Source organism: Pseudophryne corroboree, chromosome 9 (assembly GCF_028390025.1).
Source record: "Pseudophryne corroboree isolate aPseCor3 chromosome 9, aPseCor3.hap2, whole genome shotgun sequence".
NCBI classification, from domain to species: Eukaryota; Metazoa; Chordata; class Amphibia; order Anura; family Myobatrachidae; genus Pseudophryne; species Pseudophryne corroboree.
Window position 1 is genome coordinate 222,848,220 of NC_086452.1, and position 144,179 is coordinate 222,992,398.

The 144,179-nt window shown below is 42.5% G+C and overlaps 1 long non-coding RNA gene and 1 pseudogene across 1 annotated transcript; one reads left to right on the forward strand and one right to left on the reverse strand.

Annotated features, from left to right (window-relative positions):
* Positions 1–5,051: 5,051 nt before the first annotated feature.
* On the reverse strand, positions 5,052–108,532 carry LOC134957903 (uncharacterized). The gene is made up of 4 exons (XR_010186788.1): positions 108,437–108,532; positions 53,778–53,831; positions 9,543–9,625; positions 5,052–5,554 (listed from the first exon to the last, which is right to left on the reverse strand). It is a non-coding gene; the product is annotated as an uncharacterized LOC134957903 (long non-coding RNA).
* LOC134959041 (5S ribosomal RNA) lies at positions 64,758–64,866 on the forward strand (annotated as a pseudogene).
* Positions 108,533–144,179: the final 35,647 nt, after the last annotated feature.

Here is a 144,179-nt window from a genome sequence, read left to right on the forward strand (position 1 = left end):
TGGCCTCACAGCACACAAGGTATCAGTAGCACCATATAATGCAGAAAGCGCTGCAGTGACCGCCATATAATACCGGGAACATTTCAGTCACCACCATTTAATACAATGATCATTGCAGTGACCACCAAATAACACAGAAAACATTGCAGTAACCATCCTATAATGCAGAGAACATTGCAGTGACCGCCATATCAGAGAGATCATCAGTGCCTGCCATATAATGCAGACAATATTGCAGTGCCCATGCAGAGAGCATCATACTGTCTGCCTTATAATGCAGAGAGGTATATGAAGGAGTATGTAGCATAGAGTCACTTTAATCTAGAGCAGTGATTTTCAACCTTTTTTTACTCGCGGCACACCAAACAATATTTTAAAATTGCCAAGGCACACCATAAGTTCCCCACAGAAATAAACAAAACACACACATTGGCCCTCACAGTAAAATAAAATCCACACATACCTTGGCCTACACAGAAAAAACAATCCCATTGCTCCCCACATAAATCATGTTGCTCAATACATAAATCCTATTGCTCCCCACATAAATCATGTTGCTCCCCACATGAATTATTCACATTGTTCCGCCCCCCCCCCCCCCCCCCCCCCATAAATCCTTATTCTTCCCACAGAAATCCTATTGTTCCCCACAGGAGAAATAAAGTAACAAATATTAGCCCCTACCGGTCAGCTGTCTTCCTTCCTGTCCCTCAGTGGCGGGGGTTGTTCATAGTGGAGTGCTGCAAATACTGAGCAGGGGGCGGGCGGGCAGGTGTGGATGTGGGTGGGCAAGGATAGCTGTGTATGCAGGCAGGAACTGGAAGATGCGTATGCAGGCGGGTGGGCTGGCTGGTGAGATGCGGCGGCCGTGACCTATGATATCACTCCGCCGCGTCTTCAAGGCATAGGTCACGGCCGGAGCACGACTAATCCTTTAAGAAGAGCCCGGGCCAACAGTTCACTCTGTAGGTGCAGGAAGCTGCTCTGGCTCCGCGGCACACCTTCCAACTGGTCGCGGCACACTAGTGTGCCACGGCACACTGGTTGAAAAAGCCTGATCTAGAGTGACAAGTATGTTGAAATATAGTTAAAAGGTTACACGCTACAAGATGTCTCTAAACTAAGCATTATTGTACATGGAGGATGGTGTAATGGTTAGCATTACTGCCTTGCGTGGGTTTCCTCCGGGTACTGTGGTTTTCTCCCACAATCCAAAACTCTACTGGTAGGTTAATTGGCTCCCAACAAAAAACCCTAGCGTGAATGTATGTGCATGTACATGTGGTAGGGAATATAGAGTGTAAGTTCCACTTGGGCAAAGACTGATGTGAATGGGGGTATGGGTCATTAGGTCGACAAGAATTAGGTCGAGTCATTAGTTGGTGGACATGCACTAGGTCAACATGGACATTGGTGGACATGCACTAGGTCAACATGGTCATTAGGTTGACATAGTCATTAGGTCGACATGGAAAAAGGTCGACATGAGTTTTTTATGTTTTTTTGTGTCGTTTTCTTCGTAGAGTGACCAGGAACCCCAATTAGTGCACCCCGTCCCCTCACTCCGCTACCACTGCGCTCAGCACAGGTTACCATTCCCAATCGTAGTCCACGTGGGTTGTAAAGTATGAAAAAGTTAAAAAAAAATTAAGAAAAAAATGTGAAAAACTCATGTCGACCCTTTTCCATGCCGACATTGTTCATGTCGACCTTTTGGCCACGTCGACCTAAGGTTTGTTGACCAATTGGCGTCGACCTAAGGTGTGTCGACCTTTTTGGTGTCGACCTGGAGTCCGGATACCGTGAATGGCCGAATTTTCTCTGTAAAGCACTGTGGACTATGGGGGTTATTCCCACCCGATCGCTCACTGCAGTTTGCCGCAGCGCAGCGATCGGGTCGGAACTGCGCATGCGCCGGTGCATGGCAGCTTTCGTTACCTAGCGATTGCCTCTGAGACAGAGGCAGTCGCTGGGCGTGAGGGGGCTGGATGGCGGCGTTAAACCGCCGTTTAGGGGAACGGTCCGACCAATGCAGGCGTGGCCGGACCATTTGGGGGGGCGGGCCGCGGCCGCTGCGTGATGTCTCACTCAGCCGCTGCAGCCAGCGGCAGCTACAATTAACTTCCGGCCAGCCGCTGGAGCTGCGCTGGCCGGGAGTTACTCCACAAATACAAAGGCATCGCCACTGTGCGATGCGTTTGTAATTGTGCGGGGAGAGGCGGGCTGACATGCTGGGCGTCCCCCCGCATGTCAGGGAACATGATCGTAGCTGTGCTAAATTTAAAACAGCTACGATCAGCTCGGAATTACCCCCCTATGTGTGCTATGTAAATAACTGGAAATAAATAAATAACTCATCAGCCACACTAACATCATATGACTTAAAGGTCAGTCTGATTAGACTGAAGGTGTATGTTGTTTATTTGGTTCTATAAAAGAGTCTGCATATGCCCTAGCCTTTCACAGTTCTGTACAGTACTCAGGAGAGATTGATACCTTATCATATGGACTGATGTTAATATTCTATCACCTGTATCCTGTTGTCTTCAATAAAACCTACTCTGGTTTGGAGTGAACGTGTGGACTAACCTCCTTGCTCACATCAGCTATGCTCCTACCAACTTCTTGGCATCTCCCATTAAGGTAAAGAGTATAAAGGGAAGGGGTCCCCTCCTCTCCTATGGCTGGACCACCTCCTGCGTTATTACGAAACACGGCCTGCTGCAGCATATTTTAATGAGTCAGCTTGACTGATTATTACCCCTGCTCTGTAATAATGCTGGTGGCTGCAGGCTCCTTCATTGCAGCAAGTCCAATATAATGCACTGACAGCACCACCTTTAGTTCCACCCCTGATGGGATGGTTTGTAAATCTGCTAGTTCTCAAAATTAGTACTGCGGTGTATAATCCTTTGGATTTCAGTTATGCTCTTTTATGTGCAGTTTGGCCTTTAATAAATTGCTCAATTTTCAAACTGAGCACTTTACCAAATTTGCCCCTAAGTATTATAAATATTATTGATGTCACATTACTATAACATAGAGCAGAGAAAAAGGGTCATGTGTATCAAAGCTTGCTGAGAGATAAAGTGGAGAGCGATAAAATACCAGCCAATCAGCTCATAGCTGCCATGTTACAGACTGTGGGGTCTATGTACTAAGCCTTGGATGGAGATAAAGTCCCAGTCAACCACTCCTGTCATTTTTCAAGCCCAAGCCTGTGACATGGCAGTTAGGAGCTGATTGGCTGGTAATTTATCTGTGCCCACTTTATCTCATTCAGGGGTTAGTAAATAGACTTCTGTGTTTAAAAAATGTCAGGAGCTTGTTGGTTGGTACTTGATCTCCATCCACTTCTTCTTCCTTCAAGGCTTAGTAAATAGACCCCAAAGTACCAACCAATCAGCTTCTGTTAGTTTACAGGCTGTGTTTGAAAGAAGACTAGAGCCAATAGGTTGGTTCTTTATCTTTTCCAAGCTGTGATACATATGCCCCTTATTGTGATTAATGTGCAAGAGAATACTGCAGCCAGATTAGCCTCAATTCTTGACTTTGGCAGGGAGGAAATTAATGTATTAATATACAGTATTAATACAGCATTACTAGGGTTGGTGGCAAATAGCTGAAATAAAAACATGACTCTGGCTTCTAAAGGACAAGTGTCCAGCTCACTCAGGGGGAGATGTTTTAAATGTTGAGAGGGATAAAGTGGAGAAATTGCCCATGGCAACTAATCAGGTTTTATGTATAACTCATTAACTCTTGATACATCTCTCTTGATGTACCAAAGAGCCTGTGGCACCTCAGCATGAACCTAATAAGGTACCCCTCTCCCCCATTAACAGTACAACAAGGTGGTATGATCATAACATGGGCTATGCTAAGGCCATTACAAGTGCAGACTTACCTCCAACCTCTCTCATGCTTAATAGACACTGAGATACCAAAGGAATTGATTATGATAACAATAATTTGGAGAGTTTTTTTGATGGTGATGATGAGTTTAATTCATAATGAAACCTCATGAACATAATCATTAATTTCCCATCAAAATAATCATTAACCCCCTCATAATAATAATAATAATAATAATAATAATAATAATCATCCCCATCAGTACATTGATACCTTCAGTATAATCACTAACTTTTCCATCAGCATAGTTATTAACTCCCCCTTCGACATCACTTACCTTAACTGTGGAGATACAACCTCTGTGCCCTGCTGACTCCCCCTGATTGTGAATTTTAGGCTGATACATTTTCATGTTACAGTATCTATTAATCAACCTTCAATAAAGACATCCTAACCAGTCTGCTGTCATCTCTCTGGATTCCATCATGGGAGGATCTTCACTGCCATTTGTCACTCTGTCTCTCTCTTGTTCTGTAAACCGTGCCTCCACACTCTCAGTCCCAGGTTAAATAATCTCCCAGATTTCTTTCATCTGTGCCAGAAACTTCTTAAATGCAAAGTAGAATGAATTGTGGATTGTGCCTGTACAACTGTGAGCACAAGATTGGCGCATAAGTCACGAGGGCACCACAGGATCCCTTGACTCACGGTCCTATCTGTGCTGCACACCCTGAACCCACAGAAGGTACGCCATATTGTTAGTATTCATTAATAAATGTATATGTAGATGTTGTTATGTATTGTAACTACTTTATGTAACATCTTAAATTGGAGGCTCCAAAACTCCACCATTACAGCCCAGGTTCTGAGGTTATCCACGCTTGAGCACAGGTGACTTAATTTAGTGCCTCAGTCATTCTGATTTAACCATCCGGACTCAATCATGGATGTCCTTACAACGTGGAGTGTAATGGGAAATGATGCCTTAAGTAATGATTAGTAAAAGACATTACTTAGGATAGCTAATTTGCTTTGGGCTTAGCTATTTTCAAATATGTTTCTTTAATGGCTCTAAGAGAAGGTTAAGGTTACTTAGTGAACATCAAAATATCAGGGTTAGGTTGTAATGTAAAGAAATATGTTTTACACAATTATAATTTTCATCATGGAATACTTTTTAAATGAATTGCATTACACAAGTGAACACATGTTTTATTACCAATTACAAGCTGCTTTTTGTCTTTGGAAAATATACAATACAACAAATAATTAGTCATCACTGGACATTAGAGTATTAAGTAGGACAAGCCAGTTCTGCACACAGTAGTGTAGGTTGGGAGAAGAGAATGCGTTCCATGATTTGTGTTTATTGCAGAGAAACAGTAAAGCAACCATCTATGCTTTGTACTTACTGCCTTGGAGAAAGTCCATACAATCCTATGTTGGCTATACAATGAAACATATTTCCAGCCAATCTATCAGATGTAAAAGGTCCAATACATAAGGCAGCTATCAGGGCAATTTTTCTTCTGCTGATGCCTGGGTCAGAGGACTGGGGAAATCCAACATGTTGGAAATCTTCAATTCGCTGATTCTAACCCAAAAGTGATCGAAAACGGCAAGTCTGTGATTTTTAACATGTATGGTTTTGCCAGTGGATTGGATCAGCTGAATGGGGAATTGTGGTGTAGATATATGCCTGCATAAGAAAGTTCAGAGTAATTATTATTCAGTGTATGTACAGTATATGAACTATGTCATTTTTTTGTATTGAATTTCAAATTAAGTTGGATCTGTCAGACTAGTGTTAAGCCAATTTCATACACTCTGCTGTACATCCTCATGATCAATTGTGCACTGGCAATATAAAACCACTCAACCCTTTGCACCATTAGACAGGTCGTCAGAAAAATCTATAGTGTATGGCAGGTTTAAGTCATTGTTCCTGATTGTTCTTGCAAATTCCTTAATCAGTAAGGGCGGGATGTATTAACATACATCGCCACCCTCGCTGCCCATCACAATGATGTACTAACATATGCGATCAATATCGCAATGCGGTGACGGAGGCCCCCAGCGATACTTGTGAGGTGGTGTGCGGGTGGTTTCCATCACTTCCCTGGGCTCTTCACCTGCTCCCCGGCCAGGAAGCAGGCAGCAGGCTGTACCCGGCGCCTCCTTCTCCCCCTGCAGCCAGAAGGACCTCAGAAGGGGGGGGGGAGAGGGGTTGGCGTATGCGGCGGGTTGCAGCAGCCGGCGATAAGAAGCCCATAGGCTTCTATACCCTGTGTGGTAAAAATGCGGCGTTCGGGTGTTTGTACATACAAAAATGCGATAAAACCCACGAAAACGGGGGTTTTATCGCATATTCCCTTTAGTACATCCCGCCCTAAATCTAGCATATGACATTCCACACTTTACTGCTTATTTGATTCTTTTAAGATAATTAAATATCTTCACTTTAATTGCAGAATTCATCTTCACACAGATAATCATGCCAGCTGTCAACCAATAAGAAGTTCTAGAGGTGGATATTAGTTGTTGTGAACGTTAGACTCATAAATTTGGGTATTAAATGTGTAGCAGCATATTTACCAGAGGCATGTTTCCATCCTCTTCTGTCGGGGCCCTCTCCTCTGTAGCCAGCGCTCGTCATTGCAATAGAGTCTGAGCACTAGAGGGGCATAAATTCAATTGCGCATGTGCAAATCTCCGGGGAAATGGTGCGGCGGCCATTTTCCCAGAGATTTCCTTACTGCACATGCACAAGATCTCCAGAAAGATGGGTGTTGCCAATTTACCGGAGATATGTTGAGAGATGCTGCCACCGGTGGGAGAATCCGGAGAGGTGAATATATAAAGAATGGGTGCAGGGTGTGTGGTGTTGGCCCATCCTGGATCCCGGGGACCCATGTGCACTGCACACACTGCACCCATTATAGAGACGCCACTGTACATGTGATTATTACCCACTATTAGTGTTATGATGCTTTAATGCAGTAGCTGCAGTATGTAAAAGAATCCATTCATTTCTGCTGTGGCCAAGGATCTCTGTAATCCAGATGCTTCAACATCCTTCTGTAAGTGAGTCTTCACATACAGATAATATTCAGTGTAAAATTAGAATAGTGTAGCCCTGATCCAAGCTAACTCACAAATTGACAGAGGGATCTTTTTTTTTTTGACGTTGGTGAATTTAAATTGCTCTGCGTTACTTTTATTCTACATGCTAGGTGTGATTCTTCCACATTCATTTTCCACCCCATGTATGGATTACTCAAGTGATTACTCAAGTGATTAATCAAGTGATTACTTTGGTAATCACTTGATGTAGCCAAATTTCATTAAACCAATACTATATTAAAAACAACAACACTTTATTAAACATCATAAGTGTGAGTAGATTTTGGTTGCAACTAAAGAACAAAATCAGCAGAAAAATGTTTATGAAATATTTAATTACATGTGTATACTGTATTTTGCTTCAATTGTATACCGGATTCCTAAATGTGTAGTTAATTATTTGCATGATATGTGGCTGAAATACATCTTCCACAATTAATATCCATATTTCTAGTAAAAACTGTATTTCAGCTGCTGATAAAAAAAGATTGTGGCTACATTTGCAATAAAATGACATATAGTTCATTAGTTCAGAGGAAATACAGAGGAAAATAGAATTTAGTGCCGTGGCAAAACTATTTGCGCTGCTAGAGGGTGTGTCCTAGCTCATCTCTTAGTTACAAAATGAAAATACAGCTCTCCAGTAAATTCCTTCCACACCTTGCATCACAAAATGGTCCGTCCAGGTGTATATCTGCACCCTTGAGCTGGTTTTGTACCCAACTCCAATGGGGTCTTTCTTATCTGCCTACAGCTGAATAATTCACCCTGGTCAAAATCAATGCTATAATGCCAGTTGTCAGCTTAGTATAATAAACTGTAACGCAAATGACAACTCCTTCTCCAGGTCACAGGAAAGTCTTCAAAGCATCAGTAATTTATTTACCTGTTCTTAGTAAAACTGTATTTGTAACCAAGGAGTCTATTTACTTAAGCCTTTGATGGAGATAAAGTTGCTGGGAGATAAAGTACCAGCCAATCGTCTCCTGTCATTTTTCAAACAGAACCTGTGGCATGGCAGTTAGGAGTCGATTGGCTAGTACTCTCCAGTGACTTTGGGGGACATGTACTAAGCAGTGATAAGAGCGGAGAAGTGAGCCAGTGGAGATGTTGCCCCATCAACCAATCAGCAGCTCTGTATAATTTTATAGTATGCAAATTCTAGATGTTACTTCAGTGCTGACTGGTTGCCATGGGTAACTTCTCCACTGGCTCACTTCTCCGCTCTTATCACTGCTTAGTAAATGTCCCCCTTTATCTCCATCCAAGGCTTAGTAAATAGACCTCTAATGTTGGGACAATCGCTTATATCTTAAACTATTGTTTGCCCTTTTAAACCAGCATCATTGTTCAGTGATAGCAAATAGGCAGTTACTTTAACTCAAAAAAGAGCCAATACCTATAGAAATATTGTTTTAAGATGCTTCTATAATTACATGTAACTCTACATACAGATTTTGATCCTATCTATCATGCAATGTCCAGCAGAAAAACTCTGATATAATTTAGCCATATACTTGAAATTTATTTAAGCAACTCTGCAGTCTACAAGAATTATGAGACCATTCTTTAAATCCACAATGTGTACCAAAACCTGCACATTCACGTTCCTGTATAAATTGGGGACACAGTTGCATTCATTGTTCAGCGAGCTTGTTCTCTTAACTCAACCCACCGACAGCAATGAATGTTAATTGTGACCTTTTTATTTGGTTTCTTCATAAAGTTCTCTCTTTCAAATATTCAAACACCAAGGTAAATCAACATTAAAACAAATAATATAATCCAGTACATAATTGCACAGATTAGATCTTAGTAGAAACATAATAATTTGGTTTACATTGCATACAGTGATGGTTTTTGCCTGAGCCCATTACAAATTTCCTACATCCACTGATCATCTTGTCAACAATGTATTTCAGATGTTCTCATGTTAACTACCATTTCACTTGTCTCCTTCCTCTTATTATCTGGCAGCTGCTTTCCAAAGTATCATGTCATGAAAGGTGAAAATATCAATAGGTGGCTTTCTAGTAGTGTAAAAAAGATGGTTCCTTCTACCAATGATCATTTTTGCTATTTTGCTATCACCATTGGCCGATGGCATTACACAATTAAAAAAACAGATTGGTTATACAGTTTCCAGGAATGGTAAGAGAGTAACAGGGTGTATTTGTGAATGTATAAAATTTTGAGATTGACTGGTTCCATGTAATTGAAATTATGGTTTCATCCGGAGAGAAATGGCCAAGCAGCAGCAAGACTGGACAGGTATCCAAGAAGACAGTGTTTTTGCCGTGATGTACAGTCAACGATCGATGGTTTGCTTACAAATACCAAACTCACCGACAGCGTTGAATGTTCATCAAGACAGTCATATGACACCCATTAGCATGAACTGTATCCATATAGAAGTAAGCTGCCATTTTATCCTGACGGATGCAAGCACTTAACGAGCCAAATCATACATTTTCAACAGAAACATTCTTTGTGCATCCTTTGTACTCAAGACTGCAGGATTAACCCATTCTCAGGACTTGCTGAGAGATTTATTTAATTGATACCCTGTAGTCAGCTGAGGTAATTACAGAGGGATGAGTAATCAGTGTGCTCCGAGAACAGCTGGCAAGCCATCAAGATGGATGTGCTGCAAATAAACAGAGAGAGAGAGAAATATTTATTTTCATTAAAAGAGGATTCCAAATGAATGCAGGCATTTTGTAATCCGAAACCATCTGAAAAACCAGCATGTGTGAACAGACTAATAAATCAGCCCATAAACCATCAGTCACACTAAAATGTATATTTTGATATTTCAAAACCAAAATATTCAAAGGTTTATGTTCTAAAACATTCATGTGATCTATAGCTCCTGTATTACAATACTGTGAGATAGATAAGCAGGAATACTACAGCCACCTTTGCAGGGGTGGATTTAGGGGTGTGGACACCCCTAGGCACAACAACAACAGTGCTCCCCCCTACCCCCGCCTAATTTAATTATTTTCACTGATTGGTTATAATCTCTTATTTGATGACAGACAATTGTATAGATTAATAAAAAAAAGACACTATGACATTTTTCTATTTTTAATTACTATATGTATACATATTTACTAAGGAGCAGTATGTGCATGTCCCACCGATTTACACTCCATTCAAGATGGCATATGGTACAGTACAGTGGAAATATTTTGCAGTTACTGGTACATTTTGGCCTGTCAGTGCCAACACAAGAATCCAAGTGTCGCCCCCAAGCAAGTGCCGCCCCTAGGCACGTGCCTCACATGCCTAATGGGAAATTTGTCACTGCTCCTTTGTCAAATCGAGGACACAACAGCACCAGTGGTCATTTTTGTTTAATGTGCACCTTTTGCTTTAAGAGGGTTAATATTGCTTAGCAAATAGGGCCACTAATTCTCATTAGTGATGCCAGGCACATAAAAGTCACCCGGGTACCCATGAGACCCCAAAAGTCCTGTATAGACTTGCTGTATGGAACTTACAATACACAGCTTCTGTGTTTCAGTACTTTCCAAGAACAACCTCACTTTTTAGAGATGTGTTTGCAAATTAATTTGTTTCATACATGAAGGGCTTTTCTAAGAAGAACTTCGAGTAAGCAGAAGACCAAGCTTCAAGACTAGTTGACATAGAATGAGTAATTGTATGTAAAGAAAATGGATATCGTAGAAGAGGAAGCTGATAATGGATAACAGGGCTTTGTCTTGCTGTATGCAACACTCAAACATACAGTACTTACTTTTATCAACAAAAATTATGAAATATAACTGTTGTCCTAAATTGTAATTTATTGCAGTAATCTCTAGCTTACAAGTGAGCGGTATCTCCATTTTTCTGCTCTAAATCACAAAAGGGATTAACGCTGACCTGATTCCTGAAATGAAGCAGTGGAATCTATTGCTATAGAAGTTCAGGGGCACATGCACATAAATTCATGTAAACAGAACAAGATACTTCTAGTTCCACACTCAGCAGAGATATGAATTACACCCATTAGCTTATTTAAACAGCTGCCACTTACAATTAGGATGTAATGTCCAGCTCTAAATTATTTCCACATTTGTGGACTTAGGGGGTAATTCAGAGTTGATCGCAGCAGCAAATTTGTTAGCAGTTGGGCAAAACCATGTGCACTGCAGGGGGGGCAGATATAACGTGCAGAGAGAGTTAGATTTGGGTGGGGTGTATTCAAACTGAAATCTTAATTGCAGTGTAAAAATAAAGCATCCAATATTTACCCTGCACAGAAACAAAATAACCCACCCAAATCTAACTCTGCAAATGTTATATCTGCCACGCCTGCAGTGCACATGGGGGGTAATTCTGAGTTGATTGCAGCAGGAAATTTTTTAGCAGTTGGGCAAAACCATGTGCACTGCAGGAGAGGCAGATATAACATTTGCAGAGAGAGTTAGATTTGGGTGTGGTGAGTTCAATCTGCAATCTAAATTGCAGTGTAAAAATAAAGCAGCCAGTATTTACCCTGCACAGAAACAAAATAACCCACCCAAATCTAACTCTCTCTGCACATGTTATATCTGCCTCCCCTGCAGTGCACATGGTTTTGCCCAACTGCTAAAAAATTTCCTGCTGCGATCAACTTGGAATTACCCCCATGGGGCCTAATTCTGATCGTAGCAGAAAATTTGTTAGCAGATGGGCAAAACCATGTGCACTGCAGGAAGGGGGGGGGGCAGATGTAACATGTGCAGAGAGTTAGATTTGGGTGTGTTATATTGTTTCTGTGCAGGGTAAATGCTGGCTGCTTTATTTTTACACTGCAATTTAGATTTCAGTTTGAACACACCCCACCCAAATCTAACTCTCTCTGCGCATGTTATATCTGCCCCCTTGCAGTGCACATGGGGGGTAATTCCAAGTTGATCGCAGCAGGAAATTTTTTAGCAGTTGGGCAAAACCATGTGCACTGCAGGGGAGGTAGATATAACGTGCAGAAAGAGTTAGATTTGGGTGGGTTATTTTGTTTCTGTGCAGGGTAAATACTGGCTGCTTTATTTTTACACTGCAATTTAGATTGCAGATTTAACTCACCACACCCAAATCTGTCTCTCTCTGCACATGTTATATCTGCCGCCCCTGCAGTACACATGGGGGGTAATTCCAAGTTGATCGCAGCAGGATTTTTGATAGCAACTGGGCAAAACCATGTGCACTGCAGGGGAGGCAGATATAACATGTGCAGAAAGAGTTAGATTTGGGTGGGTTATATTGTTTCTGTGCAGGGTAAATACTGGCTGCTTTATTTTTACACTGCAAATTAGATTGCAGATTGAACACACCACACCCAAATCTAACTCTCTATGCACATGTTATATCTGCCTCCCCTGCAGTGCACATGGTTTTGCCCAGTTGCTATCAAAAATCCTGCTGCGATCAACTTGGAATTACCCCCATGGTTTTGCCCAACTGCTAAAAAATTTCCTGCTGCGATCAACTTGGAATTACCCCCCAGGTTTTGCCCATATGCTAACAAATTTGCAGCTATAATCAGGTCTGAATTAGGCCCATGGTTTTGCCCAACTGCTAACAAATTTGCTGCTGCGATCAACTCTGAATTACCCCCTTACAGCAGTAAAGACTGCTTACATTAGTATGGACAGGAATCCAATACCCTCTAATATTTCACACCTCATGATGGTTTCCTTATTTTATGATTCACATTGTCTGCAATTTATTAGCATATTTGAGTGAAACAACTTGTATCAAAGGTGCCTATACTGTAGATCTGAAACAAAATTAGAATTTCTGTGATTCCTCCTTCTATCTTCACATTAGAACTACATCTCCAGGAGCATCACACGCAGATTCATACGTTTTGCCCAGCTTTTACTCTTGTGGATAGATTACTGAAATTAATAAAAATAATTATAATAAACATGTACAAACTTTGTTCTTTCCATCTGTGTGTATAACTAAATGCTTTTACTTGATCTGATTGAAACATAAGGGGGGCTGAGAGCTAGCGGGAAAACAGGATATAAATAAAACAGCGCTTTGTGTGCCGTAAGCAGTGGGGTGAAAATGTACATGAGATTTCTCTTTACAGATACAAGAATCCTAATGCGCTTTGTCAGTGTTTGGAGGCAAGGAAACGGTTCCCTCCCTGTCTGCAACAGCCACGGGGACTTTTGCTGTCTCTACGGCTCGTCTCCCGTGGCCTATGTACCAGTGCTCATGGAAAGGACATAATTTAAGTGACGGCGTTAGCTGCACGTCCAGTGGCCGAGTGAAGGAACTGGAGCATAAAAGCAATGTTTCTGCAGGAATTCTCTCCTCTGACCTTATTATACTCATGCTTCATGCTTAGGACAAATTAACATTTACCAGGGAAATGCAACAAGGAAGGGCACACATTACATACAGTAGACATGAACATAATAATAATAATAATAATAATAAAAATACTACAAAAGATGTAGATTAGTGTGTTTGTGTAGCAATTCCACTTAATAAAAAGCATAATGGTAGCAAAAGGGCAAGTAGATTTTTATTCCCCCCATACACATAAGGCGCCCATAATTTTATTGTGATTAACTGAAAACACTTTATTTAAGCTAGTTTAACACTAAAATAACGACACCGACCAGCTTATCCCTAAAATAACGACACAGACACAGACAGCTAGAGTGAAAGGTCAGATGGTATTTATTGATGGCTGACCTGATTGTTAAACTAGATTTAGGATAATGAGTTTATGTTAGAGGATGGCAAAGGAAGAGTCGCTACCAGACGCCAGCTCCAGTCACTTAAATTGTGTCAACAAAAACTGAGGAGGGGACTAAACAGCAACACCACCTCCTACATGCATAACCTGCATTGTGCAGGACTCACCACTCTTCTCTTTAGCAAATACTGATGTTCCCGCAGGGGAACATCTATTGTCCACCCGCAAGGTAAGGACACACTCGCCGTCTTTCTAAATGAGGGTGTCCCACAATGACTACTTATACCTAGCTGACTGCTGGCTGGTAGCGACTTCCCGCCGATCTAACTGTTAATAGCCAACTAAATTGAAGAAAAACGCAGAGGAAAAAACATCCGGGCGGGCGGGAGGCAGGGACGTGCAGTCAGGGGAGGCAGTGCTTCCCCTGTCATTAATTATTAAAATAATAGAAAGAAGATACATAAGACACATATTCTGTGTCATATGTACCCTCTTTATATTAATATAATCATTTTAGCCCATCTAATACGTTTGGGAGGCACTGACAGCTAGTGCCTCCCGTAGCTAGTGGGAACGGGACAAAGCGGGGGGGCGGGGCCATGCGCTGGAAAAGCCCATTACAAAAAGACTAGAATGCGGCACTTATACAAGTGCCTCACTGGCAGGGAAAGCACGCGCCTGCTAGCGAGGCACCTGTCACATAGACGCGGCCGGGAGAAGTGGCGGCGGGACCAGTCAGATACTGCTCCAGCTGCGGCGGCGCCGGGATGTCCAGGAGTCCATGCGGGGCTGACTTCATAGTACTGTTCTTGCTGTTGCTGCCGCTGCTGATCCTGCGCCTGTCACACACAGGCAGAGCCTGAAGACAGTGCAGCAGCAGCGGTACATGGAGGAGAGGGAGAGCGGAAGACAGGAGTGCACCAGCAGCGGTACAGGGAGGAGGGGGAGAGCGGAACGGCAGATCTTCCTACTGTAATCTAGGTAAAGTGTGTTCCATGTCCCCCCCTCCCCCTTCTAGCTAATGTGTGTGTTCCATGTCCCCCCTCTTACTAGCTAAAGTGTGTGTGCCATGTCCCCCCCCTCCCCCTACTAGCTAATGTGTGTATGCCATGTACCCCCTCCCCCTACTAGCTAATGTGTGTGTGCCATGTCCCCCCTCCCCCTACTAGCTAATGTGTGTGTGCCATGTCCCCCCTCCCCCTACTAGCTAATGTGTGTGTGCCATGTCCCCCCTCCCCCTACTAGCTAATGTGTGTGTGCCATGTACCCCCCTCCCCCTACTAGCTAATGTGTGTGTGCCATGTACCCCCCTCCCCCTACTAGCTAAAGTGTGTTCCATGTCCCCCGCTGGCCCAAACGCTGGCTAATGTGCACGGCGACAGCGGCGGGAAGCCACAGACCCAGCGTGAATTGAGCGGCGCCTGGTGCTCTCCTCCTCCGCCCTCTCTCAGACAGAAGCCCCTGCTTGACGGCCGGCGGCTGTGTAGAGCGCACAGCCGCTCACCGCCGCCAGCCGCTCACCGCCGCCAGCCGCCCACCGCCGCCAGCCACTCACCGCCACCAGCCGCAACAAATGAGTCAGGTAATGTTCACCTGCTGTCACCCTCTCTCCCTGTCGTTACTGTCCCTGTCCCTACTGTCACACTCTCTCCCTGTCGTCAATCTCTCTCCCTGCTGTCACTGTTGTCACTCTCTCTCTCTCCCTGCTGTCACTGTCGTCTCTCTCCCTGCTGTCACTATCGTCACTCTCTCTCTCCCTGCTGTCACTCTCTCTCCCTGCTGTCACTGTCGTCACTCTCTCTCCCTGTCGTCATTCTCTCTCCCTGTCGTCACTCTGGCTCTCCCTGCTATGACAATTTCAGCTCATTCAGTGTGCTACAATGTGAATGTCGACTCATTCAGTATGCTACAATGTGAATTTCGGCTCATTCAGTGTGCTACAATGTGAATTTCGGCTCATTCAGTGTGCTACAATGTGAATTTCGGCTCATTCAGTGTGCTACAATGTGAATTTCGGCTCATTCAGTGTGCTATAATGTGAATTTCGGCTCATTCAGTGTGCTACAATGTGAATGTCGGCTCATTCAGTGTGCTACAATGTGAATGTCGGCTCATTCAGTGTGCTACAATGTGAATTTCGGCTCATTCAGTGTGCTACAGTGTGAATTTCGGCTCATTCAGTGTGCTACAATGTGAATTTCGGCTCATTCAGTGTGCTACAGTGTGAATTTCGGCTCATTCAGTGTGCTACAATGTGACTTTCGACTCATTCAGTATGCTACAATGTGAATTTCGGCTCATTCAGTGTGCTACAATGTGAATTTTGGCTCATTCAGTGTGCTACAGTGTGAATTTCGGCTTATTCAGTGTGCTACAATGTGAATTTCGGCTCATTCAGTGTGCTATAATGTGAATTTTGGCTCATTTAGTGTGCTACAATGTGAATGTCGGCTCATTCAGTGTGCTACAGTGTGAATTTCGGCTCATTCAGTGTGCTATAATGTGAATTTCGGCTCATTCAGTGTGCTACAATGTGAATGTCGGCTCATTCAGTGTGCTACAATGTGAATGTCGGCTCATTCAGTGTGCTACAATGTGAATGTCGGCTTATTCAGTGTGCTACAATGTGAATTTCGGCTCATTCAGTGTGCTACAGTGTGAATTTCGGCTCATTCAGTGTGCTACAATGTGAATTTCGGCTCATTCAGTGTGCTACAGTGTGAATTTCGGCTCATTCAGTGTGCTACAATGTGACTTTCGACTCATTCAGTATGCTACAATGTGCATTTCGGCTCATTCAGTGTGCTACAATGTGAATTTCAGGCTCATTCAGTTTGCTACAGTGTGAATTTCGGCTCATTCAGTGTGCTACAATGTGAATTTCGGCTCATTCAGTGTGCTATAATGTGAATTTTGGCTCATTCAGTGTGCTACAATGTGAGTGTCGGCTCATTCAGTGTGCTACAGTGTGAATTTCGGCTCATTCAGTGTGCTATAATGTGAATTTCGGCTCATTCAGTGTGCTACAATGTGAATGTCGGCTCATTCAGTGTGCTACAATGTGAATGTCGGCTCATTCAGTGTGCTACAATGTGAATGTCGGCTTATTCAGTGTGCTACAATGTGAATTTCGGCTCATTCAGTGTGCTATAGTGTGAATTTCGGCTCATTCAGTGTGCTACAATGTGAATTTCGGCTCATTCAGTGTGCTACAGTGTGAATTTCGGCTCATTCAGTGTGCTACAATGTGACTTTCGGCTCATTCAGTGTGCTACAATGTGAATTTCGGCTCATTCAGTGTGCTATAATGTGAATTTCGGCTCATTCAGTGTGCTACAATGTGAATGTCGGCTCATTCAGTGTGCTACAATGTGAATTTCGTCTCGTACCATGTGCTATAATGTGAATGTCGGCTCATTCAGTGTGCTACAATGTGAATGTCGGCTCATTCAGTGTGCTACAATATGAATTTCGGCTCGTACCATGTGCTATAATGTGAATTTCGGCTCGTACCGTGTGCTATAAGGTAAAAGGGGCACCAGTACTAGATAGTATAAGGGGTTCTACTACACTGGACACGCCACCTATTGGGTGACCACGCCCCCTTTCCTGGAGCGTGCGCGCCTTCGGTGCGCACATACTTGCATCCTTAACTGTTGCATACCCCCACTTCAAAATTTCCACTTCAAACACTATATATATATATATATATATATATTTATTGTAACACTGTAAGGGTACAAGGTGCCGTTTCCTGGGGTAAATGGCAGCACGCAGCAGCTGAGGAACCACACAAGTCCAGTTTCTGGTACAACTGGCCCAAGCCAGTTTTATAATACAGAAAATAAAACAAACACCAAAAGAAAATACCTTGCCTGTCCGGCACTAACTAAACACAAGATGTTCCTAACTATCACTAAACAAAAACACAGAGTTCTCCAGTAAACACTGTATAGCTCACTTGTATCAGGAAGCGTGTTTCTCTCACAGAGATCCTGCAGCCTTCCCAGGCAGTCTGCACACATTAATCAGGCTAGAAGCCCTATAAGACTCTTGCACAGCTGAAAGCCCTGATTAGCCCTCTGTGAGGCCAAAGATCCGAACTCGGCCCAATGTCTGGAACTCGCCCTATCTCTCTCTCAGGGCCCTTATCCAGCTTTTCCAGCAAACTGAAAAGGTTCTAACAAAACAAAAGCATTTTCCTAGAAGTTTTCATTTTCTAAAACATGTAAGACAAGAACCTGGGACAAACATACCTGCCCTCAAACACTATCCCAGTGTTCTTGTCACAATATATATATATATATAAAATATATCAGTGCCTCCCCAGCCAATGACCTCACCGCACGTCACTGGCGGGAGGGCATTCCAAAATGGCAAGAGGAAGTCTGAGGCACATGACTGAGGATTATATACTACCCTATGCCTATGCCCACAATTCCTGATTGACATAAAAACACACCTATTAGAAAAACTACCAGGACCCTTGAAAACCACCTAGCAACTGCTTAGTCATTAACAACCAATCACAAAAAATGGAGCTCTTAAATGGCCTCGTGCTTAGTCAACCCTTAGCCAATCTTACCTTACCTGCGCCAATTATCACTAAGAAAATATAGATATGTATTCTTTTGTACATACACTATACCTGAAATGCATGAACAAATGTCTACATTATTTGTCAATTAATAATTGAACAAGACGTATACTGTGTATATGGTTTAGAACCTCAGTTCCTCAGGCTTTGCTTAACAAGGAATCTCAATCAATCTAGATTTATTTGAACATGTAAAAAAAAATGAAATGTGTAACAAGATGCTGAGACGGGATGCAGTTATGTGACCGATCACTATACCGACGCCGGGATGCTGAACATATACCGACATGCCGACCAGCAGGGACTATTCCCAATATAGGCTTGATGATTAATAGTCATCCTTTCTCATCACTAATAATGCTTCCATGTAAATGTAACTTTCCTTAATTCAGGGCAAATGTTATTTGCAATACATCTGCAGATTAGCATATTTAATTTATAATTCAAACAGAGGTGTAGGAGGTGGAGCTCATGGGGGTTATTCCGAGTTGTTCGCTCGTTGCCGATTTTCGCTATATTGCTCATGTTCAGAACACTGAAGCCAGCAGGGTGTCCCGGGCCCCGGCCAGGGATAAGTAGGTTTGTTTCTTACAGCTCCCTGCTCCGCTCGGCAGTGTCTCTCCTGCATGTGTCACCTCCTGGTTCCTGCTGTCTGATGTCATTATGTTATGAGATTACTGCAGTCACATAGCACTACACACTGCATGGCAGGCTGATTGTGCTCCTGGTTCTATCTGCGTGTTGGAGGTGGGCTGCCACAGTTCCAGCCTTCCAGGTCCTGGTAACATGTGACCTCATGGTTGGCATAGTGGTTAACAATTCTACTTCTCAGCACTGAGGTCTTGGGTTTGAATTTGGAGTTTGTATGTTCTCCCTGTGCTTGCATTTGTTTCCTCTGAGTACTTCAGATTCCATTCACAATTCAAAAACATACTGGTAGGTTAAATGGATTCTGCTTCCCTCCCAAAATAGCCCTAGCATATAGTATCTGTGTACAGTACATGTGTTAGGGAATATAGATTATTAGGTCCTCTGCAGGCCAGTAGAGAGCCTGGCTGGGCCCAGCTGCTTTTCAGGGGCGTGTCCTAATGACAGGAAGTGTGGCCATGCACCAGAGCCGACCATAGGCATAGGCAAACTAGGCAATTGCCTAGGGCATTTGATATGCCTAGGGGCATCAGCAGCTTCTGTTGATTAAAATGATATGCGGCATGCCTATATTCTGTGTGTAGCATTTCTTATGCTGATACAGCCACAGTCTCACACAATATATAGGCATGCTGCATATAATTTTAATCAGCAGAATCTGCTTGTGCATCCTAGCCACATAGCAATGCAAATAAGATGCATTTTCAGAAAAAAAGGTGACCGACGCATTGAGGCAAGATTTATGAGGACATATCTGTATCCAAGCAGAGGCAGAGGTCACAGTGTGAGTGCTGTGTGCATGTGAGTGGGTTGGATGTGCAGTAGTGTTCGGAATATGTGTATGGAGCATTATGTGTGTCATGTAAAAATGCATTAATAATTTGCAACATATGTGTAAGGGGCACTATGTGTGTCATGTGTATATGGGCATTAATAATGTGAGGCATATGTGTAACAGGGTACTACTGTATGTGTGTCATTATGTGTATAGGGGCACTAATAATGTGCAGCAAATGTGTAAGGGGCACTATGTGTTTCATTATGTGTATAAGCATAATGTGCGGCATATATGTAAGGGACATTATGTGTAAAAGGGCATTAATAAAGGTTGTCATAATGTGTAAGGCACATTATGTTTATAAGGACATTAATAATGTGTAAGGGGCATTACTGTGTGGAATTATGTGTATAAATGCATTACTAATGTGTGGCATTATGTGTATAAGGTGCTCTACTATGTGGCGTTGTGTATAGAAAGGGCAATACTGTGTCGTCTAATATGAATAAAGAGCAACAGGGTGTGGTGCAATGTGAATAAGGAGCAATTCAGTGTGATGTAATGTGAATAAGAGGCTCTACTGTGAGGAGTAATGTTTATAAGGTAAAGTAATACTACTGTGGGATGTAATATGAATTATGGACACTATCACATGATCAAATGTGAATAAAGTTGCAGTATTGTGTGGCGTAATTGTAATTGGGGTTACTATTGTGTGGCCATGACCCTTGCCAGCAAAAACACACCCCTTTCTGGGCTGTGCGCCAAATGTGCAAACTGTTCCTATTTAAAATATAGGGGGTACAAACACCAAAATAAGGACTGCTATGGGTGAGGGGTGATGGTGCTTGGAAAGTGGTGCAAGGTCAGAGGCGGAACCAGTGGTGGTGCTAGGGGGCACCAGCCAAAATCTTGCCTAGGGCATCATATTGGTTAGGGCCGGCTCTGCCATGCACCCTTAGAAACAAATACAGCAGCTGCTGACAGGTAAGGGGGGAAGACCTGGGCCCTTCCATCAGACCTGGGCCCTGGTAATTAGTACACCACCAACAACAACAACACCCCCGTCCCACCCCACCCCCACACACCTCACCCCATCCCGGTCCTCTGGGCCAGAGACTGATAAATGACATAATATAATAATAATAATAATAGTAATATTATTATAAATAACAATACAGGTTGAGTATTCCTTATCCAAAATGCTTGGGACCAGAGGTATTTTGGATATCGGATTTTTCCGTATTTTGGAATAATTGCATACCATAATGATATATCATGGCGATGGGACCCAAGTCTAAGCATAGAATGCATTTATGTTTTATATACACCTTATACACACAGCCTGAAGGTAATTTTAGCCAATATTCTTTATAACTTTGTGCATTAAACAAAGTGTATCTACATTCACACAATTCATTTATGTTTCATATACACCATATATACACAGCCTGAAGGTCATTTAATACAATATTTTTAATAACTGTGTGTATTAAACAAAGTTTGTGTACATTGAGCCATCAAAAAACAAAAGTTTAATTATCTCACTCTCACTCAAAAAGTCCGTATTTCGGAATATTCCGTATTTCGGATATTTGGATATGGGATACTCAACCTGTAATAACGTACATTCTAGTGAACAAAAGCAATGCCTTTGTATTTATACAGATTTATGATAAATCCTAGCATATTTTAACGTTCTAAAGCCTAAATATAGATAAGATCCCCAAGCAAGTCAACATGGGATTTCCTCTTCAACTCTGTTTTTACTTGTTTAAGAATAGTGTTATCCCTCACACTCTTATACAAGGGAAGTCTGATATATTCATGTAATGCCTTAGTAGATTGGAGAGAAAGGAAACTGTAAAATAGTCCAAAGTGTTTTAATTTTATGCAAGTGTATAAACAAAATAATATGTCAAATCAATTTAAAACAGCAGCTTTCCCTGGACTACAGCTACCATTAGGACTGTCCCTGAAAGCTACAAGCACTACCACAAATAAAGCTACAGTATAGTGGCTCATAAACACAGGTGGATTTTAAATACTTTTCTAAAGCAGTTGTGTTTCAGAATTTCACCTGCACATACTGTAGGATCAGGATGATGAACGATGACATAACTTTTTCTATCTATATTCATCATGCTATGACATTAGACAGGAAACATCTGCTCTTCAGTTCAGTAGATTTAGAGCAACGGTTGAAATGCCATGAACCATGTGAAAGGAACGCATATGGACTCCATATAAACAGCTGCATTCCTGACTAGATTATCAGACAGATGTCTACCGGCAGGGCAACCGAGGACAGGACAAGGCTAGGGCTGGCTGTAGGCCCTACAAAAAATGTAGAGTCAAAAACATAAAATAACTGTACAAAATGTAACATTTTACTTTTGCCTGTATATGGTTTGTTATCTTTCAATATAACTGTCCTTTCAGTGTAGAGTCTCTTGTACTCAGCTGCTTTTTGTCACAATTTTGTTTTGTTTAACAGATTATCTAGGGTAGACTACCTATAAAATAACCTAGTTAAGACCCTATGGCTATGAAGGGTATGAGATAGCAAAAACAGGGCTGGTAGCTTTATTTATAGCCCACTTAATCATATGACATTAAAATACTTGGGCCATTATTGGCAATGACAATTCCTGTATTGTAGGAAACAATGCTGTGTAGGCATATCTGAGTTGAACAATGAAATGAACAGGTCTATTTTAAGAGGCCAGAAACAGACCAGAGATACACCACACTGATTTTCATACCTTAAAGCTCTGTATGTAAACAGGAGGGCGAGCTGGCTAGCTCTGTAGTCATGTGATAAAGGAAACAAATATCCTACCCTTTGGCACTGCCTCTCTGCATTGGCCGATCAAGAGAAAGCCAATTATAAACAGTAAATGTCTGATTATATTGGTAACATCCATGTTGGCTGTCTTACGCAGTGCAGAGTGCACTATAGGCATAGTTTTTAATGCAGTGACTAAAGTTTAGATTTTTCCCTAAAATATTCCCTTTTACAACTGTGCATGCACCCTTTGTGTAGTAGTGACTGCAAGTATATTACAGCCACACATTGCACCCAGTGGTGCCGAGAGAGGGGGGCAGAGGGTACAAATTACCTGGGCCCAGGTCTGATGGAGGAGCCCAGGTCCCCCCCCCCCCCCCTCCCCACCTTACCTGGAAGCAGCAGCTGCAGATTTTCTTCTAAGCACAGCACATGCTGCTGTGTGCTGAGCTGCATTGTGACCAGGGAAGTGCTTAAACTACAATTTTTTCAGTATTTTTTTGTAAGGGTGCATGGCCACACCTTCTATGATTAAGCCATGTCCCCTGAAAAGTACCTGAGCCCAGCCAGGCACTCCACTGTCCTGCCTGGGAGGCATGCCATGCTGATGTGAGTGGGTGCTTCTAATGTGCTAGACACGCCAACAAAGAGGAATGCTGTGGTCACACCCCCTCCAGGGGGACGGGCTGGGCCAAGGAAGTTGTACCGGGGCCCAGGTTTTTTCTTTGCAGCCCTGATTGCACCCAGCAGCAAACACGGTGTCTAAATCATGGACAAAACCATTTAGGTACAGTCAAATATATGAAAATAGAAATTTCTAAACAACTATTATTAATAAAAAGTGCTACTTGAAAACCACATATTTATAGACACAAACACAAATTGCATGCATTAACATACATAAAAATCAATGCATACTTACACATTAACCCCCATTTTACTGGGCTTTTACTGTTTTCTATACTATAGCTAACAGCTCAATAAACTTGAAAAGCTACAATGGGGGATCAGTAGGTGGCACTGTTTCTTAAGCTGTTACAGTCTACTCTATTGTAGAATTTTGTTTGCTAATATTCTATGTGGGGATGGCCATTGGGCAGGCGGGAGTGAATTGTTGCAGTGATGCTGCCAACATTACATGCATTTAATGGCATATACTGTAACTATTGTTTGGAAACCATTAGTTGTTTTGAGCTACTGTATCAATGGCACATATACAAATGAGAAAAAGGAGTACTGCCACTGACCTTGTAATATGCACTGGATTGTGGCATCGCATTCATGGAATTGAATTTGAAAAATCACCACCATCAGGTTGAAAAACATTGATGGTTATGAATCTTCTGTTACCAAAGGCGTTATGTTATGAAGTGTTATATTCACAAAATGATTGGTATTTTAACTGACTCCTCTATACCCACCACTACATCACTGACTCCTCTATACCCTACCCTACATCAATGACCCCTCTATACCCTACACTAAATCACTGACACTTTTATACCCTACACAAAACTACTGACTAATTTATACCCTACACTAAATTACTGACCCCATTGTACCATACACAACATTACAGACCCTCTGTACCCTACACTACATTACTGAGCTCATTGTACCCTCCACTACATTACAGACCAGAGGCGAAATTAGCAGCAGTGCTGCTGACATTACAATAAGTCACGCTGACTCATTATATGCCACCACCAGCACTGCGCCGCCTACTGCCAGTGCCCCAGACCTTGTACGGCAATGTGGCTGCTGTCAGTGGACGGATCCCGGCAGGAGGAGGTGCCGCTCTCCCCTCTCTTCTCAGCTCCTCCCCCTAGACAGACTCAGCAATGTTGCCTATGCTGGAAAGCCTGAATAGAAAGGGAGAAGGAGTCACTCATTTAGCTCCTCCCCTTTCCTACTTATATTCCACTCCCTCTCCTCCCCATCCCCTGTCTCCTTCATCAAAAGTCCATGAAAGGGAAGCAGAAGCAATACCCCCTGATGCCACTGATGTCAGGCCAAGTAGGAAAAACAACAACACTAGAGTTGTACAAGTGGCAATTGCTGCTCAGTCTCTCTCACTCTGTTCCCTCTTTCTCTACCTTGCCACCTCCTCTCTATTTCTCCCTTCCATCATCTCTCCCCTCTCATTCTCTCCCTCCCTCTCCCTCTCCTTCTGCCCACCCTTCCTCTTTTTCTCGCCATCTCCCCCAAACTTCTTTCCCTCTCTCTTTCTCAGTCTCCCCCTCTCTATCTCTCCATTACCACTCTCTCTCTTGCTCTCTGCCCCCTCTCTCGCAAACCCCCTTTCTCTTTTTGTCCACCCCTCTCTTAACCCCCTTCTTTCTGTACATCTCCCCTTCTCTCTCTCCATCTCCCCCTCTCCCTTTCCCTCTTTCTCTCTGCCTCTCAATCTCTGCATCTCCCTCTCATTCTCCATCTCGTCTTCTCTCTCTCCTTCCTCCTCTTTCTCTCTGCCCCCTTTCTCTCCCTTTCTCCACTGTTCTCTCTTTCCATCTTTTTCTCTGCCCCTACTCCATCTCTCTCTGTCTTCCCCCTCTCTCTGCCCCGTTCTCCATCTCCCTCTTTCTGTCTCCCTGCATCCCCCCCCCCTTTTCATCTCCCCTCTTTCTCTCTCTGTATCTCTTTCTCTCTCTCAGTCTGTCTCCCTATCTCTCTCTGTTTCCTTACACCTCCCTTCTTTCCTTTTCACCTCTCTCTCTCTCTCTCTTGCCATCTCCCCCTCTCTCCCCCTTTATCTCTGTTTCCCCCTCTCTTGCTCCATCTTCCCATCTCTCTCTCCATCTTTGTGTCTCTCTCTGTTTCTCCATCTCTCTCTCTGTTCCCCTACACCCCTCTCCCTTCCTCTTCACCTCTAATCTGTCTCTCCCTCCTTTACCTCACTCCCTCTCTCTCACTCACTCACTCATTCTCTCTCCTCTTCCCTGACATAATTCCTCTTCTGTCCCTGTAGTAGTTCTTCCACTAGCATTGTTTTTCCTTGTGTTGATGTTGCTTGTTTTTTTCTGCCTGTCTCCCCCACTGATACTATCCCTTCATGTCCCAGTGAAACCTTTCAACCCAATTTCCCCCTTTACGTCCTCCTACATAGACCACTAATATTCTTGTCCCATTCTCCCAATCACCCTCTCCCTTTCCCTGTTACCTTGTCCATCCTCCAATGCCTCTCTGTCACCCACTACTTCTGATTCTCACCCTCTCCCCGTCACCCTTTTCCTGTCACTTATTGCCTCTCCCTCTCCATGTCAGACTCTACACGTTCACCTTTGTACCTCTCCCTGTCACGCACCACAATGTGGCATATTTTCAACTTGTGGTGGGGTGGAGAAGGGGAGCCAAAGAATAGCTTTGCTCCTGGGCCCACCAGTCACAAGTTCTGCCATTGTTACTGACCCCATTATAGGTAAACACACACACACACACACACACATTGGCACAGATAGGAAAAAAACGCACACATTGGCACTGATAGAGAAATAATAAAGCACGTAGACCACCACAAAAAGCACATAGCCCACCACAGGAAAATAATAAAACACATTAACAGAAAAATAATACAGCACATAGGCCACCACAGAAAAATAATAAAGAGCATAGGACACCACAATGAAAACAATAAAACACATTGGCTTCACATAAAAGATAACAAACACAATGGCGCCAGCAGGAAAAAAAACTAACACATCAGTACTGATAGGAAAATCAAAACTTACAATCTCAATGATCACACTGTCTAAGTCTCAGGTTGTGGCATCCTCCACATGGCTGCTTCTCATGCCTCTCCCTTTGATTATAACTTGGGGCCCCTGTGTCCCCTGCCTCCCTTGACCCCTGTGTGAGCCATGTCCCATTCCTTTCCCTTGTGAGAGCCATGAACCCCCTTCCCCTGACCCCTATGTGAGCTCCATTCCCCTGTGTAATGATATAATCCCTTCCACCTGTGTGTGCCATGTCCCCCTTCCTTAGTGTATGCCATGTCATCTTTGTGTTGTGTCAGCCATGTCCCCTTTCCCCCTATGTGAACCATGTCCTCCCACTTGCCCTGTGTGAGTGATTTCCCCTCTTTCCCCTTTGTGAGCCATGCCCCCCCTTCCCCTATGTGAGTGATATCACCCCTTCCCCCTTTTGTGAGCCGTACCCTCCTTAAACTGTGTGAGACATACCCCTCCTTTCACTGTGTGAGTGATATTACTGCACCCCACTCTTTTTTGGACTGCAAGTGTCCACTGCTGCGTCTTCTGCTTTCCAGTGTCCCTCCTCCACAAACAGTGATGGTGCATCACCCTCTTCTCTCACGCTGTCTTTCAGCCGGCTCCTCAGTCAAAGCACAGCTGGCTGCCAGGGTTGCAGTCATATGTCAAGTGACATCCGCATCCACACACAGCACAGCCAACTCAGCACCGAGAGTAGGTCACAGAGGGAGAGCACCATGTTAATGCTGATCATGCCCGGCCTCCTCTCGGTGGCTCTTCTATTAAAGCAGGAAAGATAAGTTTGGGAACAATGGAGGAGCCAAGTCCCCCCTTGAGGACTGGAGCCCCTTGGCAATTCTGTGGTATCCAGGAGTTCCGCTCTTGCTGCAGAGAGCATGTGAGTAATTCAATATGTAATACCAGAAATGGAAATTTAAGGTTTTGATGCTGCTAGCCAGAGATTACTTATGGGAGCTCATTAATACAGAGGTACTGGACTTTAACAATCAGGACACTAGAGCATTGAAATACAGTTTCATAGACATAATAGCAAAATGGGGCAAAAATTAACTCTGACTGAAAAGATCAGATGTATGCTAGTAGGATACTGGCAGAGTGGAGGAACTTGGAAGGAGTGCAGAAGAAATGGGAGAAATGAATACTAAATGCAACAGACCTCTGCACCAAAGGGTTAAGAAATCACAAGGGAAAGGAAGCCAGTGTGGTTTGCGAAAGAAGAAGCAAGTATTGTGAACGCAAAAAAGATGGCCTCCAGGAAATATAAGAACAAGCAAAGTAATGAAGACAGAGAGGTGTATCTTGAAAGATAGAAGTTGACTAAGAAGGTAATCAGATGTGCAAAGGCACAAGCTGAGGAGAAAATGGCACAGTCAGTGGGTAAAGGGGGCAAAAGTTGTATTAGGTATATAAGCTAAAGGAGAAAAACAAAAGGCAGAAAAATAAGACTAAAGACACACAGTATTAGTCTTGTTGAGGGAGACATTGTAAAAGCATATCATCTTATAAATATTTTATTTCAGTATTCACTATTGAAAGTAAGGGGAAGGGGCCACAGTTAAGTTGTAGTTATATTCAGAAAAATGTAGTAGAAACAAGTACATTTAAAGAGGAGAAGGTCCTAACAGAACTCTCAAAACTGAAAGTGGATAAATCAATGGGGCCAGATGGGATACATACAATGATACTAAAAGAGCTTAAAGGGGTGCTAGTAGCACCATTAACAGAATTATTCAAAAAGGCACTAGCAACAGGAGTAATTCCAGAAGACTTGAAAAGAGATAATGTAGTCCCACTGCACAAAAGTGGAAGCAAGGAAGAGGCAGGCAACTACCAACCAGTGAGCCTTACATCAGTAGTAGGGAAATTGATGGAATTAAAAGAAAGAGTTGTAGATTTTCTTAAATCCAATAATTTACATGATCTTAAACATCATCGATTTATTGGAAGATTTACTGGAAGAAGATCATCTCAAACAAATCTTTTAAACTTTTTAGACTGGGTAACTAAAGTAAAGATAAAGGGGGTGGTAGATATGCTTATCTAGATTTTAGTAAAGCTTCTGATGCTGTCCCACATCACAGACTGTTAAAGACTAGAGGGATGGTCCAGAGCGTGGCAATTATAGTTTAATGCCAAAAAAAAAAAATGCAAACTGCACAAGTCTCAAAAATCCAAAGGCTAGATATAGTATTAGTGGCACTATATTGGAAATTACTGAGGAGTAGAGGATCTTGTAATCACTGTTTCTGGTTGACTTGATGGCAGGTAAGCAATGTAACAAAGCAATGAGGAAGGCAAGTCAGATACTTGGTTGCATAGGGAGAAGATTCAGCAGCAGCAGAAAGAAGTTATAATGCCACTGTATAAGTCATTGGTACGGCCTCATCTAGAATACGGTGTTCAATTCTGGAGGCCATATATTCAGAAGGATATTAATACATTAGTGTAAAATTAAAATAATAAAAGCTAAAAACAAAAAGCCTAAAATTACAATTATAAAAAAAAAATATTTTTTATTTGTGCTGTACCCCAGTGAACTATACAATTTTAATTTTATTTTCATAAGTACTGTGACACTGCAGGTTAGACCGCAGTATATTATTTCCTACTCATACACGTATTGTGCGATGTTGTTGGTGAAGGTCAACTGAAGTGTTATTATATATATATATATTTCTGACTCATTTGTGCCACACTGTAACCACAGTGTGTGATATAAAAAATAATATATATGTTTTGATTTAAATTAATATTTTGTGCTCTGTCATCCCAGTACACATCCAGGGGTGTTCTGTCAGTCCACCCAAAATAAAAGACATCTTTTTTTTAAATATTTTCTGCTGTATCCTCCCAGTATACAGCCAGGCGTGCTCCGTGCATAGCTTATATTCTTCTATTATAATTTATTGTCCTGTTTTAATAATTCTTATCAGCATATTGTGATTAATTCAAATTAGTATTATTAATAATTATAAATTAACTCAATTTAAATTAATATACCTAAACTCTCCACACTTGTATAGCGAATCTTCTGCACATCAAATATATCTTTGAGAAACATAAGAACTTGATCAAAAATAAATTAAAATCATGATTACAGAATTAAATATTTTGTCTTTTTTTATTCTTCATTGCTTTAAACATCTTTTTTCTCCACCCTTGTATAGCGAACCTTCTGCATATCAAATATATCTTTGAAGAACAGAAGAACTTGATCAAAAATAAATTAAAATCATGATTATAGCATCTAAAATATTGTCTTTTTTTATTATTCTTTGCCTTAATCATCTTTTTTCTCCACACTTGTACAGTGAACCTTCTGCATATCAAATATATCTTTGAGGAACAGAAGAACTAATCCTAATTTTAAAATAATTTTAACATGATTACAGCATTTAAAAATATATTGTTAACTGCCACATGTTTGTTGCCCACTGCTGTCGCTTAGCTTAGTCGTCCAGCTACCTCAGTGCAACCTTTTGGCCTAAACTGGATGAAAACAATATTATGAGCTGTGAGGTGTTAAAAACACACTGGAAATGAGTGGAAATGAATATTATTGAGGTTAATAATACTGCAGGAACAAAGACACCCCCAAATTCTGTTATTTTAGCTGTTTTTAGGATTTAAAAAAAAATTACAAATCCAAAACCAAAACACGCAAGCACAGTTTTGGTAAAACCAATACAGATCCAAAACTCAAAGGAGATCCAGATCCAAAACCAAAACACAAAACACAAAAAATGGTCAGGCGCACGCCGCACACTCCTAGTTTATATACCTGAAGAAAAAAGTGTAGAAATACAAAACAGTGTAGTGAATAGGATTTTTGTTGGATTCAGCAAGAGTACTAAAAGATACTGTTGGGCAGATGAAGCCTTGGAGAGTGATAAAGTGGAGAGAGATAAACTAACAAATAAACAGCTCATGTCATTTTTCAAACACAACCTGTAAAGTGACAGTTGGGAGCTGATTGGTTGGTAGTTTAACTCTCTCCGATTCATCACCCTCCAAGGCTTAGCATATATCTTCTACAGTAAGAGGTAATTTACTAAAGTTAGGAGCTCATTTCCAACCTTCTACCTACTGTATGAAGGGGATGCTGTCTGCTAGTGGCAATTTCTGGGGAATCTAATTTAAGACATATCATTGTGTTACATTTACCAGCCAATCCTTTTATTGCTATTGTTATCTCGGGATGTTAATAGTGAAGGCTACATGGGATACATACAGCAGGAAGACAAAATGTATTCCTATGTCCGAACCTGTACCCAACCTCCAGGGCTGCCTTCAGAAATTGTGGGGCCCAGGACTGACAAAATTTATCAGGGCCCCCCCTCAAAAAAAAAAAGAAAAGATTCTGTCACACCACTCCACCATTATGTGATGTCACACATTGTGGTGTTACATATAGGTGGAGCTTTGCGGATCTTCAGGAACGATTCACAGATTGCTGACACACACACGGAAGGCTTCTTTTAAGAATTCCTCCCTGCATATCAGCCCGCTGTTGTTGTGCAGCCTGGTGCAGCTCTCCAGATATCAGCGGTAAGAGACAGGGGAGGGCCCCCCCTCTCTGTAATGGCCCGGGACTCCAGTCCCTGCAGTCTCCCCCTGATGGCTGCCCTGCCAACCTCGAGCTTTCACATCACAGGACTGCTGCAGAAAAATGCTTTATAATTTTCAGATAAGTTTTCTTCTTATCATTTATATCTAATTTTGTGATTTTCTTCTTGATACAGTAGATAAACTGGAAGCCAAAGTCCAATCACCCAGAACCATTTGTTTTAATATATTTCCCCTCTCTGATCTTTTATCATGTTTTTGCTCCTTTCTCTCCCTCGGTTGTATACTCCTGCCATGACAATTGAGTGCTTGGATGACATAGGCAAATTAGATCATCAACTGAGCAGAAAGATGGATGGATTGATTTTACAAGTTGAAGCAGCTCTACTTCAACTTGGTAAACACAGATAAACGCTATCACCTCCCTAGACTGGAAAAGGAAGAATTGTTACTTTAACGTCATCGCCTCCTCCTCTGCTTACAGGTTGCCTTCTCTTTCTTATTAATTAATTTGTCAGCCCGTCTATGACAGAAGAGTCACTGTCATTTTACAGCCTGTGTTTGAACAATGACAGAAGCTGATTGGTTAGTACTCTCTACTTTATTTCTTTCCAAGCATTGATAAATCTCCCTGATAAATATGATCCATTAATGAGCTCCTACTGTAAAAACATATACTGTGATAAGACTTTTCTCATCACAGTATATGTTTTATAGTAGGAGCTCATTAAGGGATAAAATTTAATTGCTTTGTATGTGATAACATCAGCAGCAAAACAGAACTACAGAGAACCAGTTGAATGAAGACTCTGGAAGTTTAAGCAGCTGTCTCATTTTTGTACCATAAGATACACACAAGTTTTAAAACCAATTTTGGCTCATGGTTTGAAAAATATGGTAAAGATACCATATTTGCTGTACATAAATAAATAAAATTCTTGACCATCAATAGTCCATTTTTTAAAACATGTACAGTGGGTTTGGCTGTCAGGTTTGGCTTATGATAAAGTCACCCACCATTTTTTTTTTCTTTTTTGCAAAGTTGGATACAAAATTAACAAAATACTGTACATCTAAATATGGAACAAAGGACACATGCAACATATACAAATCACAGAAATAGGAACTTAATAATAAAAAAAAGAAAGAATCTCCAAAAAGTCCAGTACAGTACAAAGTAATCAATGGGAACAAATAGAAATCCAACAGTGCATAAGACAACACACAAAAAGTGTGTGTTTTGGGGGAGAAATGGAGAAAAGGAGGGAGGGAGTTGTCAGCCCAGAGGGCGGTCATCTGCAGAGGTGACTAAACTAGCCCTAAAAGGGGGAAATACCAGGTCTCAACCAGCGATTGTAGAGTAGGACCTTGAGGACTTCAATTCCAATCATGTGTGCCAAATAGAGGAGATCTCCTGATTCCTCTCTGGTCCCATACAAAGGTCCTCCGTAGACATGTACAAATCTATTATAGCGAAACAATCCTTGAGTGTGTGGGTGGAGGGTGGGGAGCAGGGGTTTGAGTAGACCACCAATGAACAGGGATCACGGCTTTTGCAGCACTATTGAGAAACTTTAATAAGGACTTTTTGTACATTGTCAGAGGACCAGTGTATAGGTAAAGAAGCCAGAAGAAGGGATCAAAGGGAATGTCTTTGCCCACTATTAACTTGGAGATAGATATCACCTGATCCCAGAAGAGGCAGATAAAACTGCATTCCCACCAAATATGTAATGGACAGCCTAATGCCAGGATACAACGCTAACAGAACTGATCAACTTATTTTGAAAACTCTTGATCCAACTACCGTCACTCAGCTCCAGCTACAAATCCTGATCCCAGTCTCTAGCATATTTAGGCGGGTCAGAATACATATTTTCAATCAGAACTTTGTATACCCTCAGGAGAGAACGTGGCGGGTGCAAAGGGTCTAGACACATGTCCTCTCAGAGAGTCAAAGGTCTGGTACAGGTCATGCGAATTTCTTCTCCTTCAGTTGTAAGTAAGTAAGACACACACCCATCCTCCACCAGCTGGCCAGCACATCACACCCCCTACTGCATCCATATTGAAAAGAGCCGCCCACACCAATTTTAGTAATTATAGCCCTTGGTCTTTTGTTTTTATTTTTTTACAGTAAATATTGGGAATACTATTATCAGCATTTATATAACGGCAACATATTCCATTTACATATACATTCATTACTATAAAACAGTAATACATAATAGTAACAATAATAATAATAATAACAACAATAATACAGGTTGAGTATCCCATATCCAAATATTCCGAAATACGGAATATTCCGAAATACAGAATTTTTTGAGTGAGAGTAAAATAGTGAAACCTTTGTTTTCTGATGGCTCAATGTACACAGACTTTGCTTAATACACAAAGTTATTACAAATATTGTATTAAATGACCTTCAGGCTGTGTGTATAAGGTGTATATGAAACATAAAAGAATTGTGTGAATGTACAGACACTTTGTTTAATGCACAAAGTTATTAAAAATATTGGCTAAAATTACCTTCAGGCTGTGTGTATAAGGTGTATATGAAACATAAATGCATTCTGTGCTTAGATTTAGGTCCCATCGTCATGATATCTCATTATGGTATGCAATTATTCCAAAATACGGAAAAATACGATATCCAAAATACTTCTGGTCCCAAGCATTTTGGATAAGGGATACTCAACCTGTATAACAAAAAATCTAGACTGGGTATTAACACATAGAGATAGTATGGTATGGAAGATGTTTTACAATTGGGGGTTTGTATTGGACCTTTATCAAATGCGTTGTATCTAGGAATGTACATATAATCAGCAAATCTTGTGAACACAGACTGTTACTTTTCATGTCCAATGCCATCTGTTAGTGTACAGTGCTAAATTTGATTGAAGCACCATCCTTTTGCTTCAGCTTTCACGCATCATATAACTACAGTGCAGGGAACATTTTATTATGCATGCAAAATATAGAAGGCTTCTGAGTTTTACAGAGGGTATCTACAGATCTATAGTGATTATAGCCTTTGAAAGTAAAATATTGGACAGGCAGTGAGGAATGGCACGGTCCACTGACCACACAGCAGATGTGTGTGCCACATAGGACAGCCAAAAAAAGAAGTTAATGTACTGTGTCATATCACTCTAGTGATAAGTACCAAGAACGAAACAGCAGTTACATATAATAGCTTAAAGAAGCACTTGAACACAAACTTGTGAAGTAATCTATATACTGTTAGTATACACACTGCTGTAAAGTGCAACGGAATTTGCTGCACTGTATAAGAAACTGGTAATTAATAAATAAACATAGGCTATTTGTTTTCATGCTATGACATGGGGTGTGCGCAGGGCTGGATTAAGGGTTGTGGGGGCCCCAGGGCCAACAAAGTTGTGGTGGCCCCCACCCAAAAAAATAGCAAAATAGACACGCACACAGACAGAGAGACACACATGTGTCTTGGGAGTAGGGCCTTCTATTGATTGCTCACCTCATTCTTCATACTACCAATTATTTGAAATAGGTATGCCTAGTACAGGAGATCGTTTGTCCTCAGGAGATATTATTGTCTAGTACTCATTTACCTTTTAAAACATGCATGTAAGAATTCCTAACTGACAGATTACAATGAAAAAACCCACCCTATTTTTTAATTCTATTGCACTCCATGTATTGTGTGTTGACTTTTCTTGACTCAATGAAAAATGTGCTACTTTCTCTAAAAGTCTAAATGAATCTGGCAAAATGCTTTTACTTTATATAGGAATCCCACAGTTCCATTCAGCACAGTAGAGTAGACTGACCAAAGCATGGAGAGAGATAAAGTGGAGAGAGAAAAAGTACCAACCAATCAACTTCTGTCATGTTAAATGCAGGGTTTGAAAAACAGCAGAAAGGAGCTGATCGGTTGGTAATTTTTTTCTCTGAAGTTTCTCTCACTCCAAGCTTTGATAAATCTCCCCCAGTGTCTGTATCTGTACTGTAGATCACAGAGGGTCTGATTTTGAGTAAGCAGCTGCGATAGTGTAAGCAGTGGAGCAATTGTTTTCTTCTGCACATGGGTCTAAGTCATGACTGAGGTACACTGTAGACGCGCGAGGCGAGTTGCATTAATCATCGCAGCATCCCGCCACCCACTGCATGCATATCAGCATTTACTAATGCCATAGGCATGAACATTTAAGCAACAGGCAGCTCTTGCAGTAAGAGCTGTCCTTTGCGGTCTGTGCGTCTACGGACGCACGCACTGCGGTGGGTTCTAGGAGGAATTTCGATTGGATTCCTCTCAGTGGGGAAACGCAAAAGAAGCCCATAGGCTTCTATAGGGTAATGCCATCCCACCACATCCAAATGTAATCTGTCACATTTGGTGCACATGAGGTAAGTGGCCAAACATCCGGAAACAGCATTTTCGGAGGTTTGACCACATTTTACAGCTTGATGCCCATGGTCTCAGAAATGTTTTGTAAAAATATATTTGGTGTTCTTGACAGTGACAGGGAGGTGACTTATACCTCATTCTGATTGTCATTGCCAGGTCGCACCCGGGAATACGGATACGGGTCCTTCCCGGGTGCGACCCGGCAATGAACCCTTTCAGACTGGCTTCCCGACTCTGCAATATGCCGTATCGGGTTGTCATCAGGGGTGACGACAGAGGCTGCATCGGGGGTGGGTGCGGAGGCGGCGCCTCTCCCTATACTGTGAACGGGTGCCGGGTCGCATCGACCCAGGCAACCCATTCACACTGCGCCTGAACCGGTAATAACCCGTGAATAACCCTTCTTTATTCCCAGGTTTAATTACCGGGTCTGGCGACCCGGGAATTCGGCAGTGACCTTATTTGTGCAGTGTGAATGGGATATTAGTGGGCATACAGACTGGAGACTGGCAAAAGGTGCGCCTTAGTGTGCATTTACCTATTCTTCAGTTACATACACTATATTAAGTGCATGATTATATTATAAATGATTTTACATCAATTACTTTTAAATAAATAATGGGAGCAGCAGTCAACTTTTACAGGATGTTTTAGATTTACTATGACACTGGTCGTAGGTTAACAGTCTCATGGTTCAGGGAGATAAAAGATTATGACAAACCGATTCTGAACTTTGATGTAATTACGATTTTCTTGCCAAGATTTATTCACTCTAATTTCTAAAAGTGGCATATCAGGGTGTAAAGCCATTTATAAGCTTCCATGTCACTACTGTTCCATGTTGGGGAAGAATAAACTGATTTCTAGCTTGGAAGGAGTAAATTCATGAAGGGAGAGAATTGGCATATCAGAACTGACCACATAAATATATTTTTCTGTAACTGCTACAGGCGTGGTTTTTAAGATTCATAAAGAAGATAATGGTGAAAGTACTGGGGCCAAACCATGGTACCTTCAGCAACTCCTATAAATGCGTTTGCATAAAGCTGCTTCAGAGTAACACTTTCATCAAATATACTTGCATTGTCAAGGCAAGTTCAATTCATGCATAATACTGAATAGAAGTTTAAGCGAGTTAAAGTTGCTGAGTTAATCTTGGCACCAGAAGATTGTGGTTTATGGTGCAATTTCTAGCTATTTTTGTCTGTGCAAAGACAGAATAAGGCCTTTTCAGCCTGATCTTGGCCATAGGCCCAATGAATGGTTTTTATAAGGTAAAACACACACACACACACACACACACACACACACACACACACACACACACGCACACACAGCACTTTTCAATCTTCATTGTATAGCACTGAAGTTCAATTAATGGGGAGTGATTTCTAGCCATAGCAGCTGATTACGAGTCAGATGCAGATGCAGAAGCAGCTGTGCTTTTGCAGAATTGCGCATGCATCTTTATTTTAATGCCGCTACACAGTCCTTCCCTGGATGTGAGCATCAGTAGATACTGAAATACCGCCTGGTGCATATTCTCCATAAGAGTATGTGAGCGGATGAGCTTCACTGTATGCATCCGCTTTCAGCTACATACTTGCAACACTCCTATAAGATGCAACATCTCTGTGTATCTTTTTCTTCACCCCCCTGTCACCTCCCAGCCAACGACCAAGAACACCCCTCACATTTCTACTACTGTGCACCCAAAACTGAACCGCGACTCTGTAAGCACAAAATCGGGATGAATGTGTGTCTGACTCAGAACCGGACCCATAGGTGCCCTTTGGATAGGATGTTCAAATCCTAACAAAGCAGCAGTTCCTATGGATTTGCTGCCATACAACTTTTAGGTCTCATCAGAATGACAGATCTGTAGCCAACTTCATTCTTGTATTAGATCTTCTGGGGGTTTTTCACACTCAAGTTAAAAGACTGTGTCTGCCTTGGAGTAATAAATTACATGGTTCACAATCAATTACACTGGATTTATCAGCATCCTCCATCACAACTTGACTGATTGCACTAACTGTATAAACACCTGTGTGCTGTTGCATGCCTATGTATCTTTTGTGACTGCTGTCTTCACCGTGTATTTGGACCACCATTCATGCTCACTTTCTTGTACGGGCAGGGTGCATGATGCATCGCATTCTCATCCCGCCACTCAGCACATGCATACTGACGTTTAATAATGCGGTATACATGAATATTTCAGCCAAGAACAGCTCTCCCAATGAGAGATGTTCTTTGTAGTGTGTGGACTTTCTGGTTTAGGACCCGGGAGTCCTTCTGCGCATGCATCGAGTGACAAACGTACCTCAGGGAATGCAGTAAGCACCCAAACCTCTGAAAACAGTATTTTCAGAGGTTTGGCTGCATTTTTAGCATTGCTGCATCTGGTATCCGATCTTTAGGTCGACACTCATTAGGTCAACCACTACTAGTCGACATGCATTAGGTCGACATGGTCATTGGGTCGACATGGTCACTAGGTCAACATGGCAAAGGTCGACTCATGAAAAGGGTCGACATGAGTTTGTTTTTTTTTCAAAAAAACAAACCTTTTTTTTACTTTTCCATACTTTACGATCCACGTGGACTACGGTTGGAAATAGTAACCTTGCCCGAAGCATGGCGAGCGAAGCAAGCCATGCGAGGGAACACCGTTTACTAACTGAGGTTTCTGGTCACTTTCCCCCACCCCAAAAAAACACAATTTTTTTTAAAACGCATGTCGACATTATACATGTCGACCTTTTCCATGTCAACCTAATGACTGTGTTGACCTATTTCAGGTGTCGACCTAGTCACTGTCGACCAATAGACCTAATAACTGTGGACCTAGTTACTGCTGACCCAACGATCCACACCCGCTGCATCCTGTCCATAGTCACGCATGCTGATATTTTAGTTAACAGTATGCCACAGTCACCAACTTAAGCATCTGCCTTCAGCACAATGTCATAAGTCTAACAGATGTAAGTGAGAGCAAAGACTTTCTTAAGAAAAGTATGCATTGCAAAGAAAAACATCAAAATTACTTAAACTGTGTCCAAGTTCTTCTCAAACCATACGCGTTTGGTGAAATGTGCCAACACAATAAAATATTAATACTAAAAGTGTACAATGTTTAAATTAAATATATGGCGCTACAACACCAGGGGAAATTAACATCTTGCACTGCCAAAAGGGGTGCATAAGAACTAGCACTGAGGCTCAACTATAAATACAATAATACAAAAAAATACAAAAATGTTTTTATTATTTTAAAATAATTACCCTTTTGGTTCAGGGTAGATTGGAGCTCCTCTGGCAGAGTTTTGTGCTGAAGATGGTCTCAGTCTCCCATCCGTGATGGTCCTTTGAGAGGTTGCATTGCAGTCCCTGAACTAGGCAGGGACATATAGTCACTACACTATAGCCCACAATGACAGCACCAATACAGGGCTTCTGGAGGGGACTTCTCATGGTGCCTAATGGATTCAAATCAGTGCAGAAGATGTAATGCTTTTTGAAAAACCCAAAAGGTAGAGCGCCCACTGGACCATAGACACCATGTCTGAGAGGGGCCGAGACCCTCACTCCCAATGTGTGGTCACTGGGGAGGAATTCATCTAGCCCCATGCCCTTTTAACTAATCCAGGCTGATTAACTCCGTTTCTTCATAAATCAGCCTGCATATTTTTACACCATTTTATATTGTAGACAGGGGTGTGCGTATTCCTCCCCAGTGACCCCACATTGGGAGTGAGGGTCTCAGTAGCAAGGCTTCTCATGATAAAAGTTAACCCCAGGATAAGTGAAAAAAGCAGATAAATGCTCAAATGAGAAAAGACAGGGTGGCAAATGAAGCCCATTCTATCACAGAAAGAATGACATCACAGGCCTTTCTATTGATCTCAGCCTAATGAGCAAAAAATTACAGCATCCGGTAATATGGTCATTGCTTCATATGCTGGTTCCCTAAAACCATGTGTTAAACATATTTTGAAGAGCTAAAATTAAATACTGTAAATTAGAGTCATAACTGAATAACAGTGGAGCCCCAGAGATAATAAGCCTCTGGTCTTCCTCAATAAAAGCAATGGACCTCAGATTTATCTTCAAATCTGCCATGTCAGCTGCACAAAATGACTATGTGGCTGAAGATAATATTTACAATGTTATTTTAGTTCAGGCACAGGCTCTGCTAATTTCTCACCAACTCCGTCCTGCCTCTATTTAAGTTTACACATGCAGGCCAAAAGTCTAGTTACAGGGGAAGCTCCCCTACTGGGTCAGAAGCCTGAGTGTATATATTAGGACTCTGTAAATAGGATCTTTGTGTTACATTTTAGAGCATGGCAATTTTTTTTATCTATTTCCTATGAAAAAGCAAATCTTAGAATTCCAGTTTCCCACAGTAAAGTAGTGGAATGTCTAATGGCTTTTTAAAAAGTAGTAGTATAATATATCATACAGTGAAGAAATTATGTAGTACACCATCACCAATTAGCTATGAAGCACAAATACATAATGTATTATATACAATATACCTGTATATATATATATATATATATATATATATATATATATATATATTACCAACCATACATGCTACTTTTCTATCTCCTCTCTAATAGAAACCTGGAGAGGGTATGTACTGTAGCATATGACAAAGAGGAACGGGGCCGAATGCTTCGAGTCACCTCGCCCCGGCATAATGACATGAATAGCAGGGCCATGGGCAGGGGAAAAATGGCATGCCCCCTCCCCACGAACCCACAATTCCTGACATTACACTCCCCTCCTGCCCACATCACTAGGAAGTGTTTGGGATGCAAGAGGACTACCCACTCTTCCTGGGGTTCAGTGGACTAAATTTGGGAGTCTTCAAGATATTTCAGGAGAGTAGGAAAGTTTGTATAATACCTCATATAATGTGCAACAGCTAATTTCTATAACAACAATGCTTTCTAAGCTTGATCTTTCCTGTACACTCCTCATGAACGTCATTTAAAATTCAAAAGCCAAGTTGGTTACTACTATTTGATCCTGAGCAATCCACACTGCACAATTACTGTATGTTTAAAAAATAACATGTTTAAATATAAAAAATAATGCACATTATGTTGGCCAAATAAGTATAATAAAATAAGTGCACATTGGGGATTATACATATTTAGAGAGAGTGTGAGAGAGAGAGTAACGCTAACAAAGGGTAAACCAGAATAATGTAGTTATTACTACATTAACCACATTTTCAGATCAAGAATCATAACTCCCAACACTTGGCCATAGCATGTAAGGAGTAGATAATAATCAGAAAGGTAAAGCAGGTTAAAAACAACAACAACCCACATTTTTAACTATGATGCTTTTATTTGTTCATAATAGAAATCAGTAGTACTGTATTTTTTTGGTGAGATAGAGACTTTTTTTCCCCCAGTGCTACCTATAACGTCTACCTGCTATATTGCTCAGTTCCAGCAAACCCAATCCATTGTGACTAATGCCGTAACTTACTTACCTCCCACTTATGCTTCCCTGTTGAGCTCTGATTCCACTATGTTTGAAGAGGTGCCCAGTCTTTAAGGGATAAAGAGCTATATGAAGCCCACTACTGAAGCCTCTTCCAACTGACAGGATAGGCTCCATTTGGTCACTTACTTTTAACCCATCTATGTCACCAGAATTTGGGATTTTTATAGGGCAACTAATACTATAGGGCAACATTTGTACGCATTAAACCTTGGTTGTTGGGCACAGACATGGGCAATAGACCTGTGATTTTTTTGCCAACAACTTAGTATGCACTCTGTATTTTCCTGTCTTCTCCTTTCCCCCAGGTCTACTGGCCTTTTGGCAGTCCCTGCACACCAGTGCAAGGACAAAACACCTCACCTGAGCATGTGAGTGCTTGAGAGATGAATTAACGGATGGCTGAGGCGCTTCAGGTTGTAATGACCATTCATACATCAAGACAAAAGGCACCGTCACCCCTGAGGATTCCATCCACTGAAGCCTGGTACAAATACTAATCCTTGTTTTGTCCTCCATCCAGTGATAACAATACTAAGGGGGACATTTACTAAGCAGTGATAAGAGCGGAGAAGTGAGCCAGTGGAGAAGTGCCCATGGCAACCAATCAGCATTTAAGTAACATCTATAGTTTGCATACTATAAAATTATACACAGCTGCTGATTGGTTGATGGGACAACTTCTCCACTGGCTCACTTCTCCGCTCTTATCACTGCTTAGTAAATGTCACCCTAAGTATCCTGGGAGGGTTACTGAGCCATTCCAGTAGTAGGTGTACATGGAGGTCAGAAATGGGACTCTCTACTATCTACAAATATATCAAGCTCCAGCAGCCATAGTTTTGTGAAGGGCCGGAAAAAGGATAACTAGGACCCAATAATACAGCAGGCTCACAGAGTTCTTCTTCCTGCCCTCTCTTGAAGTTTGCTGCCCTGTGCTGGAAATGAGTCTGTAGCCCAGCAGAGGCTCTGCCACTCAAGGCAGGAAATAGGGGGCACAATGTGTTAGGCTTCTGTTCAGTCAGAAGGTTAGCATGTACAATATGATGAAAACACAGCAAAACATATTGTAATATAGAGGAATATACATATATAAACTATTATTCATTTAGAATCCAGACAGACATATTGGGAATAATTGGCGTATATCCATGCAGGGTTTTTCATACCCAAAAAACACTGTTTAACATTAGAGGTAGAAATTCCGCTCCTCTAAAAAAGACAGTTGATATGTTATAGGCCAAAACATGAATCTTTAACCTCATTCTTTCATTTTAGAGACTGCCATAGAAAACATAGAAGCACATAGGCAATTTCCTTCTGGTATTATATTCTCAACAGCTCGAAGGCCAGTCTTTTTATTTCAGTGATGGTTAACATATCAAAATTATACATATTAATTATTTTCTTGCTACAATCCTACAACCTAGTTTTTTTTTGTAATGAACAATGCACCCCCTCTACAAATTTCCACACATCTCGTATTTTTCCCAGTGAATATATTATGATGTGGAACTGTATTCACGAGATAAAACCAGCATCCCCGCTGCAAGCAGTCAGATAATGTTCAGAGAGGGGCGTATGGGATTAATTGGGAAGAGGATCAGGGATGGAGGAGAGACGGGTGCTGAACAGACAGGCCAGTCTGACAGGGCGATAAGATCAGTTCATTATTGAAGGCTTTCGTACAGCGTGTCGGGAACATCAAAAAAACGCTTTCTACAATATATCAAAGGAAGGAAGGATTTCAATCGCTAACGAAGCTGCTGGAATATTTTCTGTTTTTTAAATGAGCGGATTATGGAGCGTCCCTGGAATTTGCACAGTGTGTTTAGGGGCAGAAGGACAGTGGGAGGAGAGTGTACATTTCAGTCAAGAACTGTTAAAACAAGAGGTCATACTGAAAAGCTTTAATGAGGCCCCTCTCAGAAGACATGAATATATTTTGATGATATAAATCATACGATAAGAGGCCGATAAAGGAAGTGGCAGTATTTCCTACATTCTGATTTTTTTAAATTTTATTTTATGAACTATAGAATATTTACTTGTACATATGTTCTGTAAAACAAGTACATAGGGTATTCGACTAAAAACTATTCTTTTCTTCTATATTTAACCTGTCATCTAGGCATCTCTAATGCAATAATAATAATTGGCCATATATTTCATATATAATAGTTTTTTCTGGTAGCCAAATTCAAAATTGTATTTAGTCAGCAAAAACAAAAAGAGGTGCTGCAAAATATGTGGCTTTCAAAATGCATATGTGTCCTCGCTCATCTTACCTTTGAACGAGTCGCATGAGTGTATGCACCGCAATTATGATTAGCCACACCCGCGTGCGACTTGCTCACAGGAGAGTTTGCACTATGTAATCCTATGGATCATGGGTGCATATGCAGTGCATGTTTGCGGGCACTGTAGTTACGGCAAATGGGCCACAATTATTAATACGGTAATTGTGGGTAAGATGAGTGATGACTCATCTGTAGTATGAAAGGCCTTTAACTTTCCCTTTAAAGACCATGCGCCAAATGTAAAAGCCTGCAGTTTGCTGGAGCCGGAGCATTTCTGGTAACATAGGGCCTAATTCAGCATGGAACGCAGGTATGAATGTGTTCGCATGCTGATCTCTTTGGAGTGTGCGCACGCGGAGAAGCAGCACTGCGCATGCGCACACAGTGAGATGTGATAGCATCTCACACGTGCGAATGCCTCTGCATGAATGAGAGGCAGAGGCATTCGAGGGGCAGGAGGGTGCATCATGTTGGTTTCGTGAGCAGCGGTGGGGATCGTGGTCCAGACAACGCAGCCGTGTCCAGACCGTTTGCAGGGCGGGCCACGGGGGCTGCGTGATGTCACACACAGGCGCTGCGACTCAATAGATGGCGGGTTGCTAGGCTGCATAGACAGAGGACAACCCTAAACGTGCGAGAGCATTGCCGTTGTGCAATACGCTCGTGTGTTTGTGGGGGGGTGGGGAGGGCAGGACCCAGCATGCGGGTGTAATGGGCTGTAGATGTTCAATTTTTCACACATCTACGACCCATGCTGAACTAGGCCCATAGTCACTAGACTTGAAGACACAATTCATTTAACTACTGTATATGGCCGGAATTTTGAAGGCACCCACAAACTGCAGGCTATTGCATTTGACCCCAATATCTTTAAATAGCAGCTGACGAGGTTTACATGTCAGTAACTGAAATATAGGGGGAGATTTATCAAATCTGCTAGAGAGTTAAAGTGGAGAAGTTGCCCTTAGCAACCAAATGGCTACTGTCATTTTTCTAGCACATCTTGTAAAATGACAGACGGTAATTGGTTGCTACGGGCAACTTCTCCACTTTAGCTCTCTCCAAGGGCATTTTGAATGTGATGCACCCTGCCACTCATCACGAACATAACGTAATGCTTTCCCGGTAAGAGCTGTACTTTGCGGTAGAAGGAATTCCGAGATTAAGACCCAGGGGGGGGGTGTACTTCTGCACATGTCTCCAGTTTTAACCTTGGTGCATCCCGCCCCAAATTTGCTAAATCTCCTCCATAATATTTTATCAGGATAGTGATGCTTACATTGTCACCGTAAGCAGTAACAAATCATCAATTTCTTCTTAATGTACATGGTGAAGGTAGAAAAAAAAAGGACCGACATGATTTACTTGCAATGACAATGGAAAACTACTCAGCTATCCTAGAATGATAACGTCTAAAAAAAAGCCAGATGGTGAAGTTAAGGACAGAAAGGATATAAAATGCTGTAATGTGGTGGATTAACGTAGCGCTATATCTGTAGTGGGTCACATATGTGATGAGCAATGTGGGTGGGAGATCATGTGCTTGGTGACCCACTTTCAACTCACATCTGGCATCAAATTTCCTACTACAAATGTTAATTGGAAGAAGTTTGCCTTTACATAAATATATATACATATGTTCAGTGTCCAAAAGTATGTATGTATGTATGTTGCAGGTATAGCATTCAGGGCCTGCCACAATATTTATGCTATTAATGATAGGAAATTAAACCATAAATTAGGGCAGATGTATCAAAGCTTGGAGAGAGATAACGTAAAAGCCAATCAGCCTCTAACTGTTATGTTACATGCTGTGGGGCCTATTTACTAAGCCTTGTGTGGAGATAAAGTGGATGGAGTTAAAGTACCAGCTAATCAGCTCCTAACTGCCATGTCACAGACTGGATTTGAAAAATGACAGTTGGGAGCTAATTGGCTGGTACTTTATCTCTGTCCACTTAATCTCCACGCAAGGCTTAGTAAATAGACCCCTGTAGTTTGAAAAATGGCAGTTATGATTGGTTGGAACATCATCTATCTCCAACTTTTGGTAAATCTCCCCCATTGTGTAAATTTCCTTCCCCGAATCAGTAACATTAGGATTAGTTAGTATTGTGCATAACTACAAAGCTTGAGGTGCTCTGAAGAATATATCAACTTTTATCAGTCAACAGTTAAATGTGTGGAATCAATAAGTACAGAAAAAGAAAAAAAAACAATATTATCACAATACTATCAAAGCCACCATACTTTATGCCTCAAGGGCGAGTACTGTATGTGTTTTTGTATAGGTCTCATTAATTAAATGTATGTCAGTCGCCATAATCTAATGACCCTGTATTTTCAAAAAGGATATACTGTACAAATTAGAGATGAGCTGGTTCGGTTTTACTCAGATTTACCCGAATCTCCGTATTGGCTCACGGACGTCACGTGTTTTAGTTAGCCAATAAGACAAATCCAGAAAAAAAGAACTTGCGATGATTCTGGCGTTAAGAACAGAGTAAATCCGAACCCGCTCAACTCTAGTACAAACGCATTCCTCAAAAAAACATGCCCAAGATATGGCAGGTAATGCCCATGCCAAATCAGACTCTCCCACAGCCTTCAAATCCTTAAACTCTCTCTAAAAATCATCTCCTTATTTGATCTTATTTTATTTTACTCCCAACTATCCACTCTAAGCTACACTAGCTCCTCTTGTATCAGCTGTACCATCAACCAATCAGAATGTAAGCAAGTTTCATGTAAAAAGGTTAGGGGGTACATTTGTTTTGTGTCTGCATTTTTTGTCTAAAATAGAAATGGAAAAACTAATAGCAAAGGAAAGTAAATCAAACCCCAAAAAGTTTTTTAAATTCATCAATAGCAAAAGATTAATCAAAGACGACAATGACATAAATTAAACAAGTTTTTTTCATCTGTATTCACAAGAGAGGACCAGATGGCGGGATTGACGCATAACCTCAGCAATGATAATGTCCCACTGCTTAATGCTTATTTAAGTGAGGAAGTAGTTTGTGACCGATTAAAAAAAATTAAGATTAACAAGTCACCAGGTCTCCCAACGGAATTCACCCAAGGGTTCGCATGGAGCTCCACTCCAAATTACCAAGACCCCTGTAATGACTCACTTACATCAGGCTTTGTCCCCAAAGACTGACGTATAGCGGAAGTAGTGCCGATATTTAAATAGGGAAGTAAATCTGAACCGGAAAATTATAGACCAGTAAGTCTTACATCTATAGTGGGGAAAGTACTGGAAGGTATTTTAAGGGATAGAATACAGGAGTTCCTTGAAACCAATAAGGTTATTAATAGGAACCATCATGGATTTGTGAAGGATAGATCATGTCAAACTAACTTAATAGGCTTTTATGAAACAGTGTGAACCTAGATCAGGGCAAAGAGGCGGATGTAATCTTTTTAGATTTTGATAAAGCTTTCAATACAGTACCTCACATGAGACTTATCTACAAATTAAGAGAACTTTGGCTAGGGAGCACAATATCCACTTGGGTTAGTAACTGGTTGGATAAAAGGGAGCAGTGAGTGGTGGTAAATGTAACGTTTTCAAATTGGACTGAAGTACTAAGTGGTGTGCCACAAGAGTCTGTACTTAGGGCCTAATTATGACCTAATCGCAGCAGAATTTTTTTTAGCTAATGGGCAAAACCATGTGCACTGCAGGTGCGGCAGATGTAACATGTGCAGAGAGAGTTAGTTTTGGGTGGGTTATATTGTTTCTGGTCAGGGTAAATACTGACTGCTTTATTTTTACACTGCAATTTAGATTTCAGTTTGCTCACGCCCATCTCAAATCTAACTTTCTCTGCGCATATTATATCTGCCCCCCTGCAGTGCACAAGGTTTTGCCCATTAGCTAACAAATTTGCTGCTGTTATCAGGTCTGGCCCTTTGACCACTATTGTTCAACATTTTCATAAAAGATCTAGAAGTAGGTTTAGAGAGCACAGTGAAAATTTTTGTAGACGATACCAAACTGTGTAAGGTTATAAATTCGGTGGAGGATGCTGAGTCTCTTCAGAATGACTTATTTTAACTGGAAAAATGGGAAGCAAAATGGAGAATGAGGTTCAATATCGACAAATGTAAGGTAATGTACTTTGGTAGCAAGAACAAAAATACTTCCTACATACTAAATGGGGAAAAACTAGGGGATTCTATACTGGAAAAAGATTTAGGTGTTCACATAGATAACAAACTTAGCAGTAGTACCCAAAGTAGGACTGCAGCAAAAAAAGCAAACAAGGTATTAGCATGCATAAATCGGGGAATTGATGCAAGGGATAAGAGTGCTATACTCCCATTATATAAATCACTAGTGAGGCCACATCTCGAATACTGTGCACAACTATGGGCACCATACTACAAAAAGGATCTCCTGGAACTCAAAAAGGTTCAGAGACAGGTTAAGGGGATGGAGATGCTAGAATACGAGGAAAGGCTTGCTAGGCAAAGCATGTTTACACTGAAAAAAGGAGATTAAGATGGGACATGATTAACATTTATAAATATATAAGGGGTCAATACACAGAGCTAGTAGGGGATTTGTTTTTGGTAAGATAATCACAAAGGACATGGGGACACTCACTTAGGTTAGAGGAGAGGAGATTTAGCACACATAGGGGTATATGCAATTGCGGTCGAATTTCCGAAAATGTCGAAAAACGGGACATTTTCGCCCAATTTTTTTTTTCGACAATGCAATTCAGTACTTTCCGTCAAAAAAACGGACTTTCCAAATTCGACTTTTTGAAATTCGACATTTGTCAAATTCGACATTTCTGCAATGGTACAAATGCGGCAATTCGACAAAAGTATATTCAATTGAAGTTTGGAAATTCGACAACAGTGCTTTTAGACAGTAAATTCGTCATTTTCAATCCGCCACACTTTGGTGGCGGAATCTAATAAAAATTTTTAAAAACATGTTTTTTTTTGTTTGTTTTTTATTGGTAATAGCATATCTATTTATATTAGAAGGGATTAGGTACTTGGTTTGTCTATTTTGGAGGCACAAGTATTATTTATATATTTTTAAAAATCAGCACAACGTCCTGGCACTTTGCTGATTGGCTATGCGCGTCTGAGCTGTCAGACAGCACATCGCAAAGCCTCTCCATTATATTCAATGGTGGGAACTTTGCGGTCAGCGGTGAGGTCACCCGCGGTCAGCGGCTGACCGCGGGTAACCCCACCGCTGACGGCAAAGTTCCCACCATTGAAACTAATGGAGGGAGCTGTGCGATGCGCTGTCTGCCAGCAGACGCGCATACAGCCAATCAGGTGAGTGCCACGAAGTAGCGCTTCCTGATTGGCTGAAGGGACCTTTCTGTGACAGCAGTCACGTGGGGTCCCGGCATTCGTGGAAAGGGGTCCCATGTATAAACATGGGACCCCTTTCAGTCCGTTTGGTCCGGGTGTTCGTTTTTTTTTTTGCCAAGTACGTGGATTATAATCTGGACACTGGATCAGGTGAGTATAATTTTATTCACAGGTACACGTGGATTCTACTTGGACAAGTGGACAGAGGTCGGCGTGTGAACATAGGTAAGTATGTATGTGTCGACATGTGTGAAATAAAGTTTTACTATCACGGTGTGCGTGTCCTGTTTTTATTTGGGTATTTTTTTCCAAGTAGAACTACAGGTACCAGCGGGCCCGTTTTTCTCCTGCATGCTGGTACTTGTGGTTCTCCAAGTACCAGCTTGCGGGGGAGGCTTGCTGGGACTTGTAGTACTACTGGAAAAAACAATATTCTTTCAATTTTCTCAAGGCTATCAGCCCCCCATCCGCAGCCCTTGGATGGGGGGGACAGCCTCGGTCTTCACCCCTGGCCCTTGGGTGGCTGGGGGGGACCCCTTGATTGAAGGGGTCCCCACTCCCCCAGGGTACCCCGGCCAGGGGTGACTAGTTGGATATTTAATGCCACGGCTGCAGGGCGCTGTATAAAAGTGACCCCCGGCTGTGGCATTATCTGTCCAGCTAGTGGAGCCCGATGCTGGTGTAAAAAATACGGGGGACCCCTACTCTTTTTGTCCCCCGTATTTTTTGCACCAGCACCAGGCGCAGAGCCCGGTGCTGGTTTTAAAAATACGGGGGATCCCCTGTCATTTTTCCCCCTGGATTTTTAGAACCAGGACGAAGAGCCCGAGGCTGGTTATGCTTTGGAGGGGGGACCCCACGCACTTTTTTTTCAGGTTTTTTACCGTTTTTTTAAAAATCAGATCAAAATCCGTCAAATCGTCCGTTTTTCGACAGCGGGACTGTCAAATCCGTGTTTTATTGAATATGTTGAATTCCGGCACCCACTTGCCGGAATTCAACGGTCGAATTGTGTCGAATTAAAAAACGGGTGAAAAATTGCCGCGATTCGCCGCTAATTGCATATACCCCATAGACGGTAAGGTTTCTTCACAGTAAGGACAATATGTATTTAGAATTCCCGGCCTGAGAGAGTAGCAATGGCGGACTCGTCATTACTTTTAAGAATGGGCTAGATAACTTCCTAATGTATAAGGCTATACAGGGTTATGGGGGGTAAATTATGCACTATAGTAATAAAAAAATAAAAAAAGAGAAATTGACATAACGGCTAAACATTCACCACAGGTAAAATTAGTCTTATAAATATTACAGTGTTGGAGATCACTAACAGGTTGAACTCAATGGACAAATTGTCTTTTTTCAACCTCAGAAACTATGTTACTATGTATTTTGTCTACCTTGTAGTGCCTGTTTTATGTACTGTATGTCCTGTTTATCCCACTGTCTTGCAATGCAGAGCACGGTGGTACCTTACAAATCAACAATAATAATTAAGCTGCACAGCTCTGTAAAATCACATATCCCGCATCCTGCTTACTGAAAATATTTCAACTAAGACAAGTCAAAATCACAATCATGACGTCAATTCCAATCACCATCCCCTGATAGTGCCTCGATCACAAGGCAGAAGGAATTCATGTATTGACCTACTGTGAAAGTGATGTTCAGCCACACGCTCATTTAACCATTTTACAGTTAGAACTTGCAGGAATGAGGCCAGGTTCATACAGAAGGGTTTTGCTTCTTGGGATCATGCTGGGAAATAAGAAAAAATGTTGCCTTCATAACTCATTCAATGTATCGGTCCCAATCATACAGTACAGGCTTCAGCAGCAGGTGGGTAATTATTACAGGACAAATGCCCATGGAAAACTAATGGTGCCCATACACTTGTGAGATATTAGGTGCTATCCTTCTATTTCGACCGGATCTGTGAGAGAAATCGAAGGATTGTATGCACATTTAAGGTACCATTAGACGCGATGCATCGGCACGCCGCTCGAATGTCGCGTCTCATGATAGTATGTGCTGCACATAATATTTCTCGCATCGCAGTGCGATCGCATGTGTTTTTTTTTAACACATGCAATATATCGCACTGCGATGTGCAATGGGCACCCGCCAAGAGTGGCCAGAGGCCGCTCCCACTTGGCGGTGACGTGCCCATCACGTGATTATCATGCGATCTATCGCATGATTGCATGGTAATCACTTTGGCATTTCAGGTGCGATTTCATCGAAACTGAACTGCCGGTGTGATCCCCGCGATGTTGTGTGGCGGAGCATCGCACCAGTGTATGGGCACCATTACTGATGCATTTTAATACTGCAAGAAATTTAATTTATAGCTCTTCTGGGCAGGATGTACAGTACTAAAGTGAAAATGTGGGCAAAACCATAAAAATAGAGATGTGTGGCGGGCACGTTTCGTGTTTTGATTTTGGATCTGGATCCCCTCTTATGTTTTGGATCTGGATTGGTTTTTGCCAAAACCACCCTTTCGGGTTTTAGTTTTGGATCTGGATGATTTTTGAAAAAAACACAAAAATAGCTAAAATCACAGAATTTGGGGGTAATTTTGATCCTACAGTAATATTAAACTCAATAACATTCATTTTCACTCATTTCAAGTCTATTCTGAACACCTCACACCTCACAATATTGTTTTTAGGCAAAAAAAAAATGGTTACACCGAGGTAGCTGGATGAGTTTGCTAAGCGACACAAGTGGGTGGCACAAACACCAGGCCCATTTAGGTCGACACTCATTAGGTCGACCACTGAAGGTCGACATTGCCATTAGGTCGACATGCATTAGGTCAACATAGGCGTTAGGTCGACATGTACTAAGTTGACAGGTCAAAATGTCGACATGAGGTTTATAACTGCTTTTGGTGTCGTTTTCTCCGTAAAGTGATGGGGAACCCAAATTAGTGCACTGTGTCCCCTGCATGGCACGCTTCACTCGCCATGCTTCGGGCAAGGTGCCTCGCTCTTCTGCCGCTTCGCTCAGCACAGATTACCGTTCCAATCGTAGTCCATGTGGATCATTAAGTATGAAAAAATCCAAAAAATGGAAAAAGATGTGAAAAACGTTTTGACCTGTCGACCTAATGCATGTCGACCTAATGGCATTGTCAACCTTCAGTGGTTGACCTAATGAGTTTTGACCTAAGTTGTGTCGACCTAACGACCGTAACCCCACTTTTAAATACTAGGCCCCAAACAGCTCATCATGCAAAGAAAAAAAAGAGGTGCAATGAGGTAGCTGGATGGCTAAGCTAAGCGACGCAAGTGTGCAGCACAAACACCTGGCCCATCTAGAAGTGGCACTGCAGTGGCAGACAGGATGGCACTTTTAAAAACTAGGCCCCAAACAGCACATCATGCAAAGAAGAAAAAGAGGTGCAATGAGGTAGCTGGATCACTTTGCTAAGCGACACAAGTGTGTGGCACAAACACCTGGCCCATCTAAGAGTGTCATGCAGTGGCTGAATGTCGAAAAGTGGCCCGCAACTTTTCGGGCCACCGACGGCATCTCCTGCATGCCCCTGTCATTTTCAAAAAATTCTGTACCACTAAATTAATTGTATGTGCAAAACATGGGACATGATGGAATTTGCCCAGATGTAATACAAGCACAATATTGGTGGACTTATACGGCAGTACCCCTGAACTTATACAGTTGCACCGCTGGACTGAACTTATACGACAGTACCACTGGACTTTTACGGCAGTACCCCTGAATTTATACGGCAGGGGTGGACTTCAGGTTGCCGGCGGCCGGGGTCCCGACGACCAGCATACCGGCGCCGGAATCCCGACCGCCGGCATACCGACAGTTTTTTTTCCCTCTTGGGGGTCCACGACCCCCCTGGAGGGAGAATAGATAGCGTGGCGCGCGTAGCGCGCCACCATGCCCGCAGCGTGGTGAGCACAGCGAGCCCGCAAGGGGCTCATTTACGCTCGCCCAGTATACTGGCCGCCGGGATCCCGACCGCCGGCATAACATACTACACCCATACGGCAGTACCCCTGAACTTATACGGCTGCACCACTGGATTGGACTTACTGTATACGGCAGTACCACTGGACTTATACGGCATTACCCCTGAACTTATACGGCTGCACCACTGGACTGGACATATACGGCAGTACCCCTGGACTTGTACGGCAGCAGCGCTGGACTTATGGCAGCACAGGACACCACCACTGGACTTATGGCAGCACAAGACACCACCACTGAACTGATGCAGCACAACACAGCACCACAGCACTGGACTTATACAGCAGCAGCACTGGACTAATGCCAGCACAGGTCACCACACTGGACTGATGCAGCACATTTCCAGAAGAGCTGTCCTTTGTGATTTTAATTGCATTTGTACATGCATAACATCATGCTATGCATACGATCAGTGGTGGGATGTATTGCATACAAAATGAGATGCTTGATACATCCTGTCCTCCCTGAGTCTTAAAAATAGTTTCCAATATACACATAAAAATAAAGTCTCTATCATCTTCAGTTATCTACACTCCCAGAATGCCTGGGAGAAAGAGAAGGGTGCTCAATGGAATACAAATTGCGCAGGAATGTTTAAATTGCATCATCATATACAGTGCCCTGCTTACATGATGGCAAACATAGCAGAAAATTACAAACACCTATTTCATTTATACCTTTGCATATTCAGATAGACAGAAATTAAATACAGGTACTGTGTGGGTACCTTGATACAAGTTGTTTTAACATTTAGGGGCCTATTCATCATTAGGGGTCCGATAGGGCCACCTAATAGCAAACTCAGAAAACTTAAAGTTTGCCTGCAGGAACAAACACCACTTTCAGATGGCGCTTGTTCTTGATGCCCCGCTCCTTCCTATGGGATTGGGTCTCTCTGCTGCCTACTCACCTCACTATGTGACCAGCAGCTCTGGGCTTGTATGACCCACAGCAGCTGGCAATGAGAAATGGTAAGTAATACTGCTACAAAACTAGCAGTGTTACTATTCGTTAGAACAGCTGCTTTTCTGAGCAGCTGTCCCCACACTGGAGCAATGATGAATTGTTCCAGTGATAAGTATCCCCCGCCGCAACTTGCAGCAAATTGGATTCGTCCCCGATGATGAAAAGGATTCCACAATCAGGATAAGTGTGTAGATGCTTATTTTATTAATTTAACTGATTTCTTCCTGCTTCTGGAACAAATTATAAGAATTAAAAATTAGAACAAAAAAAAGGCGTCAGTACTGTACTGCGTACCCTGAAGGGCACCAGAAAAAATAAGCTTATATGTACAGTATGCGTAGATAAAAAAGTCCAAATATGTGCATTTTTGCACACTAATCTTAAAATGCATCACTTTATACCATGGGATGTCTGAAAGTGTGTGGCTGTCATCTCACCTCTGGTAGGGTCACATGAGCAGTGTCTCATCATTGATTAAACCAGGATTTTACCTAGAAAGAGAAAATTAATTGTAACTCAAGCTATTAAAAACAAAATATACAAAATATTTTTAAAAAATTAGCCTCAATACGCCACGCAGCGCTAGATGCCTGGCGTGAGTAAACCGCCAGGTACCATGCAGCTCTGCTAACATTGGTCATCTTTTTTTGCTGATTATGCTTTTTATTTGCAACACAATGCAACTAGGAAGCACAAGAAGACTGTGCCAGCTGCAATGTATTCTGTTACCAAGGGGGCTGGGTTGCCATTGGTCCTTGCTCCTGATAAAAGGCAACTAGCCCTACACAGACCTGCTGGTTATACTACTTATGTTACCCTGTCCTAAGGACGTTACCTGGATTACCTGTGTTACATGAGCTTCTGACTGTGTACCTAAGACCTAGTCTGGAAGTCCTTTCAGCCAGTCATAAATCTTCATCACTTCCTTATCCTCAATTTTGCTATGGTCCTGGTGATGCCATTCATTTTCCCAAGCCTTGGACTCTTTTCTATTCAGTAGATGCAGAAGCCAGGGCATATAAAGTAAAGCTCCATTTTGGCTTATCATTCTGGAATTTAATGTTCAAATGGAGCTTCTTCGTGCACTGGCCAAAACCCATCCATGATCAGAAAAGCAGGGGCCTTGGGAGTAGAAAAACAGGCATCACTGCCCCCCCCTCCTCCCCCCCCACATGGGCCTGATTTAGTATAATTACAATGTAAAACAGCAGAAACCAAAGGTTAAGCTGCTCTAGTGTACTAGATCAGATACTGCCCAAAACATAAACCATCATTGAAATGATTACAAATGACATTTTTATCACTCACACATAATACAAAATAATAATAATTCACTTGACTTTAAAACATAAAACATGGTTCAGGTACTGCCTTGGTAGATTGTACTCATGAGGCATACTGGATCTTTGCAATGGGATCTATGGCCCCAGGTGGCTTTAATGAGAACATACTGTAGAACTCAATAAATTAGGGTAGTTATCCATAAGCTTCTTGGTCTTTATCCTCCATTTCTCTTTCCCTTTCCCTTTTCTGAAAGATGAACCAAGACCTGAGGTCCTTTATTGTGATTCTGATGAGGTTGATTTCCCTGGGCTAAATTGTGGATGGGAGACTCAGCAGTGTTTATGAAAATTCTGGTTTTAGATATGTGGTATATATAATTATAACATTTTGTGTTCACATATATTTGTGTTCCATTATTCTCTTCACTGTGTTGATTATTTAAATTTACTTATATATAAATTATAGTTCATGAAATTTTGACTTGAATTATCCACAATCGATAGTAATAAGTCTCATAGGGGTCTATTTACTAAGCCTTGGATGGAGATAAAGAACCAGCCAATCAGTTCCTAACTGCTATGTCACAGGCTTGGTTTGACAAAATGGCAGTTAGGAGCTGATTTATCTCCGACCACTTTACCTCCATTCGAGTCTTAGTAAATAGACCCCTGTATTTGGTCTGAAATATAAAGTTCTTTTTCTCCTTTGGATAGAATAAGACTGTAGGCCATCTAGTTCTGAGATTGTTCAGTTAGGATTTCTAAACAAGATGTCCCTGTACTGAATCCCGAGAAGTTGTTATGATAATCCATGTTTCATTTAGCTATGAATGTGTGATAGATAGATAGATAGATAGATAGATAGATAGATAGATAGATAGATAGATAGATTGATTGATTGATTTGGGGTGCCGCCAGTAGCCCTGACCTTGCTCTTCAGTTTATAATCACTTTTCCTTTGTTAGATGGGTTTAAAGTTTTACTTCTGTTATCAATGTTGCTATTCTAATGCTTTTGGATACACAAGATTGTTTGTCTTCCTACCTCCATTTCTGACAGTTATTTAAGGTCTTTGAATTATGGTTATTTCTGTCATTTATTACAGTTCATTAAAGTTTTCATCCAAATTCATCCAGTGGAAGGCCTAGAACAGGCTGCATGTGTCAAAGTTCTGCCCAGCGTACCCTAACGGGAGGTCTGGCCGGGACCCCAACCCCCTAGTATGTCTTTTCGGCTCTAACGTTAACACTCTGAAGCTTTTTCCAAATCCATCTAGTGAAAGGCCCAGAACAGGCTCCCCATTTCAAAGTTTTGCCGACGTAAGCCACCGCGAGGTCCGAATGACCCCCAAATGCCTAGTATGTATTATGGATTCCAATGCTACCACTTTGTGAAGTTTTCTTTCAAATCCATCCACTGTAAGGTCCAGAACAGGCTCCGTGAGTTAGAGTTCTGTCTGGCGCATTCCGCCATGAGGTCCAACCGACCGGGACCATAACCCCCCTAAAACCTATCCAGGATCCAACTGGACCACCACTTTGGTTTCATCCCAATCGGTGCAGGGGTGTTTAAATGCATAACTGGAGCAGTTATATCTGCAAACTGCTCATGCACAACGGCTGCAATGCACCTGTGCAACCTTACACATTGCGGGCGTATCCCGTAAGGTAGCAGTCACAGTGTGATTGCCAGCGGCATTGGGGGGGACGTGGTGGGTTGACTGGGGGCATTCTAGGAGCTGGGGGCTGTGTGAAATCACACGCAGGGCCATCTTAACAGCAGTGTAGGCCCCTGGGCAAAGCAGTGCACTGGGGCCCCTAATAATCCTCCAGCGGTAGGGGTAGGGGGTGCTATCGGCAGCATCTTTGATTTCCCGCTGGCGGTAGGGGGTGTTCTATCTTCCGCTCAGCATGTAGGACCTGGAGCAGTAATTTTTGCTAATTACTCCTTTAATGCACAGATGGGGCTGGAAGAAGAACACTAAACTGTAGAAGGAGGCATTGTGCTGAATGAAGGGGCCCTGGTACATGACTTACAGGGTTGTAGGGGTGTTTGATACATAAGGGAGAGGTGGATAGTGGAGTGGGCTTAATATTCATAATTTTCCGGTAAGAGGGCAGCTTGCTTGACTGCAGATATCTCAAGTTCCTGGAAATAAATTTCTTAGCTTTGAATGGATTAAAAAACTAGAGAGTCCCACCTTTCAAGGGGTACTGGGGATTTGGGGATCAGATTTCAGAATACAGATCAATCTACCAACAAAAATATAAAACTGCATATTAGGCGTGTGTAGCTGGCGCAGGAACCAGCTGCTGGAAGGCTGATATCTCTGTTTCTGAGCAAAATAGAGACAAGTTGCCTGTGTCCACCGAAAGGGGAGAGTCCGGGCTTTTGGAGGATACCCTCAGAAAAACTCTAACTCAGACAGAACTCAAGATATCTGGCTGGGAAGAGCAATTAACAGGTTTGGATGGGGACCACTGATTTGACATCGGATATCTCCGGTTCCCCAGGGCAATTTTTCAAAAATCTGGTACCCCTGGAAAGAGGGGACCCTCGGCTATAATCCTAGGATCCTTATACTCCTGGGTCCCTTGGGCAAGTACCCTTTGAGCCCATATGAAAAGACGGCCCTGGTCACACGCAGCCACTCAGATTATAAAATTGGCGGTGGACCTTCTGACAGGTCAACCTTAAATCGATGCGTCCACAATTAAATTGGAGGTGCTACACATGCTGGGCGGCCTTGCCCTGTGCTGGGCCTGGGCGACTCCCAGCATGTGAGGAGATGAACGCAGATCTTGCTGAGTATGCAGCGATCTGCGTCCATCTCTGAATAAGGTGCATAGTGATATATTAACTTGATCAGCTAATAATAATATACATTATAGCAATAAGTTATATAAAATACAGACTCTCTGTTCTTGAACAATTACCCTAAATCACCAGTATTAATTATTAGTGGGTTTTTTTTATTATTTAATTTCTCTTCATTCTTGTCATTGTTTAATATCCGTGGATTTATGGTGTTTTTTCTTATAGAAATTGTTTTTAATGCAGGATTGTGATTTCAAAAGATGTGCACCTGTTTTAAATCAACACACCTGGCGACCCTATGTAAGGATGCTTTATTATGGTTGGTTGAAGTACAGTAGGGTACTAAAAACCCACTACTTTTCATGTCAAACTTTACCTCTGATCAAACCGGTAATTTGCTACAGGAAGAAACGTGTTGGGCATAATTATTTTTCACCCAAACAGACTTCTCATTCTCTCTTGGATACGGGAGACCAAACCGGTCTGATTGGATATTCATATTCCTGTACAGCCTGACAGTATACAGTGTCCTATGTAAGGAGTGCATGAAAAGCTCATCCGAACCTCAGAGCAATGAAAGGCTTGACCAGAGTTCAGCGGCCACATTGGCAAACATCCGTGAATCTGACACATAACAAGATGTATAAGCAGAGATGGCTCTATCATCGACCTTCCAATTGCTAGAATACCAACTAACACTCCATTTATTTGAAGTACTGTATCTGGCAGAGCACACTTTTTGGACACACTTAAGGTGAGCAAGGAGTTATATACAATTGTTCCCTGATTTATGTTCATTATCAGCACTTAGTTGTAGCTAGGCTCATCATTGCGGTAATGACTAGCTATGCCTGACTGCGCGGACTAGGCAATGTAATATGCATGCATCGCGGGTGCAAATATACGCATGCGCATGCCGGCAACTGCGACTCGGGACAGCCACAATGTTGCCATTGACTATATCAATATATCTTATCATTCTCAAGTTTCACAGGTTGTTACTATTTTACTCATGTTATAACCACTAGGAAGTGGTCCCATAATCAGGAGCCCGCTAGGCAAACACGGCACCCGCTTACGGCCCGGGATATCTCAAGGGGCCTGCAAACACGGCTAATTCTTGGAGCCATTTCTGACTGCCAGCGGAAAATACTCCCACCCACAGCAGCGCTGATTGGGAGCCGACATCAGCGCATAACAAACCACCACAGTGAGCTGAAGGGAGGCCCAGCCTCCAGTTGTTCACACAGCCCAACTGGCGTCTCGCTGATGGTGGCTGCCTGATTGGTGTACAGTGCGGGTCTGACACCTGACCCGCACCGCACCGCCGTGGAAAAGGCCCCACTCCACTACCCAGCTCATGAACTGTGGCCATACAGGGGATCGCTGGCAGCTTCTTCACCAGATTGCAACAGCAGCCGGAGACTGAGGCGCTGCTTAGGAGGCTGCTGTTGGTGTGCTCAGGTTGCTGCTGTGGGACTCAGGGAGTGCTCAAGAGGCTACTGTCGCTCAGGAGCTGCTGTCGGTGTGCAGGGCCAGATTGGTCAGCAACCCCAGGTCAGTGTTCCCATGCCCCTATTCCATTGTCCCCCCACTAGCCCATTGTTCCCCCATCTCACCATCCCAATCCTAACCGTGCAACGCTATTTTTTCTCCCTCCAGGGGTGTCGTGGACACCCCAAGAGGGAGAGAAGTTGTCGGTATGCCGGCTGTCGGGATTCCAGCATCGATATGGTGAGCGCCGGGATCCCGACAACCGGAATATCAAATGCCTACCCCCACTATCACCCTGCCAGCTCAGTATCATCCTCCCCCCCAACCAGCCCACTGCCCCATCTCAGTCCCCCCCCACATAGTATATCCCAGCCAGTCCAGTGACAGTGTCCTCCCCCTCAGTCATCCTAATGTCCCCTCTACTGTAGCTTAGTGTTACCCCCCCCCCCCCCCCAACCAGCATCATTGCCCCATGGTTATGGCTAAAACCAATTTAGGGAAAGTACCTCTGACGTCACAAGGTGGAGCAGCAAGCTCTGAACAGGGTGCCCGAAATGTACTTTTGCGGGCTCGCTTCACTCGCCACACTTCAGTAGTACACCATGCTACATGCAGTTGGTGCCGTGGGTAGTGAAAGTACTATCCCACCGGCCTAGCTCCTCCCCCTGACATCAGAGGTCCTTTAGCCCACTTGATTCCAGCATCTACCATTGCCCCATCTCATTTCCTCCCACCTAGTACCCCCCTAGCCAGTTCAGTTACAGTATGTATCCCCCTTATTCATCCCAATGTCCTCCATTCTCCAGCCTAGTGTTACCCCTTCCATCCAGCCCACTGCCCCCTTCCCATTGCACTGTCCCACCAGTGTATAAAATAAATTCATTATGTTTTAATATATAGTATTTTGGCACTGAGTTCATACATTGTATACATATACTATGTATATATTTATATATTGTACACATATACATGTGCTTTTTTATATTTATATAATGTGTTAACTATTTAATCAGCTGGATTTTATTGACCTTCGCTGGGGACAGAAAAATTATTAATAAGAAAAATACACAGGTAGATGATCAACGGTGGGCAATGATAAGGTGGACAGAGCATTAATTGAAATAAATAGAACTATAAAAATCCTCTCATGCAGCTACTTCCAAGGGATTTTTCTTAAATATTTATTTCAATTACTGCTCTGTCCACCTTATTGAAGCCAGCTTTCACCTACTGATGTACCATCTGCAAGGATGTAGCTACCGTGGGTGCAGGGAGTGCGGTTGCTATAGGCCCCAGGCTGCTTCTAGGGCCCGCCTTCCCCCTGCATCCAGTCACACTGAAGAGTAAAGCCCAAACTGGCCATCTTCTGTCTATCAAATCAAACTGCAGAGGCCCCTGCTTACACACCCTCCTCCCGTCAGCCAAACACGCTGCTGAGGTCCCATTTCCTTATGATTTTAAGTACACTAGTACCACTACCATCTTCCTGCTACAATCAGGGCATACACTGACTGTGCAGGGGCCTGTATACCTGCTAAAATAAGGTGGGAAACATGCTGAAGATTGTTTGAGGAAGTGGGGCCCCAAATCGGTGTCTTGCTTAGGGCCCCATGAGGTCTAAATCCGCCTCTGTTCCTATTACAGCTGTTATGCTTTTTTTGGGGGAACTTTACACTTGTATCTCATTTGTAGCCCTCCGATAGGTATTAAATACAAGAGATGCTCACTATTTTAGGGCAATAATAGCTTGAATCATTAGTTAACAGTTACAGTTTCTGACACAGGACCTTATTCAGTCTGGATCACATCTAAGATGCCATCACATACTGACTATTTTGAGACTAATGCGCACGCGCAGTGCCCACTATGCACGAGCCCAGCAATGCGTTCACATCACATTGATGAGAACGTCTCTGCCTGATTGACAAGAAGAGGTGTTCGTAGGGCGTTCTGGGGCGGTGACACAGCGTTGGGTGGGTGTGTCATCAGAAATGGGGGCAAGTTTGGGGCAGCCGTGTGACGTCACGCGCATCCGCTGCGTCCCAAAAAATGTCCGCTCTGCTCTTGCCTTCGCAGCCTGGCAGCAGGGGCAGGGGGCATCCACAATTCAGCGATGCAATTGCAATTGGATTGTGATCACATCGGTGCCAGATATTTGCATGATGGCCGGCCTTACCCTGTGCTGGGCAGCCCCCAGCATGCGATCACAGCTAGTTCCAGTTTTGCTAAAATAGCAAAACTGCAACTGAAGCTGAATAAGGTCCACAGTGTCCTTTGTTCTGCTTAATCAGCTGCTACCAATTTATGGGCCTAATTCAGGTTGCGATCCAACCGATACTATTGAGAAAAAGATGCGTGCGCAGCGCTCGTCCTGCACATGCGCCCTCATTTTCTGTGGGGGTAGGGGGATGGGGCGCAGAAAATTAGATTGCCTCTGCCTGTCAATCAGGCAGAGGCGGTCGCGGGGTGGGGGGAAGCGGGCAACATTCTGTTTCCAGGGAGGAGATGGAGCGTTGCGGGGGTGGAGCCAGATGAACGGGGGCAGTGTGGTGCGAACAGGGGCATTTCATGGACATGATCACGGCGGCTACGTGATGTCACATTCAGCCGCCGCGATCTTGCACATGGAGGCGGGCCTCCTGAATTTGCAATCCTTACTGAATTAGGCCCTACATAACAACGTTACTATATTTCACAAACAATTTGCTTTTGCTTGCAAATTTAGATTTTTAGAGATGTGCACCGGAAATTTTTCGTGTTTTGTGTTTTGGTTTTGGATTCGGATGCGTTTTGGCAAAACCTCCCTGAAAATTTTTTGTCGGATTCGGGTGTGTTTTGGATTCGGGTGTTTTTTTTCAAAAACCCCTCAAAAACAGCTTAAATCATAGAATTTGGGGGTAATTTTGATCCTATAGTATTATTAACCTCAATAACCACAATTTCCACTCATTTCCAGTCTATTCTGAACACCTCACAATACTATTTTTAGTCCTAAAATTTGCACCGAGGTCGCTGGATGACTAAGCAAAGCGACCCAAAAGGGCGGCACAAACACCTGGCCCATCTAGGAGTGGCACTGCAGTGTCAAACAGGATGGCACTTAAAAAAATTGGCCTCAAACAGCACATGATGCAAAGAAAAGAGAAAAAGAGGTGCACTGTGGTCGCTGGACGGCTAAGCTAAGCGACACAAACACCTCAATATCACAGGAATTATTCGTTCTAATCAATGGTATTATTGGTCCAAATCACTGGAAGAAAATGGAATGGATGGATACTTGCAGTGACACAGAGCTGCAAGATACAGCAATGGTCTACTGTACAACTATATACTGATAGTCACCAAAATGCTGCACTGTAATACTATATATACTGCTCACATATGCCGCACATATATGGAATGGATACTTGCAGTGACACAGAGCTGCATGATACAGCAATGGCCTACTGTACTGTACTACTATACTTATTATATAGATGACAGATATAAAGTTACATTGTGGGGCAATCCAGTATACGTTCTGTCACCAGGTACCAGTGAATGACCACATCATGTATATATATAGGTGACAGATATAAAGTTACATTGTGGGGGAATCCAGTATACGTTCTGTCACCAGGTACCAGTGAATGACCACATCATGTACTGTATATAGGTGACAGATATAAAGTTACATTGTGGGGGAATCCAGTATACGTTCTGTTACCAGGTACTAGTGGATAACCACATCATGTATATAGGTGACAGATATAAAGTTACAGTGTGGGGGAATCCAGTATACGTTCTGTCACCAGGTACCAGTGAATGGCCACATCATGTATATAGGGTTATAGGTGACAGATATAAAGTTACATTGTGGGGGAATCCAGTATACGGTCTGTCACCAGGTACCAGTGAATGACCACATCATGTATATAGGTGACAGATATAAAGTTACATTGTGAGGGAATCCAGTATACGTTCTGTCACCAGGTACCAGTGAATGACCACATCATGTATACAGGTGACAGATATAAAGTTACATTGTGGGGGAATCCAGTATACGTTCTGTCACCAGGTACCAGTGAATGGCCGCATCATGTATATACTTATACTGGTGGTCCCCAGTCCCCACAATGCAGCACACTGATCAGATATTTGCAGCACACTGAGCACAGATATGGAGCGTTTTCAGGTAGAGAACGTAGATATTTTAAGCACACTGAGCACAGATTATTTGCAGCACACTGAGCACAGATTACGGAGCTTTTCAGGAAGAGAACGCTGGCACGTCCTCTCCGTTCAGTCTCCAATGCACGAGTGAAAATGGCGGCGACGAGCGGCTCCTTATATAGAATACGAATCTCGCGAGAATCCGACAGCAGGATGATGACGTTCGGGCGTTCTGGTTAACCGAGCAAGGCGGGAAGATCCTAGGCTGCCTCGGAACCATGTAAAATGGGTGACGTTCGGGGGGGTTCGGATCCTGAGGAACCGAACCCGCTCATCTCTAATTTTTAGCAACAACATATTGCTCTCCAAGTACAGTGTACACACAAAACTTGCATTTTAGCTAGGCTTACCATACTATCCCTTTAAACTGGGACGCTCATGGATTACACAGGTACAGTGGCTAATTAAAACCAGGTGAAATAGCGGCTTGAAGTCAGGCAGACAGATAAACTGTGTAATTCATGGACGTCCTGGTTTAAAGGGATAGTATGGTAAGCCTAATTTTAGCAAACACTGTCTCATAGAGAATGTTGGCAAATTGTCTGTTTTTTCACACTACAGAAAATATTTGTTTTAAGGATTGCAAGACTCATCATCTTGGATTTGGATCGGGCTGTCCTTTACAAATCCCACACTAACACCACTAACACCACTTGTGGCACATACGATAATATTTGAATATCTACACAGGTTTTGCTGAACCACTGGGCTATAGTTTTTCGCCAGTTGTCAGGATGGCACAGACAGCAATCAATGTGGCTCCAGCAATCGCAAAACAGCAAAGTGTTCCTGCAACCCTGACACTGGCTATAAACTCGTCACCTAGCTAGTCACCATGCAGTTTGGCCAGCATCGGTCACCCGGACCCAAACATAGGGCAGTCTATTTAAGGTTCCTCCCAGGCACTCACTCATACTCATTAATTAGTCATATCCATGTGTGCTGTGTGTGTATGCTGGGTAGAGACGTAACCCTTTCTTTACTGTAAGACTGCAGTTTACCAGAAAAGGCATGAGTCTCTTTCCCAAGATGGGACAAACTACCCTGTTTGTCTAGATAGATAGATAGATAGATAGATAGATAGATAGATAGATAGATAGATAGATAGATAGATAGATAGATAGATAGATAGATACTAGTACAAGATATCCATGCCAGTCGGGTGTCATAATAAAACTAGTGATACTCACTGTACAAAGTACAAACACATAGCTACAAAATGCAGTAATGCTGTACAGATTCCATACCTCCCAACTGTCCCGATTTTCGCGGGACAGTCCTGGTTTTTGGGGACTGTTTTGCTGTCCCACCCGCGGGCCGCATAGTCCCGCGGTTGGGGAGGGGGCAGTTGGGAGGCTCCTGCACTTGCTGCTCTGCTTTGCAGAGCAGCGGTGAATAGGCGCTGTGTGCACGCGCACAGCTACTATTCACTGGACACAGAGGGAGAGGGAACACAGTACCATGGATGTGGGAACTGCTGAACCATGCCTAACGTGGAAAGCAGATCATTTTCACCTACTTCACTTATTCATTCTTCTTTTCTTCTAATCAATTCCTACTTTACAATTTCTTATATAGGTGCACTCTCATTGGTGTACAGATTGCATAATCCTCTATTATCATACCACGCTGCCAACGCCCGATATTGGAAGCTAAACAGCGTTGGGCCGGGTTAGTACCAGGAGAGGAGACTGCCTGCGAATACCTGGTGTTGTAGAGTAGGAATTATTTTCCTCTCTATGTGCGAAGGGACACCAACAGCAGTATCACCACTAACTCTAATCAGCACTTCTTTATCCTCCCTTTTATCTAATCCATGTCCATCGCAGTTCAACACCTCATTTTTTATTTATAAATGTGATATCTGTCGACGAATCAGGTATCCAAATATTGGTGACCATCGAATATTATACTATAACTTTATATAAGTTATCATAGTTGAACGTATTCATAATATTTTTTGACCACTCCTCGGTCCCATCAATACAGAAACCCTGTACTGGTCAGGGGAAATGGGGGTATGACAACCCAGTGTCTACAACCTTTCCAATTACTCTTTGGAGAAAGAGACCAGAACATTTTAACATTTTTAAATTCTTTATGTCTTAAGGATCATCTGGATGGGTAATTATGTTTCAAACAATACTAATAAAAGTTATGTTTTAAATATTCCTCAATATTTAATATAGGAATTTTCTTCCTTGTACAAGAGTGCGCCCACACAAGAGCCTTCTTTCTCTCCCATTGCTAATCAGATTCCATACCTCCCAACTGTCCCAATTTTCGCGGGACAGTCCTGGTTTTTGGGGACTGTTTCGCTGTCCCACCCGTTGGCCGCACTGTCCCGCGGTTGGGGAGGGGGCAGTTGGGAGGCTCCTGCACTTGCTGCTCTGCTTAGCAGAGCAGCGGTGAATAGGCACTGTGCGCAAGCGCACAGCGTCTATTCACTGGACACAGAGGGAGAGGGTGAATGCCAGCGGCTCACAGAGCGCTGGGCATGCCCCCTCAGTGATGGAAATGGGGGGCGTGGCTCACGAGCGAGACACTCCCACGAAACCACGCCCCCTTTCCACAGGCTACGAACCCTTTCAAAATCGGGCGCTGATGTCCCGCTTTACATGGACAGAATGTTGGGAGGTATGAGATTCTGTAAACTGTAGTTAAATTAATAAACATTGTAATTTACTGTGTAAATTAATAAACATTGTACTGCTGCATAAGGAAATTAAATACACGGCTGGTGCAAATATTATGAAAAGTCAAAAATCTGAATATAAATTAGGTTAGCTGAGCACAAGATCAATATGCCTGATTTAGCACTGGTCATACTCATAAGTCTACCTGCAGCCCGTGAAATTTATATTTGCTGCTTTGTGAATATGTAATAAATGCAACTGCATTTAACATTATAAATAATACATGTATGCACTTGTGGCATCTGATGCTTTTAAATGTGGCACTGTGTGTGCTACTTGCAGTATGCCCCAGCAAGATATTATAGCGGGTTCCAAAGGCCTGCTGTAAAAATGTGTGCTGTTGACAGAACCAAAATATAACACAAAGCATTGTGGCACTTTCTATAACAAATAAATTGTACTAGTACTATGGGGACTACAAACATAACAGACTGTATGCAGCATATGTATTAAGCCTTGGGGCGGGATGTAATGAAGTCCAAGTTCGCCCGATGTGCGGGATGCCAGTCGAACTCAGATTTTTTTTTAAAGGGGCCATCATTTACAAGACATAACCATGCCTTGTAAATGATTGCCCCTTTAAAAAAAAGTTAGAGTTCGGCCAGCATACTGCACGTCATGCAAACTCAGACTCCATTACATTCAGCCCTTAGGGCGGGATTTACTATAAGCAATCGCCGCCTCTCGCCGCCTACCGCAGCGATACTAATCGCATATGTACTAACATATGCGATTAGTATCGCAATGCGGTATAGGAGGCCCCCCGCGATGATGTCTGCCGGGTTCTGCGGGGTCAGCGGGGGTCTCCGTCACCTCCCAGACTCGGGAGGTGACGTGTGCAGGGAATTCCCGGGCTCCTCCTCCTCCCCCCTGCAGCCGGAAGGAGACAAGGCTGTGATGCGGGGGAGAAGGAGGAGGGGGGCCGCACCAGCAGGCAGCAGCAGCTCAGGCATGCCGGGGGGGAAGGGGGGGGGGTCGTCGTGAGTGGCGCGGGGCGGCGGCGGCGGTAAGAATCCCATAGGCTTCTATAGGGTATCGCCATAAAAAGATGGCGATACCCTATGATGCGAAAACGCGGTGGTCGGGAGTTAGTACATATGAAAATGCGGTAAAACGGGGGTTTTACCGCATTTTCCCTTTAGTAAATCCCGCCCTTAGAGAGAAAGTGGAGAAAGATAAACGCAGGGCTGAGCTGACACAACCTTGCAATGTTAATATTATTTCACACCATTTTCACATTATTTTAGTGTCACCTAAATGTACTAAAGGGCAGTTGGAGGAGAAATCACAAAATGGGACTGTCCCGTGAAAATCGGGTGAGTTGGGAGGTATGCATTATGCAGAGTCTCCTCCGGTTCCCTGACTCCTGCTCTGCCATGCCTGTCCAGTGTCTGTGATCAGCCTGTGTGTCTAAATAGACCACACACTGATCACATAGGTGTAGAATAGAATACAAATAAAAACTAACTTACATGCACTGGAGGGCTGATTGGTGGCTTTGCAATGTATATAATTATCGCAATGCAAATTGGGGCGAATTTATCATATCCCATCCGCATCTGAGATTTGGATTGTTATAAATAAACCCCAATAATAGAGAGCTAGAGTTACAATGTCCCAGCCCATTCAGCACAAAGATGAAATCTACAAAAAACATCATGTCTGTGACATAGCCCTGCCCACTTTATGTTTGCGTTTTCCCTGCATTTTCTATATAGTCTTATCTGTGTAAAATGTACTGCATCATTGGTATACATTTAATTTACCGGCTGTCGGGATCCCGGCGGTCAAGATACCGATGCCAGAAACCCGACAGCTGCCAATGCCGGTAGCTAGAATACCAGCTCAACAGGACCCTTCCCGTTCGTGGGTGTCCACGACTCCCATAGAGCGGAATTAGAACCTGTGACAAGCACAGCGAGCCACCGAGCTCGCAAGGGGGCCCTTTGCGCTCTTCCCACTGCTGGCATACAGGCGGCCAGGATGTGGCATACTGCTGGCATACTGTGACGAGCAGAGCAAGCCAACGAGCCCGCAAGGGGACCTTTTACGCTCTTCTCGCTGCTGGCATACAGCTGGTAAATCATACTGAACCAGCATCATTACCTGCCTCATTAACTGTCTGTGCTTGTCATTAGAACCAAGCTATTAGTAGTACCTGCTATCACAGTATCTTGGTCAATAGTGCAAAAATATTTTCTATATAGCAAGAAAGGGAGACTGGAAAAAGAGAGAGAAATTCATGGTTGCCAAAACTCCCTCCCAAGGAAAAATAAAAATCAATAAACTTTCTAAAAATTATATAAGTTGATATTTAGCATACACTTTCTGAATGGGGATGTAGAGGAACTAATGCCCCTTTAGACATAACATTGGCAAAGCATACCAGCATTGCTTCATTATTATTATTATTTATTTATTAATAGTTTCTTATATAGCGCAGCAAATTCCGTTGCGCATTACAATTAAAAACAACAGTGTGAAACCAAAGCTGGTCAATAACAAACATCCATAGAGATAGGAAGGCCCTGCTCACAAGCTTACAATCTATAGGGAAATAGGCATTAATACACAAGGATAGATGCATAGTTGTCCACCAGATTGCAAAGGTAATTTGTGGGCTTCATGATATGGCCACACAGCAATGATGAACCGGGGTCAGGAGGAAGGAAAAGTGAAGAAAGAGAAAATGTGTGAGGATATTTGTTGACTGTACAGTGGGGATATAATTGGATAGGAAGCTTATGAAGATTTAGTGAGCTGTTCTGGAATTTGATAAGCTTGCCTGAAGAGGTGAGTTTTCAGAGAACGCTTGAAGGTTTGAAGACTAGAGGAGAGTTTTATTGTGCATTGCAGTTGTTGCAGCCCGAAGAAAGTCCTGCAATTGTGAATGGGATCGAATAATGATAGCTGTAGATCTTATGAATGGGAGCGAATAACGATAGACATAGATCTTGTGAATAGCAAAGAGGTCAGGTTAGGAGATATTTTGAGATAAGCGAAGAGATGTACATAGGTGTAGTTTGGTTAATGGCCTTGTGTGTGAGTAAAAGTATTTTATATTGAATACGGTAGAATACAGGTAACCAGTGGAGGGACTGACAGAGTGGATCTGCAGACAATGGGGTGTAAATAAGAGTTAATAAATTTAGCACATCTACGATCATGTACTCTGACATCGGGGGGATGCCCAGCACAGGGCTAGTCCGCCCCACATGTCAGGCATTAACCCCTTGCACAAGTACAAAAGCATCGCCGCTTTTGTACCTGGCAAGTAGCTCCCTACCTGCGCAGCTCCTGCCCAGCGCCAGGGAGCTACCCGCCGCATTCCGGGTTGCAGCGGCTGCCGTCCCCCAACGGAGGCGTGTCCAGACCGCGCCCCGCCAATGGTGTTCTAATGCCGTTGGTACACCCCCTCCCGTTTCGCAACAGCCTCTGCCTGTCAATCAGTAATTCAGACTGTGATCGCTGCAGCGATGCAGTCTGAATTACCCCCAATGAGCGTTTAGCCTCTCAGCTGCATTCAGAATGGATTGTAGTGGTGAGGGACTCTTCTTTGGTAAGACCAATAAGAAAACTATTGCAATAATCAATGAGGGAGATAATGAGAGCATGGATTAGAGTTTTTGCAGTGTCTTGTATACAGTCATATTCTGGATATGTTTTTTAGATGCACAGATGCATGTAACATGATCTTGAGAGAGATTGAATGTGGGGAACACAGGACACTTCAGAGTCAAGGATAACACGTAGGGGCTGACTCAATTGTGTTTTGGTGCCCATGCACATCACGTATGTCGTGCCCAAACTGACTGGGTTAAGCCATCAAAAATGGCTAAACACTTCTAAACTCCATGCTTTGGGCCTCCAAACTAGATAGATAAGCAGTATAAGAGCCTAGAAAGGGCCGTGTCTTGAAGAACTAGGGATTGTAGTGTTTGTATGAAAAGAGAGTGGTCAACAGTGTTAAAAGCAGCAGAGAGATCTAAAAGAATAAGAAGTGAGTAATGGCCTTTAGACTTCGCAGTGACCAGATCATTTGCTACTTTAATCAGTGCTGTCTCTGTGGAGTGTTGGGAATGAAAGCCTGACTGAAGTGTGTCCAATAAGTTGTTTGAGTTAAGAAGTGTGTGAGGTGAGTGTAGGTAAGTCTCTGAAGTAGCTGGGAGAGGCAAGGGAGCTGAGAGATGGGACGATAGTCTGAGAGAGAGTTAGGGTCAGAATTTAGTTTTTTCAGAATGGGAGTAATCACTGCATGCTTCAGCAGTGAACAAAAGATACCAGTAGAGAGATAGATATTGCAGATGTTAGATAAGGTTTGGATGAGCACAGGAGACAGAGATTAACTTATTTGTGAGGGTATAGGATCAAGAGGAGAGGTAGCAGAGTAGCAGGATGAGAAGAGTGATGATACTTTATCTTCATTTGTGGGATCAAATGAAGAGAAAGTACAAGAGGGTTTAGGCACGGAATTGAGCAGGTCACAAGCTGAGGAAGAGCATAGCATTTCATCTCGGATCTTATCAATCTTGTCCTATAAGTAGGAAGCAAGATCTTGTGCCTTGATAGTGGCTGGTGGGTTGGGTGAGGGAGGATTCAGTAGTGATTTAAATGTATTAAAAAGTCATTTGGGGTTAGAGACTTCAGCAGAGATGAGAGTTTGGAAATATGTTTGTTTAACAGTGTCCAAGGCATTATGATAAAAGTGGTGGATAGTCTTATATGTGAGGAAGTCGCTTGGAATATGAGATTTACACCACTGATGTTTAACTTTAGAGTTTTGTTGGTGTCTTGTTAATTTAAAGTGCCATGGTTGACATCTAGGCCTATGTGGATTGTGATGAGGAGGATTGGAGGACTTCAGTGACACGGAGTTTGAAGTAATGGAGGAGAGTATGCAGGTGATAAGGTTGTGATATGAGAAAGGGAAAGGGGTGTTAGAGAATTCAGAAACTGAGCCCAGTCTGATGAATACTAGATCAAGGCAGTGGGCCTCCTGATGAGTAGAGGAGTGAGTCCATTGGGAGATGCTGAGAAGTTAGAGAGAGCAGTTTGGAGGCATAAGCAGATTTTGGACTATCAATAGCAATATTGAAATCACCCATGATGATGGTGGAGATGTTAGAGGATAGGAAGTGAGGGAGCCAGGCATAAAAATCTTCCAGAAATTGTTTGGGTTGCCCAAGTGGGTGATAGCTGCAACACACAGAAAGAAAGGAGTGTAAATCCTGATAGAATGTACTTCAAATGATGTAAATATGAGTGATGGAACCTGATTAGAACTGTATATGTGAAAAATTGGGAAAGTAATAATCCAACCCCACCTTCTTTACTATTACCAGGCCTGGAGGTATGTGTGAAGTGGAGATCACCATGTGACAGTGCTGCAGGAGAGGCCATGTCTGATTGTGTGAGCCATGTTTCTGGTATAGCCAGCATACTGAAGTGGTTACATATGAAGAGGTCATGAATGGATGTGAATTTGTCACAAACAGAGATTATGTTATAAAGACACGATTATGTTATTTAAAGGGTGATGGGATTCATGCGATTTTTTGGGTGTAGCAGGTAGGTGAATTTTTTTTATGGTGAGAGGATGTGGATGTTATTGTCAATGTATATAGGTAAGTAAAAATCTCATGAGTGTTAATAAGAGGGGAGTGGATAATTGAGGAAGCAATGTGTACATGAGGTGAGTTGCAGGGACAATGAAGGATGTGATTGCTTTTCAGAAAATACCATGGAGTGCAATGCTGAAAAGCAAATTTGGGGTACCTGGTTTGTTTGAGGTAAAAGCAAAGTTATTTAGGCTTATAGCGTAAAGAAGTTGCAATTGTTAAAGTTAAATGTTCAGATATATGTTTCCCTCATGTGCTTATCCTTTTCTTACTTTAATAATCTTCAACAGCACCAAATCCAGCAGTCTTCTGCCACCTGATACTTATTCCAATGTCATCTGCTGATGTAGCTATGTTTATTTACCCTGCACTTCTCTTATATTGTCGTTAACTGTAAGTTGCTGTTTTCCTGTTTTGATAATTTGTTTATGTACTCTAATTGGGTGCTGCGGAACCCTTGTGGCGCCATATAAGTAAAGGATAATAATAATAGTGTTGTTCAGCTGTTCATTTCCAAACCCTTAGTGTTATGAACAGTGGCGTAAGTTTGTCCCAGTTGCCCGGAGGCAATAAAAATATTGGTGACCCCCCCATTATATATAATTGCTCCTGCATGGCAAGCCTGCAGATTCTAACTATATGAAGCTACTACAAAACCATTGCAACTAGGCAGATCTATGTAGGGGTCCAGCCACACACTACATAGATCTGCTCAGTCACTCACAATGCTGATTATTTCTCTGACAATTAATTTGCAAGTGTCATATCCAGGATTAGAACCTACAAGCTTTTACACTGGTAGCATGCACCTTACTGATGGAGATATCTGCTCTTGCATAGGAAGTAGAAGAATTCTAACTATATGAAGTTACTTGTAATTGTCAGAAAAATAACTTCATATAGTTGGAATTCTCATGCTTCCTTTATAGGAGCAAATAGCTCCATCAGTAATGTGTCTGCTTCCAGTGTATCTATAATAAAGAGGGTGTGATTTCTAAGGTGCAGTGACTAGTGGGGAAGTCGGCTACGGAAGAGATACCGGCTGCTGTCATTTAACTTAATTGATTAATGTCGCTGAACACACGGAACAGGAGGAGAGGTGCCCCCCTTCAAAGCAGGAGCCCGGCGGCAGTTGACTCCATTGCCTCCCAGAGTTCTGCCTCTGGTTATGAACAATTTGTGTATGTGAACACATATTGGGCCTAATTCAGCATGGATTGCTATTCAGAGAAATTGCAGTTGTCTGCGAGAAGAAAGGCGTTACCTCGACAGGTAGAAACAATGCCCTATGCATCGCAGATCACTATACACTTGCAAATGCATACGCAATTCGCGGAACATCGAAGAAAGTTTGCCATCTGAGCAAATGTGAGTAGGTCTGAGGCTTACACTAATCTGCAACTGAGACAGCCTGGAAGTGGTCTGCGCTGACATCAGAGATGCTCCCCAAAACTGCCTGAGCACACCTGCGTTTTTTGTTACAAAGACAGAAAACATCAGGTTTCCGCCCAGAAACGTAGACTTCCTGTCAGTCAAACAGTGGCTACATTACAATTGTGATGTGTATGCATTTTATGACACTACTACCCCAAGCGCATGTGCAATGCGAGTGATACGCATGTGCAGTCATTCAATAATCGTTCGTTTTGCAATTTCTCTAATTAGCAATCCATGCTGAATTAGGCCCATTGATCAAAACAGCTGACCCTAGGTTGTATCTAAAGGAATAATGTGGCAAATTAATGAAGACTACCAGTAAGGCAACCGTTTAGCTGGTGAAAGGTGAGAAATTACACTGTATAAGACTACGCAAACATCAGGCCAGTATAACTTCATTAACTATGCATGACAGAGCAAAATTGCAAACACAGGTATTTACAGTCACAAGCAAATCATGATGTAATGAGATGAATTAAGACTTTGGGGTGGGAGGGGGAAGGGGGGCCAGAGGCACTTGAGACATATAAATATTAAAGCTGTGCAGTGACCCTCATGTTTTACATCTGTAAATGCAGCGCTTCCATCCCAGGATACAACAAGCCAGCACATATATTACATACATCTTGACATGTATGTTTATATGTGCCAGGGGCTTAATTCGCCGCTGGCCAAAGGCTAGCTGGTTAAACAAAGCGACAGAGGAGCGCCTCTCTGTATGTTATTAAAAGCTTATCTGTACTTCATTGTTTCTGTACTGTATTATGGGGGTCATTCCGAGTTGATCGCTAGCTGCTTTCGTTCGCTGCACAGCGATCAGGCAAAAAAACGGCACTTCTGCGCATGCGTATGTGGTGCAATGCGCACGCACGTTGTACTATTACAACGAATGATGTAGTTTCACACAAGGTCTAGCGAAGCTTTTCAGTCACACTGCTGGCCGCAGAGTGATTGACAGGAAGAGGGTGTTTCTGGGTGTCAACTGACCGTTTTCAGGGAGTGTTCAAAAAAACGCAGGCGTGCCAGGAAAAACGCAGGCATGGCTGGCCGAACACAGGGCGTGTTCGTGACGTCAAAACAGGAACTGAACAGTCTGAAGTGATCGCAAGCGCTGAGTAGGTATGAAGCTACTCTGAAACTGCACAAAATTATTTTGTAGCCGCTCTGCGATCCTTTCGTTCGCACTTCTGCTAAGCTAAAATACACTCCCAGTGAGAGGCGGCATAGCATTTGCACGGCTGCTAAAAACTGCTAGCAACCGAACAACTCGGAATGACCACCTATGTTCATTCTGTTAAGTGCATTGAGCCCCGTTGTTGAAAGAATGCTATATAAATAAAATTATTATTATCACACAATCAATTTTGCAGCCACTAAGAGAGTACACTGTAAACAGCAAAGGATTCCTGACAAGGGCTGAAATAACTAAATGGTTTATTGATTAATTTGATTAATTTAGAATTAAAAAAAATCCCAAGAATCTGTTTTGCAGTCACTAAGAGAAAAAAGGCCATAAGAGTAAGCTGTAAATAGCAAATGATTCCTGACGAGTGCTGAAAGAACTGATTCATTTATAGATACATTTGATTAATTTAAAATACACAAAAAAATCATAAGAACCTGTTTTGCAGCCACAAATCTGTTTTAAAGCCAATAAGACAAAAGGTCAACCATAAAACAAACAAGAGTACAATTTTAATAGCTACAGATTCCTGACAATGGTTGAAACTGATTAATTCATTATTTATTGATTTAACTGATTCATTTAGAATAAAATCACAAAAATCTGTTTTGCAGCCACTAAAAGGCCATAAATGAGTACAGTGCCCCTACAAAAATGTTTTGGAGGGACTACCTCTGATCATTAACGAGGAGATTGATGATGAGGGTGTTGGCAGTGGAGATTACATGTGCTGGTCCAAACTGCTGGTAGATGATACTGTACTGCTTGTTATTACTGTATCACACTACTGTAGCCCAAAGCCCTTCACTGATGGTGACTCTGTATCCCACAGCCCTTAATCACAGTCACCGTAGCCCTTAATCACAGTCACAATAGCCTTTAATCACACTAGAGCAGCCCACAGCCCTTCACTATGATGGTGACACAGAGTCTGAGGGGGGACATTGTATCCCACTATCTTTAAACACAATCACAGTAGCCTCACACTGTAGCCTGCCCCACAACCTTTCCCTCTGGCATTCTGTGTAAAATGGCGTCTGAACCACGAGGGAGGGACTTTTTACTAAACCAAAACACACAATGGATGACGTTTTGCCTCATTTTGGATCAAGAAATGCAGAGCTGGGACTCGGAAATACTTGGAAACACAGCTGTTCCTCACAGGAAACCCCCTGTTAGTAAGAATCAAGAAATACAAATAAATTAAAACAGATGGCACGATACCATATGTGATATCATTCAAATGATGAATGAAAGGGTCCTATTGAAACAGCGTCCAGTTTTCAGTGATAAAAACAGGTTCATTCGGTTTGAGTCCTCAATAATGGGGGTTGGTGCATTCCATCCAGGTCGTAACTAGGTGTGTGGGGAGTGGTTCACCTCACATAGCGCTAAAGGGTAAGGGGCGCTGTTGGCGGCACTTGTCAATTATCTGTTTTAATTACTTTCACTTGCTGCTTCCCCCCTTCCATCGCTTATACCTATGCAACATTCTTGAACTTAAATTTGGAGCTCTTTGTTATTCAGTCAGACCGTCCTTTATTACATTTCAAGATGCTGACATACCAGGGATTTGAGCCCATTGCCTGTGGCATTGAAGTCAGGCACTCTATTCATTTAGCTAGCTACCCTTGCAAAGAAAACTAGAAAATTTTAAGCTAAAGAATTTTAACGAATTCTTAAGAATTTGAACCTTGTGAAAAAATGATCAGAATTGCGCTGGGCAGATATATGTAATGTGTGGCTGCAAGGGATTGGATGTGTGGCTGCACACTACATATAGTAGATCTGCTCAATTGCAATGCTGGTTATTTTTTTTACAAAGTAAATGTTATTTTAGAGCTCACTGGATCTTTCCTCCAAGTATCTGCTGTGGTTCCTCCATTTCTGACCGCAAAGCAGCCCCTATAGGTTACTGAATTTACTATACTGTAGAATGTAAAGCATTTTGTCGTTTGGCACCGGCCGCTAATGCCATCTTCAAGATGGTTTTAGTCTATAGTAGCCTACGGCTACTGCACCACTAATTTTTTTCCCCAAATCCCTCTCTTGAACCCACTGCAAATGCATTAACGTAAGCTAAACCTGGAAGCAAAGTGATAAGCATAAGCATCCACCTCTTCTTCTATCTCCAGGGAAGAGAACCCTTCTAAACTTGCGTAAAATTTTTTATTTTTATTTTGTAAATTTCGATGATATTATAAAATAAGATATCTTATCATAATAGCTATAGATTGTAAGATTGCGAGCAGGGCCTTCCTACCTCTGTCTGTCTGTCTTTACCCAGTTTTATTCTATAATTGTTGTTCTAATTGTAAAGCACAACGGAATATGCTGCACTATATAAGAAACTGCTAATAAATAAATAAATAATAGCTAGAGTTACTATAGGAGATTACACTGACTGGCTTGAAATAAGGGAAGCTACTGCTGAAGGAGTGTTGCAGTGAATGATATTTAGAACTATTGCCAAACTCATGATAAAATTACCAGTATATAAATAATAAATATTATACAGTATTCGCCATTCTAATATTAGGCTAATCATTGTTAATTAATAAGCCAACAATTAATATAATGAATTGTACGAATACAGTACAGCCTGCTTAGGATACATTCAATTGGATTAATAAAGACACGACACAGGTAGCGAACCTTGGTTTTAATAAATTTATTTCCATTCACCATATATGGTAATTATATTACACAAGCTTATTGCACCTTCTTTATTTCGTGGTTAGACAATTTTAACGAATCTATTAAAGGTTAATTTTTAATCCTCATTTGTGCGCCAGCAAAGAGACATTCTTTCCTCTTCTTTATTCTTCGTATAACTCAACTTGTCTCTGGTAGCACCCACGAACGTCTAGTAATTAGTACCTAACCAAACTGACGGACATTTATCGGGGTTCTCTCTTTCAAACAGCAAATATTCAGAATTTAATAGCTGGTGCAGAACATATCCCCTTCCCCCATTTCCCTATATACCCTACATCTATATTTATTAATATTATTTTGACCCTGTTCACATTATTTTAGTATTAACTATGAAAGGGCTTTTGGAGGAGAATTCACAAAATTCTCCACCAAACCCTTAGATTTGCATTTCTTTTAGTAATCAGAATGTATTTCTCATGCTTGTAATGGCAAATGTGATCTGCCCAAATTTACAAAAAATTCAATTGTCAAAAAAATAGCAGAGGGAGTCCTGTGATAGTAACATCATCTTCGGATTGCATTATTAGGACTTCCCTCTAATTTCCCCTACTGTAGCTCTGCTCTGACAGCCAAAACAGAGCTCAGAGCTGGCACCTGTGATCAGCCATGTGTGTCTAAATAGACCACAGGTTGATCACTGAAGAAAATAAAAAGAAAAAAGGACAGCAAGGGATCGCGGTGGTGTCCCTGGCTACTTCAGCGTTTAGGTGTTAGCTTAGCGGAGAGGGGAATGCAAATTTGAGTGAATTTATCACATCCCATCCACATCTGAGATGCAGATTGTAATAAATATGCCCCTAAGGGTCATGGTCAAGGTTTTGGTCTTTGACATGAACCAATTATTCTTTAATGTACACCTTTTGGGAACTCCCTAAACTTAGGAGCCAAAACTAATTCAAGATTATAAAAAAACACTTTTAAGATAGAGTTGTAATAATTTGGCAAGAGATTTTCATGGCTGAGCAAAAAAACACTAAAAGGGAGGGTGGTCCGCAGCATGTCGATTATCCTGCCTGCTAACTGCTTCTAAAGCAGGGTATATAGTAATTCACACCCATCGTTCATCACATCGTCCCACTGGATGTTCTGCATATCCAATGGACAGTTCCACGGCAGAGGCGGTATTATTATAAAAAGCACGTAACAATCATACGATGCATCGTGTAGTATGTTTAGAGATGCAATATATATACATATATATATATATATATATATACACACACACATTGCGTTTTTTTTCACAGGCACATGTCTGCCTGTGACTAAGGGGTACTAATCCTAGGAGAAAGATAAAGTGAATGGAGCTAAAGTACCAGCCAATCAGCTCCTAACTACCATATCAGTTAGGAGCTTATTGGGTGGTACTTTATATCCGTCAACTTTCCCTCTCTCCGAGACTTAGTACATATACCCCTAATTAGTTTGCTGCTGGGATCATTAACGAGTTGCAGGCCTCCGTAGCTCCTTACACTGACAGCAGTGAGTGATTTGCTTGACCTACAGAACAGGATTTAGATGAGAGGCGGGGCATGGGAGTTGCATGCCCTGGGTCCTCCTCTCATAGGAGGATGGAGACTTCAATCTTACCATTGGCTTCTCCTATTCCCCACCCATTAACTCTTCTCCTCCTTTATTCTCCTCCTTAACTAGCTGCTTCCATTTTAACTGTCTGCTTTGTCGGTCATACTGCATAGAAATAAAGGCAGAGTCGGATTAAGGGTAAGGCCAAAGGGCAATGAAGTTTTGAGGCCCCTAGTTGTAAAATTCCTGTGAAACACCTCACACCACTCCTCTCCCCCCGCAACATACACACACAGGCCTTCACGTTGCGTCAGCCATGGGAGAACCAGCGCGATGCGACCAGTTCATGGACACAGTTTCGGGAAATTTCACAATCCTGCGAGACTCACTAGATGCTTCCTCAGCGGCCGCTATTAATTAACAGCTAATCCGCCGGAGAAGTAATAATCTAATAGTCCACTCAGGGTCAGCGCTACCCACTCAGCAAAGGTATGCAAAGCAGGTAGGTGCCGGACAGGAGAGGCACTCTCCTTGCTCTGCAACCATTGCTGCCAGCTGCCTCAGTCTACGCCTGTCATACTGTTTAATAGGCAACGGTGCTGGCAGCAGGCTCAGGGCACCGCACAGTGTTTCTAATTCAGTATAAGTGTATGCTAAATTATATGCATTGATCTATAGGAGATAATATATTGAAATATAACATTGAGTGTTTTTTTTTTTTATCCAATTCATGTGATATATATGATATGAGAATACTGCTGAATAGTTATTTGTAGCTGCCTATATATATATATATATATATATATACACACACTGTTCCTGTGCCCGGCGCTCCTAGTGTATGAAAAACATTCCTTGCTGCGGTGATTTCCCAAAGTTGATAGCCCGTTGGGTGTGTGAAGCAATGAGGCGGCACTCACCAGACTTGCCAGTAGTTAAAAACGTCCTTTATTGAATTCCTACGCTTTGGGCCTCCGCCCATCGTCAGGGACAAGTGTATGTATGTGTGTGTGTGTGTGTGTCTGTGTGTGTGTGTGTATAGGTGCCAATTTGACACCAAGAAACGAATAAAGTATAGATATATGGACAGCTAAAACAAAAGGTCTAAGGCTCTAAGTGAAGGGTAATAAAATCTTGAGATTTGAAAAAAAGTTGTATATCATCTGACACATTTTATGAAAGGAAATATTTTAAAAATATATTTTTTATTGGTTTAATAAAACTTTAAAATATAGTATGCCAGTGCTTTCTTTTTTGTTTGTTGATTTTTTGTCTAAATAAGGGTTTGGTACACACTGGCCTGTATATAGAGAGCTGCAGGCAAACTATAGTGACACTGGGAAATTGGCCGGCGCCAGGTTTTTCTTTGTTTTTCTTTTTTTCACTACAGACCTGGGAGCTTCCTGAGGAGAGCACCTCTACATACTGGACGCGGATCCCAATAGCAGCAGCAGCATGACAGAGCCGCTACAGTCTGGCTGCGGCCAGTCAGGAAGTCGGGTCATTACTAGAAGAGCCTGGGGTGTTAGTGGCTGCTGTTACTGGTCAGTAGTGACAGATACAGGATCAGGAAATGGAGGGTGCAGACAGAGAGTGGCTGAGGAACAATTGAGGAGAGCAGCAGGGGTGTATTTAGGGATCCGAGCGCCCCTGGCAAAGTAAAGGACTAGTGCCCCCCCATATTTGAAATAGGGAAGGCACGTGTGCCAAAAAAGGGGCATGGCCACTCAATAGTACCGCAATTCAAATTACACCACAATAGTGTGCCTTACTCACATTACACAGCACAGTAATGTACAGTACATTATTCATGTTATGCTACACAGTAGTACCAGGGGCGTCTCTAGAGAGGAGGGGACCCGTGTGCAGACGTCGTGTGTGGCCCCCTCCTCTCTCATAGCCGTCACCGCTGCTGCTAGCGCTCTGAGCGCTGTAGACTCTGGCACAGTGCCAGAGTCTACAGCGCATGTGCAGGACTCAGAAAAATGGGCACTGCATAATTTTTTTGAAGGCCTACGCATGCGCTGTAGACTCTGGCACTATGCCAGAGTTTCTAGTGCTCAGTTCGCTAGCAGCTGCGGTGACGGCTACGGGAGAGGAGGGGGACCACACACAGTCAGTGATGGACTCTGGAAAGGTAAGTATAGGAGAAATGGGTGCAGTGTGTGCTGTGTGGGCCCCCCTGGACTCAGGGGCCCGTGTGCACCGCACACACTGCACCAATTATAGATACAAACTAAGTACTACCCCTTATACACATTATGCCACACAGTAGTGCCCATATATATGGGAAGGCGTGCATGCTCCTGGGACAGTGGGTGTGGCCTCACAATTTTATATTATGATATCAAACTATAAATATATAATTACACCCCCTACACATGCACACACACAATTAGCAGCCTTACACACAATACCCACAGTAGTTCTCCTTACACATAATGTCCCGAGTATAGTGTCAGATGCACATAATGTCCCCCAGTATAGTGCCAGTTACACATAATGACCCCAGTAGTGCAGTGCCAGATACACATATTGCCTCCGAGTATAGTGCCAAATACACATATGCCCCCACAGTGCCAGATACACATACAGTATGCTCCCACAGTACCAGACACTCGTATGCCCCCACAGTGCCGGACACTCAAATGCCCCCACAGTGCCAGATACACGTATGCCCCCACAGTGCCAGATATACATATGCCCCCACAGTGCCAGACACACATATTCCCCCATGTTGATTTTACTATTAAAGGCAGCACTTTTAGGTAGATTCACTTTTAGAGGCGGCAGCTATCCCTCCACCCCTGTGTAGGTCCTCAACAGCAGGGATGCCCGTTAATGATCAAAGAATGCAGCAACAGCCACTGTAATTGGCACCGGGGTCCAGCACCGCACCACAATACAGACAAGAAACTCTACATAAACTACACCTCCCAGGAGCCACTGCTGCATGCTGTGATCGTTACTGGGCATCCCTGCTGGTGAGAAACTACCTCTAAAAGTGAATCTACAGTACCTACTGCCCGCGGGTGGCACCTCTGGACGGCGTCCCTCCTCGACTGGCGCCCCTGGCGAGTGCCATCCTGGCCAATAGGAAGATACACCCCTGGAGAGCAGGTAACTAGGGGAAGGGGCAGGCTGCACATTATAGAGAAGGGGGGAATGGGGGTGTCTAGACACAGGAATGCACCCACAGGCTAGGAGGGGGGGCACACCAATACATATACAGATTAGGAGGGGGGGGCACACCGATACATATACAGACTAGGAGGGGGCACACTAATACAAGTACAGACTAGGAAGGGAGGGGGTCACACTAATTCACATACAAACTAGGAAAGGATGGGGGGCACACTAATGTATATACAACTAGGAGGGGGCACATTGATGAACATACAGACTAAGCATGGCAGAACTGCAGAAGTCTTTGGACACGAGAAGCAGGTGCTGCTGCAGCCGGGGCTGAGGCAAGTGAGATCGGATGTTTGTGTGTAATAGGCCAGCACCAGCATCTCCTTCTCCCCCATCCAGCCAGCACCCCCTTATGGTGTCCTGTGTGCTCCACACAGCCTGTCACCTTTTCCATCACCTGTCCAGCCTGTCACCTGGTCACGGGCCAGCTATGCCTGCCATGCTGCCTCATTACCACATCCCTCATTCACTGCCTCCCCAGTGATGGGAGTGTAGGTGAGACTCACTAAGTGTAAGGGTCACTACTGTGCACATTATGTGTAAGGGTCACTACTGGGGGCATTATGTGTAAGGACCACTACCATGGGCATCATGTGTAAGGGCCACTACTGTGGGCATGCTGTGTAAGGGGTACTGCTATGGGCATTGTGTGTAGGTGGCACTACTCTGGGCATTGTCTGCAAGTGGGATTACTGTGGCATTATGTAAGCTGCACTACCATAGACATCATGTGTAGGGGGTACTACTTTGGGCATTTTATGTATGTGGCAGTACTCTGGGCACAATGTGTAAGTGGCATTACTGTGGGCATTAAGTGTAAGTGGCCTTACTGTTAGAATTATGTATAAGGGGACTACTACTGTGGACATTATGTGTATAAGGGACACGACTTTGTGGTGCAAGGTGTACTACTGTCTGAAGTAACATGAATAATGGACTCTACTGTGTGTCGTAACGTGAATAAAGGACACTATTACAGTATGTGGTGTAATGTGAATCAGGGGCACTACATGTTGTGTAATGTGAATTAGATTGCTAATGTTGGGGGGTACTATTGTGTAGCCACACCCCTACTTTGTGAGACCACACCCTTTTTTGTGGTACGTGCCTCCGGCGTGTGGTGTCCCTTTGATAAGGTATTAAAGGCAGGGCACACATTTATAGTTCACAGGTGGTCTCCGAACTTCCTAGCACCAGCCCTGAGTCCACTTAAAACAGCTGTGTGTGGGGCCCCTAATGTGTGTAGCCCCCGTTAAGACCGCACCTGTCAACCCTCCCTTAATCCAGCCCCGAATAGAGGCACACGTTGGCAGAAGCTTCCCAACTGTGCATCTACTCCCCTCCCTCACCAAATGTGCTGAGGTCTGAGGAGAATGAGGCACATGTGTTGGTACTTTGGGGGAGGTCAACATAGTATGTGCTTGCTCTGAGTACCAGGGCTCCATGCTACATCTTTGCGACACCTGTGTTGGATGCCACAAGTAGGATGAGGGGGTCCCTGTCTGTTTCATCTGTCCTGAGCCCCACACTTTCTGATAGCAGCCCTGGCTGCAGCTGCAAAAATATATTAAATATATGAAATCAGTTAGATGATTTCCAGATTGTTTTAAACGCTAGATATTATGATTTGCTGCACATGTACATAGTATTATATATAATTTACATATAACTTGTAAACATTTAAAATAAGATCAGAGACACCACATATACCGTTATATCAAACTGTATATTTTTATGTAAAGGGAATTACTTAAAGAGGAGAGAATCTGGCATTGAAAATGTAACATTAATTTCTAGTACTGGTTTAAAACTGACAGAGAAGGTTTGCAAAGTGGCTCATTACTACTCCAACTGTCTGGCGTCAAACAGATGCTTATCTATCAGCAGCATACTGTGTATGCTAACCCCTAATTGCCAACAATAATCTGCAGTGTAGGCATTTCTACATTGCAGGAAAGTGTGCTTGCAACCTTATGTAGTCAATCACAAACCACAATTACTGTACATGAGCTGTGTAACGCATTTGAAAGGGAAAAAAAAAAGAAGGGATATACAGTACATATCTACAAAATGAATCAATCATGAGACCATTTTGCATGAGAATGCATAGTTTGTAAAGGAAAAAAATAGAATATTATTGGAAAATTAAAGAGGGAATTCCATCCAATGATGTTACAGGCAGTACACAAATCCACAATATGATTTATGTCGGTAAGGATCAAGAGTCTAAAATAAAACTTCACTTATTCCATCGACTCCCAGCAGCAACAACAGCAGCAGCAGCAGCAGCAGTAGGAGAAAGTGGTTCTTGGTCTTTCTCTATTTTAGCCTCCAAATTTTTGTTCTCCATTATTTTTCTGGAGTGATATAACAAAATGCAGCAAAGGAAAGCGTACCTCTACGCCACACAGGCAAACCCTGTAAAAATTATTTGGATTAAATATTAATAACCCCTTTATTTGGAGTAAATAATATACAGAACAGGACAGCACCACTGAACTTATATGGCAGCACCACTGGACTGGATTTCGCCAGTACCACTGGATTTATACGCCAGTACCACTGGATTTATATGGCAGTACCACTGGACATATACGGCAGTATCACTGGATTATATGGCAGTACTACTAGACATATACGGCAGTATCACTGGACTGGATTTATACGCCAGTACCACTGGATTTATATGGCAGTACCACTGGACATATACGGCAGTATCACTGGACTGGATTTATACGGCAGTACCACTGGACATATACGGCAGTATCACTGGATTTATACGGCAGTACCACTGGCCTTATACAGCAGCACAGGGACACCACCACTGGACTGATGCAGGATAATACAGCACCACAGCAATGGACTGGACTTATACAGCAGCACTGGACACATGGCAGCAGAGGACACAACCACTGTGACTGGACTGATGCTGCACAAGACACTACAACTGTACTGATGAAGGACAACACAGCATCACTGCACTGGACTTATACAGCTACACTGGACATATGGCAGCAGTGGACACCACCACTGTGACTGGACTGATGCAGCATAAGACACTACACTGGACTGAGCAGCACAAGACAGTACTGGAATTGCCACCCCACTTTCCCTCCCGCACAGACACTGAGGATGGAGACACGTCCTCTCGCTACACTCTCCAATTCCGGAGTCAAAATGGCGGCGACGCGCGGCTCATTATATGGAATCTAAAACCCACAAGAATCCGACAGCATGATGATGACGTTTTGCCTCGTTCTGGTTTCCGAGTAAGGCGGGAAAACCCGAGCCGGGCAGTGAAGTCCGGGAGAACCGAACCCGCTCATCTCTAATCTTTTATATATATATATATATATATATATATATACATACATATACACAGTGGGGCAAAAAAGTATTTGGACAGCCACCGATTGTGCAAGTTGACCCACTTAAAAAGATGAGCGGTCTGTAATTTCCATCATAGATACACTTCAACTGTTAGAGACAGAATCTGAAAAAAAAACCAGGAAATCACATTGTATGATTTTTAAACAATTTACTTGTATATTCTTGTGGAAAATAAATATTTGGACACCTACCAAGCAGCAAGATTTCTGTCTCTCACAGACCTGTTACTTCTTCTTTAAGAAGCTCTTCTATCCTCCACTCATTATCTGTATTAATGGCACCTAACAGGTTATCTGTATAAAATACACCTGTCCACACCCTCAAACAGTCAGACTGCTACCTCTCCACCATGGCCAAGACCAGAGAGCTGTCTAAGGACACCAGGGACAAAATTGTAGAGCTGCGCAAGGCTGGGATGAGCTATTCGACAATAGGCAAGCAGCTTGGTGAGAAGAGATCAACTGTTGGCGCAATTATTAAAAAATGGAAGAAATACAAGATCACTGATAATCTCCCTCGACCTGGTGCTCCATGCAAGATCTCACCTCGTGGGGTATCAATGATCTTGAGAACGGTGAGGAATCAGCCCAGAACTACATGGGGGGACCTGGTCAATGACCTCAAGAGAGCTGGGACCACAGTCACTACGTCGTCATGGATTGAAATCCTGCAGCACTCGAAAGGTCCCCCTGCTTAAGCCAGCACATGTCCAGGCCCATCTAAAGTTTGCCAGTGACCATCTGGATGATCCAGAGGAGGATTGGGAGAATGTAATGTGGTCAGATGAGAGCAAAATCAAACTTTTTGGTATAAACTCCACTCGCCGTGTTTGTAGGGAGAAGAATGATGAATGGCATCCCAAGAACACCATACCCACTGTGAAGCATGGGGGTGGAAACTAGAGATGAGCGGGTTCGGTTCCTCGGAATCCGAACCCCCCCCGAACTTCAGCCTTTTTACACGGGTCCGAGGCAGACTCGGATCTTCCCGCCTTGCTCGGTTAACCCGAGCGCGCTCGAACGTCATCATCCTGCTGTCGGATTCTCGCGAGGCTCGTATTCTATCGCGAGACTCGGATTCTATATAAGGAGACGCGCGTCGCCGCCATTTTCACATGTGCATTGAGATTGATAGGGAGAGGACGTGGCTGGCGTCCTCTCCGTTAGAATAGATAGAGACACTTGAGTTGATTTACTACTAACTTAGTAATTTTGGGGAGCATTAGGAGTACTCAGAGTGCAGAGTTTTGCTGATAGTTACTAGTGACCACCACCAGTTTTATTTATTATTTAATATAATCCGTTCTCTGCCTGAAAAAAAACAATACACAGTGACATACCATATCTGTGCTCAGCCTCAGTGTGCTGCATGATAATATCATCTATGTATATCTGACTGTGCTGAGTGCTCACTGCTCACACAGCTGAATTGTGGGGGAGACTGGGGTGCAGTTATAGCAGGAGTACAGTGCACACTTTTGCTGCCAGTGTGACTGACCAGTGACCACCAGTATATTGTCTGCCTGAAAAAGTTAAACACTCCTGTGGTGTTTTTTTTTTATTCTATAAACGCATTCTGCTGACAGTGTCCAGCAGGTCCGTCATTCATTATATTATATAAATATTTACCTGCAGTATTGTTATATTTTTTTTGTTCATCTCTATCATCTTTATCATCTCTATATTAGCAGATGCAGTACGGTAGTCCACGGCTGTGGCTACCTCTGTGTCGTCAGTGCTCGTCCATAATTGTATACCTACCTGTGGTGGGTTTTTTTTTTCTATCTTCTTCATACTAGTAGTTTAGGAGTCTGCTGACAGTGTCCAGCAGGTCCGTCATTATATTATATATACCTGCAGTAGTGATATATATATATATTTTTATATCATTATCATCTCTATACTAGCAGACGCAGTACGGTAGTCCACGGCTGTAGCTACCTCTGTGTCGTCAGTGCTCGTCCATAATTGTATACCTACCTGTGGTGGGTTTTTTTTTTCTATCTTCTTCATACTAGTAGTTTAGGAGTCTGCTGACAGTGTCCAGCAGGTCCGTCATTATATTATATATACCTGCAGTAGTGATATATATATATTTTTTATATCATTATCATCTCTATACTAGCAGACGCAGTACGGTAGTCCACGGCTGTAGCTACCTCTGTGTCGTCAGTGCTCGTCCATAATTGTATACCTACCTGTGGTGGGGTTTTTTTTTCTATCTTCTTCATACTAGTAGTTTAGGAGTCTGCTGACAGTGTCCAGCAGGTCCGTCATTATATTATATATACCTGCAGTAGTGATATATATATATTTTTTATATCATTATCATCTCTATACTAGCAGACGCAGTACGGTAGTCCACGGCTGTGGCTACCTCTGTGTCGTCAGTGCTCGTCCATAATTGTATACCTACCTGTGGTGGGGTTTTTTTTTCTATCTTCTTCATACTAGTAGTTTAGGAGTCTGCTGACAGTGTCCAGCAGGTCCGTCATTATATTATATATACCTGCAGTAGTGATATATATATATTTTTTATATCATTATCATCTCTATACTAGCAGACGCAGTACGGTAGTCCACGGCTGTAGCTACCTCTGTGTCGTCAGTCACTCGTCATCCATAAGTATACTAGTATCCATCCATCTCCATTGTTTACCTGAGGTGCCTTTTAGTTGTGCCTATTAAAATATGGAGAACAAAAATGTTGAGGTTCCAAAAATAGGGAAAGATCAAGATCCACCTCGTGCTGAAGCTGCTGCCACTAGTCATGGCCGAGACGATGAAATTCCATCAACGTCGTCTGCCAAGGCCGATGCCCAATGTCATAGTACAGAGCATGTAAAATCCAAAACACAAAATATCAGTAAAAAAAGGACTCAAAAATCTAAAATAAAATCATCGGAGGAGAAGCGTAAACTTGCCAATATGCCATTTACCACACGGAGTGGCAAGGAACGGCTGAGGCCCTGGCCTATGTTCATGGCTAGTGGTTCAGCTTCACATGAGGATGGAAGCACTCAGCCTCTCGCTAGAAAAATGAAAAGACGTAAGCTGGCAAAAGCACAGCAAAGAACTGTGCGTTCTTCGAAATCACAAATCCACAAGGAGAGTCCAATTGTGTCGGTTGCGATGCCTGACCTTCCCAACACTGGACGTGAAGAGCATGCGCCTTCCACCATTTGCACGCCCCCTGCAAGTGCTGGAAGGAGCACCCGCAGTCCAGTTCCTGATAGTCAGATTGAAGATGTCAGTGTTGAAGTACACCAGGATGAGGAGGATATGGGTGTTGCTGGCGCTGGGGAGGAAATTGACAAGGAGGATTCTGATGGTGAGGTGGTTTGTTTAAGTCAGGCACCCGGGGAGACACCTGTTGTCCGTGGGAGGAATATGGCCATTGACATGCCTGGTGAAAATACCAAAAAAATCAGCTCTTCGGTGTGGAAGTATTTCAACAGAAATGCGGACAACAGGTGTCAAGCCGTGAGTTGCCTTTGTCAAGCTGTAATAAGTAGGGGTAATGACGTTAAACACCTCGGAACATCCTCCCTTATACGTCACCTGCAGCGCATTCATCTTAAGTCAGTGACAAGTTCAAAAACTTTGGGCGACAGCGGAAGCAGTCCACTGACCAGTAAATCCCTTCCTCTTGTAACCAAGCTCACGCAAACCACCCCACCAACTCCCTCAGTGTCAATTTCCTCCTTCCCCAGGAATGCCAATAGTCCTGCAGGCCATGTCACTGGCAATTCTGACGAGTCCTCTCCTGCCTGGGATTCCTCCGATGCATCCTTGAGTGTAATGCCTACTGCTGCTGGCGCTGCTGTTGTTGCTGCTGGGAGTCGATGGTCATCCCAGAGGGGAAGTCGTAAGACCACTTTTACTACTTCCACCAAGCAATTGACTGTCCAACAGTCCTTTGCGAGGAAGATGAAATATCACAGCAGTCATCCTGCTGCAAAGCGGATAACTGAGGCCTTGGTATCCTGGGCGGTGAGAAACGTGGTTCCGGTATCCATCATTACTGCAGAGCCAACTATAGACTTGTTTGAGGTACTGTGTCCCCGGTACCAAATACCATCTAGGTTCCATTTCTCTAGGCAGGCGATACCGAAAATGTACACAGACCTCAGAAAAAGACTCACCAGTGTCCTAAAAAATGCAGTTGTACCCAATGTCCACTTAACCACGGACATGTGGACAAGTGGAGCAGGGCAGACTCAGGACTATATGACTGTGACAGCCCACTGGGTAGATGTATTGACTCCCGCCGCAAGAACAGCAGCGGCGGCACCAGTAGCAGCATCTCGCAAACGCCAACTCTTTCCTAGGCAGGCTACGCTTTGTATCACCGCTTTCCAGTATACGCACACAGCTGAAAACCTCTTACGGCAAACTGAGGAAGATCATCGCAGAATGGCTTACCCCAATTGGACTCTCCTGTGGATTTGTGGCATCGGACAACGCCAGCAATATTGTGTGTGCATTAAATCTGGGCAAATTCCAGCACGTCCCATGTTTTGCACATACCTTGAATTTGGTGGTGCAGAATTATTTAAAAAACGTCAGGGGCGTGCAAGAGATGCTGTCGGTGGCCTGAAGAATTGCGGGACACTTTCGGCGTACAGGCACCACGTACAGAAGACTGGAGCAACACCAAAAACGCCTGAACCTGCCCTGCCATCATCTGAAGCAAGAAGTGGTAACGAGGTGGAATTCAACCCTCCATATGCTTCAGAGGTTGGAGGAGCAGCAAAAGGCCATTCAAGCCTATACAACTGACCACGATATAGGAGGTGGAATGCACCTGTCTCAAGCGCAGTGGAGAATGATTTCAACATTGTGCAAGGTTCTGCAACCTTTAGAACTTGCCACACGTGAAGTCAGTTCAGACACTGCCAGCCTGAGTCAGGTCATTCCCCTCATCAGGCTTTTGCAGAAGAAGCTGGAGACATTGAAGGAGGAGCTAACACTGAGCGATTCCGCTAGGCATGTGGGACTTGTGGATGGAGCCCTTAATTCGCTTAACAAGGATTCACGGGTGGTCAATCTGTTGAAATCAGAGCACTACATTTTGGCCACCGTGCTCGATCCTAGATTTAAAACCTACGTTGTATCTCTCTTTCCGGCAGACACAAGTCTGCAGGGGTTCAAAGAACTGCTGGTGAGAAAATTGTCAAGTCAAGCGGAACGCGACCTGTCAACATCTCCTCCTTCACATTCTCCCGCAACTGGGGGTGCGAGGAAAAGGCTCAGAATTCCGAGCCCACCCGCTGGCGGTGATGCAGGGCAGTCTGGAGCGACTGCTGATGCTGACATCTGGTCCGGACTGAAGGACCTGCCAACGATTACGGACATGTCGTCTACTGTCACTGCATATGATTCTCTCACCATTGAAAGAATGGTGGAGGATTATATGAGTGACCGCATCCAAGTAGGCACGTCAGACAGTCCGTACGTATACTGGCAGGAAAAAGAGGCAATTTGGAGGCCCTTGCACAAACTGGCTTTATTCTACCTAAGTTGCCCTCCCACAAGTGTGTACTCCGAAAGAGTGTTTAGTGCCGCCGCTCACCTTGTCAGCAATCGGCGTACGAGGTTACTTCCAGAAAATGTGGAGAAGATGATGTACATTAAAATTAATTATAATCAATTCCTCCATGGAGACATTCACCAGCAGCAATTGCCTCCACAAAGTACACAGGGAGCTGTGATGGTGGATTCCAGTGGGGACGAATTGATAATCTGTGAGGAGGGGGATGTACACGGTGATGAATCGGAGGATGATGATGAGGTGGACATCTTGCCTCTGTAGAGCCAGTTTGTGCAAGGAGAGATTAATTGCTTCTTTTTTGGTGGGGGTCCAAACCAAACCGTCATTTCAGTCACAGTCGTGTGGCAGACCCTGTCACTGAAATGATGGGTTGGTTAAAGTGTGCATGTCCTGTTTATACAACATAAGGGTGGGTGGGAGGGCCCAAGGACAATTCCATCTTGCACCTCTTTTTTCTTTCATTTTTCTTTGCGTCATGTGCTGTTTGGGGAGTGTTTTTTGGAAGGGCCATCCTGCGTGACACTGCAGTGCCACTCCTAGATGGGCCAGGTGTTTGTGTCGGCCACTAGGGTCGCTTATCTTAGTCACACAGCTACCTCATTGCGCCTCTTTTTTTTCTTCTTTGCGACATGTGCTGTTTGGGGAGTATTTTTTGGAAGGGCCATCCGGCCTGACACTGCAGTGCCACTCCTAGATGGGCCAGGTGTTTGTGTCGGCCACTAGGGTCGCTTAGCTTACTCACACAGCTACCTCATTGCGCCTCTTTTTTTCTTTGCGTCATGTGCTGTTAGGGGAGTGTTTTTTGGAAGGGCCATCCTGCGTGAATCTGCAGTGCAACTCCTAGATGGGCCAGGTGTTTGTGTCGGCCACTTGGGTCGCTGAGCTTAGTCACACAGCTACCTCATTGCGCCTCTTTATTTCTTTGCGTCATGTGCTGTTTGGGGAGTGTTTTTTGGAAGGGCCATCCTGCGTGACACTGCAGTGCCACTCCTAGATGGGCCAGGTGTTTGTGTCGGCCACTTGGGTCGCTGAGCTTAGTCATCCAGCGACCTCGGTGCAAATTTTAGGACTAAAAATAATATCGTGAGGTGTGAGGTGTTCAGAATAGACTGAAAATGAGTGGAAATTATGGTTATTGAGGTTAATAATACTTTGGGATCAAAATGACCCCCAAATTCTATGATTTAAGCTGTTTTTTAGGGTTTTTTGAAAAAAACACCCGAATCCAAAACACACCCGAATCTGACAAAAAAAATTCGGTGAGGTTTTGCTAAAACGCGTTCGAACCCAAAACACGGCCACGGAACCGAACCCAAAACCAAAACACAAAACCCGAAAAATTTCCGGTGCACATCCCTAAACATCATGCTTTGGGGATGCTTTTCTGCAAAGGGGACAGGACGACTGATCCGTATTAAGGAGAGGATGAATCATGAGATTTTGGGCAAAAACCTCCTTCCCTCAGTAAGGGCATTGAAGATGGAACGTGGCTGGGTCTTCCAACATGACAATGACCCCAAACACACCGCCCGGGCAACTAAGGAGTGGCTCCGTAAGAAGCATTTTAAGGTCCTGGAGTGGCCTAGCCAGTCTCCAGACCTCAACCCAATAGAAAATCTGTGGAGAGAGTTGAAAGTCCGTGTTGCCCGGCGACAGCCCCAAAACATGACAGATCTAGAGAAGATCTGCATGGAAGAGTGGGCCAAAATACCTGCTACAGTGTGTGCAAACCTGGTCAAGAACTACAGGAAACGTTTGATCTCTGTAATTGCCAACCGAGGTTATATTACAAAGTATTGAGTTAAACTTTTTGATTGATCAAATATTTATTTTCCACAAGAATATACAAGTAAATTGTTTAAAAATCATACAATGTGATTTCCTAGTTTTTTTTTCCAGATTCTGCCTCTCACAGTTGAAGTATACCTATGATGGAAATTACAGACCTCTCTCATCTTTTTAAGTGGGTCAACTTGCACAATCGGTGGCTGTCCAAATACTTTTTTGCCCCACTGTGTATATGTATGTATGTATGTATGTATGTATGTATGAATGTATGTATGTGGGAGATGGCAACCTGGTAATCTGGTCTTGACAAAGGCTCTGCTGTGAGCCGAAACGTTGACCTTCTGTTTGTGAGTATGTGCTGTCTGGATTAAAATCTATCAATTTCACCCTGGAGAAGTCTGGTGAGTGCATCCTTATTTGTGCACATATATATATATATATATATATATATATATATATGTATATATATGTATATATAATATATTATATGCATTTTATTGGGGGTTTACCATTAGGCTAAGTACTTGTAATCTTTTTAAAAATACTACTGCATAAAGATCATTGCCTGCTCTGTTGACTTGTATACCCTTTTCATATCTGGATATTTGGGAGCCTGTTCTGGGCCTGCCACTGGATGGATTTGGAAGAAAACTTCACAAAGTGGAAACACTGCATCCCAAAAGACATAATAGGGGGTTGGGGTTAGTTGAACCTCACAGCAAAATCACCGGCCAGAACTGTGACACAGCGAGCCTGTTCTGGGCCTTCCACTGGAAGGATTTGGAAGAAAACTTCACAAAGTGGTAACATTGGATCCAAGAAGACATACTAGGAGGTTGGGGTCCCAGTCACGCCTCCCGTTGGTGTAAGCTGGGCAGAACTTTGATAAAGAGAGCCTGTTCTGGGCTTTCCACTGGATGAATTTGGATCACAACTTTAATGAACTGTAATAACTGACAGAAATAACCATAATTCAATGATCTGAAATAACTGACTGAAATCCCTATAAATCGATGAACTTAAATAACAGAAATGGAGGTGGGAAGACAAAAAATGTGTACCCAAAAGCCTTGGAATAGCAACAGAAGGAAAACTATAAACCCATCTCACAACAGAAAAGTGATTATAAAACTATACAGAAAGGAAAGCTGGGTATAGATAGATTAGGGAGGTTTCTGGTAGGGTGCATTTGCCAGGGATATCCAGGGAGGGTTCCGAGGAACCTTCTCCCAATGGGGCAGATGTATCAACCTGGAGAAGGCATAAGGAAGTGATAAACCAGAGATATGTGCAAGGTGATAAAGGCACCAGCCAATCAGCTCCAATATGTAAATTAACAGATAGGATCAGTATGTCACCCGCTGCGCGAAAACGCACAGCAGCGATCAGATCTGAATCATCCCCTAAGTTGGCAATGGGGCTGACATGCTGAAATAAAAGAAGAAAAATCAGAAACACATTATGGTAAAGAGGAGTTATCTGGGGAGCACAGAAATAAATTTGACTGAAACTGAGTGAGAAGAAAGGGGAGAAGATTGGGTGGAAAACAGGGAGGAGCTGCAGTCGTGCATTGTGGGAAATGTCCTGTATGCTGTCACCTCCCCGCCGGGATATTACCATTCAACTATGCCATATTAAACCTGCAAGACCAGGAAAATTTGAAGAAGCACAATTAACACCGCTCATTGGAGGCAATTCAGAGTTGATTGCAGTAGCAAATTTGTTAGCAGATGGGCAAAACCATGTGCACTGCAGGGGGGGCAGACATAACATTTGCAGAGAGAGTTAAGGGCCCCATACACTAGAACGATAATGCCCGATTTCATCCGATTTCAGGCCGGTATATCAGGTGAAATCGGGCATTTTGGAGGTGTATCCGATCCGATGTGCATTCCCGTGAGCATCGGATCGGATCCCCTAGATTGAATGTGCTACACTAACGATCATGTCCCACCCCGCAGGCATGGCTTGGATCGCATAAGATACATCATATGCAAAAGGACAGCATACGATGTATCTTATGCGCTCCTGCCACCTGGGAGGCTGCCGGGGTGATCGACTGCGACATGATGGTCGGACATGTTATGTTAGTGTATGGGGCCCTTTAGATTTGGGTGGGTTATTTTGTTTCTGTGCAGGGTAAATACTGGCTGCTTTATTTTTACACTGCAATTTAGATTTCAGTTTGAACACACCCCACCCAAATCTAACTCTCTCTGCACATGTTATATCTGCCCCCCCCCCTCCCTGCAGTGCCCATGGTTTTGCCCAACTGCTAACAAATGTGTTGCTGCGATCAACTCTGAATTAGGCCCTTTGTTAAATCCCAAAGCCGTACATTTTGTATGGACAGAAGAAATCTGTCTAGCACTGCTGCCTCCTATATATTAAACAGTGTCTATCTGTGTTCTTAGACAGCAGCAAGGTAATTGAGCACCTTTTACATTAAGTAACAAGTGATGATAACCTTATCACTGTGTTAAATAGGGCCCTATGTATCCAATTATATCATGTAAGTCACACAGAAAGAGAGTAATCTTTCTTTGCATTTGAACAGAATTGAAATCACAACCAAACACTTGACCAATGCTTCTACACCTGTGCATTGCAACCTCATGATGTCAGGCACGCTGTACTTCTGGCCTTCAACAATACAGAGGCTTCAGGAGATTGGACCAAAAGGCAAGTCTTGGGTGAATTGCTGAGAGTCTTCACAAGTATCGGGCAGTTGTGGTACCCCCAGGAGTTAAAATTTGTCGGTGGCTGAGTTGGGTAATGTTCCACTCAACCAGCGCCACTGACGAGTGCCATCTTGGCCAGACAGTTTTACAACCCTTGTTGGAATCCAAGCTTTAGTGAAATGCATATTTGTAGCTTAATTAATAATAATAGCAACGGGAGCCAAAACACTTATGACAACATGCTGACAGAATATTAGTAATAATCTTTAAACAGAAAAAATAATGGGGTAACAAGAAGTGCTACTATAGAACAGAGTTCTTGCACATTCCTGTATGAAAGTCCTGCTTAAGGGATACAGGTCTCCATAAACAGAAAACATATTCAATATTTTAACAGCAGTTTAGTACTTTCTGGAAACTAAACAGTTAATAGTGCATGAACCTCCACTGAAACTTGCACCTGGCTACACAAAGACAAGAAGGTCAGGGGTCAAGCCTAGGCATTAAAACATAGAATAAACAGGCCTTTCTTTGTCAGACAGAATCCCTGCAGGGTGTTACCTTATTCCTTGTCTATCCCTTCTTTCACTAGGGTTTTACCCACAATGCACCAGTCCAAGCACTTAACACTTCTGGTAGCTAAAATAGGATCCAAAGCAAAAGTCTAAAATGCTTGTACTCCTTGTTCCCTATAAACTGACTGTGTGACCTATTTGCATGCAGTGGTAAATTAATGACTAGTTTAGTTTCTTCTCCTCTTGAAACACTAAACGCCTGCATACTGTATCAGCTGCTGCTTTGGCTCATCTGTCTGATCGATGATGGCTTCTGTATCAAATCTAAGCAACGACATATACTACCCAGGTGACCAGTTTGAGAGAACAGTGCCAGACTACAACACAAACAAGTTTTCATTATAAAACCGTAAACTGCTGGAATGGCCATCAATAGTGAAGTAAATCTAGAACGCAAGGTTTTCGTTTAAGAGTTTTTTTTTCTGTATTTCTGATTTTCTGAACACTATGCTGAAGATTAAATTCACATTACCCATGTCTTTACACAAGCTGTTTTTGGCATTCACCTTTTCATCTGTTTAACAGTGTGCATGTATGTGTGTGTTTTTTAACTCATTACTTCTGGATATATTCTGGGTTTTTTTTGGATAAAAGATACCATAGCTACAGTATACATTGTAAACAGCCCATCACTTCCAAGTCAGTGGAACTGCAAACTGCGGGTGCATTGTTTATTCCATGACTACCTGTTAACAGGATCATCACACTATAATCACATAAAAGACACATTTGCTATAATTCGGAATAAATTAACAAATTATGCAGTTCACTTAAGCCGCATACACATGGTGTGATTTTCTGTGCGATATGAACTATATACTAGTAATCTTTAAAGGTGTATGATAAACACATTGGGTCTGTGGAATACAGTATACCAAAAATATTTTGTTCTGGTGGCAGATCACAAATGTGCATTTGGGAGTTTGGCACTACCCTTTACTGCTAGATCAGCAAATAACCACACACATGTCATAGAAACATAGAAACATAGAATTTGTCGGCAGATAAGAACTACTTGGCCCATCTAGTCTGCCCCTTTTTTTTTTTATATTATTTTTATCTCTAACCTTATTTGATCCTTATTTCTTTGTAAGGATATCCTTATGTCTATCCCATGCATGTTTAAATTGCTCTACTGTCTTAGCCTCTACCACCTCTGATGGGAGGCTATTCCACTTGTCCACTACCCTTTCTGTGAAATAATTTTTCCGCAAATTTCCCCTGAACCTCCCCCCCTCCAGTCTCAGTGCATGTCCTCGTGTCCTATTGCTTCTCTTCATTTGGAGAATGTTTCCCTCCTGGACTTTGTTAAGACCCTTGATATATTTGAAAGTTTCTATCATGTCCCCCCTTTCCCTTCTCTGCTCCAAACTATACATATTGAGATTTCTTAGTCTTTCTGGGTATGTTTTGTGATGTAGGCCATGCACCATTTTAGTTGCCCTCCTTTGTACAGTTTCTAATGTATTAATATCCTTTTGAAGATATGGCCTCCAGAACTGAATACAGTATTCTAGATGAGGCCGTACCAATGACCTATACAGTGGCATTATTACTTCTTTCTTTCTGCTGCTGATTCCTCTCCCAATGCAGCCAATGCAGTCATAACTGCCAACATAAAAAAAAAAATAGTTTCCAGTAATACTTTACTGTTAAACTGGTACTTCAAGTCAACCGCAATTTGGACTCTAAAGATCTACAGTAGGAGTGCGTCAATTCCTATTATGACACTAGCAGTTGATCAATTTAAAAAAAAAAAATACATTTTCAAGGCCACATCTTTAAAATCTCTAACTGTTCAGGAAAATGAAAGATTAGTGGCCACTCTGCAATGAAAGAGATTGTCTGACCACATTTTCCACTCAACGATCAGATCAGACCAGACTAAATCAGCTTTAGTTCAAGGATGCTATGGCCACACATAGTGCAATGATAAGATAATTTGGTCAAAATGACCAAAAATGCTCAACATTATCTTTATTATTCTTATTATAATTATTTCCCACACCACAATATCTGCAGCACAATGGGAAATTAACGCAGAAAGAGACACAGCGGAAAAACATGCAAAGAATTGGCATACTGGAAGTATTACAGCTAGCACAACATAAAAGCTAGTGGAATAAAGAGATAATACAGTAAATTCAGAGTGTATAATAGGTAGGGAATGTACCTAAAAAGAGGTAGGTTGGGAGTGGAAGAATATATGAGTAAGGTGGCATCAGAAGGCAGGCCATGCCTTCATGAGAGTACAATCTTTAAAAGGAAGGAGTAAGAATGACACAAGGGGGTGTGACACAGAGGGAGGATGTGAGAGTAGGGACCGAGGAGGACTGGTAGGTTGTGATGAATAGGTCAGATTTGAGGAAGGATTATTTAAAGTGGAGTCTGAGAGAGTGTCTGATAGGTGACTGGAGAAAGTTCCATATGTGTAGGGTAGTACAGATGTCTTGAAGGTGCAAGCAAAATGTGGATGTCGGTGATATATCTGAGGCTGCATTATTTGGCTGAGCAGAGGGGACAAGAGAGAATGTGGAATGACAGGAGTTTGAAGATGACTGGAGGAGGGGTGAATTTGATTCTGTAGAAGATAGGGAGTTAGTACAAGTATAGACAGAGAGGAGAGGCAGCAGCATAGTGTTGAGAACAAAATCAAACTTTTCAGAACATTGTGGCTTAATTGGAAAGGGGTGCAGTAATTATGGAAAGAGAAATGATAAGACATTTGATTACAGTTTTGGATGCTTCAAGAATGAAAGAAGGTCTAATCCGGGCAGTGCTGTGAAGGTCAAACAGGATTGGATGAAGGACTGTTTGTGGGAGGTGAAGGAAATGGAGGATGAAACCCAGGCAGCAGCCATAAGGAACAGATCAGATCATGAATTGCTCAAAGCGAGTAAGAGGGAGTTAGGAAAGAAGAGTTCAGCAAACAGTAAACTGAGTTTTAGAAAATGTTGAGACATCCATGAAAAGATGGCAAAGACACAGGGTAGGAGAGGAAAGGTAGGTGTGTTGATCCACTGCACAGAGTTGGTACTGGAGTCTTTAAAGATAAGAAGAGGGCCAAGTGTGGATCCTTTGTGAACACCCATACAGTAGAGGGAGTTTGAGGATGAGTCGGAGGTAGAAAAAGAAAAGTAGATGTTGGAGATGTAGGAAGTAAATCAGGATAAAATAATGGCCAATGGAGTGCAGGGTGTGCAAAGGGGGAGGAAGGTCTACAATATCAAAAGCGGCAAAGAGATCAAGAAGGCTGGCAGAGAGAAGATTATTTGTGACTTCTGGTAAGAGCAGACTCTGCAGAATGCAAGAAAAGGAAGCAAGACTACAGTCAGTAAAGCAGTCACTAAAGTAATTTACATGTGAATGCGGGGGCAGGAAGAGAGATTGGTCATTAGTTACAGGAGTGTTGGAGGATCGGCAAGGCTAGAGTGTTTTTAAGGGTAAGGAAAAGTACCAGTGAAGAGGGATAGGTTAAAAAGGTTGGCAAGGTGCTAGCAGGTGTTGAGTAAAAGCAAGAAAAGAAAAAGAGGGGGATGGGTTCACGTGAAGAAAAGGCAGAAGAGCAAGCACCTCATCCACAAAAAGGAAACAAATCTAGAAGTGCTGGAGTGGGAAGAATATGACACAAGAGCATGAATGTCCACTGTGGTCCACACAATAGCCAAGGGGAAAGGAATGCATAGTGGAGAAGGTGTTAAAGAGGAATGCTGGTGTCTTGTGACCAAAATTTTCTATACTTTGTTATAGATTATATATTATTTTATATATCGCAACCCCAGTATAGGGAATTAAACATAAATCTAAGATCTGTTTTAGGTTTATGCTTTATGTATATTGTTATGTTACAGAATCTTTAAAATTATTTAAAAAAGAATATACAATCAGATGGAAAAAGAATTAGAGGCTAGATTCACTATAAAAAATAAAAATGTAGTTTATAGAGAAGACTTATCTTTTCTTGGTGGATGCAGCAGGTTGGCTAATGCAGCTAACAGGCTGAACAGGAAATCTACCATCATTCTCAGCAAGCCTTTTTTCTGGGTTGCTGTAGCCCCTATCCGACATACATCCTATTTACAAGAATGCAAAGTTCACATGGCCAGAAGGGCTTTTACAAAAGCAATAGGGTGCACTCAAACATGAGATAAGATCTATTGCTGGGACAGTTGGTGGACGTATCAGATATCAGCGGAGTCACAAAATCACCAGATACACCAAGCTAAAGCTTAGTATTTTATTTCAGGTCTTCTACATCCACTCAGATCTAAAAAATAGTTATGAGTGGAGTTAGCAATTACATATTGCATGTATCACATCACCATTTCATTTGAAATAAATAGTCTGCAAATCTTCCTTCATGGCGCTCAAGATACAGATTTCATTCAGATTAAATTCTGTATAAATATGGCAGGTCTGGCCACCACATGTAAAGCCTCCCCCTGAAAAAACATACTGTATGTGACAAAAGACACATGTGCATTTTAGTGTGGCGTAGACGTGAAGCTAGAAAGAAGAAAATGAAGTTCAAAAAGAAAAGTCTCGCCTAAAATAACCCCAGTCCAGCAGCTACTGGCTCAATATCTCTTAATAGCTAATTACTCCTTTAATGAAAATGATTTTGATAGATTACTTTGAGAAGATAAAAACTTTGAATCCATGGGTCAAAAACTTTTCAACAATATTTGTCTTTTCTTTTCCTATATATCCATTAGAATGAGAGCTAGTACATGTAATTAGTTCAGCAATTGCCAGTAACCAAAGCTTCTGTCAAAATTCAATATGGATTGGAGTATTCAAAATAGAAAATATGCCAAACTGTGAAAAATAGTTGATGTAATAACAAAAGATACCTTCTTTACATGGTTATCCTACCCCCCACTGGCCAAATGAATGTCTTCTTTGTATAAAGCACCACTTGCATTAGGTATAATCACAAAAGTAGGTTTGATTGGGCCAAAATATAGGATGCTCAGCTAAAGTGGTTCTTAAAAGTGTAACTGATTACAGTGGGAAAATAATAACCATTCACAACTCCAAATGAAGCAAAGAAATACATCCGCTGTTAATCAATATACAAAATCAATCTCAATAGATGCACATCAAGACAAAATAAAAGAATATCTACTTTTTACAAGTGTTGATGCTTTTATATATGTTTTTTACTGTTAAATTTTATGCTGGAACAGTTCTATTTTAAGGTACAACAGTGCTATAGTGAAACATGTGTTGGTGGACAAAACAAGATTGATAGCAGCCTTGCGCTTTCTAATTGCCGCTTGTTCCCAGGTAATGGAGGTAACACCCAAAACCTCCTGTTTTACAAATTTATATATCCTTGTGTGTAACATGTGTTGGAGGACATTCAGACACTCCCCAAGCAATAAAATAGTTGTTTTATCGAAACACAGCATTGTCATGTAACCTTCTTCCAGTAACATCACCAAACCAAACTTTTTATTTTGTTTCTTATTTCAACATGTATAATTTAATATGTTTGGATTTTCTTGTTTACTTTCCTATTCTTCAATAATTTGGGTTAAACCAGTGACATAATAGAAAAAAAAGACAAAGGGAAGATTGACTGGGGCAGACAACCTACAAAGAGCTCTCTTATTTTCCTACTCCCACCCTCCACAGAAGTCCAATTAGAATTGAAAATGTGGTGTTGATTTAATGCGCTTGAATCTATAATAAGTTCAGGAAGAAAGATGTTATTGAAACAAGCTCTCTCATGTGAATAAGACATAAGTTGTCATTGACAGACGTCATTTGAAGCAGAAAATGGTGGCACTGATACAGGGTTTTTGAGAAAGTATCTTAAACATTAATCTTACACATACAATCTTAAAAATGAAATGAGTTGTAAAGTTTGGTTCGTAGATGCTGATATAGTATAATGTTGGTAAGTGGGAAATCAAACCAAACTAACCAGTATCACTTGTCAGAAATATTTATTATACTTTGTCTTCGATTAGACGCTTATTGCAAATTTCTTGATGCTGACAATCCTGAAAGCTAAATTTATCATAGTAAAGTTACTTAAAGGCATGCAGCAAGGGGGATTACTTTAATGAATTTGTAATGCAATAATATATTTAGCAAGTTAAAAGATGAATTTGATTATTTTAGACCTATCTTTTCACAGATTGTAGCGTGGTCTGAAACAACTAACTATTGCCATATGAGATTAGCTGCAGTTGTGTGCTGACTGCGGTCATGTGTGAGGTCATTAGATGACTGGACTAATTGGACCCAATGTGATCTGTGTGTGCCTGGTCTGAGCACTAAGGGGCCTATTTATAAAAGTATATTTCCCAGAAAATAACGTAGAGATATCAGAGCTCTCTCCTGCGTTAGGCAAACTAACAGAGGATGCCGCAGTCACCATTACTAGGAATGGGGACAGTGTACTGGGTAAGCTAGTTATAGTAATCTTTAGATGACGTTAGTGATTGCAGCCCATCAGTAGGATCCTTCACCAATAGCCTATGCTTGCTTCAAAAGGAGCAACGGAATTATAAGCAGAACACAAAAAAAATTGTCATAATATGCAGGGTTAAGGAATGATAATTATCGGTGCGGCAGTGCTTGCTTAACAGCCGCGTGGACGAAGTAGATTCATACACTTTTCTCACTCATAGCTGGATTTTAAGGATTTACAATATCTGCCCGTATAGTCACAGCTTAAAGTGGAGATTTTATGCAGACATCAATAATTTAGAAAACACCAAATGCACCTGTCTATGGCTATAATTCATTAAGAGCTCTGCTTACTTCTCAGGTCAAGGTATTAAATTAATTAAGACAGAAAATGTGGTATTTATAACTCAAAACTAGACTGACCCTATAGAAGAGAGAGATTTGCCAGCCAGAATTGTTAGGGGTTTTTGAACAGACAGTAGCAGTTTGACTGTCATTTAGTGCAGCGCCAGATATGCGCAGTCATTGTGTGCAGCGTGTAAAGGCCACATGTGCAAAGAACACCAAATTAAATGAAATGGTCCCTAATGTAAAACTGGAAAAAAAAATACATATAAATAGTCATCGAAAATGCCAAAATGTTTGTTTTCACTTGCACCAGTGAGGCAGAAAGAGAAAAAAGCTGTTTGGAATAAAAGAGTAAGTCTCCCTCACACAGACAGCGGGGAGCAGGACTGCTGAGCCAGCAGAAAGATTTCATTTTAATCTTCTATGGCCCACTGCAAATAAACTTTACCGAATTCATTTTCTGCACGTAATACACCAAATGAACAAGCTCTCTATTATTTTCTCAGGCGCTCCACTGCTTAGAGGCCTGAAACACATTCAGTTAACTCCTCCTATTACTCAATATGTGCACCACAGAAATGTATAGAAGTCTACAGCAAAGTGCTTCCAAAATAAATCCTATTGCCTAGTATCATCTCATATGTAATCATATATAACAAACAATGCATATTTCATTGTGCTGTGTTAAGGAACTACTTAAATCACAAATAAAAACGTATAGGTTTACATGAGAAACTCATGTTATATGTCACTGAGGGACAGATTTATTAAGCTTGGTGAAGTGATAAATTGGAAGGTGACAAAGGACCAGCCAGTCAGCTCCTAACTGTCATTTTTCAAACCCAGCCTGTAACATGGAAGTTAGGATCTGATTGGCTGGTCCTTTATCACCCTCCATTTTATCACTTCACTGAGCTTAATAAATCTGCCCCTGAATGCCTGAAATTGACAAATAAAGGTAACATGCAGCAACAGTGCCAAACCTGGATAGTGTGACGCCATGTGCAAGCTTGCCAGTAAATCCCCCCCCCCCCCCCCCCCTCTTCGAGCTCTGTCAGACACTATTGCAAACTTCCCAGTCCCTTGTGGCACTATGATGATGTCCATACCAAGTTCCCGTGGAACTTCTGTAATCTCAGGCATCTTCAAGGATCAGGGGACACTGTGCATTTACCTGCCTGTGAAACATTGCTATGTATTAGAAACATTGATCAACCATATTTAACGTTTTCTTTAACAATCCAAAGTTATTACGCTTTAATATGATTTATTTTACATCTTTCAATAAAACCATTTTTTATTGCTTATTATTCCTATTACATCTGAATATATGTAGATAGACTAAACATAGTAAATCACACAAAGTACACATAGAGACAAATCAATAAGAGTGAAGGTTTTGAAATGAAATAAACATGGATTTGTTTACCATTTAAGATTAAGAATGTTTGCGATTTTCTCCAGTCCTATTGGATTGTTAGGGGAAGAGTTAGTGGAGTCTTAGCTGATGCTAGCAGATTTAATACTTGTTCTGGTTCATACTTCCAGTGTGTGTGTGTGTGTGTGTGTGTGTGTGTGTGTGTGTGTGTGTGTGTGTGTGTGTGTGTGTTTAACGCATTGGTTCAGCTCACTCAAATTAAGACCACAAGCAACGAGAATGTGGAAAAATACCAGGGGGTGCCCTTATAATAGGCTTTTTTATTTATTACTTAATTATTATGTTCATATTGAGCCGTAAGGGCCCCATACACTAGAACGATAATGCCTGATTTCATCTGATTTTGGGAATTCGGACCGATATATCAGATTAAATCGGGCATTTTTGAGGTGTATCTGATCCGATGCGCGTTCCCGTGAGCATCGGATCGGATCCTCCAGCTTGAATGTGCTGCATATTCAATCAGTTCCGACCTGGGGGCATGGCTGAGATCGCCCAGGATCGCCCAAGATACATCGGATGCAAAAGGACAGCATCTAATGTATCTTGGGCGATCCTGCCCCCTGGGAGGATGCTGCCGGGGTGATCGCCTGCGATTGCCTCCGACATGCTGTCGGATAAGTGTATGGGGCCCTTTACTTTGGGCTACCTTAATTACTCCTTTAATTTCCTCTTCTTTGACTGTTTTTTTTTTTTTTAATATGGTTAAAACACACTAGAATTGTTATAAGAGTAGATCAGGTGATTCCAAGATCATATGTCTCCAGTGTAATATACATATTTGTCCATGAATTCCAGGCTTGGATGGATATGCTCTTGTAAATATTTCTTACCAGGACAACATTTGAACAAAAGAACCTATGTGAAATTTATGTACAAATGCTCCATATTCAATTTGAATGCTTGGTTATATACAGTGGCATCACTGGAGGGAGTGCCGACTGTAATGGGTGACACCATTCAAGGAGGTTACCCCAAGTGTGAGGAGAGTCTCTTGGGGCAGCCCAGCATCTCCTGAAGTGCAGGGCACGCCCCCATTTCACATGAGCCCACACCTCCTTTACCTCACGGTTTGTACCGAGTGACACTAAGCCTAGTGATACCTCAGGTTATATATAGTCAGACAGGCTTTTAAGTCCCTTTACAAGTACATTTACTACAGGCTGAGACACAATGGATTGTGCTGAGAGCATCACAGAAATGCTAATATATAAATACAGTGCAAAATCACCAATCAAGAGCGGATCGCAAAAGGTTGCACTGCCAGATCGTCACACCTGTGTGGCACAGGTTTATCTGTGAAGCTCAGCACACATGAAATTTTACAGCTATTTAACTCAACTGTGTATCTTCACACTGTCCAAGTCTTACTGTTATGCTTAGTCTTTTTGCACACTAGTTATAAAGGCTAGTCTTGAGTTGTATGTTCAGTACAGATGGTGTAATGGTTATCATTACAGCATCACAGCACTGAGGTTGTGGGTTAAATTCCCACCACGGCCATAACTGTGGAGTTTTTATATTGTCTACGTACTTGCGTGGGTTTCCTCCGGGTACTCCAGTTTCCTCCCACACTAGTAAATTATTTGGCTCCCAAAAAAATGAACCCTAGTATGTTAGTGTGTGTGTACATGTGAACGAGATCCCGTTCATATCTTTCAGTGTGGAGGCACCAGCAATGAACGATGCGCGGCCCCGCGCTCGTTCATCATTGGTGCCCCGTCGCTCATGCATGCAGGCCAATATGGACGATCTCGTCCATATTTGCATGCACTGCTATGGAGCCGGGTGAAAGAAACTTCACTCCCCCCATTGCTGTATTTCAGTAATGTCTTCATAACTGAATTTTAAGGAGGTATTCTTAAGAATCACTTCTATGGCGCAGGAGCGATATGTAGGCACTACAGTATATGACCTTTGCGGTATCAAGGTGTGATCATGAAGGTTACATTTCGGGTAAAAGAATTATTAAATTAACATGATCAAACAATTAACCATTGTTAAACATTGGATGTTCTGTACATTTTCACTTATGACTGCTATATTCAATTTTAAAGTCCTCTCCATATCTGTCTGTACACTAAATTCTACCCTGCAGGAATAAGGTAATGAGATCTCAGCAATAGGAAAGTAATTTGGCTCTGTTTTGCCTTGTTGTATCCTCAAGCTGCTATAATTTTCAGAGTCTGTATAACTCAGTGGATGTAATCATCTGATAAAGGATGAACTTACAATAGACATGGGATGAAAGGATTGTGCATTTAAAATGACACTTTAAAGCATTTCTAGCCAGCAGCTGGTAGGGCATTATTTATTTTGAGTTGTGTTCCTAGACCCTGGTACTGTTTGGTATAATGTGCTGTACAATATAGTTAAGTTATAGGGTAATAGAGTCTAAGAATAAAACAATGTATATTATTGTGTATGCTTGCGAGTATAGCCACTGATAAATTCTGAACTCAAAATTGACTAAAGTGTACAAAATAACCTCACCGTTCTTACATAAAGAAATCTAAAAACACTAAATTTGGGTCAATTAATTTTAATTGACCCACCTGGAATTCTAAAGCTATACAAATTCATCACACATAAAAATAATAGTAAATACCCACAACAAGCAATGCAAAGTTAGTAAATAATTGGCAATGGGGGAATAATCTTAGGGAAATAAAAACTGAAGAATCAGAGAACAAGGAAGGGATAGCTGAAAACAGTTGTGTATATTGATATTGGAAAACAAGAAAACTGTCAAGATGATTTAAAATGTTTAACCCTATTTTCCCCATACAAAGAGTTCACAATTATTCACAGCCAGGGATATACAAAGTGCTGTCTGCTTTATGGCAGAAAATTAAGTCTGGGTACATGGCTGAATTCCAGACAGTCTGAACCTCTGCAGATCACACTGTCGGCATTCAGGTGTCTCCAACATTGTGGGTGATGGAAGGGGGTGGGGTCTGGCAGACGGGAACACTAAACAGACAAAGAGAGAGAGAGAGAGAGAGAGAGAGAGAGGACGGAGCAGTGATATATGGAATGAAGTACTCATTCTCTCTCTGAAGCATGCATCATTACAAATAATGACTTCATGTAGTAGACCTATTTGTCAAGGTGCATGATGATTGAATTTTATATACAAACAAAAAACCCTGGCAAAGATACAACTCCACACAACAACTCAGTGCAACTTTCCTTATTACTTTATGTAGCTCCTCCCATTACCTCTTTATTCTTGTCTCTGGCCCTTGTTCAAAACAACCACTCCCTATCATATTCTCAAGAGATGTGCTCTGAGACCTTCTAACAGATATCTATTCCTTGCACAACACATAAAACTATACTTAATATTTAAAACACTGTATCATAATTGCCTTAATCAAAATATTGCTGTTAAAGTTATATTTTTCCCAGGATGTTTTCCAGAACAAACACATGAAGTGGATAATAGAAAGTCATTGGTATGGTCTAACAAGGGATAGTTAATTGGGATCACTTACTGTACAATATAATGGTTTTATCCTAAAGGCAGCCAAATCTAGAAAGAGTAAATTGTTAACTATTCAGTCACCAGAGGCCCAAAACCTTTACCTGTGATTCTGCTACGTAAGGCACATAATATAAATAAATATAATAATAGTTTGTAACCAATTTTTGTCATACATCCTCTTAGTACTTTTGACAAACATCTGTAAAATTAACTATGTGAATATCTATGTCATTAGAAATTAATAAAAGTATTTTACCACACCACATCTGTCTTTCATATTTTTATGAATTCTAATGAAACCTTCTGATAATATGAAGTGTTCTAAACACAGTCACGTAATGAATGAGAAGAAATGGGAAGCTCATTTTTACTATTCTATTCTGTTGACCTCATAAGCAGAATTATGCTACACAAACAATACCGATGAGCATTTAAAAAGATGATGCTGCACTTCATTTAACTGACAGTTATCGGAGTGCAGGCTGATTTTCCATTCATTTAGGAGATACTGTAACACAAATTACATGCAGTTCTGGTGCTTAATTGAGTGTAGTGTGCAATTTAATCTTCGATAGAATTGCAGAAAGTCTTTCATACTTAAGGAAACAATGGGAAGGGACAGTTTTCAAGCAGTATGCAGAAAAATCATCCACCCTGTGCAAATATATACAGCAGAAAGAAGTGATTTTGCCACTGGTAGGGTAAATCAGCAACTGAGGGGCTTTGTTTAGTCTTTTTCTGGACTGCCACTATTAGAATTTATGAAGTGTTGAACTTGACGGATCTCTTCTTATTTCATTCTTGCTAACGAGTATACATATTGTCTCTACTGATGTTTGTAGTTAAACTCACAATAAAAGACAACAATGTGGTGACTTGCCACACACTGCAGGTAACAGCACCCTGCTTAGCACACAATAAGATACAGAACATAGTGGTGGTGTCTCATTTTTTATCAGCTGAATATATGTGAAACCAACAATGACATAGACTATTTTTGTACTATACAAAAATAAAAGCTGGAAGCTAAGGCGTTATATGTCAAATATTCTATTGATGTCTGCTTCATTGATGTAAGTAGCATGGCTAGGAAATACACTTCTGTAATGGAAATCACTGTGACTTAGTTAACTCCTTTCACACTACCAGAAGCTAATAAAAGCACTCTGACAATATATACTGTACTGTACATAGAAATATTAATTGCATATGGTATATTTTATAGGCTACAGTACTTACATCATATTACAGGATATCTTGCTCAGGTACTATTGCACAAGCATTCCTGGATGGAAGACGCAGAGAAACAAATGAAAACACCAAGGTCTGCTGCTGTAGTCTGTGTGCATCTGAGAGCTGCAGACCTTACATGAACTGGAGAATTTCCCCCCCCCCCCCCCCTGTCTTCTGAAAAGGCAGCAAAGGGAGAGGAGGGGTGGGTGATACCACATGACAGGCATTGGGCCTGAACATTGGCTGCACTTACAGACATTAAGGCAGCAGGATTGGCCAAATTAAAAACTCTGTGCCTCAGGGGATCCTCCTATTAGATTTTTTTTTTTTTAGTATGTGTTGAAGAATGACTGGAGGAATTTTCTCATTGTGGAAGTTCCACTTGGCTTACGAAATCACAACAGTTTCATGTCTGACTGTCTGTGAACAAAGGGGTTAAAGAAAAGCTTCTCCTTTTAGTAAGTAACACCAGCACTTTACACAGGTGCTCCAGCCTGCTTTGTCCCCAGCAGGGATCATCACCATTAGGGAGCAGCAATAGAAGTAGCATGCTACATGCTACCCATCTACACATAGTAAACCTGCTTCCTCTCTCAATAAAATTGTCACAACACTTGTCACCAGACTGATTTACTGAACAGAGAATAATAACAATGGGATCTTCTCCCTGTTACAGCAGCAATTCTGCCACAACAAAGTGTCTGTGTAACAGGGGCACACGGCTTAATGACACCTGTGTCACTAAATGTTCTGTCAAGTGATTTGCACGGCAAATAGAAGCTTTTACCCAGTATGTTGTCACCATTTACTTTTATAGGATCTTCTGCTGTTTCTTGTTGTGACTTGAAACTGATTGGTTGTGACTTGAAACTGATTGTTCTTCACATAAATTTGGAGATAGTTTAAAGAAATAATGTGTTATAATACAACTCACTAATGTATATTTTAAATATTTTGCAAAGCATTTTAAACATTTTTTTAAGATTTGTTGTCTATTTTTAATATACAAGGGGCATACCCCCCAACATTCAAGATTAGGCAGTCGAGACTTATGCGCACACGTGTCTGAAAAGGGCGTGGCCTCTGTGAAAGGGTGTGTGGTTTCACAGGAATGCCGCCATCATAAGCCACGTCTCCCGTTTCCATCACAGAGTGAGCATGCTCTGAGCTAGGCAAAGATAGAGTCTGCGCTCATATGATATTAAAACAATAATGACTGTTAATAGATAAATATAAAAAATACCATTTTAATAGAAAAAAAATGCATACAAACAACATTAAAAGATTTGTATGAATTCATACATTCATTTATGGAGTTCGTTCCAATAGTGCCCTTGTAAAGATGCAAATTTATTGCAGCAAGAGTCTCTTTATTGCAGAGTTGTTCCAGTGGGTGATGCAATAGGCAATTTACCGTTAAAGGAGTAACAGCTGTATAATATCCTGTGGTATGAATGGGTTCCTCATGCAGTAAGGTAATGGTAGAAGACTGGAAACCTCTCAGAGTCTCTTTAAATGAAGATGTGGTTGTCCAGGGCTGGTTCGCAGTGCTGTAACTAGGCATTTTAGCGCTGTGTGCAAGAAACGGCATTGGCGCCCCCCCTTATGTAAAATAAGGGCAGTGCGCGCATAAAATATAGGGGTGTGGCTTCATGGGGAAGAGGTGTGACCACAAAAATAATACCAATTCATACTACGGTGCACAGTAGTCTCCATTATTCAAATTACGCTACACAGTAGCGCCACTACACCAGGTAGAGCCCCTTTTACACATTACGGCAGACAGTCCCCCTTTTTACACATTATGGCAGCCAGTCTCCCTTTTTACACATTACGGCAGACAGCGTCCCCCTTTTTACACATTACGGCAGACAGCGTCCCCTTTTTACACATTACGACAGACAGCGTCCCCCTTTTTACACATTACGGCAGACATCGTCCCCTTTCTAAACATTACGGCAGACAGCGTCCCCTTTTTTACACATTACGGCAGACAGCGTCCCCTTTTTACACATTACGGCAGACAGCATCCCCCTTTTTACACATTACGGCAGACAGCGACCCCTTTTTACACATTACGGCAGACAGCATCCCCTTTTACACAGTACGGCAGACAGCGTCCCCCTTTTTACACATTACGGGAGACAGCGTCCCCTTTTTACACAGTATGGCAGACAGCGTCCCCTTTTTACACAGTACGGCAGACAGCGTCCCCTTTTTACACAGTATGGCAGACAGCGTCCCCTTTTTACACAGTACGGCAGACAGCGTCCCCTTTTTACACATTACGGCAGACAGAATAGAGACATAGATAGATAGACAGATAGATACTTACCATCTCTCCCCGCTGGCTCAGGCAGTCAGGCAGATCCCGGGCAGGGGAGAAGGAGGAGGGAGGGGGACTCGAGAGCCGCAGCAGCGCAGTGTAATTGGTAGCAGCACCACATGCAGACAGCGTCCCCTTTTTACACAGTACGGCAGACAGCATCCTCTTTTTACACAGTGCGGCAGACAGCGTCCCCTTTTTACACATTACGGCAGACAGCGTCCCCCTTTTTACACATTACGGCAGACAGCGTCCACTTTTTACACAGTATGGCAGACAGCGTCCCCTTTTTACACAGTACGGCAGACAGCGTCCCCTTTTTACACATTACGGCAGACAGTGTCCCCTTTTTACACATTACGGCAGACAGAATAGAGAGATAGATAGACAGATAGATACTTACCATCTCTCCCCGCTGGCTCAGGCAGTCAGGCAGATCCCGGGCAGGGGAGAAGGAGGAGGGAGGGGGACTCGAGAGCCGCAGCAGCGCAGTGTAATTGGTAGCGGCACCACATGCAGCTGTCCTTCTCCTTCCGCATTGGCTGGCCACCGCTGCTGTGAATGATGGGATGAGGGAAGCGCATCCCAGCATTCACAGCAGCGCTGGCCAGCCAATGCGGAAGGAGAGGGACAACTGCAGCGGCATTGCTACCAATTACATAGCGCTGCTCCTCCTCCTCCTCCTCCCCTGCCTCCGGAGCTGCTCCTCTCCTCTTCTCCTCCAGCGCGGCGCACACAGTGCAGGCGGCTTGTAATGAGTCAATTTGACTCATTACAAGCCGCTGACAGAATGCTGGCCGTTGCGCCCTCAGGGCGACTGCGCTGTGTGCCAGGCACACCTGGCAAACACGTAGTTATGGCTCTGCTGGTTCGGTTCCAATTGAGTAGGACATCCTGACTAGATTGACAACACCTGATGCGTTTCGCTGCGTGTAGCCTGCAGCTTTTTCAAAGGTACCTTTGAAAAAGCTGCAAGCTACATGCAGCGAAATGCATCAGGTTTTGTCAGTCTCGTCAGAACGACCTACTCAACTGGAACCGAACCAGCTCTGGACAACCATATCTTCATTTAAAGAGACTCAGAGAGGTTTCCAGTTTCTTGCTGCAATAGATTTTCATCTTTACAAGGGCACTATTGGAACGGCCTCCATAAATGAAATTCCATCAAAAATCCGGACTTGATACCCAGGGTAGTATACATATATTTTTATATGTCATGTATGAATTCATACAATTCTTTTAATGTTGTTTGCACGCATTTTTTTGTTTTTTTTTCTATTAAAATTGTATTTTTTATATTTATCTATTAACAGTCATTATTGTTTTAAAATCATATGAGCGCAGCCTCCATCTTTGCCTATTTTGTAAATTGTGGGAGTGACTCCCCCATGCTTTATCTGCAGCTTAGTGAAGGACCTCGTACAACAGCACCCGAGGATACCTTGATATACTGTAGGTTCTCTTTGCATGCTCTGTGAGCTGCTGGCATGACCCCTAGATTCTCTGTTTCCTGGGGATTGACGCCGTGCGCATGCGCACAGCATCTATTCAAACTGAGTGATAGGGAGCCTCCCAACTGCAGGACATTGTGGCCTGTGGGTGGGACAGAGGGACAGTGCCAAAAAAGGAACTGTCCCTTGAAAATTGGGACAGTTGGGAGATATGCAAAGTGTTCCAACATAGGGGTCAATCCAAGCAGGTGCGAGTTGGCCTGTACGAGACGTTACATGGCAAATTCGCACCACAAATTGCACTTGCAATCCAATTTCAAACTTGCAATCAATTCTGTCTGCGAATTTGCATTTTTTCATGTGCACCCCACTGAGCAAGTGAAAAGGTAGGGAAATCTTTATTCTATGGTAAAAATGTTGGCAATGAGTGCAGAACCTCTGGTACATGCCTCCCAATTAATAATAGTGCACTTATAGGGGTTACAGATGTATCACGCTGATCGCGAGGGCTGATCGCGAATAGTATACCCATGTATGCGAATAGTTGCACCCACAATCCATAGAGATTACATTGTGCAATCTTAGGTGTGACTATTCGCTCCTGGCACCACACACACTGTGGCAACAATCATTGTGGCTACATCTGTATATAGAATAATATCGCCATTAAAGACGTCAGTTTTCAGGTGAATTTATCTAAAACACTTAAAAATGAATTAAATGACGTGTTACAGTATGTTAAGATCTGTCTTGTATTGATGGGAAATGGGCCTTTTAGCTTGCAGGTAGGAGCTAAAACTTACTATTACAGCCTTCTATACGGTCCTGCTCTCTCAGTTGTCATTTTTTTGGGGAGTTCAGAATGTTTTCTCAACTTTTTAATGCCCTTCTCCCAGGTCAGAGTTTGTAGAAAAGATGTGCAACCTTCTGCAAGTTCTGCAAATTGGTTCTTCTAATTGGATCTCACATTTCTTGGGTGCACATAGGGCAGTGATGGCTAACCTTGACACTCCAGCTGGAGTGTCAAGGTTAGCCATCACTGACATACAGTAGGGCAATATTTAAGAGTTTAATTATACAAGATCATTTTCGCAAGCTCACACCTAATTGCATTGACCCCATGTCTAACTGTATTTCTAGTGGGTTTGGTATATATGTTCTACTGTTACAATGTTGATCATGTCAACATTCAGCATGCCGATACATATTTTATGTCGACATTGTTACAACATCAACATACTGGTTTTCTTCTCATTCTGCAGCTAAACTTAACTGCATCCCTAACCTCAGTGGTAACCCTAACAGCATCCTTAATGCTAACCCTAAGCTTCCCTGAAATCGACATGATGACAATGTTGACATTAATGATGTCAACATTTTAACTATGTGACAGTCTGCTGTCGACATTGTGAATTTCAACATGTTAAGTCACCAACATATGACTCCACCTTTCCAGTGGATGCAGCAATTATAATAGAACAACAAGTTTGTGCAATTTGTGAAGTTTAAGATTTTATATCACAGTTTTACAAAATTAATTATATTCCTATAACTGACATTTTATCTAACTGGCACTTACATTTTATGTGGTAAAGACAGAGGGAGTGAGAGCAGAGTCTTCTATTTCGGACATATTACGGTCTCTATTGGATGTATAAATCCATGGGCAAGGACTGTATGTGGGTTTTACCCAAATGCCTACCTCTGAACTGAGTAGTTTGCACAAGGTCATGCCACAGTATATATTCCCTGCTTGGGCTACTCCACTTATTTCACCAGTTCTTACCAGATTTGCCCAAATATATTCATACCTACCAACTTTCTGAAGCTGAGAGGAAGAATGCTGGTTTTAGGGGGTGTGGCCTAATGGGTAGAGGACATGGCCTTGCAGGAAGTGCCACGATTGCGGGCCACACCCATGTTTCTGCCGGTGTTGGCATGCCCCCTGCCCCTCTCCAGGTAATAAATAGATGCTGTGCGCATGCAGCAGGTCAGAGGGCCTCCCAATTGCCCCCCACCGCAGAACACAGTGACCCACTGGTGGGACTGCCGGACATTCCCAGAAAAAACGGGACTGTCCTGCCAAAATCGGAACAGTTGGGAGTTATGTATCTGTGTTTTTTTGAAGTACAGACAACTCTTCTATGGCATAGTGACAACCATGATTGTATCTATGGGTCTAAGAGCCCCTGGCAAAGTAAGGGGCTGGCACCCCCCCCCCCCATCCTTTCCCCACACACACACCCTACACACATTTGGGAAGGGCGTGGATACAATAGTACTTCCAATTCAAATTATGCCACACAGTAGTGTCCCTTATTCACATTACACTGCACAGTAGTGTCTTGTACTCACGTTACACCCTCCCCCCTAACCCTAACCCACCTGTCCCACAGCCTGACCCTAACCTCCCCCCAGCCTCTTCAGTGGTGCCTAATCCTAACCCACCCTTCCTAATCTACCTCCCTGCAGCCTAACCCTAACCCTCCCACCCTCACAGCCTAACCCTAACCCTCCCACATGGCTTGCAAGTGGAGACTTTGGCACCAACTCGATCCGGATTTTGGCATTCTGCATCGCTATCTATGTTGGGATGCCAGCTTCAGCATTCCGAGCAGTTTCGGGATACTGGCATCAGCTTTCCAATTGCCGGGATGCCAAACGCCGGCATCTTGACTGCACCCCAAATAAATGCTAATGAGATGCTGTGAGATGAGCCTCAAATGGACCCAGCTATTAACCAAACACCATTAGTTGGATGGTAGAAGTGCTTCCTGTTAGAAGAAACATCAGGGTGCCATCACTTCCAAGATGAAATGATCAATTATACAATTATCTTTTATACATTTCCTTAAACCTGGCCTTGAAATAGGTAAGATATGTATTTTCTTTATTACACTCAACAAGTTACAGTTTTCACTTACTTACTACTTACTTACATCTAACATGCATGAAAATCATGTAGTTTTCCAGGTACTACAGTCCCTTCTCACAAACACTGCCACTTTTTTTTATCTTCAACAACAAATAAATCTATAGCACTGTGCTATACAACAATGGTTGTGTACCTGGTGAGGGTCTGTTACTGCCGACGCGGCGCCAGTGTCCGTCAGCATCGCACTTGTAATCTGACTCAAAATAAACTACAGTTCACAGCAGACCTTGCTGCCGTCAGCTCCCAGCAACTAGGGCTGCTGGGAACTGTAGTTTATTTTGAGTCTGATTACAAGTGCGGTGCTGACGGACACCGGCGGCGCTCCAGCAGTAACAGACTTCACCAGGTACAGTCTGACAGTACTTCTTTTCTACCCCTTGGCCACGGGTAGCACCGCCAGTCGGCGCCTCCTACTTGCCTGGCATCCCTGGTCAGTGCCATACTGGCCAATGGGTAGATACGCCCCTGGTGACAAACCCCCCCCCCAAAAAAAAACAAACCCAAAACATACAGGTGTAGCGTTTAGCAAGACCCCTTGCAAGTCACTGCAGGATGGAACATCTGCTGATCACAAGACTCATGCAGAGTTAAACGTAATTTGGTTTGTTGAGTGTATATTGTGTGCTTGTGCTCTGCATTGTAGAGTCATATGCAATTCAGATGCATTCGCATGTAGGCATTGATCAGTGCGGGTGTGTTGACAAAATTGCAGGCAGTTCTTTTGCATCTAGTATAAGTGTGCAGTGCACAACAGCAATTAATTACTTTGTCTTCTGTCTGGTTTTCAGAAATGTTCAGATAACATATTTATGGATACAGTATCTATGGGGAAGATGTATCAAGTCTTGGAGAGTGATACAGTGGAGAAGTAGTCCAAACAATTAATCAGCTTCTGACATTTATCTAACACCATCTTTTAAAAGACAGAAGCTTGTTGCTCGCTTTGGGCAATTTCTCTCCAAGGCTTGCTACAGCCTGCCCTCAATCTGTAATTTACTTGTGGTAACCATATAGAAAATGCTTTAATACATACTCCTCTATTGAGTAAACTCCCAATTACATGTGCAATACCAAAATTCATACCTCATAATCCAGTGGTTCTCAAACGTTTTTAAATACAGCGCCGTAGAGTATCAAAATTCTTTTCACGGCATTCCCTAGGCCAAAAGTTTCTTATTGAGAAATTTAGAAAGAAATATTAAATCAAGTAAATCTTGTTTATATGTCATCTTTAGGTTTAATTGTGTGTTGAGGGACAAGATTTGCTTTTGTATGTCCACATATTTTATGATTGGCAGCCACCAGCACTGATGTTGCCTATTACATTGACCATAAATAATTTTAATTGGTCCTAGACCACGAACCCAGGGCACCCCTGCAAGTGTCACATAGTTTGAGAAGCACTGTCATAATCATATGTAATTTAGTATGTGGGTCGCTTCAGTACTCATCCAAATGATATAGGAAAATAAATCTGGTTTGAAGATTCTATATAATGTGAAGACACATTACACACAACCTTTACTTCTCTGTGTTAGAAAGCAGCTCATACAGTTAATGGAAGTAAGAAGGGTTGCTATCTCAGGTAGAGATCTGGCCAGAAGTATCAGCAGTACATTAAATATGTTTCATAGACATATAGGCTCTACAGAGGGTGCGAAGTGTTACCTAATATCTGATTCTTTCCCATGACCTCTGACTTGCAGGACAAGGCAGAAAGGAGGGTTTCAGTCATCCAAAGAGTGACTGCCCACCCCCTTCCTTATATCCCCAGCATACTGTGTGACCTCAAATCAATAACTCCCCTTTTGTTCTAGACTAGAGTATAAGGTTCCATCTGGACTAATGGGTAAAATAAGATCTCAGCCAATCTCATTTCATTTCCATAGTGTGAATACATCTGGACCCACAAACTATTTTCATATTGGGACTTTGAATACATTTTCTTTCCTATAAATAAAAAACACTATAGACATTTTAAAAATCTCTTTTGATTCAAATCTAGAGACACAAACACGTCAGCAGACGTTTTGATACAAAACTCAGACACACACAGCAGTTAAAATATTCCATGTAGGTGCAGGCCTCTAGCACCAGGATAATTAAGACATGTGATTATTATTTATTTAATTTTGTTAAATTATTTCATTACATGGGAAAAAATTAAATGAAAAATGAAATTCATGTTTCTGCATAGCACTGCAAAACAAGGCAGACTGCTGCACCTATTCCATTCTTTGAGTAAATTTGCTCTGAAACATATGCACATTTACTGTATGTTCACTTGCACAAACTGAAACTCACCGCGGATCCAATGCTGCATTTGAACTTTGTAAGTGACCTCCACATATCACAATAGTGGGCAAAATAAATATGCATTACACAATCTCACATGCAGTCTATGGTAGCATTATTTTAGAGCAGGGTGTTCGGCGCCCCCCTGCAAACTATACATTTTCACTCTTCCATACTTTACAAAGGGAGAGCGTGCGGCTTTGGGTGTGGTGTCACAAGGAAGGAACATGGCCACACAATAGTATCCCCCATTGCAATTTATGCTACACAGTAGGACAATCTTATTCACATTACACCACATGTAGTGGCCTTGATTCATATTATACCACACAGTAGTGCCCCTTATTCACGTTACACTACACAGTAATCTCCCTTACACATAATGGCCACAGTAGTAGTTGCCACTTATACACATAAAGCCCACAGTAATAGTGCTGCTTACACACATAATGTCCACAGTAGTATTGCTGCTTGTACACATAATGCCCACAGTAGTAGCACATCTTTCACACATAGGGGGTAATTCCAAGTTGATAGCAGCAGGATTTTTGTTAGCAATTGGGCAAAACCATGTGAACTGCAGGGAGGCAGATATAACATGTGCAGAGAGAGTTAGATTTGGGTGGGGTGTGTTCAATCTGCAATCTAATTTGCAGTGTAAAAATAAAGCAGCCAGTATTTACCCTAGACAGAAATAAAATAACCCACCCAAATCTAACTCTCTCTGCACATGTTATATCTGCCTCCCCTGCAGTGCACGTGGTTTTGCCCAATTGCTATCAAAAATCCTGCTGCGATCAACTTGGAATTACCCCCATAATGCCCAGAGTAGTAGCGCCACTTATACATAATGCCCACAGTAATAGCGCCATTTATACACATATTGCCCACAGTAGTTATGCAGTTTATACACATAATGCCCACAGTAGTAGCGCCCCTTATACATAATGCCCACAGTAGTAGCGCCCCTTATACAGAATGCCCACAGTAGTAGCGCTCCTTATACACATAATGCCCACAGTAGTAGCACTGCTTATACACATAAGGCCCACAGTAGTAGCACCCCTTATACACATAATACCCACAGTAGCAGTGCCCCTTATACATAATGCCCACAGTAGTAGCACCACTTATGCAAATAATGCCCACAGTAGTAGCGCCCCTTATACATAATACCCACAGTAGTTAACATAGAAACATTAAATTTGATGGCAGATAAGAACCATATGGCCTATCCAGTCTGCCCTTTAGAGTTAGGGTAATAGGGATAGGGGTTAGAGTGAGTGGGAGCACACTGGAGATAGAAAAAGTGCTAGGAAAGAACAAGATGGAAGACCCTGCTTGCGACAGCTTACATACTAAGTGAGTGTGGGTATAAATGGGAAGAAATGAAGAGGGAGAGCTTATATAAGTGTATGACTAAGGTTGAAAAAATAAACAGTAGCAAATATGTCAAAGTACATTTTATGTCTTTACTAAGAAAGGGCCAATGGCTGTGAAGCTAAAGTGTTAAGTCACAAAGAGACTGATACCCAATTATGCCGTATCAAATCTTCTTCAAAAAGCCATGTATGCGGCAAGCTTTTGACATTGTTTATTTAAAAGTCACTTATTTCTTCAATAAAAATCTCACCATATAATAAATATTATGGTAAACAAGATGCAAAGCGGGTCATGATAAAGGGTAAAGGTTTGGTATGTACGGTTGACACTGAGTGTTAGCAATACAGACGTGTACAGAATATAATTGTATGTTTTATATCGTAACACAAATGTGCTTTAGCCTATTGGAGTTAGACTCTTGATGTTATTTTCCTAGTGCAGAAAATTAAAGTAATGATTAGTTAAGGTCGGTTACAGCACATGAACACTCCATATGGCACCATCCTTTATATCTTCATTCACACTTAAATTGACCATGTCCAAATGTCGCAAAGTGGGAGTGATTATATTATATCCATTTAATCGGAGGGAAAAAGGTCAGCAGAGAAATCCCAGTTACAAATACTGATCCAGATGTATGGGATTCCAACATCATTAAGGACTGTACACACAGTTATCTCTCCTCTGTGTGGTTCAATGAGGAGAACCAGAAATTCCCTTACATATCCCTGTTTTTTTGAGAGACGCAGGAGCAGTGTAAACAGTCATCTTTCCATAGCAGATGTTGGAACTCGGTACAGCGGAAAGGAGAGGCTTTTCTAATTCCCCCCATTCCTGCTGCATTATCCTAATTAGAAAGATGACTCTGTGCACTGCAGTCTCTCAATACAGATCAATGATTCCTATGTAAGCTTTTCTCTCTGTTCACCTAGTAGCGCTGCTTATACACATAATGCCCACAGTAGTAGCACCCGTTATACATAATGCGCATAGTAATATTGTCCCTTATACATAATGCCCCCAGTAGTACAGTAGTCACCACTTATATACATAATGCCAACAGTAGTAGCGCTGCTTTTGCACATAATGCCCACAATAGTAGCATCGCTTACACACATAATGCCCACAGTAGTAGTGCCACTGATACATACAATGCCCACAGCAGTAGCTCCCCTAATATAAATAATGCCCACAGTAGTAGCACTGGTTATCTACATAATGCCCCTAGTAGTAGCGCTGCTTATATGCATAATGTGCACAGTAATAGTGGCTCTTATACACATAATACCCCCACACATACATACAAACACACACACATGATGGACCAAGAGACCGTGCCAAATGTCTTATGGGTGTCAAGGCTAAGAAGCTTGTTAGGTGCAGTATGAGCACGGAGAAAAGCTGCTACAGATGCTGTGGCAGTACAGATCCCACTAACTGCTTTTCTCCAAGCCAATCTGATGGGTGAACAAAATTGAGGAAAGGAACAATTGCAATCTAGTGGTAATTATTTTAGAAGAGAATTTATGGTAAATTTTAATAAGGTACTGTAATTGGGCAGTACAAAGCCATAGAAGCAGGATCAATACCTGGTTTAGAGATAAATATAGTATCAGCAATACTAATAAACTGATGTAGTAAAACCCAGTCATAACAATTGTTAAAATTAGGATAGAATGGGCATTGTTTTTTTAATAGCATGAAAAAGCTGCAATAACGTCAGGCTGCGGACTTGGAGATTTTATACTATTCCATCAGAAAAGCCAGTCTGTAGGTACCTGGTGTACTTCTGCAGCATTGAGATCACAGGCCTAAGCCCCTGGTTCATAATTCCTGTGTCCAGGTGTGTGATTTGGGCTGGTGTTAAACAGGAAGTTGAGTTTCTTGTACAAGCTCCCACAAACTACTCAGCCTGACACAGTATTGAACCGAGGAATGAAGGGTCCATCAGGGAATGCAATGGTAGAGGCAGCAGCATTTCTAGAGAGGAGGGGACCCGTATGCAGACTCTGTGTGTGGGCCCCCTCCTCTCCTGTAACCGTCACCACCGCTGTCTGCTGCTGTCAGCGCTGAGACTCTGGCACAGTGCCAGAGTCTACAGCGCATGCGCAGGACACCGAAAAGTGGCTGCAGCACCATCTTTCCGGAGTCCTGCACATGCGCTGTAGACTCTGGCACTGTACCAGAGTCTCTAGCACTAAGTGCGCTAGCAGCGGCAGCGATGGCTACGGGAGAGGAGGGGGCCCACACAAAGTCACCGATGGACGCCGGAAAGGTAAGTATAGAAGAAATGGGTGCAGTGTGTGCGGTGTGGGCCCCCTCTGGACTCAGGGGCCTGTGTGCACCGCACACACTGCACCCATTATAGATATGCCAGTGGGTAGGGGCCAAGCTTAATGTGAGTGGCCAGCTACCAGAGGGGGTGCAGCCAGCCAACACAAAGGGACTTGGACAACTATTTTAAAGGATATACTCAGCCTTAAAAAAAACAGGACACTTTCATAAGGGAGGGAACGGGGATTTGTAAGGACAGCACACTTTGATTGGCAGGAGGGTTAATATAGGTGTAGTTTCCATAGAAACCAAGCACTCAAGTTCATCCATTGTCCTGCTCACACCAAGTTACTGAACCTCCAGTAGAGTAACAGTGCATAATTTGAGTACACTTTCTGGAACCTGACCCCTAGAGGAGGAGCCCGCAGGCAGTGGGGCCAGCCGGAGATTTCCCCCTTACACCTGTCGGCCAGTCCAATTAGAAAGGTAACAACAGCAGGAGATGATGGGTTGGTCTTTTAGGAGGCAGAAAGCTGTCTGTTCATGTAGTTGTTTCATTGCATGTGACTACTTTCCCAGAGTGTTCAGAAGAATTTCTGGGGAGTTCACCTGGACTCCCAAAAGAGTAGTGGCCTTTTTTGAGGGAGTCCAGGTAAATAGTCAGCAAATATGTTACAGGGCTACACATGACAGGGATAGTGACTAGGAATGGAGGCAAGCAAGAAGATGCAGAATGTTTATGGACCAGACTTCACAATAGCAGATGCAGGAAGATTGTATCATGAAACAAAGTCCTCTATAATGAAACAAAATTCATACACTTACAGTAGCAGAATTTCTAACAGTTCAAAACTGATTGATTGTTGGGCTAAAAATGTTTTCCCGATGAACTTATTCTCTAATTGGGGCATTAATCATTTTCAACATTTCTGCGCACAAAGGGGGTCATTCCGAGTTGTTCGCTCGTTATTTTTTTCTCGCAACGGAGCGATTAGTCGCTAATGCGTATGCGCAATGTCCACAGTGCGACTGCGCCAAGTAAATTTGCTATGCAGTTAGGTATTTTACTCACGGCATTACGAGGTTTTTTCTTCATTCTGGTGATCGTAATGTGATTGACAGGAAGTGGGTGTTTCTGGGCGGAAACTGGCCGTTTTATGGGTGTGTGCGAAAAAAACGCTACCGTTTCTGGGAAAAACGCGGGAGTGGCTGAAGAAACGGAGGAGTGTCTGGCCGAACGCTGGGTGTGTTTGTGACGTCAAACCAGGAACGACAAGCACTGAACTGATCGCAGATGCCGAGTAAGTTTGGAGCTACTCAGAAACTGCTTTGAAGTGTCTATTCGCAATTCTGCTAATCTTTCGTTCGCAATTTTGATAAGCTAAGATTCACTCCCAGTAGGCGGCGGCTTAGCGTGTGCAAAGCTGCTAAAAGCAGCTTGCGAGCGAACAACTCGTAATGACCCCCAAAATCAGAACAAAATTATATACATATGCCCCAATTATTGCAATATACTGTACCAAGCCATGCAAACCACTCCCTCATTTTTATTGCCCACCCCCAGAAAAAGTATGTAACTCAAAAGTGAAATTTGGGGCAGTTGGCATGTAGGGTTTTAAGATATTAAATATCTACAGTACAATACAATGAAATATGCAAAAAAAAAAAACTATTTTACTCTACGGTATGACATATTGAAACGAGCTGCAAGGGGAGAAGACTGCGCGTATTTGAGCACTGCATAGCTTGTAGTACAGCAAAATGGGCAACTCTGCATAGATAGCTATAAACAGTACTCAGTCATTAACTGATTAATACATAAATGACAGCCAGATGAGAAGTACAGTGTGAGAAAAAATATGTTAAAATTAACAAGAGAGAATGCAAACGTAATAGACAGCTTTCAGGAATTCCACTTACAGAAACCATGATTAATGGAATCCTATGAAAACATTATAAATGATATTGGAAAGGACAGATGGACAACGTAATTGCTCCTTTGGGGTGTGTGAACCAATTTGTACAGAGGTGGTCATTCCGAGTTTTTTGATATTTTTTTCGTTCGCACAAGGTATGCGCAAAATTGCGAACATGTTGCAAAATAGCGAATATCCGCCTCCAACGTATTTTTGCTAATTCGTCCGCAGTATCACACAAAGTGGGCGTACGCCAAATGACATAGCAGCAATGCGAAACCATCGCATTAACACAAACCTCAACGTAAAAATACTAAGTTTTCGTAGATTTACACATTCTTCTTAAAAGTGAACACTTTTGCGGAAAAACGCACAACAATGGGGTTTTTTTTCCTATTGAGTGAAATTACACCTTTCAGTTAAAGACCACAAGCCCTCCTCAATTACGAATCCAATTAGTGTAATGAATGACAATGGTCCTGACCAATTAAGTCTTCAAAGAATACCAGAAGAAAACTTTGTAGGCATAATTGGCCATAAACATTGATCTGGGAAATTTACAAATATAGATATGGGTAATGTGCCTGGTCTAATGCAAATGTTTGTAGTATTGTGTAGATGTGTAGTGTGTGAATAAATGTGTTCACATGTATTTATAATCCATAACCTCCTAACGTGTTTTTTTAATTAAAATTTTTGTTGGTGTATTTTTATAAAATTATTCTAAAGTAAGATGTGTGAACTGTTTTAGGTCACCAATTTCTGCACGCCAATGTGCTGTTCCTTTATAGCATAAATAAACACAACATACGCTTAACTTAATCAATTTTTGTATTTATTTTTTGTTTTTTTTGTTTTTCAGATATAAAACTGTTAACCCAATAAAAAATAAAAAAATAAAAAAATGTCTCCATTGCCTCTATATCAGCAATTACTGCCCTCAAATGGCCTTTTATGCGCAGGAAAATTGCCGGAAAACTGTTGGGATCTCCAACTGCAGCATCTGAAAAGAAGAGTCAAAGAAAACATTACTAACTTACTCACATTACCTATTATACAAGCAAGGCAGAAAGCACACTTTAATGCCAAAGTGACTACAACATGGCTGTTTTAAGGATAAATCAGTAGCAGAACAACACACAAGCCTGCTCAGCAATGTTTTTTTTTGTTTTGCTTTTTTAAAAAGTGTACCACACCATGGGGTACATTTGCTACTATGGGAGTTCTATTTAAGATGGGACGAAAACCATAGCAACCAAACAAATAAGACATATTATCTTGTAGAAGGGGTATAAAAATGTACAAGTATAATCTTATTGGTTGCTATGGGCAACATCCCATCTTAAAGAGAACTACCATCTTAGTAAATGTAACACCATGTTGGCATTCATTCACATCTGGAGTGAAGCCAACTTATCTTTTTTGGGGTTGGCCCTGCATCATCACACTGCATATCAACATCTTCAGAAGGACCACATATCGTAGCATGCCCACACTCCATGAAAGCCTGCCTTACAACATAAGGTCAAACAGCTTTATAAATGTATAAATCCTAAATAGTGGGAGTGTAACTTTCACAACACAAATCACTGTGTCCTTAGCCTGCCTAACAAAGTGACTCCTGCAACTTTAATTTGAAAATCTTGCAATACCCAGGCACAATTGTAAAAGTATAACCACACAAAAAGTACCACTCAGGTCTAAATGTTTTGCATATAATGTATCACATACAAACCCTGTTGTGCAGCCAAACCTGTTGACATAGTGATTGGCGACCCAGAGTGGCCATCCTCAACATTGCAGATGTAGACACTGTACATATAATGTTCCTTACACAAATGTAAATGCATAATCCATACCATGATGAAGAAGACAAGCATTTAACCTTGACAAAAGATTGGCCACAGTACAACACTGCATTTATTTGAATGTGTTGTTTTTGAACCAAAATAAAAATAAAGGAATGTGTGTGAACTTACTCTCCTCTGCCACTTGCCCACCTCCCTCAAGTGGCTCCGGGGCCTCTGCTGCCCATTCACATGGTGGCGAAGGTGGCTGGCTGGGGGATGGAGGCTGGATGGGTGAGGTTGGCTGGATGGGGGATGGGTGCTGGATGGGGGAAGGAGGCAGGATGGGGGAAGGAGGGTCTAATTGTGTAAGAGTATGGAAGGGGGAGGTCCTTACAGAGGGGGTGTGGGCTGGAGAGGGGGAGTGGGCTGGAGAGGGGGTGTGGGCTGGAGAGGGGTAGTGGGCTGGAGAGGGGGAGAGGGCCTGAGAAGGGGTGGGTGGGCTGGAGAGGGGGAGTGGTCCAGAGAAGGGGTGTGGGCTGGAGAGGGGGTGTGGGCTGGAGAGGGGGAGTGGTCCGGAGAGGGGGTGTGGGCTGGAGAGGGGGAGTGGGCTGGAGAGGGGGAGTGGGCTGGAGAGGGGGAGTGGGCCTGAGAAGGGGCCTGGTGTGGGCTCCCAGCAGCAGCTTGCCGTTGTGTTCGCCCTAGAATGACATATGTAATATTTAGGTTTTAGCATATACATTTTTAACATCAGTATATTCCTATTACTCTGTTCTGTCCTATGTTAAAGAGACAGGGGTAACATTCATAAGTTTGTAAAATGTTTAAACTGGTGATGTTGCCCATAGCAACCAATCAGATTATACGTAAACTTTATTAAGCAGCCTCTATCAGATAATATATAGAATCTGATTGTTTGATATAGCCAACATCACCAGTTCCAAAAACCACCCACATTATAAGAATAAACCCACTGAGCAAGCCATTGGGTTCAGTTGACAGCCTGTGTAGCAATTATGCACAACAACATTAACTTTTGCAGAAGCACCTTGATACACAGTCAGTACTGCTTGCCCTACCCACACACACAGTCATGTGTATTCTACAATAGTTTATTGTAAGTGTGCTAATTTTCACACTCTCACTTAGTGAAAGTAGGCAAAGTTTATGGCAAAAATCTGTTATGTACTGTAATATTTTACTTACTGCGCCTACGTAGGTTACGGATTTGTTGGCAGAGCTCCGCCAACAGGTGCGGCGTACGCCTGCGGAGGTCGCTCCACCGCCTCTCCAGCTGTATGATGGTCCGCCTGCTGCGGACGCGGGTCCTCAATAAGCGGCGGACCTCCGCGTAGGCCTCGCGCTTTACCCTATTTGGGACAAAGGGCCCTGCGCGGCCTATGCGGCGGTCCATCACTGCCACCAGGACGCGCAGCTCGCGGCGTGTGAATGCTGCTGCGCGCATCATGGCAATGGCGTTTTCCATATATGGGCTTATATTTATATTTTTTAGTTGCATGTGATTGGTTGGAAATGTATGGTGTCATCTGTAATAAACTTTATTGATATGTGTAGATTGATGTGCAGGACAGTTTGTATAGTTCTCATGGGCGGTGATTCGCACCCGCGGACACACACACAAACACACACAAACACACACATATCATTCAAATATGGCTTCAAATCATAAACATATTAGTCTTTACATATATATATATAAAATAAAAACATTTAAAAAAAATAAAAACCATTGGATACAACAATCTTACACAACATACATGAAAAGGAGAATATTGCATTAAAAAATGTACTGAAACAATATAAAATACTCTCAAAACTCACTCAGAAATGTGCTCACTCAGAAATGTCCACCGTGCTTCAGTAATTTTCCGCATACACCCACACACAGGCTGCATGCAGGGCATTCATATAGCCAGTGCAGCAATTACTGGAGCAATTAGCATAATATACACCTGCGCGGAATTCCGCACCGGAAAATGCAAGCAGCTATAAATAGCTGAACACTCGTGCATACACACCTGCTACCAGCAACATGGCTACTCGTGAGCAGACGGCAGCAGAGATGGACGAGGTGCAGAAGCAGATGCCAGCTTTAGCACATAGAAGCTTAGCACTGCGGAGGCAGATGCTTGAGTTTGCCAATGCTGACTCTGAAATAGCAGGACCCAGTACTATACAAACTCCTTCTTCTGCTACCCAGGAGTTAGGAGTGAATCCTCTGCCAGACATAGCTAGTGGGGAAACTGAGGGTGATTCTGGACTAGCAGCTCAAACACAAACTACACAAGCAGCTAGTGAAGAGGAAGATGGTGATGAAGGTCAGGATGATAGCTCACAGGCTACTTCCAAAAAAAAAGAAAAGACAGCCCACCTTCACTACAAGGGAGTTACGGATTTTGGTCACACAGGCCATGCAAAAAATACATCGAGGACCCAAAAACATGGGTGCTGCAACCAAAGACAGAATTTGGAGGGACATCACTAATTCTATTAATGAAGTCGGCTCAATAGTCCGCACCTCGCAGGAAGTTCGAAGACGGTAAGTGTATATTGCCAGTCCATTTTCTGTGCCAAGTTTTATTAAAAAGTAACTTAGATGTGATGTTGCCTATAGCAACCAAATGCATAGCATGTGTACTATATATTAAAGCAGGTTTTCAAAATTTAACACTACCTTGCCCCTATTTTCCCCCACATATGTAGTTGGGCCGACTTCAAATCCCGCCTGAAGGGCAAGAGGTCTGCGGAGTGGAATGCCTCGAGGGCAACAGAGGGAGGACCAGCTGCCACTGTGGAATACACAGATCTGGAGGAGATAGCGATGGACTGTGTGAGCTACGAGGTGGGGGTTGGGGTGTCTTATATGGACATGGACCTGCCTGAAATACTCCATGCACATGACTTGCCAGGTAAGTTTACACACATATTTTTTTTGTTGAAATTTTTTTGGATACAAAAGTCTCATATTGTTTTTATCTACTCTTTTTCCACTCATTCTTCTATTTGCTTTGCACATAACACAGCACAGGGGGTGAGCAGGTAGAGTCACAGGAGGGTTATGTGGCTGAGGCTGAGGTGGAGGGACCTAGTGTGTCTGGCAGTGTGGGACCACAAATCCCACCCATCCAGATTCCAACTGGCCCCCCTACCCAACCCTCTGCTATCCCGGAAATCCTGACTGAAATAGCCAGGTATGGTGAGAGCCTGAATGCTTTTCAGGACAGGATGCTCCGGGAGGTAAGCCAGATACCTGACCGGCTAACTGAGCACAGAACCAGTGTGGAGCAAGGTGTAGCTCAACTCTGCCAAGGTCTGGAAGAGATCAGGCAGGGACAAGATAAACTCGCCTCCTCCTTCCATGAACTTGCCAACTCCATTCGGCAAGGGCTCCAGGACATCGCTGTCTCCCTTGCCCACAGTGGCAGAGAGCCAGCCACATCGGCTCCCTCCCCTCACCCTGCCCAGGAAAAACATCCCACTGGGCAGGGCACTCGAAGGTCGCTCCGCAGACCAAGCCAAGAAGAACATCATCAGGCGGGGAAAAAAAAGAGAAAGTGATGTCTCTCCAGATGGGCAGCACCCATGTTTTACATGTTGCCTCAATGTATTTTTTTATTTTGGCTTGTGTGGCCAGAATGTAGAACTCCCTCAAAGTGAAAGGTTTTCTTTAAATTGTAGCCTGTGAGTTATTTGCGCCTACACCTGAGCCATCTTCCTCTTCCTAGCGTGCTGTGTATGTTTGTGTTTATGTGTTTGTTCCGGAATCTACCTCAGTTCCCCTAAAAGTTTAGTCTGGCTGAGGGTTCACTTACTTAATTGAAAACATCATATTTTGTCAGAAGAAGGGGTTACCATAGTACTGGGTTCTGCTATGTGCATTTGCCCAATGCCATCTGCTTGCTGCTTTGTCCATCTCTGTATGTGATGCTCATTTGTAGCCATGTTGTGTTGTTGATTTTGAACTTTTTGTGAAGTAAAAAAAAATACTTTACAATTGTTTGTGTGTTTTATTAAAGGTTATGCACTCATGAAAACTGTGCCCTGTAAACTTGAACATGGCATATTGACATTTGTGGAACAAGGGAACAATCAGAATATTAAGACAAACATTGCATAGTGTAATTTTAAATCTGTATGCCTTGCACAACACTTAATTTACCATATAAAAAAAAAAAACCAAATAATTAAAACATGCATTTAACATCAGTTAATTTTTATTGGTACAAAAAATACAGTGCATTATTTGTGAGTGTGTCAGATTTGTTTGTGCTAACAATACAAATATGAAGTGGCCATATAATTGCTGTTTGTATTATTTTATAAGAGCAGTGTTTTGCGAGTAAATGCTCAACAGGTGAATTCAGTTGCTAATTAATTGCTAATTAGAGCAGACACACACTTGTAACAGTACTTCGCAAGTGCTGAGTAGCTGCAGACTCACTCTTCGGCTGCGTCAAGATAGCGAACATTTGTTATGTACTTTTAACATAGGATACGCATTTTTGCCAAAAACACGCCTACTGCTGGATGCATACTCCCACACTAGCCGCCCACTTTCACGCCCATTTCGTAGGATTGCGAAGCCGTGCCTCTGCCACGCCTCCGTCACTCCCCATTTTCGTTTGTGTATTACGAGCAGTTTTTCTTATAGTAATTCTGCACAAGTGTCGTATCGCTATCTTTGCGCATGCGTATTTCCGCTTTTGCGCTTGCGCAGTATGAGGTTTTTCTGCCATTTGCGATGCGATGATCAGCTGCGAACAACTCGGAATGAGGGCCAGAGTTCATTACAATAAGTGAAATGTGCATTCCACAATATTTCGAATTGTAAGGGTATTGGGGGTCACTCCGAGATGTTCGCTCATTATTTTTTTCTCGCAACAGAGCGATTAGTCGCTAATGCGCATGCGCAATGTCCGCAGTGCGACTGCGCCAAGTAAATTTGCTATGCAGTTAGGAATTTTACTCACGGCATTACAAGGTTTTTTCTTCGTTCTGGTGATCATAATGTGATTGACAGGAAGTGGGTGTTTCTGGGCGGAAACTGGCCGTTTTATGGGTGTGTGTGAAAAAACGCTACCGTTTCTGGGAAAAACGCGGGAGTGGCTGGAGAAACGGAGGAGTGTCTGGGCGAACGCTGGGTGTGTTTGTGACGTCAAACCAGGAACGACAAGCACTGAACTGATCGCACTGGCAGAGTAAGTCTCGAGCTACTCAGAAACTGCACAGAGAAGTATTTTCGCAATATTGCGAATCTTTCGTTCGCAATTTTGATAAGCTAAGATTCACTCCCAGTAGGCGGCGGTTTAGCGTGTGCAAAGCTGCTACAAGCAGCTTGCGAGCGAACAACTCTGAATGACCCCCATTATTCAGTGGTGTACGCAAATCCCATTGTGATTCTGTTTGCAGCAAATGTGTGAAAATATGTAAATGTTCTCTAATTCATCGTTGCATATGCGCAGTGCGACTCACATACATGCGCAGTAGAAACAAAACTGCTCAGATCTGCAAACAGCATTGCATCCACCATCTTTATCATCATCCTTGAATCTCCCAGTATTTCACAGCTAAGAGTTGCCCTTGTAGATTGTGTCTGAAAGATGCATCTTTATCCAGTATGTTATAAAACTTTAAATTGATTAGTGCAGTGTTAATAATGGATGTTTGTGTTACTAGCAGATGCAGAATGTACATTACAATGCTTTTATGAGCTCCACTTTCTTTTAACCCATCATTGAACAGAAGCAGACAGTTATAATTACAAATTCTATTGCAATCTAGTCATCACCTTATAAGTAAGAGACTATGGGGGTCATTCCGAGTTGTTCGCTCCCAAGCTGCTTTTAGCAGCTTTGCACACGCTAAGCCGCCGCCTACTGGGAGTGAATCTTAGCTTATCAAAATTGCGAACGAAAGATTAGCAAAATAGCGAATAGACACCTCTTAGCAGTTTCTGAGTAGCTCCACACTTACTCGGCATCTGCGATCAGTTCAGTGCTTGTCGTTCCTGGTTTGACATCACAAACACACCCAGCGTTCGCCCAAACACTCCTCCGTTTCTCCAGCCACTCCCGCGTTTTTCCCAGAAACTGTAGAGTTTTTTCACACACACCCATAAAACGGCCAGTTTCCGCCCAGAAACACCCACTTCCTGTCAATCACATTATGATCACCAGAACGAAGAAAAAACCTTGTAATGCCGTGAGTAAAATACCTAACTGCATAGCAAATTTACTTGGCGCAGTCACACTGCGGACATTGCGCATGCGCATTAGCGACTAATCGCTCCGTTGCGAGAAAAAAATACAGAGCGAACAACCCCCTATAGGTAGATAAATAGCTATGCACACCTAAATAAAATGTGATTTAGACTCATTTATTCATGTCATGATGACCTTCTTTCTAAAGACAGTTCATGTACACAGGCAAATCCAGAAACATTTCAACCTCAGTACGAAAAGAAAAACATTGATTGCCGAATGTATTCAAGAGTGAATGTGTCACAGTTTCTTGTATGTGAAGTGGGCAATTATTCATCTGTCAGTGGAGTTTCACTTCCAATACTGGGATATAAATGTTTGTGCATTATACAGTATAAATCTGCTGTCTAGAGAAAGAAGGCCACCAAGTTCCTTAAAACTGGTATGAATAAAATGTGGCAATAAGTAAGTTCATCTGGGCTAATAAACGTCCTTGTATGCTATTATTAAATTGCAGAAAACCCCTGATTTCAGATTCTTTATCTTAAAATATATACTCATTTGATGCTAACTACAGATATACCATTGCCTGGAATGGAGGAACTAAATTTTTACCAATTACTGAACAAGCCTTTAGTCTAAATATGAACTTATTCAACATGCTCCATATCCATACTTTTGGCCTTGCACCTCCTCTTAAAGAAATTCTATTGTTTAAATCGGTCTGCTAAATATGGCATCTGTCAGGGGTGCAGTGTGGTCAGAGCACATGGAGCAAGTGCTACCGGCACTAATGGAGGTGGAGGATGCACTGAGATGGAGACAGGCCTCCATGTGTCTCCCAAACAGATGCTCATCGAGATGGGGGCTTCTGTGTCATAGGCACCTCAGGGTGCCAAGCCAGAACCAGGGGAAGGGGTACATTGTGGTAATTAGAATCTGAGAGGGGGCACATTGTTGAAATTCAAGCTGGAGGAGGGTGGTGCACAGGGGAATTATGTTGTAAATGGTATCTGTGCAGGTGTTAAAATTTCAGCAATATATAGGGAAACACCAGCGGATTACTCAAACTCTGAACAATCCCGTTACTTAACCAGCAGTGTTAGTTTATGGATAGATATACTCATTACTACATGTACACTGGTGATGGAGCGGAGCTTGAGTAGAGAGGGGGTTCATACAACTCACCAGCCATTAAGTGTATGTTGCAGCCATGCTAGAACAGCTTCATAGCAAGTAATAATCAGGTTTTTAGTAGGAACTAAGGAGGAGACGTCTGTCTCCCACCATGTCATTCTACACAGTAAAGGCAAGATGACTAGAAATGTGCGCCGGCCCCCGTTATGGGTTTTGGTTTTGTATCTGTATCTCCTTGCTGTTTTGGATCTTTATTTGGTTTTTACAAAACCACCCTTGCGGGATTTGGTTTTGGATCTGTAGTTTTCTTACAAAAAGCATAAAAACAGCTAAAATAACAGAATTTGGGGGTGTTTTTGTTCCTGAAGTATTTTTAACCTCAATAACATTAATTTCCACTCATTTCCAGTAAATTTTTACCACCTCACTGCTCACAATATTGTTTTCATCCAGTTTAGGCCAAAAGGTTGCACTGAGGTAGCTGGATGACTAAGCTAAGCGACGCAATGGGTGGCCCAAACATGTGGCACTTATACTTCCAAAATAACACATCTAGTAAACAGAATGGTGCTGCAGTGGCAGACAGGGAGGCAGTTTAATAAACTATGAAATGTTTGTCATCTACACAAGAAGACAGTCGGCAATGCTCCAAACAGCACATAATGCAAAGAAAAGAGCTGCAAGATGGAATTGTCCTTGGGCCCTCTCACCCACCCTTATGTTGTATAAATTAAAAAGGACATGCACAGTTTAAAAAAGCAATCACTTCAGCAACAGGGACTGCAATTTGTGGCTGGAATGATTGGTTTGTTTGGGATCCCAAAAAACAAGCTGCCAATGGGCAGTGGACGCAATGATCTCTACATGCACGGACTGGCTGTACATAGGCAAGATGACGTCATCATCATCATATGATTCCTCACCCACATCAGTGTCTACTTCATCTTCTTCACACACTATTAATTTGTCCCCGCTGGAATACACCATTATATTTTTGGACGTAAGTGCTGGTAAAGGTCTTCCTTGTGAAATTGGTAATTACTGTAATTTTGATGAACATCATCTTTTCCACATTTTGGGGCAGTAGCCTCCTACGCCGATTGTTGCCAAGGTTCCAGTCTGCACTGAAAACTCTTTCTAAATACACATTGGATGGTGGGCAACTTAAGTAAAACAAAGCCAGTTTGTGCAAGGGCCTCCAAATTGCTCTTTTTTCTGCCAGTAGTGAAATGCCTATTTGGATGCTATCAATAATCATCAACCATGAATATTACACTGCGGTCTGGCCTACAGTGTCAAAATACGTGTATGAACATGATGCGATGTGAGCTGCAGTGTCACAATGCTTGTATGAAATTGGGGTACGGCCTGCAATGTCACAATACTTGTATGAATATTGGGGGTAATTCTGAGTTGATCGCAGCCTCAAGTTTGTTAGCAATTGGGCAAAACCATGTGCACTGCAGGGGGGACAGATATAACATGTGCAGAGAGAGTTAGATTTGGGTGTGGTGTGTTCAATCTGCAATCTAATTTGCAGTGTAAAAATAAAGCAGCCAGTATTTACCCTGCACAGAAACAAAATAAAACACCCAAATCTAACGCTTTCTGCACATGTTATTTCTGCCTCCCCTGCTGTGCACATGGTTTTGCCCAACTGCTAAAAAAATTCCTGCTGCGATCAACTTGGAATTACCCCCATTACACTGTGGTCTAGCCTACAGCGTCACAATACATTTATGAATATTAAGCTGCACTATGACCTGCAGCGTCACAATACTTCTGTGAAATGAGGGTACATAGAACCATAGAATTTGATGGCAGATAAGAACCACTTGGCACATCTAGTCTGCCCCTTTTTAAACCATATTTTTACCTCAAACCTTATTTGATCCTAATTTCTAAGGATATCCTTATATCTATCCCATGCATATTTAAATTGCTTTACTGTCTTAGCCTCTACTACCTCTGATGGGAGGTTATTCCACTTGTCCACTACCCCTTCTCTGAAGTAATTTTACCTCAAATTTCCACAGAACCTACCTCCCTTCAGTTTCAGTGCATGTCCTTTTTCTAATACTTCTCTTAATTTCAAGAATGTTTTCCTCCTGGACTACGTTAAAACCCTTGATATATTTGAAAGTTTTTATCATGTCCGCCTTTTCCCTTCTTTTCTCCAAACTATATATATTGAGATTTGTTAGTCTTTCTGGGTATGTTTTGTGATGTAGGCCATGGACCATTTTAATTACCCTTCTTTGTACAGTCTCTAATGCATTAATACCCTTCTGAAGATATGGCCTCCAGAATTGAACACAGTATTCTAGATGAGGCTGTACCAATGTCCTATACAGTGGCATTATTTCTTCTTTCTTTCTGCTGCTGATTCCTCTCCCTATGCAACAAAGCATCTGACTAGCCTTCCTCATTGCTTTGTTACATTGCTTACCTGCCTTTAAGTTACCTGAAATAGTGACTCCTAGATCCCTTTCCTCCTCAGTAGTTTCCAGTATAGTGCCATTAATACTGTATTTAGCCTTTGGATTTTTGAGACCCAAGTGCATGATTTAACATTTTTTGGCATTAACTGTAATTGCTACGCTCGTGACCATTCCTCTAGTCTATCTATATTATCAATCATTTGTTTTACCCCTCCTAGTGTGTCTACCCTGTTGCATACTTTTGTGTCATCTGCAAAAATGCATCTGCAAGTTTAGATTCCTGGGGTACACCACTGGTATAATCCCCTCCTGTGAATCCACTCCATTTACTACAACTCTGGTTTCTATCCAGAAACCAAGTTCTTTTCCATTAAACCATTTTAGTATCCAATCCCAAGATTTCAGTTTATTTAGCAGTCTGCAATGTGGGACGGTGTCAAAAGCCTTACTAAAGTCTAGATAAGGTATATCTGCAGTTCCACCGTTATCTATTACTTTAGTCACACAGTCAAAAAGTCAGTAAGGTTTGCATGACATGATTTCCCCCCAGTGAATCCATGCTGTTTGAGATCCTGTAAATTGCTGGATTTTAGATAATCTACAACTCTTTCTTTTAAGAGTGTTTCCACCAATTTCCTTACTACTAAGGCTCACTGGTTGGTAGTTGCTCTCCTCTTCCTTGCTTCCACTTTTGTGCAGTGGGACTACTTTCGCTCTTTTCCAGTCCTCTGGAATTGCTCCTATAGCTAGTGACTGGTTGAATAATTCTGTTAATGATGCTACCAGCACCCTTTTAAGCTCTTTTAGTAGCCTTGGATGTATCTCATCTGGCCCCATTGATTTATCGGGATCAGTACGAGATTCTGCCGGACGGGATCCCGGCAGTCGGAATACCGACACTGGGATTCCGACTGGCACAATCCCGACAGGGGGGCGAGCCCAACGTAGCCCCTTGTGGGCTTGCTGCGCTCACCACGCTGCAGGCACGGTGCCTCGCTATGCTCGGCACACTAATTTATTCTCCCTCTATGGGTGTCTCTGCTAGTTTAAATAGTTCTTGATGAAGCATCCAAACTGTTCAGTTAGTATTCTTGTTCCCCTTGAAGATGGGTGCAGGCCATCACTTTTGTATAAGCCCCTATCTTGCCAGATGGTGTGACTATGGCCTATAAATCCAAATCTCTCCTCATTGCACCATGGGCCTAATTCAAACCTGATTGCTGCTGTTTTCGCACAGCAGCCGATCAGGTCTGAACTGCGCATGCGCTGGCGCCGCAGCACGCAGGCGCATGCCAGACAGCCGATGGCCATCTCAGACCAGCGATCGCCTCTGCCTGATTGACAGGTAGAGGCGGTCTCTGGGAGGGCCGGAGGAGTTTGGCAGCCATTTTAGGGGCACGGTCCACACGGCACCAAAGGAGGGATTGGCCTATTGAAAAGGGGTGTGGCCTCACATGGATGATGCAATCACGAGCCACGCCTCCAATTTTCGGCACAGTGGGGGCATGGCCTGTGCTCTGTGAGCTGCTGGCCATGCCCCCAGTCCCTCTACCTCACTGGAATAGATACTGGGCGCATGCGCACAGCATCTATTCACCACTGCACTGCTCTGAACTGAGCCAAGCATTGAGTGATAGGGAGCCTCCTAACTGCCCCCCACCACCACCACTGCAGCCCATGGAAGGGACAGCAGGAAATACCCAAAAGAAGGGACTGTCCCGCGAACATCGGGACAGTTGGGAGGTATGTGGTGGTCAACTGCTTCAGAGCAGTCCTAACTTCCTAAATTCATCTTTTATGGCCACGAGTTCAGCATTAGCCATGTCATTTGTCCCTAGGTGGACAATGACATCCACCTCCCCATCTATTCTTGCTGCCTTCACAATTCTTAGCATGCAATCTTTATCCCTTGGACCTGTGGCTCCAGGTAAGCATCTTACTTGTTTCTCTACTTCATTTGCATTTCCCAGGTATATTCCTCTAATAATGGAATCTCCCAAATGAAGTGCAGTCCTTGTTGGAGATGAAATTTTCCTTTTCCTATAGTTAGTAGAAGTTCCAATATCTTCCTGTTCTGTAGTGCCTCTATTAGTTGTATCTGTCAGCTCTGCAAGAGCAGCATCTGAGGTTTACAGTGTCACGGCTTGTGGGAGGTGTCTGTCTCCCTCTGGAAATCTCTGCCTTTCAGAAACAATAATTGTACAGGTAGAATATCTCCTGGTGGCTCTCTGATGCAGTGGTGGCCTCAAGGACACAGACATCCTACATATCTCAGCATGCAGTTTAGATATCTCCTCCTTCAGCAGAGAAAATTGCTTCCAGATTAGACAGCAGCTGAGTCTCCACAATGCCTCCTGCAAAACAAATGCATTACATCCACTGCACTGCACTCGCCCAAACACTGTATCAGTGTCACAATGCGTGTATGATTACTACACTGTGGTCTGACCAGCAGTGTCATAGAAAAATAATAGTATAGTACACTGGAGTGTAGCACAGTAAAGAAAAGAATAGAGAGCCCCTGGATAGACGGAGAGAGCAGCCCCTTGATGGACAACACAGCACCCCTGGATGGACACAGCATGGACACATCCGCTCAATACAAACTTCACAGCCGTGGAGATGGCGCAATCGCTGGGGACCTTTATAGAATCCAAAACCTGTGAGAATCAGACAGCGGGAGGATGACGTTTTACCTCATTTTGGGATCCAAGTCAGGCGGGAAAACCTGGTCCAGGCTCAGATCCTGGCTTGGAACGCTATGTTCGGGTGGGTACGAATTTAAGTGATTACTTACATTCTGGAGTAAGTGGCAATGAAAGACATACACCTGGTTCTCAGTCAGTCGCAGTGGTGATGTTAGATGCAACGGAGTGATTTTTTTCCTTCTGTGCATGCATCTAAGTAGCTCTGCGCATGGGTTCAGATAGTATGCCCACAGAGTCAGAGCTGCCAGTGAGCTGCACGAGAGACACGCAGTTTTTGAAAACAATGAATTGGCATCCTGGGCTGTGACTGTCAGGCGGCTTAGCGGATGCTAGGAGGTGGTCCAACATTATAGAGATGTTATTGGAGTGTTGTGGGCTTGTCACTGAAAGTAGCTGCATACAGAGATGCACAGCCACTCACATTGCAAGCCCTACTTAGATGGAGAAACTGCACTTGCACAGTACAATGAAAAGTGTGTCTGAATACACAACAATCACCAGGGAACAGCTTTGTAGCAGCATTTGCATAAACTCACAGACATGCGACTGGCAAAAGATGCCTACATGGACGCAGCTGCATCCGAGCCAGAATAAGCCCCATTATGAGCAAATGCGGCATAAGTGGATGTGGTGGATGGAGAAAGTAGAGGAAGGGAACATGAAAGAAATTAGCAGAGCAAAGATAAATGAGCTCAGATTTGGACATGTTAAGGTTGGGGAAGTTTGGGGGAACATTAAAATGTGTAGATGTTGGTGGCTGACATTAGTAGGCTATAGGGAGAGATTTTAAGGGAGTACAAAGATTTGGGTGTCAGCAGTGTAGCGATGGTAGTGAAGTCAGCAAAAGCTTGTAAGTTGGCCAAGAAAAAAGGTGTAGCTAGAGAAATGGGCAAGAAAAGAGCCTCCAATGTGTAGACTTTTGCCTAGCGAAAAAGCACTTAGGACTTTTTTTTTTTTAATGATCCTAACACTTAAATTGTCTTCTATCGAATGAAAAATGTTCACAGCAAAAAAAAAAAAAACATATTTGCCACGGAAACTTTAAATGATAGATACTATCTCAAATGAGACTGCATCAGAACAATCAGACTGCTTTTGTGTTATACCATCCATTTCTCTGGGTTTTATATGGACCACGTAAAGATTAGATCTTATTCCTGAGAGGGAGGTGAGGAAAGCCCACAGCTCCAGGAACTAGAGCGTGGCTAATGCAAGGCTGAGAGGTTTTGCCGTTGAAGTGATGCAGTAAATCAATATTCTGCAGAGCTTTTCCATGTTCACATTTTCACAGAACGTTCACCGAATGCACCATGGCAGCTCATTCCCTAAAAGGCAAGGGCTAAAATGTCATAGAGCTCTAGGGTGCAGGAAACATGATTATTGTTTACAAGGCCATATTACAATTATGTCTAACCTCGATGCATCTCTCCTTTCACAAGTAAATGTTATGTGTATCACCACTTAAGTATACCATCAGTAGTTACAAAATAACAATAATCTCTGCATTTTATTAGCCATTTGCAAAGTTATAGTCATTTACATTGTACAGTAAAACAATACATACATTTTTACTGTTCTCATTTATAATGTCTAAAAAGCAGAACAAAAATGGATGTGATATAGTATCACTTTGGACCAAAATACTGATGATGGTCATTGACCACTGTAACAGCTAAGGAAAACTAAAACTACCATGTGCTTTGTCATTGGTTAGACCAGAGGTGGCCAAAAGGTTGATCATGATCGACTGGTCGACTGTTGACATGTGACCAGTCAATCACAGTGGACACTTTCTGCAGCTGCCAGCCCAGCAGTAGCCAATAAGAATTAAGCTGATTCTTATTGGCTTGCTGCAGCAGCAACTGCTGCTAGCTGAAGCCGCGGCTGTTTCTGTAGGCTGTCACTGTGACAGCAATAGTCAGTAGAAATCAGGCTGATTCTTATTGGCTGAGGCTGTCACATGTGATGAGCCAGGTTGACTGGGGGAACAGGTTCAGGGATGGATAGGAGGGCAGTGTAGCCAACACTGGGACCAATTCTCTGCTGCTGGACTTGGGGGTTCCTTTCTGACAGGCAAGTGACAGGAGACAATTTAATGTAGGTTTTCAATTTTTTGTGGGGGACAATGGTTTATTTTTTCTAGTGTGGGGCAATGTGTTTTACTCCTGTGGGGGCAATATGTTTTACACTTGGGTGGGGCAAAGTGTTTTCCTTCTGTGGGGGAAATTATTTATTTTTAAGATTTTTTTTAATAATAACAGTTTCTTATATAGGGCACCAAATTATGTTGCACTTTGCAGTTGGGAACAACAGTGATAAACAAAACTGAGTAAAAATAGGACATTGTCATAGAGGTAGGAAGGCCTTGTTTGCAAGCTTACAATCTATAAGGAAGTAGGCATTTATACACAAGGATACTGTAGGTGTTATCAATTGCACAAAGGTTCACTCCTGTGGGAGCAATGTATTTTACTCCTGTGTGAGCAATGCGTTTTACTCCTGGGTGCAATATGTTTGAAGCTTTTCCTGTGGGGGCCAATTAGTTTGAGGTTTTTTCTTTGTGGGGCAATGTGTTTGAGGTTTTTTGTTGTGATGGGCAGTGTGTTTATCACTGTGGGGGCCAATGTGTGATTTAAAGCAAGACAGTGACTACACCCTGTATGGTGAGGTCATGCCAGCTTTTTGTTACACCACGCCACCTTTTTTGCGGGCATGTGCCTGTGGTGCATGCTAATGCGTGCTTTTCAGCTTTTAAAGTAGATCGCTGACTCCAAAAGTCTGGTCACTCTGGCTGAGACCATAAGTCCACACCACATGGGCTTTTGGGAAGTAGTCAAAACATACATAATGTCGACACCACAATAGCAACAGTTATTATGGCAACATTGTTACTATGTCGATAGACAACACAACAGCATTCTCAGATTGCCAACAGGTGAAATATTGGCATTGTCAGAATGTCGACATTAGGTTTAGGCTGTGGGTTGGAGGCTTAGAGTTATTTTGCAGGGGGTGGTTAAGATTAGGTTGCAAGAATTGGCGGTATCATCGGACAGGGGAAACATGGTATCTTCGGATAGGGGAAACAGGGAAATGGACTTTAGATGTTTTATGGCCTATAGTAGCAATGTCTATGGAGCACCAAACAGCATTATTTGGCAAGATTTGAGTAGAATTATATGTGGACACTTTTGTATTACATACATCAGTGAGATCCTCACTTCTATTTCTGTCTTTTCAATAAGATGTAATCAGAAAAAGTCCAAATTAAGATGGTAAAAAAAATGGTAGTAAGCTACAAAACTCGTAAAACACAATAGGCCTAATCCAGACTTGATCGTAGCCCTGCAAAATTATGATCAGGCACACTTACATGTACACACTTACATCAGGCACACTTACATGCATCCAGCACCGGGCTAATCCACCCCGCATGTCAGGCCCGCCCCACACAGAAGTACAAAAGCATCGCACAGCGGCGATGCTTTTGCACTTCAGGAGTAACTCCCGGCCAGCGCAGCTTTTGTGTGCTGGCCGGGAGCTACTCGTCGCTGCCTGGGTCTCAGCGGCTGTGTTTGACGTCATGCAGCTGCTGCGGCCCGCCCGCCACATGGTCCGGCCACACCTGCATTGGATGGACCACGCCCACAAAACGGCGGGCAACCGCCTCCGTGCTGCTTCCACCCACCCAGCGACCACCTCTGCCTGTCAAACAGTGAAAATACACTCCCCCATAGGCAGTGACTATCTGATCTCAGCGCTGCAAAAAATAGCTAGCGAGTGATCAAATCGGAATGACTCCCTATGTTACTATGTTAAAAAAAGATGCATTAAGCAAGGCTCAAGATTTCAGTTCACAAAAAGATGATTAAGGCAAAGAAAAATAAAAAAGACAATATTTTAGATTTTAATTTATTTTAATTTCAATTTATTTTAATCTCATTTATTTAATTTATTTCGAATCAAATTCTTCATTTCCTCAAAGATATCTTCAAAATGCAGAAAGTTCATTATATGAGTGTGGAGAGTTTATTTATATTCAATTAATTTAAATTTATCTCATTTGTAATTATTATTAATAATATTAATTTGAATTAATAACAATGTGGTAAGAAGAGTTATGAAATTAGGACAATAAGTTATAATAAGAATGAGCTACAGACACCACACCCTGATATGAACGGAGCACGCCTGGATGTATTCTAGGAGAATACAGCACAAAATATTAGAAAAAAAAAATATTTTATTTTGGATGGACTGACAGAACACCCCTAGATGGACAAAGCAGCTGCAGTCCCCGGATGTATGCTGGGATGACACAGCACAAAATATGAATTTAAAATCAAAAAAGATATATAATTTTTTTATATCACACATTAGCGGTTACAGTATCGCACAAATTAATCAGAAATATATATAATAATTACACACTGCGGTTGACTACACAGACAACATCGCACAATGCGTTTATGAGTAGGAAAAAATATACTGCGGTCTGACCGGCAGTGTCACAGTACTTATGAAAATAAATAAAAATTGTATAGTACACTGGGGTACAGCACAAACAAGTAAATATATTTTTTTTTATAATTATAATTTTAAGCTTTTTGTTTTTAGCTTTTATTAATTTCATTTTACACTGGGGCGGAGCCCCTGGATGGATGGGCAGATCACCCTTTTTAGGTACAGCAGACAGAGCACCCCTTTCAAATACAGTGACTTGCTAAAGTATTCAGCCCCTTGGCTTATACCTATTTTGTTACATTACAACCTGTAATTTAATTATTTTTTTTAATCTGAATTTTATGTGATGGATCTGCACAAAATAGTCTAAGTTGGTGAAGTGAAATGAGAAAAATGTATAAAATTTTTTTTTTTATAAATAAAAATTTGAAAATTGGCATGTGCATATGTATTCACCTCCTTTGTTATGAAGCCCCTCAAAAGTTTTGGTGCAACCAATTACCTTCAGAAGTCACATAATTAGTGAAATAAAGTCCACCTGTGTGCTAAGTGTCACATAATCTGTCAGTATAAAACACACCTTTTCTGAAAGGCCCCAAAGGCTGCAACACCACTAAGCAAGAGGCAACACATCATGAAGACCAAGGAGCTATCCAAACAAGTCAGGGACAAAGTTGTTGAGAAGTACAAGTAAGGGCTGAAGTAAAAAAAAAAATCTAAATCTTTGATGATCCCCCAAAGCACCATCAAATCCATAATTTTCAAATGGAAAGAACATGGTACCACAACAAACCTGCCAAGAGAGGGCCAGCCACCAAAACTCACAGACCGGGCAAGGAGGGCATTAATCAGAGAGGTATCACAGAGACCAAAGGTAACCCTGAAGGAGCTGCAGAGCTCCACAGCAGAGACTTGTGTATATGCGCATGTGGTGCCAATACTCCATCGAGCTGGGCGTTATGGAGGAGTGGCCAGAAAAAAGCCATTACTTAGTGTTAAAAATAAGAAGGCACGTTTTGAGTTTGCCAAAAGGCATGTGGACGACTCCCCAAATGTATGGAGGAAGGTGCTCTGGTCAGATGAGACTAAAATTTAACTTTTTGGCCACCAAGGAAAACGCTATGTCTGGCACAAACCCAACACATCCCATCACCCCAAGAACACGATCCCACAGTGAAACATGGTGGTGGTGACAGCATCATGCTGTGGGGATGTTTTTCAGCAGCAGGGACTGGTAAACTCTTTCGAGTCGAGGGAAAGATGGATGGTGCTAAATACAGAGATATTCTTGAGCAAAACCTGTTTCAGTCTGCCTGTGATGTGAGACTGGGATGGAGGTTCACATTCCAGCAGGACAATGACCCGAAGCATACTGCTAAAGCAACACTCGAATGGTTTAAGGGGAAACATTTAAATGTGTTGGAATGGCCTAGTCAAAGCCCAGATTTCAGTCCAATTGAGAATCTGTGGTCAGACTTGAAGATTGCTGTTCACAAGCGGAAACCATCCAACATGAAGGAGCTGGAGTAGTTTTGCCTTGAGGAATGGGCAAAAATCCCAGTGGCAAGATGTGGCAAGCTCATAGAGACTTATCCAAAGCGACTTGTAGCTGTAATTGCCGCAAAAGGTGGCTCTACAAAGTACTGACTTTAGGGGGGCGAATAGTTATGCACGCTGAAGTTTTCTTTTATTTTGTCCTATTTGTTGTTTGCTTCACAATAAAAAAACATCTTCAAAGTTGTAGGCATGTTCTGTGAATGAAATGATGCAAACCTTCAAACAATCCATTTTAATTCCAGGTTGTGAGGCAACAAAACATGAAAAATGCAAAGTGGGTGAATACTTTAGCAAGATATTGTACATAATAGAAATATATTTGGGCTTTGTATTACACACAGATATATAGCAGTAGTGTATGGCAGCTGCAGTACTAGTCGTCACTGAGTGAGGCACCAATAGAGATATATTTTTGGCTTTGGATTACACACAAATATATAGCTTTAGTGTACGGCAGTACTGGTAGTCGTCACTGAGTGACGCACCAATATAATTATATTTTTTGCTCTGGATCACACACAGAGGATATATAGCAGTAGTGTACAGCAGCCGCAGTACTAGTAGTCTGAGTGATGCACCAATAGAAATATATTTTTGGCTTTGGATCACACACAGATATATAGCAGTAGTGTACAGCAGTACTGGTTGCTGTCACTGAATGACACACCAATAAAAATATATTTTTTGCTCTAAATCACACACAGAGGATATATAGCAGTAGTGTACGGCAGCCTCTGTACTAGTAGTCAGAGTGACACACCAATAGAAATATATTTTTGTCTTTGGCTCACACACAGATATATAGCAGTAGTGTACGGCAGTACTGGTGGTCGTCACTGAGTAAGGCACCAACA